Here is a 142,724-nt window from a genome sequence, read left to right as displayed (position 1 = left end):
GGCAAGGATGTGTGCCTGCTGGGGGTGATGCCGTGCTCAGCCATGAGGGGCACAGAGAGCTTGGGAATTGTGATGAATCAGTCCAGAGCCAGCATGTGATTGTTCACAGCACGGTATTTCATTAGAGTCATTTACTGTCAGCAAAACAGGTTGGTGAGCAGCTGGAGGTCCCAATCCATCCATTTATGAGTAGGCTTGTAAAGTCCTTTGTGTCCACTGGCACGAATTATCCATGGCTGGCTGTGCGGGGGTGTTGTAAAAGCAAACCTTTGGACATGGGGACCTCCACTGAGTTGCCTTTGAAGAGGAGATTCAGAGCATTTTTGTGCAGTGAGATGTGAGGGAGCCAGGCAGGCTGGCAGGGTGGTACAGCATGGCACATACAGCACTGAGAGAGGAGCAGGGAGCCCCAGGACAGGCACTTCAGTCGCTGGGATGCACAGCCCAACTTCCCAGGAAGATGTTCCCACAGGAACAGCGCTGCTACAACCCAGCTATACAGCTTCCAGTCCTATAGCCTGCACACCTGTGCTCATTCTGGGTCCCTGTACAGTGCCTGTCACACAGATGGGTTCACACTTTATCACCAGCATCACACAGGTCTTGCAAAACTGAGCTCCTCAAGTTTCAGCTCTTCAGTAATATACTGAGGGGTGTAGGATAAATACTTTGCACAGGTGTTTTGAGATTAAACCCACCAAAACTCAGGGTGCTGCTCAAAGGAGGCCGTGTAAGTTCCATCCATATTTTCTAAATTGTGTTTAATTTTATTCAGGTCTTATCTAATCATGATATTGAGTTCAGAGAGAAGTTGGTTTAATGTAAGAAATTTCCCAGCAAGGACAAGCTCCAGCTGTTGATCCTGTGTACCCTGATGCTGAGGAGTGGTGTGTTCCAGCTGTACAAGCAGTATGAACATTTTCACTGTGCATTTAGCAGATCCCACCTGAAATGCTATGAATACATTGTAAAAGTGTAAGGAGATATCTTTTGATCCACAACTGAAGTTCCTGGCCATTTTCCTGCTTCTCTGGCTGCTAGTCAGTGCTTCACCTGGCAGTCAAATGACCCCTTTGTCAGAGATCCCAGATGAGTCCCTCAACAATTTAAATCCCCCTTACACTGTGAATCAAGCACACAGCTGTCTGATCCAGCTCCTACTGGGCTTAGCCCTGGTGTTGCCCATGGTTTATCCCAGAGCAGTCAGGTCACTCTGAGGATCAAACTAGTCACCCCAGCACTGCCCCTTAATCATCACCCAACAAAGAGCTGAATGCCTGTCTCCCTCCCTCCCTCATCTGCTCTGTGCCTCCCCACATCAATAGCTCCTGAGCAGCTGACTTTAGCATAATGCAGTGATCCAAACACAAGCAGAAACAGCAGGATTTACTGGAAGACCTCATCTCTCACAATCCATTATTTATAGCAGTGCTTTATGATTAAACCTGAAGCCATTAGAATGGCAAAAGCTCAGGTTGGAACCGTGTCAGCTTACTCAGATGCACACAGGCATGGCCATACCAGAAAAAGCATGTTTCCCTGTGCTGCCTGTGGGATATATAGGGAAAGGGCAAGCAAGCAAACAAGATGACAGTCTAAGGCTGCTGGGATAGATTCTGACCTTGTGGGAAGGCACCACAGTTTGTGTGGGTAGTGCTGGGGCTGTTTGTGGGGCCAGCATGTCTGCACAGACCTGGCTGGAGCTGCAGCATCCTCCTTCTCCCTGGCCTGGATGCAGGTGCTCTCCGGGGAGGTGTAGCAAATCCCTCTGGCACATCCACACTCTGGTGTCCTCTCCCAGGCCTCAGCCCCAGCAGTGAGCTCTGCAACGCTCCCTCCTTCCCTTGGCACAGCCAGTTACGTATGGATGTGTGCAAAATCCTAATGCTTAGTCCTGCTGCTGCTGCATCTACAGAGAGCTCCTCTGAGGAACCCCCCAGTGAAGCTGTCAGCCATGGCTGGCAACTGCAGCAAACATTTCAGGCAGCAATACTGATAATACCCAGAGCACCTAGGATGTGCCTAAGTCCTGGCCAGTGCAATCCTGTGGTTGCTTGGGTATATCTGCCTCCATGAGGGAACACAAGGGGAGCCCATTCTCCCTTGGGGAGATAGATGCTGCCCGAGTGTGATGACAAGGAAAAACATCCCTCCTGGAGGGCCTCTGCTTGGTCATCACCCTGCCACACCTCCCTGCCACTGTCCACACTACAGATGGGTCTGTGTAGTTGTGAGGGTCAAAACCCTGTAGAGCTGCTCTTCAGCTGAACTTCAGCCTGTCCTCTTTGGGGCCAGTTTGTCAAAGCTTTTTCCTCCTGGAGGGCTGTTCTTCCCATACAGGCACCAACACAACTGCACAGATCAGTGACTTTTCATAAGCAAAGAAAATACTCTTAGCCTGATGGAAGCTTTCCCATCCCATTTAGCACCGGGTATCAGCTCCCAGGGCTCTCAGCAGGGCTCTCAGCCAGCACTTGCCTTATTTAGGGGAGATCAGTGGAGGTCCCAGAGAAAACTTAAAAAATGAGCCTCTCCAAGCACGGCTGCTCTCAATCCCAGTGAGTTGGAAGCATAGGATGCTTTATCCCAGCCCACAGCAGGAGCTTCCCCCAGCAGTGAGATGGAGATATCAGGACCTCCCAGAGGATCTGGAAGGGGTGTGGGGGTGCAGGGGCAGGTGAGAGGAACTGCAGGTTTTCCCTCTCTCATGTCTTAGCCCTGGCAGGCAAGCAGGGTTGAGCATAAGCATACATGAGAATATAGAGAAAATTAACTCTACCCCCACCAAACTAAGTCTGCCCTCCAGCATGGTGAATTAGGAGAGACAGACAAGGAGAATGGAAAGAAGGAATTAAGGGAAAGGCCCCTTTACTTCTCTGAGAGAACAAGGGCTGGCAGCTGGAGAGCAGAGTTATCTGGCAGCTCCCTGCCATCCCCTTGGTTCCAGCAGGAGAGCTCCTCTGCATTGGCTGCCAAGGCTCTACACCAGGCACAGCAGCAACAATGTTCAGTGTCCCTCAAAAATGTTTGCAATGATGCTCTCCAGAGCCATCCTTCTGGTATCCCTTGCTTTGATCCCTTCCTCACCCAGGAGCTGACCCTGAACTGCTCCATGTGCAGAAGGGGGTCAAAGGCCAGAAACCTCCAAACTCAGAAAGAATAATTGCTTTCTCCACCAAAGAAGGTAGAGGGGGAAAAATATGCCAACCACACCCCCTGATGGCAGCAGTTTTCCAGGGCAGTGAATTAAGGGATCTCTCTGTGGCAGGCAGAACATCAATATGGCACCTTTCTCCATTGAGAAAGAGTTAGAGTTGTAGGTTCATCACAGATTTTTTTCATAGCCATAGGTCAGTCTGTGATACTTCAATATTACTGCCCATGTTTGGAGCACAAGACCTGTTTGGGCATCACAGTTCCCTTCCAACCCTCTATCAAATGTTCCCCCATGGAGAATCCCCACATTGGCAGTGAACTCCTTCAGCTCAGTGCTGGTGTAAATTAGGAGTAACAGCACTGTGGTCCAGTGAGATAAACCCATGATGAGTAATAGATTCCCTTGGATTTCCTTATCTCACTGCTGTGACCTGGCTGCTGAAATGTAACCTCAATCCATCACTTAAAGAGAATAAATTCCTTCACCAAACTTCAAGCCTGGAGTCTGTCAATCCCTAGCCATCAGGGTTAGGAGATTACACTGCCTGACCTCTGACACTATTTAAGACCTCAGCTACCACTATTTATGAGCTCAGCTACCACTATTGATAACAATTTAATATTTTCATATTTCACACATGTGCTTTAATCTGCCTGGTTGTAATATTAACCAGCGTGCAAAAACATAGTTTTATTAAAATAGCTGCCTCATAGGGGGCATAGTGGGCAGACTTTTTTTCTGCTCATCTATCACATTCCTTTTGTATAATCTTCCTTTACGTCAGTCTTATGGCATCAGTGTGTCTCATACTCATTTTAGATTGCGTTGTCAAAACTGTTTTGAAAGGAGAGTGTCCCAGCTTTTTAAGTGGTCACGAGATGCCAATAAAGACGGCAAACATTTGCTTGTTCTAATAAAAAATCCTGGCCCTGTGTTGGACAGTTAGCTAATTTTGTACAGCCCTAAACCATTTCAGGTGTTGCTTGAGGGTCACTCCATCGTTTTAGCAAACCCTCAAGCCAAAGGATGCTCCAGTTACCACCCAAAAGCATGTCTGGTTTGAATAACATTTCCACACCTCAAACATCCAACATCTTATGTTTGTGTGACTCAAAGACAAGCAGAGTCATGTTGGTGAGAACTGGGCATCAATTTTCTCCTTTGGATGCTATTAAGCTGTACTTTGGACTAACATGTCCAAGGATACATTGTTGTACAAAACAAAATCAAGGTGTTTGGTTTCTTTTAGCCAGGAGACACAGTTCTGTCCCTGATATTCAAATGATTCACCCCGCTGAGCTCAGTTTTGCTGTGGTTAAACCACTGTAACAAAATGGATTGGGTACAAGAACTGCCGCATTTAAAAGTAGATGAGGGGTGTCTTCCTGAAGGTTTCACCATCCTAAGATGATACACCTGGGAATTTTTTTCATCTTTTCACGGGTACTTTTGCTTTTGGGTCATAAAGCAATTGATCCACGTCATAAGCATCATTCTTAGTTCAGGCAGAAAATATTGGATGGCATTTGAGGGCACTGGCCTCATTGGATTTCTGATACTGGGGCACTGAATAGCAATAAATGGGAAGAACATGAGGAATTATTAAGGGAGGGAAATAAAGAGGGTTTAACAGTCACAAAGAGAAGGTGGTTGAGGAACAACAGGGCATTATTTGTCATACATGAGAGCTGAAGGGTGTCCAGTGAAAAGAGCAAGTAGCAGATTTATTTTAAAATAAACAAGGGGAAGTACTTGTTCACACAATGCATAACTGAATCATGACTCATTGCTGCAGGATGTTGTGGAGGACAAAAGCCTGCACAGGTTTTGACAAATCAGGGAGAAGTCCGTGGAGAGCTATTGAATAAGATAATTCAGATGTTCCCTATAATTCACAGTCCCTAAAGCACTGGTTGCAGGGATCTAGGCGGGAATGGCATAAGCCGGGAACAGGTAATGCAGTACGTGCTGTATTTCCTATGTCTTCTCTCAGGAATCTGCTTCTTGTCTCTGTCAGAGGACTTTCTGACCTAGCAGGCATTTATATTTAGCAACACAAGCTTATTTGTGAAAGAAATTGTGGTTGTATTGATGACTTGCCTGTGGGGAAGATTGCTGTGAGGGGTGTGCTGTAGGTGTGAGATGTGTGTGTGTGCCTCTTGTATGGAATAAATCTACTGCTCATCTGCTTTGCTTCCAGGCTGTGATAGGCTGTAGGGAGCACAATCACAATGAGGAGGGCTGGTTTTGTCACATATTCAGGGTTTTACTGTGAAGGGAAAAGGCAGAGAACTCAACCAAGGGTCTGAGTCCAGCTAATTTTGCTGCTTATGTTCTCTAAGAGGTGAATGAAGCCAGGAAAGACTGTTCAGGCACTTAAATCAGTGATTCAAGGCTGATGCTCAGTGTTGGAGAGCACTCACAAGACCCACACAAGCATTTTGGGTACCTTGGTTTTCCTCCAGCATCTCTGCCTGCTGGCTGGGCCTCTAAAACACAGAGGGCTTCAAAGTGATCAAATTAGCGAGGAGGTTCTTGTTCCCATCCACTGAGCAGCCTCTCAGGAAGATCACTGCAAATTTCATCTTTGTGCCTGTTTAATCTACTTAATCAAATCTACAAGTTCTTGTAAGGCTTTCAGATCCAAAGTTGTCTCTGACTGCATGGGGAATGGGGGGATTTGCTACTGGGTTTGAGAAACAGCGAGAATTACAAAACTGCTGCTTTCATCCTCCTAAAGGAACTTCACCTAAGTGTATCCAAGTTCCTGCTGCAAAGTATGAGTATGTAACATTAGGGAATGGTGGCCAGGTAAGTGCAGGGTTAATAATATTATAACCACCAAAGAGAGCAAGCCTCCAATATTGTACCAACTCAAACATCCCTGCAGAGCAGACAGGCCTTCAGCTGCCAAGAATACTTTCTTTCTGAGTTTCACTTAGTGAGGTAGAGAGACTGTAGTGGCAAGGAAGGTGTGAACAAGTAAAAGTCAGGGGCCAAAGCTGAGAATCAAGCAAATACTCCAATGAGGTGGCTCTTCTTTCACAGAAGTCTGTGCCATTGCAGTGATGATCTATAGGAAAACATGTTCTCCTCTCTTTTCCTTGGCTCATTGCATGGAGATTACCTGATCCATCCAGCTCTGAAAGCATTGAAAATTCATGTTTTTCCCTGTGCTTTGCATTCTCCTGGCCTTATGTGAAGAAAAAGGATGGGCCCATGTTTTATTGGGCTTGTCTCTTCTGTCAGTTCTCCGAAAATATTCTAGAAATTGGATCTGGCCATGTTTCCCCCTTAAACTCTGGAAAAGATATTAGATCAGTCAGAGGAAAGAAGCTGTACAAATTAGCTATCAGCTGCTAAATATTTGGCAGCCTGGACAATGCCAGTATGAATCAAGTTAATAGTTCAGTGTTTTCCTCTTTCTGCTGGATTAAAAAGCTGAATTGTGCTGCTCACGTAAGAAACCACCAAAATTCATCCTCTTGGGGAAAGAGAAACCCAAGCACAGAGGAGCCCTCAGTAACATTTTGTTTCCAATTGCTGTGTTGTTGAATTACAGCTATCTCTCTGTGCTATCTGAGAAGGTGATTTGTTATTCACTATTTTGGGGAGATGAAACAAATTGCAGGAAATTGAGCTTGGATAGATGGATGGATGGGAACTCTGGCTGACCCTGGGTGGCACTGAGTCTGTGCTGAATCCCTCAGGTTTTAATTAAGGGGCCTTTTCGCTTCTTGTTCAATTTCCCTGCTTTAAACCATATGGAATTAACTGTCCTTGGATGAGGGAGGAATGAGGTGAGAAACTCCACCAGCTTTGTGCTTTTCTTGTCCTGCCAGAGCTGACTCCTGCAAGAGATCACAGGTCTTGCTTTCAGTGGTCCCCTTTTCTAGGCATTATGAAGTGCTGCACTGAGTCCTGACCCTTGTCTTTAAGTCCCTAAGACAAAAAATTCATAAAAGGTGCACCCTGTGTCAACAATACATAGCAGTACTATATCTTCTTAAGCAGTTAATACCTGAAAAAAGAATCCCAATCTGTTAGTCCTGAACTGAAGACTATGGCAGAAAATCTGGTCCTGGCAGAGCCAGCCAAGGAGACTGAGCCTGTCCTGCCCATACCCTGGTGCTCCCACAGTGATTCATATGCAGCTCCTGACAGCACAGCACCACAGCAAGGACCTGCCACTACCAGCCAGCTCAGAGCTGGAAGCCATTAGCAGGGAGAGGATGTGGGAGGACAGATTTTTTGGAAAGTATCATCCCTTTTAGCTTTATGCCTTTTCTTACATAAGAAATACTCCTTAACACAACAGTTCTACAACCTTTCTTTTTATGCTGTTTGTACCAGCAGCTCCACAGAAAGTCCCTAACAAGACATCCACAGTCACAGCTCCCAGCAGCTTGGTCTGAAGAGGTCTTGTTAAAAGTGAAAGCTCTTACTCGACAAAGAAAAAGAGGCTTGAGTTAAAGACAAGTGACTTGAGCCATTTCGGAAGCACGTATGTGCCTTATCGTCTTGCTGATCTGATGGATGAATTGCTTGAAAAGACAGGATGGTGAGGCACAAAGTGCTCCTATCTGCCCTTTGCTGCCTCCAGAGCCTGCTTGGTCCAACACAGTGAGCACATAAACCCCACAGACAGCCCCCTCAGTGACTGCAGTGTTGTCCACTGAGGTGCAAAGCCTACAGAGACCCCTCTCCAGCCACCAGTTCCTTCCATCCAACTGTCCTGGGGTGTGGGAACTCATGCCTTCTGATCAAGGAATCAGTGTGATTACACTGAAGTGTCTTATTGTTTAAAATACTCCTGTGTTCACACATCTCACAACTTTAACATAATACCTTACTTACACATTCTACCTACTTACACATAACTTATACAGTTTACTTACACATTCTATAACTTATAACTTCCACAGATCACACTACTTATACATCTTACTTACACCTTTTACAACTTTTACCTAATACACTACTTATACATTTTACCTACTCTTACATACTACTCTACTTAGACATTTTACAGCTTATCCATAACACAGTACATGTACATTTTGCAACTGCTGTCCATGAGATCTCACATTGCTTGATTGGTTTCTCTATTCTGTCCATGAGCTCTGCACACACTTTTCTGATAATATGATTGGTTTTAATCTAGTGCAGCACAGTCCTTTTTATCTATTCCTTGCTATCCTGGTATTTAGTTTTTCAGCTTCTTCTTTCCCAATTTAGCACAGTTTACCTTTCAGTCCTTGATGAATTCCTGAGGGCTCTAACAGGTGAGGCTCCTGATCCAGGCAAGCAGCATCGAGATGATGACAGCAACAAAACCCACCCAGTGATCAGCAGCCAGGTTAGTCCAGGAAATACAAACAACAAGACAGCAAAGAACAGAAAGAAAACCTAAACCCATCCCACCTCTCCCCTCAAACCTTCAGACTGGAGCTTAAAACCCCTCTTGGGGCTGATGTGCTGCAGCTGAAGGTGGAAAGGCCAGGTGAAGCCAGTGAGGGTAATTCCAGCCTGGTCCCACTCTGAGGGCTCTGGTAAAAATAGCTAAAAATGGTTTGGCTGGAGCACACTATCAAGGTTCAAATACTTTTTAACACTGGGGCAGCTCTGCACTGTAAGGTGTGCATGATGCATCATCCCATGAAGTCCTTAGGTTTGTTTCCTTAAGCTGCACTAAGACCTCTTTAGACTAGACCTGTGTGGCTGTCCTTTCTTGATAGGACAGAAACTCCACTACATTTTTTTTATTGCTTTTTTCTCCAGGTTGAAATGTAATTTGTTCTGCCCCATAATGCAGAATTTCACCAATTTGAACTGACTTGATTGCTTATCCAATTGCATAATTGTTTCGACTACAGAAAACTAAATAAAGAGTTTCCAGAGGTTTTTATTTTGCTATGTTTGAGTAAGTTTGAAGTGCTAGAATTCTACTGAGCTTTAAAAAACTCAAAAACCCCTTATGCTTTGGAAGATGTTAACTTTGGCTCCTATAATGGACTAGCCATAATACTAAACACATGCTGTCATAACTCAGGAAAACAGAGACACACAGACTCTTTTTTCAGTGATTTTGGACATTGTCTCCATGTGTAACTTTATACATAAATAAGAATTCTTTCTCTCTCACTCCACCCATGCATTTTTAATATTCTCTCTGGAAAGGGTTTCCTTAAACACTTTAAGGAAGCTGCTTCTTCTTCAAAGACCTTTCCCTTCCTCCTCTCTTAAAACAAGAACTTGGGTGGCCTCTTTTCTGATAAAGGACATGAGCTCTGTGAGCTTTGGTGTTTCAGCTCTATCCCTGAGCATCTGTCCTGGCTGATGCCTGCACACAGGGTGAATGAAGCAGGTGCTCTAGAAAGACTCCAGGAGGAAATGTTATGCCAGCAATGTTCCCGTAGCAATAACTGCAATGAGCAGAAATTCAGAACTACTTTGGCAGCCACACTCATGAGCACTTTGGATCCAGAGACTGCTGTATTTTGAAAATCACTGGGTTTGGAGGAACGTTTTGGAGCCCAGAGAGCTCTGACAATGCCTCAGTAACTTCAGTGAAGTTGTTCCTCTCTCTAGTAGGGCACGATTTGGACAGTGTCCAACTGGACTTATCTATTCTTGATTTAAAAAGGCCTGAGAAAAGAGGGGGTTCAGCAGATAGGATGGGTGGGCATCTGGAGAACATGGTGTACAGGGAGGGACTTGAGGAGCTGGGCTTGCTCAGCTTAGAAAGCAAAAGCTGATTTTCCTTCTCTCTTCAGCTACCTTGTGGCAAGGTATTGGAAGATACAGTCAGACTTTTCCTGGAGGTGCAGACCAAGAGGACAAAACACAATGGACCAAAGTAGGAGAGTGAGAAACTCACGTACTAAGGAAAATTACTAGAAGGACTGACAAGAACTGGGCAAGCCAGAGGATGGGAAATCTCCATCCTGGAAGACAGTAAAAACCTAGACAAAGTCCAGAGAATCCCATATATTTGGCCCTGCTTTGAGGAAAGACCTGAACTAGATGACAGCTAGAGGTCCCTTCCAACTTGAATTTTTCAATGTTTCTGTGATTTTTCATCTATTATTCCTTTTCATTTTCTCCTGTCTTTGTAGCCTTGTGTGCTGTGTCCAGTCATTTGCTCTGAAACATGCAAGAGAAACAATTTTGTTTGGCCCAGATATCAGGATTTACTGAATGATGATTTTGGGATCCAGAAGAAGTGACCAATATTTCACCTTCACAAATACCTCACTTACACATTATGGTTTGCTTATTTCATTGACATTCCAACCCCTATGAACTTCTGTTGTGATACCAGAGTGGTAAAAAAAAAATCTGTTGCACAGGTTGGTAAGAGGAAAGGAGACAGTGTCACACACTAGCAGAAGATCCTGGAGCAGTTTCATTATTGCCAAATGTGAAAATAGGGAACTTGAGCCACCTCCCTTAACTTAGTGAAATCTGTGGTCTAATCCAGCAGAATATCAAAAGCACCAAAATGTAGACCCGGGAGGAGAATTGTCTCACAGAATTTAGAGCAAAGAAGAGAATAAAATGGACTGCCAACATTGCATCCAGTCAAGCCAGGAATGCCAGGCCATTTCTGAAAAGAAACCACACAAGGTTCACTCACTTTTTCTGCTGCCATTGGTAGGAAACAGGCAATTGTTCCTATTCCTTGTTCTACATAAACATTTCCAATAAAGTCAATGTGATTGTATAGGAGCATGAATTATTCCTATGCTTGCCAAGTACTTTGATATCTTTGGAAAAAAAAGTCTGTGAAGGTTTCAGCCATTATTAATTAACATGATAATTAATTTTCACAAAATACTTCCTGCCTGGAACAGTATAATGTCACTGTAAGTCGTACAATAATGCAACATAAACCAGAGCATGGTGTGTGTTCCTCAGGCACATGTGAGACGTAGATGTACACAAACATACGGGGCCAGTGCTCTGTGATCCAGACATCTGTCCTTCCTACCCTGACTTCAGGGCAACCAAGGCAATATTCAGGAACCTCAGCTGGTTCCAGTGGACATTTAACATCTCAATGACCAACAGAGGAACTGATGGGCCAACGAGATGAGTCAACAGTAGCGTGTTTGCTCAATCAGTGCCTAACAACTCCTCCATGTGCTCAAACAGTGCTTTATGAATCAATTGTGTAATTTCCCACTAAGTTTGCACAACACACTTTGGTTTGGGATGTAGACCTGTGGTTTGTGTTGGCTGCATCCAGACAGCCATTTCAGCATCCCTGCAGCACTACAAGTCCAGGAGCTGATGGAAGTGTGTCATTATCATAGCAAAGTACCCCCACAGCTCACAGAGAAACCCATCATCAATGCTGGGCACTTGGGCTCCTCAGACAAGCAGCAGGTCCTCTGTGTGAAGTCCAGGATCTTCAGGTTGCTGGTGGAAGAGCAGAAAGAATTGTATAAACTTCACCCACATGCAGTGATGAAGCACCTTTCTAGAGCTGTTAGCCTGGGCCTTGATCCGTTTGGGATCCTTATTCTGCACCCTGTCAAGAAAGAGGTCGCAGCCCCCTCAGGGGCTTTTTCTTAGGAATAAAATCCACTCTTCTTTCAAAATAAGTGAGACAGCATCATGCTGAGCAAGGTGGTGTATGCACTCTTCCATGAGGAATATTCAGAGCATTGAAGACTGGGGACAGCAAGCATCAGTCCCTGACTAAGGTTTGGGACATTCTAAGTGACTTTCAACCTGATTTTCAACCTCTTTCTGGGACTATTCATGCACTACATCTGAAAAACATCTGCATGAGCAGATGAACAGGAACAAAGTTTATACTGCGGGATTCGTGACTCTGAAGGCATTACCTTAATATTAACATTTTTACTTGCTCTCTTCCTGACAAAACATATCTTGAATACCTTTCAAGTGGAAGCTGGGAGAGACATTCTCTTTGAGGACATGGTAGCTTAGACCAAGGGGTCTGCAGGAGCAATGTTGGCCCTGGTAACTCTGAACATGGGCAGGAAACTATGCCATGGTGTGCATCAGCAGCTTAATGAAGAGGAGGACCAGGTGCAGTGCTCAGGTCCAGGCCTTGTCCTATTTACTCACAGAGAATGATCATTTAGCTCAGACTACAAACTCATACGTCTATTTAAGGATGTGCTGTGTTTACCTCCCAGTGTACCAAGGTCCCTTGGGAGATGTTCTGTTTCTGCTACACTTCCTCCCAGATAATGATTGACGTATTTGCTTTATTTCTGTTAAGTATTTATGCCTGATGGTGGATAACAGGTGTAGCAATGCTGGCACAGCTATGGGCACAGACTGTCCCCCACACAAATGTAATCAGCATTCCAGGTTATAAAGTATTTGATGGCAGACAGTATTTTTCTTGTGGATAGAAAGATACTTTCTAGCCAAATCTGTCCAAACCCTCACCAGCTAAGTACAATCCTTGTGATCTCTCTGTCCCTGTCTCTTAAGTTAGAAACTTGGGCATGCTTCACCTCTGAAATTCCTGGAGCAAAACCTTAAGGCCCTGGTCTACTGTGATTGTTGGGGGGAGGGTCTGCATCTCCAGAGAGCTCACCTGAGCAAGACTCTGCCCAGGTGGAGCTCAGAGGCAAGAGAGTGATGGTGAATATATCTCTGGAGCACAGATGTCAGCACAGAAAGGCCAAATCTGAAAATCACTAGAATTGTTTCATAAACAACGTGGAGGATAATTAATGACCCCATTATTAAGACACAGCTATGGAAACAATTGCAAATTGACTTTTGGCAGACATTTTTGGCAGAAGTGATATGAAATACCAGAGAGAGCCTCACAGGATTGGGATCTGTTTGCTGCACACAGCATTTGCCCATTGATTCCTGGGGAGGCCGAGGGACAGAATCACAGAGTGGGTAAGGCTGAACTGTCCCACAGAGATGGACTGTATTCCTTTCATGTCTGCCAAGCACTCACTTGCTCTTCCTTGAACTCACTTCTGCTGCAATTCCTTCAACCCCACACTCTGTGCCACATTTCCTTCCCACATTTCACAAGTTAAGTTTCATTACTTGTTTAATAGGCTCTCTGGCTGCTTTACCCTTGCGTAATCCAAGGACAACAATTTTAAGTGCCTTGCCATTTCAGGTGCTTCTTGGAATTTTTAGGATTTCAGATGAAGACCCATGAAAAAATTCAATTCCTTCAGTCTTCTCATGCTCTGAAGCCTTGGCCTTCTGATGCAGTTTGCATTGTAGGTCCCAAGTGATTTGCTGTCTCATTAAAAAACAAAACAAAACACAAACAAACCAACAAAACAGGAAAAAAAAAAGAGAAAGGAAAATGATGCTTATGTGTCTAGGCAAGGAAATGACACACATCCACCTCCTTTCTCAAGCAAACAAACAGCTTCAGAGTGGTTGTTTGAGTCACAGCTGCCCAAAGAGAGCTGAGTGCTGAGCTCCAGACTTGCTCACTCAGGACATGAGAGAGATGCTGTCCCTTGTTGTAACCAGCAAGCAGAGCTGAACCAGTGGCAGTCTGACCATGCAGAGATACAAATCTGTCTGTCACTTAGTTCTGCACAAGCCCATATTTTAAGTAACTGTACACAAAAGCCACTGCAGCCATAGCAACACTTTTTAAACAAACTGCTCCTCAATATAGTTTTTTATACATTTATGTAACCCCTTCTTAGGCAAATGTAGGGGGGGTGTGTCTCTCTAGTTAGAGTTTAAACATGCATATATACACATTGATAAACATATAAAGATACAGATAGATACAGGTACATACATGTAATGCAGAGTTATGGCGATGCCCTGTAAGTCAGAGTTCTGTGAAGATGCTCAGTGACTCAAAGCACTGCTCATCACCCTGTGAGAGGGAGGCCTACCTAGAGAAGGTCAGGTCACCCCATTGCCAGCTCAGCCACCAGCCTGGCAGCAGATTAACCCAGCAGAAAAACAGGGAATCTTTTTCTTCAGCGTTAGAAAGCTGATCTGGCTGGTGGGAAAGCCCAGAGAGTATAAGAGCAAGCTGGAGGGAGTAGACAGACTGGAGGAAGAGACGTTGCTCTTTCAGCATTTTTTAGTGAGATCAATTCACTGAATCCACAGCCCCAGTTGCTCTGCTGGAAAGCCTTTTTCTCTCTCCCTTGGCTGTGGAAAGAGCCCAGGGAAACAAGTCTTCCTTGTCTAGGCCTTACTAAGTATCCCTCATATTGCTTACATCAGGATTTATGACAGCTTAACTAAACAGATCACGGGACCGATTAAAGCAAATCCATGGAATTCAGGACACATGAATTTCCACACTTCAACCACATCTGTTGGCTTTAATTTCTTCTCTGTTCTTGTCCTCTTTTGCAACATGTCCGAAGGAGCATTGCATGGCCCTGAAGCTTGAGGGTTCTTCAAGCTGTTTCTGTTATTTGAAGACAACTTGTAATGGGAGGGTTTCAGAGGAACAGCTCAGAGAGAATATTAACACACTTCAGAGTGGAATTATGTGGCTGTGACAGTGAGAACAGCTTGGACATTTCACCCCAGGCCTCTCACAAGTCGGAAGATAGGAACACAATCCCCCCCAAGGCAAAATACCATAACATTTCTTACTTGACACCCTGTACCCATGAAAAATGCCTTTCAAAATTACTCAAAAAATAGCAAAATAAACATTAAATGTTCTTCAAATGTGTTTTCTTTAAGATTACTATTCTGTAATTTTATATATACACTGTGAATAACTTAGTCTGATTATTTAAACTGCTGCATACACACCTACTCTTTAGCACAATAAATCCACCTCAGAAATGTAAAAATCTGGATTAATTCATTCAAAAGCTCACCTTGCAAGTCTATAAAATGACTCAATTCATTTTTATATTACAGAAAGATCAGCTGGGGAAAACTGTTGGATCAATTGGAACAACCAGATTTTGATGTGAATTTATCATATTGTGCAGTTATTTCATATGTTATATTAGAGTAAATTGCTGCCTAAGAGAAGGGAAGAATATTCTAGAATGGACTTTGCAAATCTTTTTCCTGATCTTAATTATTCCAAACTCGTGATTATGCTGGTAGAAAATCTGAGCAAATGAAGGAAGGATTTTTACTGAAACACACAAGGAAGAGCTCTGTAGCCACAGAACAGACACAGTATTCTCAAGTCTGTTGCTGAGCCTTGTTTTTTAGAGAGTCAGGGGCTTCAGGACTGATCTCTAGAAAGCACAGTTGTAAAATCATGGATCCTATGTCTTGTTGAAAAACTTCCTTCAGTTCCTGTGAAAAGCATAGAGACAGAAAAGGGTACAGTGCTAGAATCATGCTTCACTTATGTACACGCATCATTTTAATTGATTTTAATTGATTCAAGACTCTATCCATGCTATAGACCAGACATTTAAAATCGGTAGTTTTGTCTGGTTCACTGACTGCTGAAATCCTTGCCACAAATGAAGCCAAATTAGCAGATTTGTTTGAGTAATAAAAGAAAAGGGTAAAAATAAGAGCAAAACCAGGACAGAAGAGACAACTGCCTTACACAGAGTACTCAGAATGGCAGACTGCTGGCATGGCTTTCTGAGGAATGAGGTGCAAAGCATCTATTTATGCCCTTGGCTGAACCACCATCTCACGGACAGCTAAGTTTGAGAAGAGGAGCAAGGGATGGGTAATCAGGTTTTTATCCTCATACCAGTGGGTGAGAAAGGAAAGAATCTCTTGCAGCCCATCCTCAGGGTGGACGGACACTGAGGGACACCGGGCATGGCTGGGCTCACGGTGTCCTTGTGCAGAGCTGAGTGAAACCTGAGCAGCAGATAACAGCCCTCTGCACAAGGAGTGATCCACCAGCAGCCACCTGCTGCTACTGAACAGATGGAACACAGATCCTCTCCAGACCTACAGCTCATGCTCTGCTGGGTTAGCAAAATCCCCAGTGTGGGGGCAAAACAAATACACAGGCTCCAGCTGAGCTAACCAGTCTGCCCAGCAGCGACCAAGCCTCGTTCAGTGTATCAGCAGGATGGAGGGATGGCTGCTGGACCCAGCTCTTTGGATGCTTGTGACCTAAGACCAGCAGATTTTGGCATGTGGCTCACAGCACGAGAGGGTCAGAGAGCTCCCACCACCATGGCTCCATGGCTAAGCTGGCATTTCCCTGGTACCACTGACATTTCCCCTGCAGCACCAACATTTCCCTTGCAGCACTGTGTCTGAGGATCATTTTCAGTCTGTGGAACCACCTGGGATGCTTTTTCGTATATTACAGGCTCTACTTTGCTGCTTTTCTCTTCCCCCAGCACTATTGGCCCTTCCAATACTCTGCAGTCCTGCAATGAGATTTTCTAGCCATACTTTGCCCCATTGGGGAGCATGGAAAACAGGATGCTGTAACACACACAAAATACACCATCAGTCTCAACTGAGGGCTGATGAAAATTGCACTGCTGTCCTCCACGAGGCTCCAGCCTGGAAAACAGCAGCTTCAAGCTGGCTGTGGCCAGGAAGGGCGCCCTGCAGCAGAGCTGTTGGGATGTGCTGATCCAGATGCGCTGACTGCAAGCATTTCCCGCCTAATGTCACTGACTTCCAAGCCTCTCCTTGGGACTCTCTGGAAGTTGCTTTGTGCTGCCATAGCCCTTCATGCAGATGTTGCCAAATGAATTCACAGCCCTTACTTAGTAAGGAGCTCCCATTAACTGGAACTAAATTTAGCCCAGTACTCTGTGTTGAAAGATGCTGCATATAAATGCAAAATGAACACATTAAAAATTAAACGAGGCAAAGATCTAATACTAACCTTACTACAATATATTCAGTTCAGTCTTCCCTGTATTCACAATATTTTTGCCAATCAGCCCTTCCATATAAATTTATTTAAATATGGAAGCCTTGGTGTCATTATTTCAAAACAGAAGATCCAATCTTTTTTCCAATTATAACTAATGAACTGATCTCACTGACTGTAGGGAGAACAACATCCAGGTGTTAGCAATTAACTCAGAAATCTGAAGTGTTCTAGTCACCTTATTCTGCAAGGTTCCACTCCTAAACAGCTTGTAGGAAAAGAGCAACTGGTGAATAGACTGACAGGCTAGTGTGTATGGTTAGGTATTTTATAAAATTTAATGTCTCACTAGATTTACTTTGAAAGAGGGTGTTATATAATAAAATGCCTTTTCTTGACATGTTCCTATCCATATATAACTCATGTTTTTCCCTGACACATTCATACCCTTGTAAATCATGTCTGTATTCAAGCTAATAATAAATTTATGCACTTTTATATAATATTAAAAAATGAAAATTTTTTTGAAGTGTGATTGAACTTCTCGACAAATGCTTTTTTTTTTTTTTAAATGTACTATTGGTGTGTCTGTGCATCTCAAGTTTATATTTTGCTGTATTATTAATTGACACGAACTGTGTGCTTTGATGTCTGAATTGAACAGCCTTTTACTGCAACTGTTTCCTTTAATGTAAAATGTGTGTGGCATAATTCTCATTGCTAATTGCAACCTTATGATAATATTGTGCAGAGTCCTGCTGACCTCATTTACAATAGCATAAGAAGCTGAGGCCAGGTGCTAATAGATGCGTGCTAAGCCTTTTTTCTTTGGTGGGGTTTTTTAGCATAAATAGAAATGAACATCTAAATCTTAAAATGCAAGTCCTTGGGTACTTGGGGAGAGTTTGGACCTAGACCCAAACTTTGAATTTCCAGACCAGACCCATGTGCTGCAGCAGAGGTTCCCTGCTTTTGCCTCTGATTTGTTTTGCTCTCAGAAATGTGACCTCAGCATGGAGCAGTATAAACCATTAAATAAAACACATGCTGCCCTCTTCCAGCTGGAGCTGTGATAGCGTCGTTAGCGCAGGAGGGATTGGCTGTGTTCCCTCCTCTGCCCTCTTTTGATTTTGCTGTAAGTTGTCCAGCCTTATATTTATGGTGTTACGGACATGGAGCTGGGAGCAGCCGCCTTTCCCCAGCCAGCTCCTGGCTGTCAGCTCCAGCCTCGGAGGTTTAAACAGTTTTATCTTTGCAAAAACAACTACCTTGTGATCCATTTAGCTGTGTTTAGTTTTACCACTTGCAATACAGACAAAACGAGGCTAAAGCCTGCCTTCTTATGAACTGTATGCTGCAAAGAGCATCTGGAAACACGGCTCAAGGAGGTGCTTGAATGAGGCTTTAATGCAGTCCGTATGCTGCAGGCACAGTTCTAAAACAATTGTGGTGTGGCAGACACTGTGTTTTTAGCTGTGAGGGGAAGGGATAGACAAGGTGAGAGAACATGAAGAAGTAGCAAAGGTGGGAGAGAAGGACTTGCTCCCATAGACCCTTCCAACACCCTCAGACACATGGGGTGTCATTCCTGGGGTTGTCCTGTGCAGAACTGTTGGGGTCCCTCCCCTGCCGTGTAGCCCTGGGAGAGGGGCCCTGAGGGCACAGACACGGGGCTTCCCTGTCCCTGCTCAGCCTCGTTCCCATTGGTTGGTTTGTGTTCCCTGCGCGGGCAGAAGGACCCTTGGTCCCGTGACTGGAACAGTTCCTCAGCAGAGCTCCGGCCATGCGGCTGGAGAAATAAACATCTCTCTGAAACAGCTATCAAGAATCTGTCTGTCCATATATATTTCCTTTCCACGGGACTCCTGGTTTGATATATGCGTGTTGCAGGATCCCCACTGCAACAAATGGTGGAGATTTGAGAGCAGAACGATCCCCGATCCCTAAGCGACTGATTTGTGTGAGTAAACCCTGGAAACTTTGGATTCCTCTTCTTGGTTTTGCTTTGCTATTCCATATCTAAACTATGGAGGAACCGTGGGAAGACTCTTGGCTCTCAGAGCCGCATATGGACATTTATCTTAAACTTAAAATGATTCTTGAACAACGATTTGTAAATTTTAGCTTGATTCAAGCTCAAAAAGAACTGAAACACTTCCTGGCATGGTTGTTTAAGAACTTTTTCTATGTTTCTTGGGATTTAATTCTTACCAAGGGCTTTTGGAAAACCGTTTGGACACAGTTAATACTGGAGTCAAAATATATGCCGATGGAAGAATATTTTCGTGAATATTATTTAGTTACCGAGACTGTTGAGCAATGTCAGCTGTGTCCTGGTGAAGGGAAGCCTGGCGCAGGGACCGTGCGGCCCAGGCCACGTGCACCGAGCGCTCTGCGAGCAGCAGCGAGGCAGTTCCCGCGTGCGGGCGGAGCCACGCGAGCCGCAGTGTCGGTGGCGGAGCGGGGAGCGGCGGGACCCGGCGGGACCCGCACGGCCCAGCACAGCGCGTGGTGGAGCGAGCCCCGTGAACGCCCGACTGAGAGGGGCGGCGCGTGGGCGGCGGCTGGCGGCGATGGCGGTGGAACGGAGCCGCGCCCAGCCGAGACGCGCGCTGGAGCAGGGCACGGGGGAGTCGTCGCTCGGGGGCCCGGCCGAGACGTGGGTGCAGCGCCCGGCAGCGGCAGCGAAGCTGCGACCAGAGGAGGCGACGCACGGAGAACTGAGCGGCACGGCCCGACCCGGCCCGCGCGGCCCCGAACGCGACCCCGGGAAGAGCGCGCAGGCACCAGCAGCTCCGAGAATTCCAACACGGGAGCGACCGAAGGAGAGAGCAAAGACGCAGCGAGACAGAAAACAGCAGCCACTCGGAAAAAGGAAAAGATCATAGCAACTAAGACCTTAGGGATAGTAAAATGGTATAATGTTAAGCAAAATTATGGTTTTATAACAAGGTGTGACAACCAGCAAGACATATTTGTGCATAGAACTGCTATTAAAAAGAATAACCCTGAAAAATGCATCCCAAGCTTGGGAGATGGAGAGGTGGTGGAATTTAATATTGTACTAGGGAGAAAAAGGTTACAAGCATCGCAGGTCACTGGGCCTGATGGTGTTTCTGTAAAAGGCAGTATATATGCAAAAAATCGTAGTCATGTTAGACAGTATCTCCATTGTAAGCCCCCCCTACAGTTTCCCTTTCCTAATCCCACCTTTCCCTTTTACCCTATGTCCTATTACCCCCGGTGTATTCCCAATCCGTTTTTTCATCCATGGTTTCCCTCACAAAGCCATGCTTTTGCCAATTGTTTCCCCAAAAATCCCTTTCCAATGCCGAGTGGGGGATGAAAAGGGGGAGGGAAGAAGTTAAACCCTCTCCTGCCTCAGTTTCCCCACAAAGCATGCTCAGAGAATTCTGTCTCCCTTCTGTCAGCCCTAAGATGTTCCACAGAATCTGTTTGGACATTTAAAGACTCAGGAGGGTGGCTTGTTTTGTTTTGAAACTGTTCTTGTTATGTTTATCCAGTTGTTTTCATTCTCCTTTTATTAAAATAAAACGGGTGAGGTGTTGGGGTCCCTCCCCCGCCGTGTAGCCCTGGGAGAGGGGCCCTGAGGGCACAGACACGGGGCTTCCCTGTCCCTGCTCAGCCTCGTTCCCATTGGTTGGTTTGTGTTCCCTGCGCGGGCAGAAGGACCCTTGGTCCCGTGACTGGGACAGTTCCTCAGCAGAGCTCCGGCCATGCGGCTGGAGAAATAAACATCTCTCTGAAACAGCTATCAAGAATCTGTCTGTCCGTATATATTTCCTTTCCACGGGACTCCTGGTTTGATATATGCGTGTTGCAGGATCCCCACTGCAACACAGAACCAGGAGCAGGACTTGATGATCCTTGTGGTTCCCTTTTATCTCATGATACTGTATGATTCTATGGTTCTGTGGCAGCCTGCCTGGCTGCTTTGGGCTCACCTGCATCCCAACGTGATGGAGTTACTGCAGCTTCACCAGCTGCCATCTGTCACCTGTCCTAGCCCCAGGACACACATTGTCAGCTCACCCAGCTATGTTTGAGATAGCACATTCCCACCTCCTAGGGGCATAAGCAGGCAGAGCAGGGGTTTGGAAGTACAGGGGACAGTTCAGCTTCAGAAATGGTCACCTGTTTTATTTGACAGCTAAGCCCTTGCCAGCTGTGTGTACTGCAGCCATGCTGCTTTACTGGAGAGGTGGGACTATCTGGTAAGAAAGGCTGGTGACTGTCTTACATATGCAAAACTCAAGCCAATTCTTTTTGCCATTTCATTCCACGTTTTTATTTTCTTTCAAGGATCACAGAATCACAGAATGGACCACAGTGGGTCTTCTGGTCCAACCTCCCTGCTCAAGCAAGGCCATCTCAGAGCACATGGCACAGTAGTGCACCCAGGTGGTGCTTGAATATCTCCAGTGGGAGGGACTCTAGACCCTCTCTGGGCGACCTGTTCCAGTGCATGGTCACTACACAGTAAAGAAGTTCTTCCTCATGTTCAGGTGGAACTTCCTGGGCATCAGTTTCTGCCAGTTGCCTCTTGTCTCATGGCTTGACACCACCAAGCAGAGCCTCGTCCATTCTCTTGCCACCCTCCCTTCAGATACTGATAGGCATTGATGAGGTCCCCTCTCAGCCATCTCCTCTCAAGGCTGGACAGGCCCAGCTCCCTCAGCCTTTCCTCGTAAGAGAGATGCTCCAGTCCCTTCATCATCTTTGTCACCCTGCTGGACCTGCTCCAGGAGCTCCATGTCTCTCTCGTCCTGAGGAGCCCAGAATGGACACAGCACTCCAGATGTGCCTCACCAGGGCTGAGCAGAGGGGCAGGATCACCTCCCTGACCTGCTGGCGATGCTCTTCCTGATGCAGCCCAGGATACCATTGGCCTTGTTGGCCACAAGGGCTCACTGCTGGCTCATGGACAGCTTGCTGTCCACTGGGACACCCAGGTCCCTCACCACAGAGCTGCTTCCCAGCAGGTCAGCCCCAGCCTGTGCTGGTGCCTGGGATTGTTCCTCCCCAGGTGCAGGACCTGCAGTTGCGTTTGTTGAATTTCAGCAGGTTCTTCTCTGCCCATCTCTCCAACCTGTTGAGGTCTTTCTGAAGTGTTGAGCTTGGATGGGGTACCCTTCTTTCTCGGACTAGGGTAAGAGAGCAGAGGAGGCTGCTGTTCTGCTAAGTTCTTTATTTGATAGTCTCACAGCTTTCTTTAAGGCAGAGTTCGAAGGGGGTTACATGATAAAGCCAAGCAGCAACAGCAAACAGCAGGCAGAAAACAGCTTCTTCTTCTAATTCTATATGCTCTATATTTTTTCTTACAGAAGTATGGATTATATTTGTTAACTGACAAATAAGATTAACACACGATTCTAGTTTATCTTTTCTTAACTTATCTTGGTTTAATTCTAACAGTCGTAAGCCTTACACCAGTGTTACATAGGTATTACACAGATTTGAGTATACAGTTTCTATCAGTTCCTATTGTTTATATGAACACTCTATCTAAAAAATGTAAACAGTATAATTCTATCTATATTTTGTCTAAAATAAAAAAATTCTGTGAAAAAGTAACACTGCTGCAGCAAAAACTGTATTTAAAGTCTCAGCTGCAGCTTTTTAATGTTTAAAGCACTTAACATATATTTCTACTAAAAATTTTAAAAAATTATATTTTTATTTCACTTTAATGTGACTTGATGTATCTCAGCTTATCCAAAAGTTTTAATTCAACCTCTGTACTTTGACTTCCCTCTAAGCCTAAGTCCAAAAAAGCTTTCCCTCTAACACAGAAGGGCTGCACAGCCCTCTGGGGCATTGGCCACTCCTCCCAGCATGGGAGGATAGCATGCATTATTCTTTCATACTGCAGTGCTACATTTTAAGCAATAAAATGACACCTTTGCTGACAATTTAATTTCACAGGGTTTGGGACATGGAGACATCCATCAGGGATTTTGTGTCTTCTTTTAGGGGCAGATAACTTAAACTATCTTTAATTGTGTTTTCCACGGTGCAAGGCAGAGCAGTGATGTTTCCCCCTGTGCAAAGTGCAGTGATGACCACTAGTGCACCAAGCTTATGGCCCCTGCAGAGCTCACTTGGAGAGTGAAGAAGCAAGATCCTCGTAATTAAGGAGCTAAGAAGATGCTAATTATCATGATTTGGGATTCTTTCAAGTGCTGCTTGAAATGGGGAATTGAGTTTTTAAAATATTTTTATGCTAATGCTTTATTTGATTCTTTTTCCTAGAGATTTGCTAAGTGTCAAATGTAATGACTTCAAGTTGAAGCACAGCACTTCTAATGGAGTGTGTGACCTTTCCACAACCTCACTGAACAGCACCGACGAAATCTCCAGGCAAGCTAATTAATACACTGGTACAGCACCAGGCGGGTGTACCTCTAGCAGCTTAACTCTCAGCTGAGAGGATGAAATCCTCCTGCCCTCCCCACACCCACATCTCTCTAACAATGATGGATTTGGGACCTAATCAGGCATTAAAACAGAGGATTAGTGAGCTGCAGACCGCAGGGATCACGGCTTGGTTTACAGGGCATGCAGGGGACTGGCAAAAATTGCCAAGCATGCTCCCAGTAAATTAATGTCTACATACCTGAAAAACCTCTGTGGGCAGCAGAGACTGTTGAGCTTAATATATACATGTGATGATTTTGAAAGATCAGCAGAAAAAGTGACACAGAACAAGAGCTTAATGGGAAATTTTAATAGTGGAGCAGGTATAGGTAGGTGAGTGTGAAGCACCAAACACAATCCAAGTGTGGTACCACACCCTACTGTCTTACATTTAAACAACTCCCTTTCTGAAGATGTGGCTTATGTAGCAGGTTCGGGGAGTGTAGGGACCACTTTCACCTGTGTCCAGAAAAGGAAAATATATGCTACTAGTTTTTCTGCTTTGACTACACTCAAGGCAAGGGGAAATTGGAGTAAGAAAAGAATACAGCATTAAGAGAAGCAGGAGTTGGAGGTTTCAGAGCTAAAAGAAATGTGTAATTATCTGCTTTAGGATCCTTTTCTTGGCTGAGTTGATCATAAGAAGCAAGACATTTAGATGGTCAATGCTATGCATACAATTACAAGTCATTTGGTGGAATAAGTGCTGGGCCTGCACATCAATCATGGAAGGTGCTGAACTCCCTCCTCCTCCTGCCACAGGCCTTCCTGCAGGATGTGTGTGCAACAACTTGGTGGCCCTGGAGGAAGACACTGCTGTGGGGCTGTGACACCTCTCCAGGGCCTCTAGAAGCTGGTCTGGCACCTTGGGTAGCTGCCAGCCCTGCCGATTGAGGGAAGGAGCCATCCCACCATTTGTTTTACACAAACATGGCAACGTTTGCTGCATGGCTTTGAGGCAAAGCCGTCCATCCTGGATCAGGGCTGGGCAGGCAGATCTGATCATTGTTGGTATTTTTCACGTAGCTGCTTTGTGAATTATTTCTCCTGCAGCTCGTAGCCCCTGTGGAATTGCTTTTAGAGGTGTGCCAGCACTCCTGGGCAGTCTGGTGATATTTATCATTTCCCTGCAGATCTGAGCCCAGAGCTGAAATTCCTTCAGAAGGTTTGCCCCCCTGCCAAGCAGCCTGTATAGAAAAGCAGCACTCACTGTGTTTGAAACAGGAGTGTGGATACACTTGGTTCCAGCCAAGAAGGGGAGGAGGTGAAAAAGGCATGTTACAGTATGGCCTTGAAGGAATCTTCTTTGGGACCCAAGAATAGCACCCTGGAGCCACATCAAAGCACTTCTCCAGTCATTTCTCCAGGTCCTGCAGCATGGTGGCAGAGCCTGTGTGAGCAGCTGCTGCTGTGTTGTGCTCTCATAGTAGGTGTGTGTCTACTGCGCCCTCAGTGCACTGTAATAGGACTTCAAGAGGATCGCCTTTATTCTCTGAAATCTGTTGCTGGCCAGTGCTCTCATACCAAGAGCAGTCATTAGCAATCTCCTGCTTCTACCAGCAAATTATTCTGCTACCCAGGAAACCTTTGTCCCTCTCATGTCCCACTCACTGAATAAAAAGCGCCACCACTTCCATCGGGGCCCAAGTCACAGCTCTCTGAGTTTTCAGGAGGCTGAAGGCAGAAAAGAGAACAGTTGGCAAATGGATAATAAGAAAAAGATCTGATAAAATGATTGAGGGGTTCAGCAAGTGGGACTGACAACAGAAGGGAAAGCAGCTGAAGAGAGGAAAGGATTTCACCCCAGAAGTGTCAGTGGATGATGAAGTGGTGGCAGAGTGGAAGGCGGGCAAATACTGGCAAATGGGAAGGTGCCTGTGGCAATTGGCCCTTTTCATATAGGCACAAAACCCACTTTGGGATCTTGTGGGGGCTCTGATTGGTTTGAGAGTCTTCTTATAGCACATGTGCTATGTGAACTGCTGGAAGATCCTAAAGTAGTGCTGCCCACAGGATTTGAAAGACAATGTTTCCACGAAGTGCCAGAGTGGAATGGTGTTTCGTTGCCTTTCCCCAGTTTGTGCTCCCCAAAACCACTCTGAGAACCAGACTATCTGTCAAAGCAGATGTTTGGAGCCACACTGATGGGCAAACAAAAGCCCTGAAGGCAGCCACTGAACCCAGGGCGCTGATGCCTCTTGCACATCTTGCTTTTTTCAGAGGTGGATTACAGCTCCCTTATCTTCCACAGCTGAGACAAGAAGAGAGGGACCTAAGTACATCTTACAGCTCCTGGCTCAGGATGTCACTTTCTTTATGGGTAGATCCTTCTACACTGACAGCCCATCAATGAAGGGGTCCCGTGGAATGGATTTTCTGTGGTCAGCACATAAAGTAGGAGGTCCAATACCTTTATAATGTGGAGTGTAGAGGGGATTAATTACTTCCCCTGCTCAGGAGAGCTGACAGATGTGTTGTGTGCACGAAAGAGAGACAAGGGAGAGCTGCCATCTGCTGTTGGAAAAATCTTGGTTCGTCTTTTAGCCCAGGCACTGCTAAGAGCCGCAGGTGGTTCATTCATGCCAGCAGCTCCCATCACACTGGTTTAGCACACAGAGCAACATTCCACAGGGAAAACAGGAATCTGCACCCGCCCTGAACTGGGGAGGAGTAAAGTTTGCCCTGAGGATCTGCTGTTCTCGTGTGTAAATCAAGAAAAAGACAACGGATTTACAGACCTTTCGAAGCACCTATACCAGCAGCAAAGCAAAGAGGGAGGAAGGCATGGCAAACCCACTGTGCCTCCAGGAGGGACTTCAGTGGAAAAATCAACCACATCTTCAAATGTAAGCCACAGATAGTTAATTAGATCAGTATTTAGACCTGGTATCTGCAGTGGATTTTCAAAAAGCTCAGCATTCTGTATTACTATGGAAACGAAAGAATTGATGATGTCCTACACGTCTAAAATCTGGGTACTTAGGGTGAAAAAAAAATATTAATCATTGACTAAAAAGGCAGTTAATTTATTGAAATGTCATTTTGAGTCATTCAAAGTAATTTATTTGCTTCTGAAAACATGTTTACTTTTGTTTTTAAATGACATTTTTCATCACTTTAGCTAAATGTAACTGTAATATTTATACAAGAAAAGGTATCCAAGTATTTAATACAAGTTAAAGAAAATATTTCAGTCCTTTAAATAGCAAGGTAATCTTGTTTAAAACTTCAATTAAAAAACCCAAGCAAACAAATTTGAAAATTCTGTACACAAAAGTATCTCTTGCTTACATTTTTTTTCCAAAAGAAAAAATGAATGAAGAAAAAAGGTATCCATATCATCCTGGTCATTTACAGGGGAACCACACAATTCAATAATCCAGGACCAGATCTTTCACAAGCAAACACAAATTCATAATACAGCAGCATGGTGCTGATTTGACCTGAAAGTACTTTTCAGTTATTATGTTGAATTTTTTCACAGCAAATTGGTATTTTTCTGAAGGATAAAATGAAAAAGATAATAATTCTAGAGTATGTGTACTAAGCTCAAATGATTTTCCAGTAGGAATGCTGGGAGGAGCAGTAATAGTAGTTAAAGATGAGTGTTCAGTTACTTCAGTTGTTTGCATTGGTGAGTTTTTGAGTAATGATATTCTGCTCTAGTAAATTCATATATGTGTGCCTAAATATAAGCTTATAGTCCATGTCTGAAACTTTTGACCTGTTTACCTTTCAAGTAATGATTGAGTTATTTTAAAAAAAAAGACAACTCAAAACCCCATGGTGATATTTCAAAAAGAAAATATTGATTTAATGCAGTAATAATGCACAAGGCCTGGTCTGACAAAATTGTAAAATTCTTTTTTCCCCCCAGATAACAGGAATTTTATCCTGCTATACTTCAGAGGGCAAAATTCTTAATCCACCCGTGTTGATGCTTCTAACTTAAACCAGTGTCATTTAAAACAGGAGCTGGTGATCACACGCTCAGCTGAGTCCAGAGGAGCAATTTCAAGTGGGGGCAGGTGAAACCCACTGTGCAGGGTGGCTGTACTTTGCACTGATCCATTTTGAAGTGGAAACATTCCAAAATCATGGCAGTGCAGGTTTTTCTTGTGATTATGTGGGACTTCAGCAGCGTTTGCCTGAGAGCAGAGGCAGCAGTGGGTAAACCCAGCAGACGGTGCAGCCAATTGTTCCTCTGCAGGGACCCAGGACTAGCAACTGGTTTTCCCAAGGTGGGTTATAAGGTGTGCTGGAGAGACACAAACAACAGTGTTACGTGGCCCGCCCTTAAGAGTTTCTGATGTTACTCTGGGAAGAAGGTGCTAGAGTTTCCTGCTGTTCCCACACTCTGGATTCTAAGGCCGTGGCAGCTTCTGAAGCTCCCCAGCTCTCCCACAGCTCTTTGCTCTGCTGCAGAGACACCTTGAACTTGGCAGAGTTTGCAGAACCCACGTACCGCTGTCCCTCTGGATGCAAAGCGTGGTAGAGAGGAGCATCTCAACCTTTGTGCCATCTGTTTGTGGCCTTTTCCTTCGGGAAGACAAAGGTGAAAATGTAAAGCTGACCAAAACAATCTCAGTCACTGAAAAAAATGTTGATCTCCCCTCAAAACTGAAGAGAGAGCTGGAACCCCTGAGGTCCCCACGGCCCACACTGACTGCAGCGTGGGATGGGGACGCCAGCCCAGCCAGTGTCAGATGCTTTGGGGCTGAATCACAATCTCACCGAGCCGGTTGGATATCCTGAGAGCTGCAGGCTGCCACGGGATGGCCATGCAGGGCAGGAAACCGCTCCAAAGCAGAAAGAAAACAAATTAAAAAAACCTTCCAGACAGTTGCCAATAAAGTTTCTTTGGCTCTGCGTCTGGGCATCGCTCCCAAATCCAGCCTCTTGCCCTTGGATAAAGCACTACAGCCTGGAATGAGAGTCAGATGCGTGGGAGGAGTGCATGTGTCTGTGTCTGGGCTGGAAAACATGTGTGCCTAGAAAAAGCTTTTTACTTTGGGCCTTGCTCCAGAAAACCTCTCCTTGCTTTTACAACTGTCCCCTGTTCCTTGGGACTACCCAGATGTTCAACCCAGCCTGAGGACAGGGAGCTGAGGAGTTTTCTCGGCATCATTCCCTCTGACCCCCAGGCCTGAGAGCAGACAGCCCGGGGCAGACAGCCTCCAGCCCACACATCTGTTCCTCGAGAGGTGGGTGGATGGTCACCCAGGCTATGGGGTGACCTGTAAAATTTAGCACTGGACCCACAGCTTCTGGCTTTACCTGTTGGGAGGGGATCAAGACTCAGCCTCAGCAGAGAGGGGGGACAGCCAAAGACGTTGGGGAGCAAAAGAAGAGAGGGAAGAAGAGGATTGTTGCTGGTTCATTCCTACTATTTTATTCTGAGATTATATTAGTGGGTGGACTGATTGTCACTTTTTTAAAAATCCATATCCTGGAACTTTGCATTTACGTGGGAGTTCTAGCTAGTCTCAAATGAAAGGCAAACTGGAACCACCACCATCAAACCGTGTGTCCTTAGCCTGCCAGGCCGCAGCAAGAAGCTGGGCGAGGAAAAAGAGTGAATACTTCTCTTTTTAACATCACAATTTGAACCCCAGCCTCCTCCCGGCCGGCAGGGCGGCTGTAACCCGAGGGAAGCGGGTGCGGACAAGCGGCACGGCCGAGGCCCGGGGGCGAGGATGGAGAGGCGCTGGTCAAAGCAGAGCGAGGGGACACACCGCGGGGAATGAGGATGAACTGAGGCTCCCTGCCCTCGATGGGGCGGAGGGATGGAGGGCTCGGCTGTCCCGGGCGGTGCCGGCCCCGCCGCCCGCCCCGGCCCGCCCCGCACACCTCGGACCGCCCCTGGCGACCTGCGGGCGGCGGCGGCGGCGGCCCGGGCCCGGGCCCGGGACCGGCGGGAGGCTGCTCCGGTGAGGCTGCTCCGTCCCTGGACAGGTGCCATCGCGGGCGGAGCAGCCGCTGCCCCGGGAGAAGCGCCCGCGGCTCCGGCCGCTCGTCCCCCGCCCTGCCCCGCCCCGCCGGGGCAGCTCTCCGTGTCCCTGGGGCGGGCGAGGGACCTGCCGCACCCCTGCTCTGTGCCCGGCCCGCCTACGGAGGAAACCTGGGGGAAAACCACACAACATTGGTTCTGTTAAGCACCGCGGCAGGCCGGTGAGAAGCGCGTTTAGTGAGTGTTTTTTAATCCACCCCCCAAAAGAGCTCGGGAAAATGCTTGAGGAGATGGGGTTGATCTAACATGGTAAATGCAGCACTGCCTGTAGCATTTACAGATGCTAAACAGAACTCATTAGATCTGCCTCAATTACCTAAATAGTTGGAAATACTGTATTTTTACAGGATTCTAGTCGTTGGGATGGGGCAGCCTGTTCAGGCAGAAATAGCATTATTTGGGTGTGCATGAGGTGGATGAAGTAGTTACAGAAAATATTTTCAAAGTGTTGGATGTTGACTATAGTTACTTTGGTTTGTCTCCAGTGTACTCAGTCAGTACTGAGTTAATAATCCAGCAACTTCTGTTATGTATTTGCTGAGTATTGTTCACTAATTTAATGGCTTTCTTGTGGTGTGGGCAGTTAGTTAAGAGTAAATTTTAAATAATTTTGCCCACAGCAATTTTCAGTGGATAATGCTGGAACGTGTTTATTTTAACCCAAGCATTCTTTCTCCTACCTTATCAGCTATCTTCATTCCTACATAGCCCTTATCACAGAGGTATTTATTTATAATCCTTTCTTCACAGGCTTAATATGCCACACAGAAAGTGAGGCCGAATAACGTGCACATGCTGAGTATGGGAGGAGAGGCTGAAGGACATCCTGTTTTGTTTCAGCAGTGTTGTTATTCTTTGGGGTGAAATGAAGAATTTGATTTTGTTTTGGAAGCACTCATATTTCTGATGCAACTGAACTTCAGTAACCTTTTTGAGGTACAGATTTCAACAAATTATTTTTTTCTCTCTAACAAAGATGCAGAACTTGTCAGTGGTAGAAAGTCTTGCTCGCGCAGACATATCACACCATGGGTCTCCAAAAGACCTGGCAGCTGAGGCAGGTGGTGTGTTTCTTGATGAAAGTGGCTGTAACTGGAATGAAAGGACAAATAATGAAGAAATTGCTAATCTTGAAGTAATGCAGCAAAGCCTCCCTGTAATGGACGACAAAGGTAGAAGTTGTGAGGGGTTTTCTGAGAGCAGCTTTAGTACCTCAGAACTCAGTGGTTCCTGGGGTGATTTTGAAGGCTTCAAGGAGCCCTCAGACAAATCAGAGAGATTCAGTCATAACCTTGAAGTTTTGGTGAAGTCAGCAAAAACTTCTGGAGCCGATCTGGACCTAAGCAATGGAGGCTGCAGCACTTCTGCTGCCCACTCGTGTGCTGAGCCATCTCTGTGCCACGGGATACAGGAGGCTTCAGGCTCTCTGAACGAGGTATGTGTTCACAGCAAACCAAGGACCAGAAATGTTTGTGTTACTGCTTCCTACACCTCTGGATTTGTATCTGTCTCCTCTGCAGAGGGTAATGCTGTACGTGGAGAGAAACTGTCCAGCCACTTTGCAGCTACCTCAAGTGGAACAAAAGCAACTTCTTTACAGCGTTGGACAAATACTTAAGTTGTCCTGCTGGAGAGCTTTAAAGAATGTAATGCGCTACTTTGCTTCTAGGCACTAGGAATAAGTAAGCATGTAGGCACCATAAACCTTGCCCTGAAGCACATGCAGTTTAAAAGCTGGATGAGAAAGAGCATAGGAAACAACAAATCAGGAAGGTGGGTGACAAGAGCAGGGTGGACAGAAATTCTGTGAGTTGCCTGAAAACTTATTGAAGTAAACCCACATACCATTGAGTTAGAATTTGGCAAAAAACAATGACTTCTGTTATTTAGTATGCTTCCTGAATAACATCAACATTTTTTCTGGAATTTTAGATTGATGGTGACACGCAAGAAATTAATAGAAATAATTTAATATAATTCATTTTTGGCATAGGATATTACATTCTCTCTTACAATGTTAGAGCTAAAATTCTGAGTTAATAATGCAATGAATCCTTATTAGCACAAAAAAAAGAAGGGTCAGGTAAAGAGTTATACCTTGTTGGGATGAACTTGTTTCCACGTGGACCAAACATGTATCAGCAAAGGGAAAGAAAGTAGCAAAAGGGAAGAAAGAACAGAGAAATACAGAACAAAATCCCCTTGTTCTTACTACTTTTATCCTAAACTACAGCATTTGAAAAAAGAGAACAATCAGCTAAGACTTCCATGGGGTTAATCTGTAGCAGTAATAACTTACTGCTTGTAATCTGTTGGGTAAATTTTAATATGTGTAGGGAACTGAGGGTTTTCTGGAGATAGGATTTCTTGCCCTTGCCCAGGAATTTTACTTGTTGCAGAGGTATTACTAGGGAAAGCAGAAAGAAGTGGGTGGGATAAGCTGTCCACACTGACTGAGTGTAGATACACAAAATACCTGGTTATTGGTGTGCACAGAGAATTCTAATTTTTTGTAATGCTGGAAACAGGGGACAAGAAGTCTTCTGTTGGATAAAGAGAATGTTGTAATGACTGAAGCTGAAATGGAGTATAGCAGATTGCTTGTTTCTTTCCAAAAGCAATAGCTCTTAATCTTACTGAAGCCTTTATTTTGCATTTGTTAAGGGTAGAAGGAAATGTCCAGTACGAGTTGAATAAGTTAACCATGCTTAGAGTTTCAAGTTGTCTTTTCTCAAGGTAGAGAGACACAGAGCTGCTGCAGATTTCTTGGAGTGTAGAATATATGTGTAGCTTGTCTTTTATCCCTGTGCTTTTTGTGTTAGTTTGAGATCATAAACTCTTTGGACTAGGGCTCTGTCTTCTGTATGGTGAATAGAAGAAAGGCCAGGTGGGTTGGAAGGGACCTCTGGAAATCATCTCAGGTCAGAGGTCTGACCTTCAATGCTTATTGCTTTATTTAATTGAATTATGTCAATTGGGATCACAATCATGTGTTTTCAGACAGAAACAATCATTAATTTCCTTGCAGTAGCTGAGTTTTTTGCCTACATGATTGAACGCTCTGAGGATGTTTCATGTGTTCTTTAAACACTGGCCTGTGAGAGAGGGACTGGTGCATGTGTTTAAGCCATGGGGTATTTTGATATAATAGGATATAGAGGATTTATTCAGAAAGTACTGATGTGAACTTTGTACACTGATTTTTTATAGTTAGCACAAAACCACAAGATAAATGGAAATATACCCAAGCTTTGTTTCAGAAACACTCGCTGAAGTAGACAGTAATAAAGACAATAAAAAATCTCTTACTTTTTATCTGTTTTGGCTAAACTGTAATTCAGTGACTGGTATGTGTGTTGGAGCAGCACCAAGGCTCTGTGGAGGTGCTGCAGTTGTGCAGAGCTGTGCTTCCCTCGATGCACTCCCTGGGGCTGTAATTTCCCCATCCCGAAGCCAAGAGCAGCTGCCTGGCTTTTCCTTGATTCCCATCCCATTTCAATTTTGGTGCCTACCTGGAAGTTGGTTTTTTTCCTTGACCATGTATGCTTTAGCAAGTGTTACTTCACAGAATTCTGCTTTTCAGGCATCTGTCAGGATCCTCCATGTTGTATCTCCGGTTGAAATAATTTACAAATTAATTGAAATTACCGTGACACTTTGGGGAAGATTCAAAGGAATTTACCCAGGAGTCTTTGAATGTCCCAGCAGTGAATCATCAGGACAGGCATTTTAGCAAGGGTTTACTTCAGGAGGGAGCAGTGTGGGGCACAAATTCTGTTCTTTGGAGCATGGTCAGAAGAGCAGAAGCCTTCTACCAGCTCTAGTGATTTTGTCCACTTATCGTTAGATTAAATCCGTACTCTCTCAGTGTTCACCCCACTTCTGAGTTCAGTGTAATGAGACTCTGGAGCTATTTCAGCTGTTTGAATTACAATTAAATGAAACCATAAAAATATGGATTATCCATGCTTAGGGTTTTCAGACCAAATTGTTGATTGCTGAGCAAAAACCCCAAACTGACTGGTTCCATTCTTCAGTTTTCACACAACGTTGCTGCTCCTGGATTGCAGTCCCTGGGCAGGGTGGTGAGTTGATTAATTGCTTTTATTTGGAAAATTGCAGTAATTCCTTCTTTGAAGGAATAAAAGGACACAGCTTCTGAACCAGATGGCATACTAACATCCCTCTAGGGTAGGATGCAAATTATGCATGTTTTTCCTTGTATATGTATTTCTTAATCATCAGATAACCCTGTTACTTCCAGCAGCCCTGTTTTGATCACTCCTGTGGCTGTGGTCAGTCCTCCAAACCTCCTCCTTGTCACCGCTGGAGGAGGAACAAGGATTTAAATTAGGCTCTGATTTTTTAGCATAGGCTGGAAAAAGTTTGTTGCAAATGTGAGGATACAGAAGCATCCTCACCCCCGCTTTTTTGCAGACTTGCACAGTGCAAGTATTTATTGGTAACTGTAGCATTTAGCAGGTGTGTTACATTTGGTTGAATTAGGAGTGTTTGAATTCTGAGTCAGCAAAACAAGCTTTTGAATTGATGTGTGCACCAGATTTGACCTGGACTGAATCAGCTGAGCAGAAGGAGGAGTCATAAGCGTTAAATATGCAAACCAGTCTATGACCAAGAAGCTGGGAAGTTAAAGACTAAGGTTCATCAGAAACTCTGGGACTCTTGCTTCCTCTAATTCTAGGTAAACACTCAAAACACTGAAATATGAGCTCAGTCCCTCTGCTGTTAATAGTAATTCAAAAAACAATAAGACAATCTCTAGAAATATTATAGTTTTTGGACTTCATGAACTATGGGCATGGCCTGTATGGTGTATGTAATAAAACTCTCCTTTTTTCTAGGCAGACCACAGCTGTGAGGAGATATTTAGGTTGGCCTTTCCAGAAGTCTTTGTACCACAGTCCAGAGAGAGCATAAGAAGCTTAGAGCAAGTTCTTGATGAAAATAATGGAGATGTTGGGATCCCTGAACTTTTGAAGAATCAACTTTGGTAATGAGCTTAGATTAACAGTTTAAAAACAAAACAAAACAAAACCCAAAAACCAAACAAAAAAAACCCAAACCGAAACAAAACCAAAAAAAAAAGGGGAAAAAAGGAAAAAGTTCCTTTGCAATTACACTATTTATTTCATAATTTAAAAATCAGTGGTGCACTTAAAAATCTTTTTAGTGCTATGCTTTTCTGTGTATAGATCTTACCAGTTTTGTAGCACGTTGTTAAAGGAAATGGAAGGCGTTTTAGCCATTGGAAAACAATGAAGGGTATATATCAAAATTACTAATTCCTGCTTAGGGTTTTTCCTGCTGTTGGTGTGCCTTCTTATGACTAAGCCTCTGGAATGCCAGAACCCAACAGGCAGCCTGTTCTTCCTGTTTGCTTGTCCTTTCTTTACAGCACATCCCACTTATTTCTTCATCATCGGAGGCTGCTGCTTCTACTAACAACTTACTTGCTGTTTTTTTCCTCCCACCGAAGTTTTCCCAGCTGGTAACTTCTCCTCATGTTTAACCTGATGTGCTTCAGAATCTGTGGTACATCTGGCTTCTTTCTTGGGCTACATTAATAGCAATTAGTATCATTAACTAAGCTTTCTCTTGTGACAGCTGGAACACGTCTAGTTTTGTTATATGTTTTTTAAGGATCAGCAGCTTCTGAGCAGTATTGTAGTTACCAAAGTGTTGCAGTTATTTTTTTATAACTCTGAGGCTTTGTGTCTAGAAAGCTGTGTCAGACCATACTTGAGAAATGTCCTAAGACTCAGAAGAAATGTAGGTAAAACTTCTAGTGGGGGCACCCATTTGGCCAAGTTCACTGCATATGTGTTATATTTTAATCAGCATCAAACTTGTGAAGAAATATAATTGTAAAGGGGACTGCACTATTATAGCAGAGCATGAAGTAAAAACAAAAATTCCCTCATCTACTGTGGTGAATAATTAATGTCAATGACAAGTGTAAACTAAGTAAAGCCCAAGTGAATTTTTATATGTGATGAATGCAGTGTAAGAATCCAAAGTACCACAGTCGAGGGAACTCCCTGCTTCTCACTGTTTCAGCAGTGAGTGCCTTTGGCTTGTTTTGTAGGACAGGTGCTGCAGAGGTGAAGTGTGATCTCTGGGGTGGAGAAAGACTTGAGAGGCAGAAAAGGCAAAGTGCAGAATGCACAGGGCTGAACTCTGCCCACATTTCGCAGAAGCACCTGAATAATGTGAGCTGTGTGCATGTAGCAGTCTCTGAAATGTGCTTCCAATGCCCTTCTTATCTGAGGAGCACAAACAGTTATGTTGACTTACTGCTTCCACTAATTGTCATGCCAGCTAATTAGTACATTGGGTTGATAGTTTGGACAAGTGTAGAAAGAGATTTAAAACAAGTTGCTTGTTAGATCAGGGTTAGTACAGAGCTGTATGTAATAATGTAACTGTTGCATACGTTCACTGGAAACCTCATAGAGCTCAAAACCTCAAATTGTGTTTTGTTTCCTAGCATGGTTTCTGGAAATGTATGGAGAATGCTCAGAGACTTTGATAATACCCTCAGCTTAAGACATCCCTGGAGTAAGTCCCATTGCCAAGAAAACCTCCTGAGTGTTCTCGGGATAGATGCAAATCAAAAGGTAATTGAACAATGGTTTTCCATTCTGCCAGCATAAACACTGTGCTGGGAATCTGATCTTCTGTCAGCTGTACATGCAGATGAATGAGGGACCAGATCTGGGTGAGACATGAGGTTTTTTTAACAGGGAGCTTTTTAAGATGATAGCTTAGTGTTTTCTCATCTTTATGTGTAACTAACTATGAACTCGTGCAGGACCCAGCTTCGATTGTCTTTACATTGAAGTCTGCCAACACAGCTCCCTATTAGGTGGTGCACTCAGCTTTGGTGTAGATGGACAAGTAGCTTTCAGGTGTTAGAGGTGGAGAATCAGCTCCCAGGTGTGTTTGCAGTAGGATTGTTTACTTTTTTTGCTTGGAGTGCAAGAAAATTGTTAGCCTCTAATATCCTTCTGTTAAGTGAAAATCAGATCTGAATGAGATAGGCTGTTAGAGTAATTATTGGATGTTTTTACTGTATAGGAACTGAAAGCGTGTTCAGCTTCCCCTTTCCTCACATTATTCCTCTGTCTGCTTTTGCAAGGCTTGAGGAAGAGTATGTTTTAAATTGGATTGAGGCCAAACCAACAGTACTGAAAGATCTCAAAAAGAAATGTCTCTGTTTAACAATCTCTTGTTTTGAGGAGATACAGGGGTCAGGGACGGTTTAGTATTCAGTTATTTAGTTGTGATTAATTAGTCACATGTAGTTTTCACAAGTAATTGTTTCAATTGATTATTTGAATGCTGAAGCAAGGTGTTGGCAAGGTACTGATTTAATGGGCGTATTTGACCTTTCTTGCAAGTTATATGCAAACAGAAGGACAGTGCTGCAGGTAGAAACCTATTCTGCACTTGAAAGTCACTTTTATAGAACTGTCATTTAACAGAGAGGGAATGGGAGACATTTCTCCAACACAGCTAAACTCCCATTCTGTTCCTTTCTTGCCCCCAGCATCAAATCAATGCCCAGGCAGCTTTAACTTACATCATTACTTCTTGTCTGTTAAAGGAAAATTGTATTGCTTGTAATAATACAGATTAAGATGGATTTCTTAGCAATGCGTTGGTGTTAATTAAGGCTAATTCTAATTGGAAATGGCTTTTTTATTAATTGAAGTCACAAATTCATGTGTGTAGGTAGAACTGGTTCTGGCATAAAATTGTTTTAATGCAAAGGGAGCACATGATAAAATACAGCTGCAGAAAGTAAAATTTAGTGGTTGCTATTTGAGTGAAATTTCTCTTTAGGTAGTATGCACTGAAATCAGATAGAAATGCATAAATAAATTCATAAATAAAACGTAAATTATGGTTTTTTAGGACATTTCAGAGAGCCAGGCTGATATTTTTGAGGAATCAAATGTCAAAGATAATGAGGACTTTAGATTTGATGGATTCAGTGTTAATGACTGCAAAGCATTGATCCAGACCAAGGTAAGAATTGCTCTGGGAGTGAGCACTTCAGAGAACCACAGAGTGTATTTAGCATGTTCCTCTCTGCTGTTCCAGCACATGTTCTCATGTAATGGTTTGGTCCTGGTATAATTTTTGGATGTGGAGTAGGTTTTTGCTCTTTGAAACCTCTTTGACAGCTTCAGAAAAGGAAGCACTTGTTTGTTTCTTGTTACAGCAATGCAAGTCGGAAGGAAAATTGTGTCATCCTCCATTGCTGTAAAACACCTCAGTCACCTCAGTCTGTTTTTTAACAAGGTATTTTGGAGGAATATTCTTAACACATGGTCTCTTCCTCAATGGAGAATAAAATTGAGCAGCTGTTGTCACTGTGGAGACAGTTTGAGACACACTTTCATTGCTCTGTTTTATTCTGTTTACTGCCTTGGACAGTGAAGGTGTACAACTTTTCTAGGAGCCTCTTACATAAGAGATGATAGGCTGGAGAATTCAGAAATAAAACTTTAAAAGAGTGCCCAGCTTATTCCTTCTTAACTCAGTTCTCCTTCCTTCAAGTGAGCACATGAGGGGGGGATCACAGTGGCTGAATCACGTTGGAAATGTGTAAAATACAGGAACAGGGTTTAGACAAAGGAGAAGTGGTTTGAAACATGAAGAAGGAATAAAAGTGAAAAGAATTGTGATACAAAGTTAAGGTAAATGGACACTATTTTTCTGGAATAGCCTCATAAGGGAAAGAACAAACCCTGCAGCTTGGTGTCTGAAAGACAAATTCATTACAAAATATATGTTGCTATTTCTAATTTAAAGTAAGTCAGATCATATAATGGGATGTTTTCCATTTATCTTCATAGTTATGTCTTTTCCCTCTAAAAATTTTAAATAAATTTAAAAGATTATTTTAATGACAATTTTTACCAATTAGGTTGGCATATGCAAAGTGATTAGCTTCCTGTAGTATGGAAAAAATTAACTGAGTTTTTCTTTTTCACTCAGCTTTCTGTGTCACCAGACTCCAGACATGGTCATCTTTTCACCTGCAACCTCTTTTTGAAGACCACATCATCAAATGAAAACACAGAGTGTATAACAATGCCAAGGAAGAAGCAGATTTTTGCTACACACAACCTAAAAATGAAATTTTTCAGTAATGATGTTTGTTGAACTAAATGCACTTTATAGTGTTTTTTTGTTTTTGTTGTTGTTTGGGTTTTTTTTGAACTGAATGCAGTTTACCTTCATTTTGCTACTGACTTGGTACTATAGACTACAGATGTTCTTTAGGAAAGTGACATATTGCTGTATATGAGGGAGCTAAGGCCACGTTATTAGAAGATATTTCTCCTGTTAAGTTGTGAAGTGAAATTTTGTAATTTTGTCCTGCTGAGTTTTGCCGCAGAGTTGTGTCCCTTACAGTAAATGCTGCAGCTGCAAACACACTTCAAGGTAACTCTGGTGGATTCTCCTGAACTACTGACCTTTCAGGCCTTAATGCCTCTTCAATCAAAACCCTCCTTTCCCTGACAAAATCTGTTTAGCATGTTTAACATGTGCCTTGTCACCATCTCTCCTACTTGCTCCAGTTTGGATCAGCTGAGATCTGTTGCTTTGCCACTGCTGGATGTAATGAAAGGAGCCTTCTTCATTTGGGGACTTTCAATGGGGTTTAGCAGAATAAAAGTGTTTTAAATTGTCTGTGAAGCCTGCTGCGGTGATAGGGGTGGAGGCAGCAAAATGCTTCATTCTGGCGTTGTTCTCTGACTGAAATAAATCACCTCGTTGAAGCTGATTGTCACAGGACATGTTGGGTTCATTCAGCCACACTTACACCATGCATACCCTGCTTGTAAAAGCTCAGCAGCGTCGTAGTTTGGGACTTGTGCTGCACAAAGGTGTAAATTCCTGCCCTTTTAAAATTTTATAGTAACTATCGACTGTTGCCCATCTTCCTGCATGTTTGAGTGCCACAGGGGATGTACTTCACTGTCATTCAAGGAATCTGTGTTGGTTCCCTGCCAACTGCAACAGCTTTATTTATCCATCAGCAGTAACTTCTACGCGAGTTACTGATCTGTTTGCTGCTCTGGCCATTCTGAGTATGAAAATTTTATATGGCTTTTTATTTTAAAGAGTTGCTAAGCACTGCAACTGATATTTTATGTGTTGAAAGCAGGGAGCAAAGTTGGGTGTTCCAAAACTAAGTCAGTTAATTATTTAATACGTGCCTATTCTGTTCTTAGAATTAAGAATACTATAAAGCACTGACAGACTCCAACCCTTAATCTAGTAAACTGTTCAGCAGTGACATTACAATTGCTGTCATAACTTCAGTAATGCTTATGATACCTCAGTGCTATTAGCATGGGATGAAATGTGTCCTGCTTAATCAGCAGATGGAACAGGGAAAAATGCTGTTTTGAAGTGGCTCTGTAGCTTCCCTGGTCCTGGAGGGAGTTCTGCAATGACAAACTGGAAACCCCATGTGGATACAAGAGCAGGGTTAACTTTTTCAGTTAACCCTAGACTTGAATTAATTTTCAGTTTCCCTTGTATTCTTTCAGAGCTCTTAAACATGTATTAAATAGGTTGTAGTCATAAGCTCACAAAATGTTAAATTGCCAGTAAATGGTGAATGAATAGTTGAGGTTGGTAATAAACCTTAATAAAATCAATTATAAGATTAAAATCCCATTTTTATGCTTTCATACAAGCAGGGGCCTGCAGAGGGGCTAGGCTAGAGAGGGCAACTTGTAGTGTATGTAACACTCATGGATGCATCAGAACCCTCTTTTCCTCTGGGTTTTCAATTTTGCCTTTGCTTTTTGCGAACATCGGATGAATGTATCAAAAAATGTTTTGCACTGTAACTCTGGCAGAAGGATGAATATGTCATCTTTCCCTCGTATTAGCAGATTTTACAGCCCTGTCCAAGGTACAGAATGGAAAGAAAAAAGGGTTCAGCCCTTATGATTCAGCAGGGAAATAAACCCCTGGGGTTCCAAAGGTGATGGGCTCCACCTTTCAGGTCTTTCTCTTTTGGACAGATGCTTTGGGCCACCTGAGCCCTCACTACCTGTAAGCACTGGCTGCATAAGGCAACTGAGGGACCTTGTAACTCCCAGTTCCAGTCTGAGATGAACAAATTCACCTTCCCAGAGGAAAAGTCTAGCAAAATGGGAATGACAAAGCAATTCAGCTTCAAGGCTGGGGAGTTCTGGCAACCCTCCAGCCCCCATCAGAATTTGTACACAGCCAGCACATTTGGGGGGGTACCCACAAAGACAAAACCGGACTCTCTCGACTGACAAGAGATCAGGGAGACAAACCAAAGTGTAGCCAACCATCTTCAGGCGCATTTCGTAGTAAAAACGTAGCCTCGCCTTCCGTGGCTTTCCCGGGAAATGAGGGGCGCCGGAAGCGCCTCTGACGTGTCCTGCACAGGCAGTGAGCGCTCGTTTCCTTGAGTCATTTCCTCGTTCCTGCTGTCCCTGGCAGCCGGCCCGGGGTGTCAGCACACGCTGTGTCCCCAAAGGCACGGCCGCACCAGGGCCCCCGCTGCCCGTGCTCCGGGACTGCTGCACTGAGGAAGTAACACTTTGTACCTCCGCACGTTTTAAGCTACCATTTTCACCGTTTCTCATCTTAGTTACGAACTCTCAGCTGTGAAATGCTGAGTTTTGATGAACTAAACGTGCCACTGTACTCTGTGTTTGAGGAAAGCAAATACCACAGACTTCTGACATTTGCTTAGGATTTTGAAAAGGTGAATACGAGAGCAAGGCAGGAGTTTTGGACAGCAGAGCTAGACAGGAATGCCTCTTCCTTCTGCTGGGATTAGAGGGAAAATATACCCATAGAACAAAGTTTTACAAAGTTCCAATCAGCAGTGTAATTACTGAAATAGCTTCCTTTGTGGAAGGAATGCTGTAAACAGCTTTGCAAAACAACCCTTCAAACCAACTTCATTGTGAAAGACTGAAAATTTTTCAGTGCATATTCTAAAATGTGGAATTTAATTAATTATAATAATTTTTAAAAGAGTCAAGAAAAGGAGGGGGGACAGTCAGACTCCAGGATGATTTCTAACTATACTATAAGCCCACCATTGGTTGTATATGCAGAAGATGGAGTCAAAAACAAATGAAAGAAATCTTGTAAAAGCATAAGATTTTTTCAAAACTTTTTCAAGTTTTTTTCATTACAGGATTTAAAAGCACTCTGGCATTTTTTAATTATGAAGATCAGCTCTAACAGTTTAAAAAATGGGACTTCCTAGAGTACTCCTACTCCAGTTAAGCCAGCAGAGGGAATTTGGCTAAAACTGAGCTACCTTCAAATTAATCGTTAACCCCCAAATTTCCCTGCAGAGCCAAGTTTAACTTTCCAGATCCACTCTGGAAGATCCAAAGAGAAAAAGTTTCTGCTCCTTCTACTGAAATATGTCTGAGATCAATCTCCTAAATTGCCTCCCACAGCACAGCCTGAATGCCAGAGCACAGCCAGCCTGGCTTAGTGCTCTGCTGGGTGGTATAAACAGGCCCTGATGAGAGAAAAATGTATGGAATGAATTTGCAACATTTTTTGCTTTTTTCATTCAAGGCGAGATGCCTCTGAAAGCTGGGCAAATCCTGAAATGCCAAAAATCCTCCCGCTTCCCTGAATATCTGCTTTATTAACACACACTTCTACAGACACACTTCTACGTCTTCAGACCTTAAAGCCTCACTTCTATAATCAAATCAAAATACTGATTTTGAATAGCTCAAAATTAGTTTGCCACTAATTTATAACGCATCTTCCTCACAGACCTAATGGATAGGTTATTTAATTTTGTGTATTTTACTGTTGCTTGTGCTGGAAAATTAGTCTTTTAAAGTGTCACTTCCAGCACACAGATTACAGAGCTGGACAGAGCACTCTGTGTAGCACCCAGACCTCCCCAGCGAGCTGTTTGAAGCAGCACTGCACTGAGCTGTGCTGCTCTGAATGCTTTTTAGTTCAGATCTTTCAGCACAGCTAAGATCGATGCAAGTGTATGAAAACCTACACCATCTTTAAACAGTCTCAGCTTGCTCTGAAAGCTTCAAAAATATTTTCTTAAAACACTGAACTGCAGCACACCCTCGTAAGGCAGCGTTTTCTGCTGCCACGGGCACAGGCTCAGCTCTGTGCTGCAGCATCCGTAGCGGCTTCCTCAGGAGCGAGTCAGTCAGAGTGCTGATGGCACGGTGGTCACACCACCGGATTTCTGTGCAGTTCCTTCTAAACCTGTTGCTTTTCACACTGTGGTCAGCAGGATGCAGGACAAAGGGAGGAGGAAGTCTGTAAGCAGCAGCCACTGCAGTCTCATCAGTGAAAGCTGCTGGAGAGTGCTCCGTTATGCCTCAATGTGTATGATATGAATGCTTTTTTCCCCCCTTAAAATGGAGGGAATTTGATGTAACTCTTAGAATGGCACATAAAGAGGCTCCTCTTTATGGAAATGATTAAAAATGAGGGGAAATGGTGATTCTGCCTCAATTTAAAATAAACCTTGAAGCTCATTTTACAAGAGTCAGGATCTCGTATTAAAAGTCCACAACAGGAAGAGGATGGAAACCTCTAAACCCGAAGCTGCTGGATTGATTTGTACGAGCAGCCTTTCACAAGCCCAGAGTGGCAGGGCTTTTGTCCAGCCTGACCAGCATGCAGGCCTGAAGAGTCACCACTCCACGAGTCAAGGACACTTGTATCTGACACTTGCTTTCAGGCACAGCAACCCTTGAAGGCACACCAAGAACTGCAGGGGCAGTTCAGAACCTCACACGGCACTGGAGACAAAGCCCAGAGGACAGCTAAGTGCTAAGAACACGTGGCACCTGCTCCCAACAGGAATGCCCCCGCCCCACCGGCTGGAAAAACGCTCTGTGAGCCATCCCTTGTTTGGTTACAAAGGGGACGTGAGGGTGTAGTGTTTTTTAGGAAAATTAAGAGCAGGAGCAAAGCTGCAGCTTAGATATTAATAGCTGATACAGACAAAGCCTATGGATTGTGGTAAATGAGTATAATATTATTAGAAGATTCCAAATTCCAAACTGCAGACTCAGGCTCCCAAGCTGGGAGGAGACGATGCTGTGTAAGACAACGACCACTGAGCAATGATCATGAAGATCCCAAACTTTAACGTTATTATGGGTACTATTATTATTGTATAGGCAAAACTGCCCAGGAACTTCAGTGTTCACAGTCCCTCGCTGGAGGCACCCAGCTCAGGCTGCAGTGCTTCCCTAAAGGAATCCATCCTTCAGGGTTTGTGGAAACCTCATGTCCAACGCTGTTATGCTGCCTGGCATGTGTAAGTTCTGTACAGGTTTGTAAGGTGTCTAGTATTCCTACAGACAAGGGATGGGGAAGAGGGGGTGTGTGGAGAAGGAAAAAAGGTTCAAAAGCCCAGGGAAAATGTTACGTCTTTGTCAGTAAAAGACCAAAGGAAAGGTGGCAAGGTGCCATAGATTTTTTTTATGCTTTGGTTTTAAAACAGTCAAATACTGAAGGCTCCAAAATATAACTGGTTTAAATGCAAAACTGTGGCTTTTATTTCCAAACATACAATAAATAGGTCCACCACAACTAGCCTCTAACTTCATTTTACATGGAAGGATTTTAAAATTAGTTTGTGCATATTTAAAAATTAAACTTCCCTTTGCACATAATTCCAAACATAACCGAACTGCATTACACACCAGCTCATGGTCTTGGCACTGTGACACAAGCAACCAATCAGAAACAGAGCTCTGTAGCCAGGACTTGAACAAAAACTGCATTTCGAATTGTTGATAAAAGATCTACCAACAATTTAATATTTTTCTGCAGTATACAAAAAACTTTAGTATGTAAATGTTGAAAAGCAAGTTGTCTTCTCTTCTGTTTCTGTAGAGACTGCAAGGTAAGTGGATTTATTAAGTGTTCGCTATTTGCTATATGATACAATTTTCATACCAAAATATCTTTACTGCATAGTAACATTCCGTATTTTCAAATGCTAAAAGAGATTAGATGCAGTCTTTTTATTTTATCCCTCATCACTGAATTTAAAGACATTTTTAACCGCATCTCTGTTTCATCACAGTGCAGAAGGCCCTTAATATTTCAAGGATTTATTCAGTCATATTTTTAATACAAAAGTAGAGGCTGAGGAAAAGCCAGAGTAGTCTATACACAATGCACAATCTGTGTACATTCTGAAGCTGTACCTCTTCAAGAACTAGTTATACACTCTTCAAACAAATCCCTTTATCCAGCAATTCAAAATACTTTAGATCAGAAGTTTTATATTAGAATCAATACAATATATGCATATAAATACATTTATACCCTTCGGTTGCTAAACAACCCAGATGGCTGCGAGGATGACCTGAAATGGTTCTCCGTTGGCCTGGGATACCAAATTATGTCGGCAGCTAACTGTTAACCAAGAGAGTCACAGTAAGAAATGGATATCTCTGCACAAGGTAGGTGTGCCACAGCATCAGTTAAGACTAGAAATACCAGGTGACATCCTGGCCCCTTCAACAGGGCAGGATTTCAACTTTTGTGAGATGCAACACACAGGCAACATTTTTTCCCTCTGCCGACGCTCCGTTCATAAAAAGTCTCAGCAGAACAAAAACCCAAAAAATACAACAAACCAAAGCAAAGGTTTTAAAACTGCAAGTTTCCAAGACAGGTGCTGCAGCTTTCAAGAACAAAGTAAAAGTTTTATAATTAAAAAACAAGGAAAAAAAAATAACAAAACCCAAACCAAAAAGCAATGTGCAAGTGTGAAACTCAGAAGACGATAGCAGGGATCGATCTACACCTCGGTTCAGGCTGAAACACGGAACCCAAAATGCCTTATGGAAAAACAGTTCTCACTGCAAATCTCATCTCCAGCTGAGGAGGGTGTTTGTGTATCTGTATAAAAACACCCCTGCTCCACCCAAGACAGCCTGGGCAGCAGCTCGAGGGTTCCAAAGCCCAGGTGGTCCCAGCCCCTGGGAGGGACAGAGCCACCTGCACCGACTCCCCACAGCCCCAGAGGTGCTCCAGGGGCTGTCCCAGCAGTGGGCACTGCTGCAGCAAGACGTGTTCTCAGTGTGGCTTCTGAAAGGACGCAGAAATGTTGGCTCTCTGAGTATCCTCCAAAGGTGCTAGAGGTTTTAAGTTTGAAGCGTTTCTTCCCACAATGCCAGGTATACAAATGTGTATCTTTTTAAATAATATTGCACATAAAAATCATCTTAAAATTTGTAGTGAAAGCAGGGTTGAAGGACAGTGTTTTCCAAAAGAGAATAAAAAGCTACCTGTACATAGTAAGTTTTAATTTAAAGAACGCCAAGATTATTCAAAATCTAAGCACATAATACTGACAGAAAAACGTTAAATTGCACAATCTACATATAAATTAATTTGTAAATACTTAAAAGTTTTTAAACATTGAATAACCTCGATTTCACAAATCAGCTAGGTCACTGTCAAAGGATCAACTTACTGAGTTAGAAGTACTTTCCCCCAGAAAAAAACAGAAACAAAAAGATTTGCAGTCTCAGATGAAGCATTGGAAAGTTAAAGCATTTCAGCTCAGAGGTAGTGCTAAACACATCCAACTAGAAGTCCATTATATTTGAACTATGATGAAATAACGTAGTAAAATGTAGAAAGACTATAAAATTTACAAAAATAAATAGTTCTGAATGCTTTAGAAAATGCAAGAGACTTTGTTGGTACGTGTCTTGATCTGCTTTTCTGACCAAAAGAAAGCAAAGCGTGTCTCATTTTTAAAATATACCCATCTCTAGTAACGTGTCTGCAATCCACACAATCTAACTCTGCAACTTGACAGATGCCAGCTTGGCATAGACTCTGATATTAAAAATAAAGTGGAGGCTTTGTAAAAGATCACTTCATATGAAATTTGCTTTGCATGTAAATTCTTCTGTCAAATTAAAAATTGCACATAAAAAAGTTTATTGAAAGAGGCATGAGGGGTGATGAGGGTTATGTGCCCATTGTTCCACATACACCCTGGAAGGAAAATGATGATTGCACAGTTCTGATAAATAAATTTTTTTTTAAAAAATCTGCCACTTTTTTGGTTTATAAGTTTTGGAATTATTTAGAAAATCCTACTATGGACAAATTATTATTTAGTTTGCTTTTTAAAGAATTCTTTACAACTTTTCCAGTGGCTTTTATCCTGAAACCAAATGAAAGTGGCAGTTTAAAAGTATCTTTGGGTAAAACAAGTATCAGGATCCAACCAGAATTTCCATGATGTGGTCCAACTCACTCAGATCTGTTCTACATATCTGAATGTTGTTTGCTGAAGAAGAATTACAAGATGGAAAGGTTTTCAATGGTTCTTCTGTAGCAAGAGATGGTGATCTGGGTGGCATTAGTGGAGGGCAACAGAAGTCTGAATCATACATTGAAGTGTCAATATCTTCAAAAATGTCATCTATTGCCAAATCCTTCAAGTAACTGGTTGAATTTGAAATCTCAAAGGAACCAAACACGCATTCAGCTCCCTTCAAATCCTGTCTATCATCTTCTAGTTTCAGACCAGTATTTTCTGGAAACTTTGGCTGGTCATCTCCAGTAGGAACCAGACAAGTAGGTGGGCTGATATCTTCTACAAAGTCTAAATCCTTCAGAATAGATGAAATAGCAGATGACATGTCATCGTCTGAAACGATCAGCAGGCTGTTTTCAATGGGGTCTTCCACAGACCGCAGCTCACAACAGTGAGACTCTTGCTGACCAATACCAGAAGGCAACTGAAGGGCAATCCCAGGTGACTCCATCCCTGTGTAGCTGTGAGAAGCAGGAGCAATGCCAGGGCAGATATTCACTGGCTGCTGGTTACTCTCTTGCCTCATCTCCTCCTGGATCTGCCGCACGGTGTTGGCGATGAGGACAGAGCGGTGCAGGTTCGGCTCCACCAGCATTTTGTACGTCTGTAACTTGGTGAGGCACATGTTGAGCACCAGCTGCCTCTTGAGTGGGTATGGCAGACTTCGACTGGAATCAAAGGCACTCGAGAGACCAGCCATGTTCTCCTCATAGTCACTCAGCTTGCGCTTTAGGCCTCTCCCCAACATGAACCTGGAAGACAGAAATTATGAATAACCCCGGGCAGGCCCAAGAGACAGTTCTGAAAAGCTTGTAGTGTACGATGTATTGGTTAACTTAAGACTTTTGATGTCACAGAACATCAAGACACGGAATGAAATCCTACGCAATACTATTTCCATTGACAAGATACACTTTCCAGCTATACTGTTTAATGGTAACTTTTTTTCCTAAACAGAAGACACAGAAGAAATACACTAACTCTTTTTTTAAAAAGCTACGTACTTCTAAGTATATCTGACTGTCCACATGAAATAAAATAGATGCTTATATTAAGGATCAAACAACTATACAGAATATTTAATCACTTCCATTTTAACATTCATTCTTGGGTACATCAGGTAAGATTTCAAAGCTAGTTTACAACACCCATTTCGATCTCATTAAGGCATTCTAATGTCTTGCCCAGTGTCCCTGAGAACTCTCTATAGGAATGATTTTTCTCCTTTTTCTTTGGTGACCCAAAATTGTTTTATAGCAAGACCAACAGCAGGGCCTCCCATGGGATCCTTATATCCATTCCACAGCTTGGTAGTTTGGTTAAATGATAGGAGGAAATCTGGCTGGGCCACTGAGCTCACAGAAACACAATCACTGCTCGTGGCTGCTGGTTCACAACCTGCTACTGACCTAAGTAGCCTAAGCCATCAACTTCATACTAAGAACATCTGGCAGGAAGCTAACAAACAGCATTTTAAAGGTGACCAATTTTGGTAAACAGCTAGGAAAAAAAAATATAGAATTTAGTTGCATTCATTCTGCTTTGTGTGCTCTTGCACTGAAATACAGTAGGTCTAGAACAATGTAGTACAAAAACTGTACACACACACACATCTAAAATGTAAGTGATCCAAACAAATACCTGCTTGGATACTTTGCAATTACCATCCCAAGTGTGAAGTGTTTTACTAGGGACAACAAGCCCAATGCAATCACTCATATAAACTCAGAAAAGGAGTATACTGTGCCCAGAAACACTGCTAAAATCTCAGTTACACACATTCTAAAGTGTCTGTGAATACAGACACCTCAGTCCCAAACAACTAAAAAAAATTAAGCAATCATAAATTAGACACCAGTGGCAGATTAGGGTAGATCCTTCACACACAATGATCCAGACCCTGCGTGCCGCCGAGGGCCTCCCAACTTCCTTTTCATGTGAGCACTGGATACTGCCAGCAATAGCTCAGCTGATGGCCGCAGCTGCCAGCTGCTAGCCTGTTGCTAGACTTTTGGGGACAAGGAGAAGGCAGCAGGATTAAGCCTCTTTTACTTTCAGGATTTCTCCAGATTTGCAGGAAGCACGGCAGGGCTCCATGGCTACATCCATCTGCCCAGACAAGGCTGTTGGAGAACTCAGCTACTCTGGAGGAACAGAAAGCAAGCAAGCAGTGCATCCTCCTCAGCAAGACACACGAGAAAATAGACAGCAGCTACAGGAGTTTAACTGTCAGACTTCTCAATTGTACGCACTTTTTTTTTTGAAGGACATATCCGGATGAAATTCAACTTGTCCTATGACTGCATTTTTACTTAGGAGGGAGTAGTCTGGCCTATCTTCAGTTCACTAACATAGTCACTCTTGAAACAGCAACAAAGTTTAATTACTTGCAATTTTACCAGTGCTGCAATTTCTTAACTTTGGAACTCTGTTTTTCTCCAAAGTTTTCTGCTAAACTGCCACAGCACCAGCTGAATCTCTTTAAAAACCAGGTGTCTGGATGTGGTGTGCCTGTTCACCTGGGTCATCTTCCCACACTGATCACCTATTGCTCTCCCTCTCCAGCACCCCACTAACAGCCAGTACCGAGCACTCCATTACAACAAAATCAGAACAAATCTGGATACAAACTTCAGGCACAAAATATAATAATGAAGTATTCTGGGGAGGCAGTGTCTGTGTCAGGCATCCTCAGTCAAACTACTGAAAATACTGTCAATAACTGATAATTTTTGACACAATCTATGGAAAATCACAATTATGCAGGACAAGTAGACTGTTGCTAAATATACCAACCCTCATCATGAAGACAAGCATTTATGCAAATCATAAGACTCACAAAATTGTGAACTCTCCATTTTAAGTAGCATTTAAATGTTGTGTACTACCTAAGGCATTACCTCATAGCATCACTATAAGAACAAAAATTATGCATCAAAAAGGCTATTCCTTCACTAAGCACCATCATTCCCATGTACTGCCCACTAGTGGGGTTTTTCTGTTTGTTTTGTTTTTATTTTTTTTTCTCTCAATTAATTAAACAGACCAAAATTTACACCCATAAGGGAATGAAGTTATGACCACACAGGAAACAGCAATTCTGACATTTCATACATTCAGAATGTTTGATTTTGATAATTTACTGCTTTTAGTATTTTTTTGAAATATACATTTACACTTTGTTAGGCACACAGGACATACTATTCTTATCTCTTTGAATTATATAAATAACAATAATTCCTAACATCTCAAAAATGTGCTAGTATTTAAATTCTGTAAGCAAGCTTAAAGAGCAAGCAGACTATGATATGCAAGGATGTATAATTTCACAGGAACAACTTAAAATGACATGTTTTACTTTTCAATTCAAACAGTAGTCTAGTTAGACTAAATACTTCATGCTCATATAGGCAGACACCCTTCTTTTCATTCCTTAAATTTCCTTCATAAAATTTGTCCCAGAGCATTTAAGAAATAAGTAACAATGCTCCAGCACGATAGCGCTTGACTATAAAAATGAAGTGCAAGAAACACTATTTGCTCCAACTTCAAAATGTTTCTACTTAATGTACTCCCCACTCTCAAGATGTTTTTTAAAATACACAAACATAGTACTACCTTACATTTTAGAAACTCTAGCTAAATTTGATTTTTTTTTCCTAACAGGAAGGATCCCTAACTCTTCCTCCAGGAGCTAGATGACTTCAAAGGTTACACAAAAATTTGGAAAAGGCTAATAAAAACCAGAGTACCATTGGTACAGGGGATTTAAAAATTACTAGTGTCATGGTTGCTACAGGAGACATTAAATTTCAGTTCTTGTCAAACACACTCAGCTGCTGACCTACAAAAGACACAAAGCCCCTTTGTTACCAGCTAATCTACATTTTATCAGGCGTTTTGCTTTACTTTCTAACACAAGAATTTCTGACGGGATCAGATCCTTAACAAACTATTGTGTATTTTCTGAGTAGCTTGTTCTTCTGTAGTGCTGCGTATCGACATCTCACCCCAAACCCAAAATTCAGTCAGATGCTCTCTTTCGCAGCATTACTTTGCAGCAGAAGATGCTGATGGCATTATTTAATTATGCAATGCTTACTCTAATTTTTGGTAGCAGGGCAAACGAGCAGCTGTGCACACACGAACCCCCAGAGCCCAGACGAGGAGCAGTGTCAGCCCTTCCATCAGCTGACACGAGGGCACAGCCAGCTCAGAGGAGCACAATCTGGGCACACTAAAGCACAATGAATCTCCAGAAACTGCACTCTCCTTATTCCAACCTAATTCCAGGAACCTACTCAGATCTCAAAAAATTGGATCAAGTAGCAGGATTTTGGGATGTGCCAATCTGATAACTCTATAGTTTGTAAGTAAATAAACTGAATAAAAATTAAAGTTTATGCCAACTTCAAATGTGAGGTCTGTACATAGCTGTTCAATTAAAAAAGGAGCAAGCTCTAAGTCACCCTCTTCTTGAACTTGAAAAAGTTCCACAACAAATTTTTTTTTTTCGTTCAGATGACCTATTTTAGAATCTTTTGTCATGAAAAAAACAGGAACAATGAGGAACAACACATCTCAATTTTTTTTTCTGGCATTTTCTCATTCTCTCTCATTATAGTAATGCAAACTGAGCCACAGGCTGTTTATGGCAGAATGCTTTTTAAATTAATTTTTCAGATATAGAGAAAAGAAAGCAAAGTGAACTCAATATTTGGGAGTACCAAACTCTCTATTCACATGACTGAACTACAGTCGAGGCTACAGAGAAATTCTGCCCTGACAGCATGTTCCTCAGTTCCTTCCAGTCCTCCATGGAGGACATTTCATAGCAACTCCTCCCTGCTAAGATGGGAAGAAGCATCCAAGCACTGTAATCCTACACCATACCAGGGTTTGAAAAAACTTGGGAGGGAAGAGGCACATCCCTGGTTGGCAAATCCACACAATACCAAACAAACAGGCCTGGTCAGGGTGCAGCTACTCAGAAGAAACATTCCAGGCTACCAAGAAAAATTCACATTGCAACGTGTTGAGGACAATACAGGGCCCGTGCCACCATTTCAGCTCCATCTGTCACAGGGTCTGACAGTGCAGCTGTCACTGACACATGGTTGGGAAGTACAGCTGGGAACACTCTCAAGGAATAATGCAACATGTGAAAACCCTCAATTACTTCTATCTGGGCAAACTACTACTTAAAAACTTTTTTGGAAGATGAGGGAGAAGAACTGAAGAGCAAAGTTAAACAATGTTTAGAACTCAGGACCTCACAGAGCTTTAATTTTCAGCAGAGAAGAGCTTCACAAATAATGAGTGTATCAAACACAACTGCCATGGTTAGTATTGTCTGAACATGAACTTTCCATGCACAAAACAAGCACTGTAATCAACTACACAACAGTTATTTATTTACCATTAAATATGTTTAAATAGCAAGATAATCAATAAAGTACTTGGCCTTCACTATGCAGGTAAATATAATTTAATTCATAGTGGTTCCTTTTGGCTTTTCTTTTTAGAATATTATTGAATTCAGACTTGCTTGATCCTTTCTGTACAGCCACATTGTTGCATTTTTCAGTCCACGACTGTCTCAAAGTGAAATATTACTTTTTCTTACAGGACAAAAATACCAGCTTTGCAGATGTGTAAGCATCTCATGAGTGAAAGCTGCCTGTCCAGTTTGCAGTAATGCAACTTACGTATTAAAATCAAAATTAGAGACTCCTTGCTATTGTAATTTGGGCAATTCCCTTGCAAAGTCTCCTTTGTCTCACAACTGTAGAAACCATATAAGAGTAAAGACAGACAGAAGTCTCTCTGGGCTGTAGACTTGTGCTAGTGACTGACCAAAGATGGCTGATAAGCTGGTGTCCTGCCCTCCCCTCTCTTCCACGGACACATCTCACAAGCACACATCTATCTGCAGGAAGTGCAAAGGAAGACAAACATCCCACAGTTACGGCTGTTTCCCAGAATTATTTGATGTATGCTGCACACTATTTCTGATTATAATGCTTCCCCTACCTGACACACATTTTAGCTTAGGCAACACAACTTCATGAATAGTTTTAATTAAGTGCTGGACTGGCTATTGGCTTATATTTCATGTAGAAGAAAGTGCACAAGAAAATGGAAAGGCTGAAGGTGCAGTTAACAGACACAGCACAAATCCCCTCCTCCCATCTGGGCTTAGGGCTGATCACTTGGACATGCCTTACATAACACCATAAGCTGTCAGACCACACAGAACAGTGCCTCTGATCTGGGGTCCCCAGCAAGCGCTGGAGATCCCCACACAGCATCTCAGCTGTTACCAAAAGCAAGTGAGGGAAGGACTAAATGCTTTAGGAAACACCAAAGTAAAAAGCCATTTGGACCTGAAGACACTTTCAAATATACAAAAATGTGTTTAAGTCCATTGGCACCCCACCCCCCCTCTCAGCCCTGCCCCAGTTTAGCCAAGATGAGTAACTGCTGGAGAAGGCACAAGTGACTAAAAGTGTGCATAAAGGGAGGAGAGCAGTCCTACAGGCTTACTCCCATACCTAAACTCCTATGCAACAACTTCTTCACAGGAGTCAGAAATCACCAGAAAACAGCAGGTCAAAGAAAGGAGACTTAATGTCAACTTTTTAGTCAACAAATCTTGACCTATAACACACCCAAGTCTGGTACAAAGTAACTGGAACACAGAACCAAGATATGCTACTGTTCAGACTCAAGAAACCCCAACAAAAACAACAAACAAACCCAAAACCAAAAACAGACACACACACCCCAATCCTGAAAACAAAACAGAGAAAGAATCCCACACCTAAGGATTTCCCCACATTTTGAAAGAAAGATTAGCCTGAATAGCATTCATTAGGTATAGGAAAGGAACAAGAGGAAGACTGAGTTTAGCAGAGAATTGTTCTGGAATTAATAACCTTCCCAGTGTAATTCACTATGTGTGGAAGTAGAGAATAAAACTGCATCATACACAAATATTGTAGGAGCTGAAATGATGTTTAGGAAGCACTTGGAAGTTTTACCTTGATTTAGAAGTTAGTTTGAAACCCCCCACAACACCCTGCTTATGTTATGTCTAACTGGATCTGGAAAATTCCTGCACTTAAGGACATCTTTCTAAGTTCCTTACTCCCATTTCATTTCACAAAGCACTGATAAGAGCTTTCCTTTACAAACTATGGCAGCTAAGTTTCAGAGCATGACATTTCACTCTGGAGAAGGAACTCCTCTGTTAGGATCTGTACCTTCCACAGCTAAAACAAATAGATCCAGGCTGTTCCCAAGAGTAAATGAACCACATTCTTAGCAGCTGATATCTAACGCTAGAGTATAAGGGAGAGCTGCTGAGGCAGCTCCAGTGTTCCAGTGCTCAGTAGAGAAACTTTCATCCTTAAAAAACCCCAAACTAAACCACTATCACTCTTGTCTGTCACTTGTGTATCTCATTCCACATTTACTAACAAAGCTCACATATATATTTTCATGACAATGTGTTTAGCAAAGTTTTTTCCAGGAATTTTGGGTGGATTTTTTTTTTTTAGTGGAACAAGGGCCTGGAATAATTTAAACTAAGGATCAATAGTAGCTGGCAAAAGCTAATACATGATCAAGAGTTACTAAACCTAGAAACTCCCATAGTAAAGCAAAACTATAATTAAATGAGACTATAAAGCACTCATAAAGGAAACAACAAGAATCAAACCACCACGGTTCCACCAAAGCATCTCACTGGAGAGACAAAGGATCAACAGATCTGCAAATGCAATGACACACCTCTTCACAGCTTGCTCTAGTCAACTGAACAGTTCTCAATCCATTTTCCTTACCCTGCTTGCTTCAAATAGAGATACTGGATGCATTCACCTACATAACACTGACACGTGTTTTAAGAGTTACAGTGATCTAAAAGATCCACTAATAAAGGAACTTATAGCTTATTAAATATTAGAAACTGGCACGCCCATACTTTAACAGAAAAAAATGGACCATTAACACTAAAAGCAAACAAGAAAAAAAGCTCTTCTCCTGATAGAGGACTGTGCATTTATTCTTTCAGTTACCAAATCAGAAATCACTGAATTTTCTCTTGTAGCACACAACTTTACTTCAGTATCCCAAGGGCCACCTTCTCACACGACAAGATTGTAACACTCAATTTTAGCAGCTGAACAGTGAATTTCACTGTAAGATTTAAGCCTCAGTTAACCAATTTCCAAGAAAAATGGGATCTTACAGCAATATGCTTTGTTGCATTGTAATAATTCCCCCTTATAAAAAATGGTAATGGAAATTCAGAATGCTCAAGCCAAAGAGTTTATACTATCCAGTAAGTCTAAGCACCTCACTTTATATTACATATCCCGTTTTTAAAAGACATATCTCAGTTTACCATTCTAATCCACAAATAACATCTGCAGCCCATTATCAGAACGTGCCCTATGCCCAAAAGATACAATTTCATAAAAACATGCAAGTACTTACCCTTAGAAAACAGAAAGGAGTCCAGGCAGGAAGATTCTGGATTTTGCATAAAGCGTGGTCATCCAAGAGTCTTGAACTATCCCAGAGGCCAAGCCATCCACCGAGGTAGGATGAGGCGACTTAAGAGGAAAAACAAAACCAAACCAGAGTACTTAATTACTATGTGGTGGTTTTTATTTTTTTAAACCAGAAGTATTAAGCACACAATTCAATACAACTTTTTAAATCATTTGTGCTAAATTCTATTAAAACAGATAAACATGGGTAAAACCCCCTAAAGTTCATGAATACACTGAAATAAGAGGACTGAACAGTTTCACCTGGGAACACATAAAATGAGGAAATTATCTTTCATAAATTACAGAATGCTGATCCTCTAACTTTTAGGCTTTAGGATAAGGATTTGCACTGATATTTCTTCAGGTTATCAAACACTAATTTACAATTGTATTCATCTCCAAAATCACAAAATTAGGAGAGAGAATACAATGCACTGTGAAGAACTACATTTCAGAATTATCTCCTAACACTTACAGGCTGCAAAAGCAGTTAAGATTTTAATTTAATTTCCCAACATTCCTCTATTTCAGCATATACAAAACCAGCATGAGAAGATATGTGACAAGGTGTCCTATGATTGTGTCTAATATTCCGTGTGGCACCATTTCCATCAAAACCCTAATATAATCATGGATTAACTCAAGGCATTGGAAACTGGGAAATATGAAAAGGCTGAAGTGACAGTAAACTATGCACTAGGCTAGGAGATGTGGAGGGAATTGCATGATCCATGCTCTTGAGGTCTCACCTCCACCTGGAGAATCAAATAGTTGTGAATTCCAAGAATTAAAGCCCTTGCAGGGGCTAACAGCCTGCAGCCAGGATTGGATGTGACATGCCTGTTTGTGCACATCACACACACAGACACCTGACCCAGCTATGGCAAACTGCCTCACAAATGCACCACAGGAGCAAGGATCAGTACTATCCAGATAAACACAGTCCTTCATGATCAAAAATCAAGAGTTCATACATTATTTCACGAATCTTAAAATAATACATAGTGAAAGGCAGTCTTACATTCAGACAGACGGGCAAGTAAACGCCTACAGTGCATCTTACATAGCAACTCATAGCCTGATGCTACCAAAGGGCTCCTCCGCTTACAGAAGCTTGGAACTGTAAAGATGCAGCAAAACAGCAGTAAAATGCCCGTGACCTAAGCAAGCCAAACCTAACCCACAGCAACAAACACATTAACATCTCCCTCCTCCTCCTCCTAAAAGCTGACTTCTTCCCCAGTATAAGGAAATCCACGCTATCTGTAAATAATAATAATTTTTAAAAAAGCCCCAAACAAAGAGACAAACGAAGATTCATAACCTATTTGCTCTGAAACCGCGGACTTCAGATGGTCACTATTGAGGTTCATTAAAGTGTACTGGCTAGGTCACAGACAGAGGTGTGCAGTCACTGCATTTTCTATTCACTGAATATAAAAACACATGTTTTAGAATTTTAGGGTTTTTTTAACGCTAAAACAACTTCACAAAGCTAACAAGCATACTAAAATGTTGAGAAGTTTTAGATTTTAGCACCTTAGTTAAGAAACCCCAAACCCAACAAAATTAGAACCACTGGATAAAAAAATAGTACTGTTACTTGTATTTTAGAAGTCCAATATTTTGCTAGAAGGAGATCAAGTCAAGAAGTTTTCAAATTTAATTTCTTTATTATATACTTCAAAGGATTCCTGCAGAAGTAACTGTGGAAGTTGTGACTTTTGCCCTGTATGATTTCACACTGGGATGAGTGTCAGGAAGAAGTACAGAGGTAAGGTTATTAGGTTTAGTTTTTACAATCTGTTAGGAAAAAAAAAGACAACTATAGAAGACACAGAGTAGCTGTACATCACTATGAATTGTATGTCTAGTGGATTACTTTTTGTTTCTTCATAAATGCACCCCATTTAGGACCTGTTTAGGGGTAACTTTAGAATTTTGAGATTACAGCATCATTTCAATGTTAATGGTATTTCCCCCATTGCAGCTAAATGCCTGAACGACAGAATTTTAGCCACATCAAAAATAAAGTGGAAAATTACTGCGTAACGCTCCTACCCATGCTTTTAGAAACTAGCATTCCAACACAGTTTGAAAAATTCCAGGCCTAACTAGGGCAGAAATTATTAACTGTACCTATCTGCGAGCTTAATCCGCAATATGCATAAAAGAGACCAATTTTATGCTCCTCCACTCCTATCCACCTGCTGGTAGCCCAGACTAACGCGCATTTACTGAGCCAAACAAAACCTGCTGTTAAAAATGTAACTGCAGCATATACATAAGTCGCAACTACCAAGGGGCAGCGATCAGGAGTGCCAGGATGGAAACGCTGGGATTCAGGGAAAGCCCTTTCCTGCCGCCCTCCCGCAGCCGCTCCCACGGCTCCTGCCACCATTTGGCCTTTGTGGAAGGAGTGTCGGTGCTTCCCGCCGGCGTCCCGCCTCCCCCCCCCTCACAGCGGCCGTGGGCAGCAGTAACCAGAGACAACCTTGGGCTTCCCGAGCTGCGAAAAGTTACACTCCTCCCCCTTCCTCCGCCCGGCTCGCTCAGACCCCGGCCGGGCTAATTATAACTGCGCGAACAACTTCCACCGCCGGCCGCGCTCCGGGCGCTCCCCCCGCGCCCAGCCCAGCTCTCCGGGGCCGCCGTGCCCGCACCCCGGCCTCGCTGTGCCCCCCGCACCCAGCTCAGCTTCCCGGGACCGCCGTCCCTCCGCACCGCGCCGCGCAACCCCGGGGCCCGCCGTCCGCTCCACCTGTCCCTGCTGTCCCCTCCTCTCCCACCGCACCACCGGGTGGCCCCTCACCCCTCACCGGCAGAGCCCCCCCCCGCCCCGTCGGGGCTCCCGCCGCGCCCGCCTTGGCCTCTCGCCGTGCCCGGCCGTCACCCCGCGCCCGCCGCTGCCCTCCCCCTGCCCCCGGTTCTCAGCCCCGCGCCCTCCCGCCGCCTCCCGCCGTCTTCCGACCGGCGCCCCACCTGGGAGCAGAGGAACCCCCGTTCCTTCGCAGCCGGCCGAGCTCCCTCCCTTCGGCGGGGCTGGGACTCCGGCCGGGAGGAGGCGGAGGCAGCGCCACCCCCGCCGGGCCCCGGCAGCCTCCGCTCCGCCCTTCCCTCCGCCCGCGGCTCCCGCGGCGGGGCGCGCGGGGGCGCTGCGTGCGGCGCGCGCGCCAGCTGCCCGCCCTCCCATTGGCCGGCGGCCCTTTCAACCTGCCCGGCAACCATTTTCTGACTGGCGGGCGAGCCCGGGGGGCGGGGCTACGGCCGGCCCCGCGGTGCCGCCCAATGAGAGAGCCGGGAGCGCCGGGGGGGCGGGGCCGCGCGCCGGCCTGGCCCAATGGGGACATGGGCGCCGCCGAGTCCCGCGGCCCCCGGTGCGGCGCTCCGGGGCTGGCCCCGCCCGTGCTGGCGGCGGTGGCGGAGCGGCCGGGCCGGGCTGGGCTGCGCTCGGCACCGCACTGCTCCGCACTGCTCCGCCCGCCGCTGCTGCTGCCGCCGCCGCACCTTGCACCTTGAAACCTCCGCGGAGCCACTGGCCAGCCCGGACCCAAGCCCAGAGCCACCACCCCCCGCCTTTTTTTTTTTTTTTTTGTATAAGCTCGCAGTCCGTCTGTGACCAAAACTACCAAATTTCAGTAAAAAGGCACGCCCAGGGCCTCCACAGAGCAGCGTTCTTACAACGCCCAGTGCCAGGGCTGTTGGGAAACGAGGCGCGCACGTCTCCCGACCAGCCCTAGAGCTACGTCAAACATTGCACAATTCTACTATGAATATTCACTTGATTTTTTTTTTTTTTTTCCAAAGATGAAGTGGTTTTAGCCATGCTCAAACCTCGTATTTGCTTTTCACGGGGATTTGCGTAATCAAGTTACATTGGCACGAGTGTTTGTACAAACCAGATTTCAAAATCTGACATTGAAGTATTTGCAAAGATTGATTTTGAGCTTTTGTGGAACCCTGCCATGGGTTGGTTACCTCATGCATCCCCAAAAAGCTGCTTGATCTAAACCTGTCTCTGAAAGAGCCAATCTCTAGGACAGTAAAACCAAACAAAACTCAAGGACATTTGCACATAGGTTCCTACACTGAAGGCGAGCACAGACCAAGTTCACACACAAGGTTCCATGTGAATCTCATAAATACTACGGAAACATTTGCAATTGTCTGGTGGAGATACACTACAACTTCGATGAAAGGTCAGATGCTTTTTGTGATTATTCAGCAAAGGAATAAACCCTCAGGTCCAACAGATTTTTTTAAACCCTCAGGTCCAACAGATTTTAACCCTTGTGTCTCCTGATGGGCACTTCTGAAGGGGTAGGAGTGTCCAAGGCCTGACCCAAATGCAGGGGTGAAGAGAGTGAGACAGAAAGCCAGAGCTGACCCCTGCGGGTCCCTCACTGAGGGCAAAGGGATCGTCTCTCCAGGCCACATCTCTCCTGCAGCATGGTGCCCCCCATTCCTCAGCCACAGCTGTGCTCTGACCTCACTGCTGGGGGTCACAGAGCACAGAAGGGGAGTGAGTGCTGCCGTGAGAAGCACTAATGAATCCTTTTTGACACGCTGCCGGAGCTGTGTCACCTCCCCAAATGGCTGAGGGGTGACACCCCGACCCTCATGGTCCATCTGCTGCACCAAGTCTAAGTGCAGGACTAGTGTCAGCACTGAGGAGGAGGAGTGGACCAAACATCTCCCCCATACCCCTTCCCTTCCCACCACACCCTGTGGCTTCAGTGGAGGAGTAACTCTGAGATGTTCAGGATTCTTCTGTCTGCTAAAGTCAGCCAGACAACCAGGAGTATTGCACCAGGACCGACCCCTGCCATATGCTTGGGATTATCTCCAAGGAATAGACACAGGATAGGCGTACAAAGGTAGCTGGTGCAGAAGGGACAGATCTGGAATCATTATGTCTAATACGGAATATAAAGGGGCAGTTTAACTAGTAGTACCACCAAGGTGTCCTCATAGCTTGAGCAAAGACTAGGCTTTGCAGACTTGACTCCCGCTGGCCAAAAGTCTGTGACCTCTGGGCAGCCCTGCAGCACAAGTACAGTCCTGGACAATTCTCCCTCTACAGCTCAAGGCAATCCTTGAGGCTCTGGTACAGCCATTGTCCTCCAGTCCAGCAGACCTCCCAGAAAGACACCAACACTGGTCATCCTGCTCTCCTCGCTCTCTCTTAAGTGATTAACCTAAGGTAGTCAGCTGGTCTGTAACCAATTTTTGTTCTGTGCAATAGAAAAGGGTGAATGTGCCTTCTATAGCAGGTGTTTCTAGAAAGGTCGGTTGTTTTAAGCATGCTCTGACAAAAGCTACAGAAGAAAAGAACCTGGAGTTATTTAAATGCATGCATCAGAATTTTGGATTCATGGCTTAACGCTTGAAGAAGTTAATAGAAATGACAAAAAAGTTGGTGATTATTTGCAAAGGGTTTGGTCACTTTTTTGCCTATGTTAACAGTGGGATTCACATAAAAGGACTGGAACCTTGTTTAGCTTGGCAATAGTTAATGTCTCATGTTCTAGAGGAACCATGCTTGTCTCACATGGTGAAGAATTCAGGGGGCTGAGTGAGCTCACATGTAAGGTCTTTCTTGAGAAAAAAATTCCTTTAAAAGGCCCTTATGTTCTCAAATCAGGTCATGTTCTAGGAGTCTAATGCTCTCCCATTTTGACTTGAACTAAGTTTGAGGCAAAAAGAGGATTGCATATGATTTTTTAATGATTTAAACATGCCCTTTCAGTATGACTATACTCACTGCAGCAGGCCAGGATGCCATTCTCACGAGCAGCATATTTGATTTTACAGCAAATTTCACATAAACCAGGAAAAAATACAACCCCCAAGCCAATCAAGGTGTCTATATAACTAATCTGAAAGGAACGCCGGAGGTTTGCTACTCTTCTTACCTTCATACTAGGCATCTGTTGAAAAACACGGTTCCAGGAACACAGGAACTAGTGAAGACTGCTTTCCTATGGATTTATGCCTGTGATTAATTACCTCTGCATCCAAGGTAGGAGCTCTAATTGAAGCTGGTCTCATGCCTGGAAACTTATGTCTCTCCCTTATCAGGATTACTGGATATCAGTACAGAAGGCTGTTTTCTTCTGATATCTCCACACTTAGAAAAATTCTAAAAATGTAGTGACTCTGAGATCTGCCAGATTTGATTGAAATGAATTAGCTGTTCTAAAGCTGAATGGCAGAATGATCCTGTATTGCCGTACTTCCATAGGGAAGTGAGAAAGGCACAGCACGCTGCACTAAAGCCTGGTTAGTTTTACAACCTCTGTTTGGTGGTAAAGTCTACGCTTACTCAAGTTTTTTAGAAAAAGCCATGACACAAGATGGTTATTACAAAACCTAACAACACCTTGTTGAATATTTCTCAGAGTAGGAAATCAGCCATTGTTCTCTTTTGTCAAAAGAACCACAATTTACAAGTAAAAGCACTTTCACTCTATACCTTTCGAACAAAGCAGAGACACAAAAGCAAACGATGGTACTGAGCTTCAATTTGAACAATTAACCATTCAACAACTTTGTCTTAAACTTCAGTCAGCTCACTGGACACAAAATAATCCCAACACCCAGTACTTTTCATATCTAGCCTTTTTCTCAGTAATGATTTTAAACACAGAGAAGTTAATTTGTTACAAGTACTATGGTTTTTTTCCTTTAAGTATTAAACTCCTTTGGTTTTTGTGTTTGTTTCTTATCAACATACCTGCTCTTCCCTTTGGAAGTCCTGTTTTATAAGCTTCCACAACACCAGGCTGAAGTTGCATTACTTTTTCTTGATTTCCTCTCCAAATCTTGTCTGTAAATGGAACATGAAAAACAGTATATGCAGTTCCTTTGCTACAGCATTTTACTATTGCAGTACATACTTGAACTTCCCACAAGCTCCTAGGGGACTTCCAAATACAGCACATGTGGGGATACAATTTCTGTTCAATTCTGGTTTTGCAAGAAGTCATGTAATCACCTGTATCTTCAATTAGTCTTCCCTAAAAAGATGACAGTTGAAATTACTCAGATGTTTCCCTGGCAATGCAAAATGGCCTCTAGCATTAGGTTTTCCTGCTGACATGTTTGCCATGCATGAACATCTACCACAATAATTCTTCAGGTCATAAAGCACTCATTTTGGGGGAATGTTGGTCAAGCAAATGAATAATTGTTGGGTTTTTTTTAAGGAAGAGCTACCATACAAACTTATGAAAATCATGTCAGGTAATGAAATTTTAGTATTTTTCACTAGATTTTTTTTTTAAAAAAAGGCACTACAAACATCTAAAATAAGCCTCTTTCCTGACAAATTATTAAATGGAATTTCATCTCTCCATGAAAATTCCTTGGAAAAAAGTAGGAAAACATATCTTAACTGTCAACTTTGCAAGACACACCAAAAGAAGTTCAGACAATCCTTGCAAAAGCTTGTGTTTGATAAACCAGATTAACAAAACCATGTGTGTTTCCAAAATGTTTATTTCATTTCTTTGAAACTTGGTGGCTTTGTACTCTTGGTACTAGTCACAGAGCATGAAATCACTCATTTAAGAACTGATGAGCAAGCAAAATTTGTCATCATCAGTCATGTTTTTTTTGCATATGGGACTATACATCCTAGGTCTGAGACATGAGCATACTTTCAGCTTGAATAGAAGTAATTTTTGAAAGCATTTTTATTTGTCTTATTATAGATGTCAGAAAACAAATGTGTTGGGTTTTTTTCATTCTAGCTTTTGACAGTTTGTTTACTTATAAGGGAATATGGAATAAGTTGCAGGACTGTAAAGCATTCATACAAATCAATATTTTGAGACACAAAAAATCCATAATGGTTAGGTAATTACAATGTTAAACTATACTCTCAGTCAATTTACAATAATGCCTTTTAAAATGCTTACTAAAGCAGCCCAGACATATCCGAGACTTCAAAAAAAGTCTAAGGACAGCTTTGAAAACAGGTAATTCCTGGTGAGTCTGCAGGCTCAGCTCATGTGTGAATCCCTAACCTGCTCCAGGACTGAAACCCTTCACTGCTGCCACCTCCAAGGCAGCCTGGTCAGGAAAGGTGCTTTTTCATTCAAAGACCTGATTCTCTCTTCATTGACCAAATTTGTCCTTTAGGCAAATATAGCTATGTTTGTAGAGACAGGTGATGTCTTTTGCTAGGCAAACTCCCAGAGCTGCAGCAGAGAGAGGGGGTTAAAAGACGCCAACAAGCACCACACAGAGAAGCAATACGCAGACAAGCCATTGTTGTGGCAGCCTGGATCCTTGCACTTCTTGCCTTTGCTGAATGCTCGAGCTGCAGAAACTCTGATTTTCTGGCAAGGAAAAAGGAGAAATAAAGCCACAGGCACAGAGGCAGAAGGAAACAGATACTCAATGTTACCTGCAAAGGAAGCAGATTGGATATTAGCTATGTGCTTGACAAAGCTTTCTTTTGTGCAAATCAACAGCCCAGTGCCACCAGGCAGACCAACAGCCTTGTTTCACACACGGCATTGATGCCGTGCAAGCTCCATCACTCTTCCCTAGGAGCACAAGAGAAAAAAGGCTGCTAGGAGTGGCAGCAGAATCTGTCAGAAGCCTTTCCTAATTCAAGAGGCTAAGTTTTTTTTTTTAATTTCCCATTTACATGTAGAAATTTTAAAAATCCCCACCAGCAAGTATCATCTCTCACCATTTGTAGTAACAGCTCACTAATTCAGAATTCATAATCTTACAGGCACCTTTTCATTTCTGATGTCTCTCATTACCTTAGAGGATCACATAGAGGGGGAACTTATTGTATTAACCTTTAAGTGACGCATACTTAACCAATACCTCTTTGGACTAGCAAAGAAATGACCATGACATTTAGAAAATACAGCGTTCTTTTTATTATTATTCCTTTTTTTAAAAATTTTTTTTTTATTTACCAGGGAAGCGAAGCATGAGAAGCTGAATTAGACTGAGACACATTATTAAAGCAATAGGGAGACAAGCTAATTTTACAGACTGGTCTCTGCAAAGTCAGACCACTTGTAGGTACACATCAGTTCTGCATGGTGACTGTGCAAGTTTCAGCAATACCCATTCTTACATCTGCTGAGCCAAGATATCAGGCTTGTAAAAGCACATAAGATTTGGCGTAAGTTTTAAGAATGTAATAAAACAGGATATATATTTCTGTTTAAATGCTTAACTCCACAAATGCCTACTTACCTAACACCTTTCCTGTTAAGCCAAGTAGTCTCTATAAATTGTTTTAACTAGGCACAGCTTCCTCAGTAAAGGAATGCACACAGCTAGATGCTTTGTACAGTAATATAGAGTTATAAATACACACATGTGCATTTGATAGTTTAACAAATGAACAAATTATACTGATTCCTATCTGTAACATGCAGACTGATGCACACTAAGGAGGTGGGGAAGAGCATTTTAAAAATAACTGAACATGAAATTGCTCATTTAATGAAAATGGAGAGTGTGGGGGCAGAGGGGAACACCCACAATTGTTCAAACCTGTGGGTTTTCAACACAGTTCAGAGCAGTTTTGGGAACATTTCCCAGAGGAACAGAAGATATTTAGTTATTCCTATCAATGCTGATTTTGAGAGTTTATAAAACTCTCAAACTGCCTGTTTTACCCTTAGGCATCTGCTGTCCAGTTCAGTGGTTCACACACAGAAAAGCATCAAGAAAAATTACCTGCAGATTTATAATTTTTGAAGGAATCTCTGATACTACAACAAACACTACCACATAAGCCAGATTTATTTCACTGTGAGATATGACAGTTTGTATCTATATTTGGATCCTCCTGAATCAGCATTTATTACTGCAATACCTATGAGTGATCTCTCAATTAAGACACGTAGCATTGGCTTCTCTTTGGTCCAGCTGTATCCTGCAGACTGAACTTGCGAGTGCCTATATGCTATTTTGTCCTTTAACATGAAGTTATTAAGTGAGAAAGCAAAGTTTAACTACTACAGCAACTACAAATTATCTTATGCCAAGTGTAATACAAAGAAACATTTTCCAATTCATTGAAAACTCACACCAAGTGCATGGTTTCGTAAGATGGAGCCAATAAGCATTCAACTGTTGAGTTTGCAAAATTTAGCAAAATGATATGATCTTTCCTCAAAGCAGATGATTCTAAAGCACATAAGCTCAGTGGTCTCCTTATTCTTGAGGTGATACTCAAATGTTCTCAACACCTCCTTAGCACCCCCACCTCCAATCCTCTTTCCAGGTTTGAGAATCTGCATCGGAGGTAAGGTCACTCATGCGAAGGCAGAGCCTGTCAGACACAGCAGGGTTCTCTTTTCATGTTCAGCAACTTGCTTGGTTCAGATCTACAGAAAACAACCACGTTACTGACAGATGTCTTCCCTTGGCACAGCCATGGCAACACATTCCAGAAACCAATCCATATTTTCCCCCTTCCCTACTCCCTGCTAGCTTGGAGCTTTTCCCCAGTAGCAGCTTCTGATGGTAAACATTTCTTATAATAAAATCATAGGCTATACTCTAATTATCCCTTTCCCCCAAAAGTTTCCTAGGAAGAAGCTTAGTTATATACACTCTAAACCGAATGTGCTGGAAGAAAAGACCACCATCCCATGTTGTATTACATTTTTTGTTATTTAAAAAAAGCCAAGGGGAAACCCTTGGTAAGAGTGGAGCATATTAATTATGACAAGACATCATGACATACCAACCAGTGAGATTTAAAGGCCGCTAATAACACTTTTTGTAGTAATTAGTGCAAGATAGTTATCCCATAAAAACAAATATTTGATGGTAGACTTCAATGATAAACAATTCACTTGATGACATTTACATATAAATACACATAAATAAAAACCTACATCATTTAGGTTTGTAGTTAACAAAAAGTATGATCTGAAATGAATTAAATGTAATTGTATATAGCTGGATCAGAGCTCTTCCTATAATGATACTCAAGTATGTGGGGTATGAAAAGCATAAATGTACAATTCTCAATTTAGTAAAGTACTACTCTATGAAACAGAATAATGAAAACAGCTCTTACATTTTAATGCCAAGTATAAAATTGTATATTTACATTTACATACACTTTACTGAACTACATGGGGTAGCTCATGGTAAAAAAACATCCCTTTTTGAAAATCTTGCAAAAAATATATCAACTGCAGATATGATCAAAAGTTACTAAGTTAGCAGCTGACATAACATCTGTAGTAAAAAATATATTTTAGGAAAATACCTGGAAAAATCTAAACACCAATAAACACTTTAAAACTATTTTTGAAGTAAAAATTGTAGCAAAACCCAAAGAAGCTAGCAAGGATAACAAGAACTATTGCATACTGCTCTTTAAGAGCCACGTAGCGACTTAAAACAGAAGCAGCAGGTATGGTAGTTTTGTGGTGTAACAAAGTGGAAACCAGAGGAAAATAGGACACCAGTTATCCAACTTCCCTCTCTGTTATTTCCATTTTTACGGGAGAAGTATAATAATATGAGAGAATCCCTCTCCCTGAGGATATCCTCCACCAAAGGCTAAAACAAATTGGTAAAAGGAACCCAATTTCATGAGCCTTGGATCCCAAACGTAGAAACATTTACCGTATGTACTTACAGTTCAGTGGATGATAAATCAGATTATTACACTACAACTTGCAGGTTAACTTTAAGAGTTAACACTATTTTGCAATATGAAGTGCTTCTTAATATATATATAATATAGAGATATTTGTAAAATACTTGTGCAGATGTGATAGAACAAACCATGGAAATTTCTTTCTCAAGTTTTTTCTTCCTATTAACAGATCTTTACCTCCTACACAAGGAGCTTCAGGATTCAACAAGGATTTCCACAATATGATCAAGGTCATTAAGATCAGATTTACAATTAGAGTTAGAAGCTGTATTTGTTGGAGAAGAAAATGTTTCAAGACTATCACAGTGTCCCATTTTTGTGTTGCTCATCATGCCTGTTAACATAGTATCAAGATCATAGTAAGAATTGTCAACTTCTGAAAACAGATCCTCAACAGAATTAGGACTTTTATTCTCCAGTGTCTCAAATATTTGATCTAAAGATTTTTGAAAGTTTCCTTTATTTTCTTGTGGATTCTCCATTTCCCACATGTTGCTCTGCAGGTTTCTTGGTGCTTGCACTGAAGAGGCTGTTGACATAGTTTCTGAACTATCTTGTGCCTGGTCACTCTCAAAGTCTTTATTGAAAGTACCATAGCCTGGAACATGCTTTCCCTCAGCTTGATCCCGAGATGAACGACAGAGGATATCTGTTGAAACAAGACGATCCAGGGATGCCTGCCCTGTACTCTGTGTATTTATCATTTGCCAAGTCCCATCTTGAGTCATTTCCTCTTGGATCTGCCGTACCGTGTTGGCTATAAGTACTGAACGACAAAGGTTGGGTTCAACCAGCATGTGACACAGCTGAAGTTTAACCAAGGACATGTCTAAAAGTGACTGCCGCTGGAGATTATACGAAGGAATAGCCTTAATACCAGCCAGAGTCCCTTCAATATCTTCTTCACCATCAAAACATTTTCTCTTTAATCCTCGCACAAACATCGTGTCCTGTTAAAAAAACCAAACAAATAAAAAAAAAATCATGTAGAACACAAACAGCTCAAGAAAGAGGGGGGAAAAAAAGAGACTAAAAAACAGAACAGCAAACTTTCATCTTTTATTAAAAAGCAAATTCTTTTAAAATAGAAACATCAGAATTGTCATACCATGTTCTAGAATGGCCAGTGTGGTACAACAGGGGTCAGGAACATATGGACCGAGTCCCAAAGGCGACATTCGGGAACCAGGGGTGAGCAGGTCCACAAGGCATGGCATCGGAGAGAGGCAGGGGCTCCCAGCTCCTGGCTCCCATTAAGCTCCACACTTGATGGAAGTCAGGAGCTGCTGCCTCGCACAGAAGCAAACATCTCACCGGCTGTATTTCACCTACTGGAGAGGCAGTTTCTCCTCGCTCCTCCCGAGTTTCTACTGGCATGCTTAACCTCTAATTTTGGAAATAAAAATACAACCTGGCACACCATCTTTAAAAGATTTGACCCCTCCAGAACATTAACATGCCTAACAGAGTAATAAAAAAAAAACAAACATGGGCAGCATATGTGAAAAGATTAGCTTATTTTGGCTACAAAGAGAGTAATATCTAGATTTGTTCCATGTAACTTGAGACATTCAGCAGAGGTGCCCAAAGCAGTCCTTCCAGTTCCCCTCCTTGAGTGAGTAAGCGAACTGCGTAATTCCAGTAAGAGCTGGGCAAGTCCAGTAAGGATAGTCACAGTCATCCTCTGTATGGGCTTCTGTACTGCTTTCCCAGCTGACTGTAAGACAGCAAAATTCCTGTATTCCTAGTTTAGGTTCACCAGCTAAAAATACACAGGGTCCATGCAGGCTTCTCAGTATTCACACCTAAAACCCCTTGCTGAATTTTCCAAGGGGTGCCTCTCAAGTACCAGCCTCAGCTCTTCCTCTGAATTGCACTAATTTTGACAACAGTGCCCCATGCAAATATTGCAGCTGGTCCCTTGAAATACAAAGTAACTTTTAAAAAATGCAATATATATCACTTCTTTTAGTCTCATAAGAATTAGGCTGCAAATGAAAGCTAGTACCTGATCTTCACATTTATGCTGCTTCTTTATTTCCCTTCTAAGTCTTCTGTCCCTAGAATTCTTGTTTGCCCAATATTTGAGAATTTTTTTTTCAAGGTAGTGACCCAAACAAAACAGTCTTTCAACTAAAAGCCGATAAAACCAAAATACTATTGCAGTGTCTTTCTATATCATTTCCAATTTTCCTTGATAAGCCCTAAACTCTGCCTTGCTTTTCTGGTTGCTACAGTACATTCTACATATTTTCAAGGAATTCTCTCTCAGCTTTTTCAGAGACACTAAAAATCCACCAAAGGGCAACAACACTGTTCCTTTTAAAATACATTACACACTTATCTACTGTGAAAACCTGGGGATAACACAGTAGCTAGATAAACACTTGGTCTGACTCTGTACAACACTTGTTACATTGCTGTATATATCCATGAAATAACCTTCTTTGGGATTTGCTGACTCTTAAAAGATTTCTTTCCACTGAAGGTACAAAACTCTTTATAAATCATAATGTGCACAGACTACAATATAGAATGAACTTGGTCTTGTGGTCATTTTTCGTAACTTCTTAAAAGCTATCCATGGATTAGCAATGTATGAAATACTTTGGATGTTTCTTCTAAAATTATATCCTGAAACCTAACACATTTGCACTACTCTTGTTAAATACAACACACATTGTTGCTTGATAGTTCCTTTTCCAAATTTTAGACATTCCTGCAAACTTCCTATCAGAGGATATCCTATTTAATTTTTCCCACATTTGTATGTACAGTAATTTCTGAACACACCCTCCCCCCATGCGAAACAACCTCTAGAAACATCTTTTGGGACTGCGTACAAACCACATATGATTACATCATCGAACATTAAACACTGTGCAGAGTTTGAAGCTTCTTTTATTTCAACTTACATTCTTGTGATGAGTAATTAAAATTTCAATTGAACGTTAACCTGGTTTTCATATATCTATAATTTGGCATTCAAATGCCTTCTAAGGCACACCAACAGAACAGAACACAGGAGAAAACTTGAAAACCTCAATACATCACACACACTTGGGTACCTAGAAGCAGAGGAAAAACATTTATGGATTCTTAAAGGTAAACCCTTCACAGCATTCACTGGATTTTTTCTAAAACTTGCTTTCAATTAGTATCTTACATCATAAAGCCACTTCTTTGTCATCACAAAGTACCAGGTTACAGTTTCATTTAAGAAGCAAAAAGTGACTTACCAGGAATTGTGTTTGATGCAGTCCTTCCTGTTCTCCCATGCTACTGAGCAAGAGTCCATACAGTAAAAGTGAGAGCACCACCTAAACAAGCACAAGGAAGCAGGATGTCAGGCAGGGACAGGAGATGCAGAACAAAATAGTTTTGCTTCAGTATCTCTATCCTGTGTGATGTGAGCATCATTCCCACAAACATGAATAGTGCTATTAAACCCAGTGCACAGTTAGAGCACAAATGTGATTTGGCCAACAATACCCCCAAAATATGCAGCAGAAGGAAAATGCCAGTTTAATTCCAAGTCCTAGGCTATTGCCCCGACCTTTGGACCAGCCTCTCCCTTATGCCTTACACCACTGCCATTTATAGAGCAAACAAAAGTTTTTCATATGAGCATTAAATATTAGGTGCGCACAAACAAAAGGTAATGAAAGCAAGTCATCCTTACTTTTATTACAAAACTATAGTTTTCACTTTTGTTATACAAACCCATGTATATCTCTGTAGCATCTAGAGAAAATGAGCTGGCACAAACACAAAACTGAAACATAGCAAAACATGAGAGAATTTTCCTTTACCATCACAGAAACTTTATGACTAAGATTCACTTTGCAAGATGACAATAACGAAAGTAATGACAATAATTAAATTGCTTTAACTATAAAGGCTGAGTTTTTAAAACACATTTAAAGCATAACAAGATTTGATATATCAAATACAACTTCCCATCACATGCAACAATTCCCTTAACTACTGAAACTAGAAAGAATGTTATTCCAACAGGCTACAGAACTTTTGTAATAAAGTACGGAAACAATTCAGATACTTTTCTAGGCATGTCTGTGCAGTACAAGAGAGTTCCGTGTCTGCAACTGAAGTGCATACTTAGAAAAGAAAGAAGTAAAGAGGATGCACATGGACATCTGCTCTTATTTTCTGTTTTGTGTAGTAATAAACAATTTTTCAAGATTGCTTGCTCTCAAATGTGGGGTGGAAGAAGACAGCTGACAAAGGACTTGGGGGTGGGAGTGCAGAAAACATGTTTTTCCTCAAGAAGCTCCATACTCATTAAAATACCACAATGGAAAAAACCCCCACCTTTAACATTCTCAAGCCAAAATGTTTTGACTTGATCCCAGATATTCAAACTAAATGATGTTATGTCATGGAAACTGTATTTCAACCAATTCATAGTCTCATTTTCTTTTATGGACTGAGCTCACAGCAACTTTAAAAACAGTATCTTAAGGCATCTGAACTGCAACTTCAGTCAGACACCATATCAAGTCAATAAACTATTTCTTATTTCTGGCAAACACTTTATAACACTATAAAATTTCAGAAGTTTTTGCTCCCCAGGTATACTTTCAAAACATTCTATAAACTAAAAGTGATCTCTTTGAAAGCCTGTGTCTGGTTACTATTTGAATCCCAAAATTTCTGCTTTATTGGAGGGTAGGTGACAAGGGCATAAACCTAATTTTAAAAAACCCAACCAAGCAAAACCCACCAAACATCCCCCCTCCCCCCCACCGCCAATAACTACAGGTAAAGATGGTGCAATCATGAGAAAACCAAACTGGAATCTTTTCTGATGCTATTTAGTATATCTGACAATTTTAGAGGGAGAGGCTGTGGCTGTTAGCCTCCCAAAATAGTGGACAATACAGGAGGTGACTGTTGCCATGAGTTCTTGGTAAAAGAGCCATTATCACATCCACAAACTAAAAGACAGGAGATGCTGGCAGACCAGTCCAGTCTGTAATCCATTTACATATTACAGAAGGAAAGTTTTCTCATGCAATATAATAATGTGTAAAACCTGCTGCATGTGATTCCAAGTTCTTCCCTAGGGCAATAACCAAACCATGTGGACCTCTGTTAATATAAACTTGAAGAATATGCCCATCACAGCAGTCACTTCTTTGGATTCTATAAACTGGCATTATGTGTGCCTCAGAAACCAAGTTCTCAGTAAAAGCATACTAACTTCATAGTTATTATCATATGCAGTTAAAACCTTGCACACAAATGACCTCCCACAGACTTCTCTGCATTATCTCCAATAAGCACTCATCTCAAGAGAATGCTAAATTTGAAACTTAATTAATTAAAATCTAAGTACCTTTTCCTATTGATTTACATATTAACATACTCAAAAAGGCATTAGCCCTTGTGTAAAACCTTTTGATACATCAGAGAAAGACTGCTGCTGCTTCAGTCAAGATGTTCAAAATCCCCCGATAATTTCAAGCAGCATCTTTCTCTGTCCAAGAGGCAGTATCTGGACTAGCTACATCATCTCCTTTCTTCCACTGCTACCCCAGTGTCATGAGCCCAAACTTTGTGTGTTCAACTAAACTGCTGTTTGAAACAGCTATACAAAAAAAAATGCTGTCAAGGAGACAACAGCTAGCTGCAGCAAAATGCACTAGGAAAAAGCAATTTTGTGGATTTTTTTTTTTTTTAATAATAGCACAGTGTTATATAATTCGTAAGTTTTGCTTTTAGGATAGACAGATTCCCCGTCTGCTTTACAAATAAGGTGCTGGAAATTTGATCCAATTCGTATTAGAGCATCAACTTAAGACATTCCAGGTTCACACTCTATTCAGACTCATATAGCGATATGCTGCCAAAGATACAGTTAAGTACTTAAGGGAAAAAGCTGCTACCCATTAGTTGGAGTAACAGAGAAGATAGGGAATTTCAGCAGTGCTTATCTTTAGGAGAAAGCAGACAAGACCTACCTAGGCCAGTGCTGGAGGTTCAGTGAAGCACAGCACTGCTTTTTGTGCAGCCGTAAGTACAGTGATGATGGTTAACAGGGGAAGGCAAGAAGGGGCCGTATCTCCCCTCTGCCACTCTAATCCTTCTCCACTCCAACACTGGCTTTTCTAAGAACCGTGGGAACAAACCAAAGCTCTGTGTAATAGTGGAGAAAAAGACTGAAAGACAGCTACTCCTCTTTCAGACATGCACGTGTGCCCACATGGTGGTGTCGAGGTACAAGGTGGGATGCGGACACAGCAGAGGGTTGGTAAAGCCAGAAATATCGCTATTCGGACTGGAACAAAGGCCCCTATAAAGCACTAGGGTCTGCCCACCCCCGGGGCGCAGGGAGCTGGCAGGCACCTCTCCGGCACGCGAGAGATTCGGGAAGCGGTTCCAGCACCCGGGGAAGGGCAGGCTCGGCGGCTGGGGCAGGAGCTCGTGAAAACGCAGACGGGGCCCGGGAGCGCTCAACGCGGGGGGGGCCCGCAGAGCCGGGGGGAGAGGCGGGACCAGGGCGGGGAGCGAGGGGGAGCTCCTCGGCGGTGGGAGGGTAGCGGGGTGCCCGGGGGAGGCGCGGACGATGAGGGAGCGCGGCTGCGGAAGGGACCGAGCAGAGGAGGAGTGCGGAATGGGCCCCCTTGTCCAGCCCGCCCCGGCCCCCTCAGCGCTCCCAGCGGTTACTCATCGCCCCGCGCTCCCGCCGCCATTTTGAATCGACTCCGTCCCCTCCGCGGGTTCCGCTGGCACCGACTTCCCGCGGATCCGACCCAGCCCAGCCCGACCCAGCCCACCCTACTCACCGCCTTGCCGCTGCTGTCGCCTGCGCTCACCCGCGCAGGAACCCCACTCCGCTCCCGCCTCACCGCCCGCTCCGCGCCTGAGGGACGGGCGGGGCCAACCGGCCCCGCCTCCCCCCGCCCGCCATCTTATTGTCAAACCCCACAAAGGGACCGGCGGTCGCCGGGGGCGGGCCTTCCCCAGCGACCACGCCCACCAGGGAGCGGCGGCGGCTGCTATTGGCTACCGCCAAGCTGTGAAGGCGCCTCTCGCCGCTGCGATTGGCCACGGCGCCCTTCTGTCCCGCCCCCGGGCTCCGCCCCTGGAGGCTGTGGGGTTGCCATGGCGGCCGGGCTCTTCCCCTCTGCCGTGAGAGGCTGAGGGAGGCGGGGGCGGGGGCGAGGCGGGGCCGCCCCGATTTCAAACCGCAGCCAAGGCCCCGCGGCGCGTCTGGGCTCCCGGCCACGGGTTCCGGCGGGAACAGGTTCAGACCTGGCCGCACTGCAGCCCGCGGGGAGCCGTGGCGGGGGAGGGGGAGTCTTGGCCGCCCTGGCCCGGGCGCTCCCCGCCGTCAGGCGCCCCTTCCCTCAGGGCTGGGGAGCCCTGGCGCTGTGCCCCGCGGGGGTGACAGGAGGCCTCAGGACTCCATTAGCAAGGCCTGTGGCATTTCCTGTTCGGGCCCGGCCGCCCAGCCCCGGGTCTCGCAGTCAGAGCGAGGAACCCGCGTCCTTGGGGCGGGTGTCTCACACCCCGCGGGGAGCCGCTGTCTGAACACGAGTCAGCAGTGAGTGCCCAGGTGGGCAAGAAGACCAGTGGTATCCTGGCGTCTTGTCAGGAATAGTGCGGCCAGCAGGACCAGAGAAGTGGCCATTCCCTTGTACTGGGCATGGGTGAGGCCACACCTCGATGCTGTATCCATTTCTGGGCCTCTCAATTCAGGAAGGGCGTTGAGGTGCTAGAGTGTATCCAGAGAAGGGCAACAGAGCTGGGGAAGGGTCTGGAGCGCAAGTTTTATGAGAGGCAGCTGGGGGTGTTTAGCCTGGAGAAGAGGAGGCTCAGGGGGGACTTTATCACTCTCCAAGTCCCTGACAGAAGGGTGCAGCCAGGTGGGGGTTGACCCTTTCTAGGTAACAAGTGACAGGACAAGAGAACATAGCCTTAAGATGTGTTGTAGCGGGGTTAGGCTGGACATTAGCAAGAAGTTCTTCACAGGAAGGGTGATTAGGCACTGGAAGGGGCTGCCCAGGGAGGTGGTGGAGTCACTGTCCCTGGAGGTGTTGAAGGAAAGACTGGATGTAGCACTTAGTGCCATGGTCTGGTGGACAAGGTCCTGTTTGGTCACAGGTTGGACTCGATGATCTCAGAAGTATTTTCCAACCTTACTGATTCTCTCCTAAAGCTGCTGCCACCCTGCTGAGCAAAATCCCCTCCCCAAGCCTTGCTCGCTGCCGTGACCCCAGCCCGATGCAGCTGCACATCTGCAACCACTTAGGCCGCCCCAGCGCCTCTCCGTCGCTCTCCCGGCCGAGCAGCTACGTGCCGGCTGCTCCGGAGCAGCCCGAGGGAAGGAGGGGCGGCTGGCCCGGGCTGCCCGAGAGCCGCAGAGGCGGCAGCTGCTGCCTCCCGCCCCCGGGGCGCGGCGGGACGGGGAGGGGAAGGAAATGGGGACAGGGTGGGCTAGGCAGCAGGAATTGGAGGATCGGTGAGGCTTGCGGCTGAGGAAAGGCTGGGAAACAGTAAAGCTGTAGCTTCATACAGTAAGGCAGGAGGAAATAACATTTCCATAGCAAAGCAAGATCTGCATTTGGGACAAGACAGGTTGCAAAGCGCAGTGTTTCTCCTTGTTTAGTTTCTTGCACCAGTCTTACGGCATCATGGTTAAAAGCACAAGTTAAAGCTGTGCAAGAACGATGCCAGAAAGAGAGATGTTCTTGTGCTCTATTCACCTTAACATTGAATGTCCTGAGTTGGAAGGGATCCACAAGGATTATGGAGGTCTCAGCTCCTGGCCCTGCACGGGACAATTCCAAGAATCACACCATGTGTTTGAAAGCATTATGCAAATGCTACTTGACCTCTGTCAATCTTGGTGCTGTTGATTTTTTTGTTGTTTTTATTTTATATATATATATATATATATATATATATATATATATATTTGTTTTAGCCCCAGTCTTTAATAAGGATTTGACTTGAGAAATAAAGGCGTAACATCAAAGCACAAAACATAGCATGGGATCTGATTAATAACTTAAGAAACTCAACTAAAGCAGTCTTAGCATTAGGCTTTCACTTCACTCGGGTATTTATTTCAAAGTCACTGTATGGGAAGCATTTAGGTGTTCTCTACCATATTACCCACGCTTGCAGCAAGGAAGCAAAGTTTCCACATGCAATATATATACTGTTAATACATATTTGTTGCATTTTAGTAACATTCTGGAAGGGTGGTGGAACATTTCCTTGGAAAGCAGCAGTGAAAAGAATACCTTGTGCAAATCTGCTACTGCAATGCCAATAGGAGTCAGGACAGTCAGAAAAGAAAGGTACCAAAACTTACTTTCCCATTCTATTTGAACCAGTTGTTCTCAGCAGAGACAAACATTTGCTGTGGTGTTGCCATCAGCTTCTGTAATTCCCAGTTTGCTCAGTCATTTCTTGTCACTTCATCTGGCTCTTCTTTGTAGAAGTAGCCCCAAGTTCATTTGCAATTTCACAGTTGCCTTCAGTTTGCTCAGAAATCTTGGCTCTCTCATGAAGCTGCACATTCAGGTAGTTGTTCATGCCTGAAGCCTCTACACAGGCTGGTCATCCCCCAACTGGGTGGGCTGTGTGTTCCCTTTTGTTCTGGCTGCTGAATCATCTTTTACATCAGAGAGCATCATTGGTATAACCAGAACCACACCATACCCTTCATGATTATGGATCATATTCTTGACCATGGTTACCTTGGCAATGTCATAATATTCATCTAAGAAGTTGTAAGTATTCCCTCCTTGCAGCTACATGCCATTGTTCAACAGAGTGCATGTACTACCTGGCATCACACAGATCTGAGTTTTTCATTAATAGCTTGGCTGATGTCTACACTGTTATGCCTCTGGTTTCACATTGTAACACACAATTCTCCAGGGTGTTTTTGCCGTGATGGACACTTTAAACCACCTTCACAACGTCATGTTGCACTCACTTCAAACTGGAGATCCTTACATTGGCTTCTGTACAGTCAAGAATGGTATCTCCTTTCTCTTGGTGTTTTTTTAAATCACAGTATCTTCTCACAGGCCATAGCCTTTGAGTTCAACTGGATCAGCACTGCAGAACAAGCCCTCTAGAACACAGTGACCAGGACAGATGATGACTGTGTATGCTTCCTAGAAGGCATTTACAGCTGTCAGTGGATCATGGTGAAACTGTATTTCTAGGTGTTCACCACAACCAGCTACAAGCCCAGAATCACAACACGTTCTGGGATGTCAGAATGCAACCTCATCAAGGCTCAACACGTCACACAAAGTAATCCAAGTTATCCTTCTCCTCCTTCCCGTCCCAGTCCTCCAGATGCACTGGTAGAGGAGCCTGAGATGCTGTACAGCTTGTGATGTCTGGGTTGAACTCCCCTGACTCATCACACACAACCCACAGCTCTTGCATTGGTATCTGGTGTCCCTTAAGCTTCAAGGGTTCCTGCTGTCCCATGACTCACACAAGAAAAGCTGAGTTGCACAGCTGCTTTTCAGAGCTGAGTTCTCCATTCCAGCCACTCCCACAAGAACCTCAGACAATTTGTATGCCAGATTTCCTGCCATCCACATGGTGCAAAGACTTTGTACAGGTACTCAGCTGTGAATTGTGTCACCTCAGAAGTTTTGCAGTGTTAAGGAAAAGTTTGGACCTTACGTTCTGAGGCAGAGTCAGTCTATTTCAGCTCGACCTGGTGCCTCTGGAGAGGGATCCTAAACAAAGAAATCCCTGGGCCTTTATATTCTCACAGTCTGTGCACCTGATCTTCATGTGCTCTTCCTGTGCCCAATGGTGGTTTATGGTCTGGACTCTTCTAACACCTCATGGAATTCTTTCTCCATGTCCACGTGGGCAGGCCATTAATTGATCTTATCTTCCATCCTGGGGCCCTTCAGGATCTCAACCCTTATCTGAAGATACCCAGTCTTTCTCTTTTTACTCCCCTGCTCAGCTGTCCATGCTAACAAACAGTTCATTTAAAGTTCCTTGACACCAAGTTTTGAACAGGACCCACTCATGCTAAACTGTCAGCAAGTTACAATTAAATTTAACCCTAGACAATTAATTTCTAATATTCTATAAGTGAACTTTATGTAATCCCCAACGTGCAGTCAGCCAAGATGCAATCCTGGTAATCTCCAAATTGCTCATGAAACAAAAGATGATCAGTGTGAAAAATATCTGGAAAAAGTACATTCCCGTTGGGCACAGTCTTTACTAAAGCAGTGGCTGGTTTGTCAAGACTACCACAATCACTCCAGGAGCCAGCTAGCTGTCAGGAATGAGGCCACACTCCATTTAGAATTTTCATAATATTATTTATTTCACCAATAGGCCAAATTCTTGTATTCCAATTTAATTGCCCGGAGTAGCAATGATTGGAGACCCTTACAGCCGAGCCGTCTATTTACCCACGATAAAAACCTTCTGCACAGACCGCTGCCACGCTCTCCTGTGCAGGAGCACACCTTTCTCTGATTGTGCATCGAGTTTTATACCCCTTTAGCCCCTCCTAATTCCGCCTATTGTCCTGCCCCCAAGGTCTGGGGTGATTGGTGGGGTTCTAATAAAAGTCTCTTGAGTTGGATCGGGTCTAGGAGTGAAATATTAGGACACTTCATTGGTTGTATTCTCCGTCCAATAGCTTGGTGGTTGTCAGGGGTTCGATTTCTGGGCTGCCCCTCCTTTGGTGACATCATCTGGGTCTTTGGCGGGATGGCTCCTCATTGAAATTCAGGGTTGCCATGGAGCTACCTGCAGTCCTAACAGTCGGTGATTAAATTTAGCTCTAGGGCAAGCACTTCCGGGGCTTCTCCTGACTTGATTTTTAAAGATTTATTAAAAGAGATACAGTTTTAAAACACTATTTTAAAGTCTTTAAAGTCTTAACATTAATAAACACATTTAACCAGTAGGTAACTCTTATCCTGAACATTTAAACATTATTATAAGTGAAACTTAAGGTTGAAGTAGAACTTGGAGTGGGGGTATGAAACTCGAAAAGGGGAACAGAACATGAAAGAGGTTTACCTTGAGTTTCATAAACAAAATTAACACAAACAATTAATTTTTCTTTGTTGATGCGAAAGCCATTTATTTCATTTATGACACATCACTCCAGACACTTGGCATCTTCCTGGAGCAGATCTGGGCTCTGCTGCCTTGGCTGCTCCCGCAGGCCACCGCCTCCCACAGCTGGCAGCAGCAGGGCCTGACTGTCCTCCCACGCCCCCCCGCCAGCCCCAGCTCAGCAGGAATTCAAATAGGTATTCCCACAACAAATCTTGCGAGAACCTTTGAGCCTCCATGGAGGCCCCTTTCGAGGCAGTATGGGGGCTGTTCCCTGGAGGATCATAGCTTGAAGAACTTCATTTGCATTGCTCTTTCTAGTGATAGCATCATCTATATAGAGTAAGATACTTACGTCCCCTCTCCTTATCCTTTTTTCTTTTGTTTCTGTGTAGCTACAGTGAGAGGATCTTGATGTCTTTGTGGTTTTTTCCCCCCAATAACCTCTCCAGTGAAGCTGGAGGATGTCTATGGCTTAAGAACTACATCATCTATGTTTCTGACTAAACCAGTGAAAGAAAAATTGTGAAAGATCTCCATCTTCTTTGAAAACCTGAGAAACTAGCGATGTCTCATTTGATTATTCTCAGCACAAAACAACTCTCACATCTGACATATGTGAGAAACAAAACTCGAAAACTCAAAATGGAAAAATCTGGACAGACCTTTGCAGAACAATACAGCCTGAAGTATTTACTAGAGAGCTCGAAAGAGATGTCTGCAAAACAATCTGACAGAGGAAATGAAAATGAAGAAAGTAACTGCATACAAAGAAAAGGAAAAGAGTGAGGGAATTACTGGCCAGGATCGTCAGGAGAGGTTTAAATCAAAAGGTAATTTAGAGCATGTACCCAAAGCTTCTAGACGATTGGGAGGCATTACACCTAGTAAGACACTGCAGAGCAGCCTGCCTGCTGAGGAAATGAATAACATGGGTGACAGGGAAAATAGTGCAAATCAGCTCAGCAGGCTTCTCCTGGGAAGCCGGGTCACCACTGACACGCAGCAAGATTTCCAGAGCGAGTGGAAGTTCTGAAGGGATTTAAAAGCACTGGCAGCCTGTATAAAATATGACTGGGATGCTCTCTTTGTCTGAAACAGGAGGCACAGGGCTGGCTTAACATGACAGGAGCAGGCATTGCCTCGACCCTTCCAATTAGGTCCAAGGCATAGATCCATCCTTAGCACATGGAGGGGGTTATTTGAGCTGCAGCCCCAGCCTCAGAGCAGGAGGGCCGGGTCGAGCGGAACTGCTGCCCTGAGCCCTCTCCCTTGGCCGGGCAGCGGCTGCCTTGTGCTCGGTGGAAGAACGGGCTTGTCTTCAATCCCGGAGAGCTGCGTGTGCTCCCGCCGTGCCGCCTCCCCGAGCGGAGCATCCGCGGCTGCGGGAGCTGTGCCGGCAGCCAGCTCCGGCTCTCCCATCGCACAGTCCGCCTGCTCTGCCGGGAGCCCTGCCTGCCTCTTCCTCCGGCGGTGGCTGGTACCGGCTGGTGTGACCTGCGTGCCATGGGCGTTGGAAAGCAGCCACTGCTCCCTCCCGCCCAGCCCCCTTCCTCCCCTTCTGGAGCAAGGCTGTGCTGGGCTGTGCTTGATGCCTCGGGAGCTCTGCTGCTCCTTTCTCAAAGCTGCTCAGCCCCTGCTGGGCTGGCCAGACTTTCACACATTGGCTGTGACGGGAAGGCTGTTTAGAGCTGGATAGTGTTTATAAAACCGCAGAAATTAACAGAAACTCAGTGTCCAGGAGCAGGGCTGAAACTACCCTTTTAAAAGACAAAAAAACCCCAATCCTAACAAAACCAGACATGACTCAGCCCTGAACTGGAAGCTGTGAGCTGTCGCCAGTGCAGTGCTGTGCTCTGGCTAGTGACTCTTTTTGAGAGACAAGGTGTGTTAGCTCAAGCTCTGTGCATTACCAGCACAACTGCCTGTGGTTTGGAAGAGCTGTTGGCTGGGATCCCACTGGTTCAGAACGGGGACAGAGCTTGCTTGCCTCTGCCTGTTAAAGACAACGTGGACTTGTTCTGAGTCTGTATTGTTTCTCTCATAATTACTGTTCGATTAAAGCGTTTAAGATATGTTTGTCTTTTTAATTTGGCTCTAGAATAGGGCGGGAAGCCCACTCCCAGTATACATAGTTTCCTTTAAGCCCAACCTGGCAAATTCTGATTACCTCTGAGATAGACAGTACTATGAATCAGTCCTGAGTGCTTCTGCAGACAAGCACATTCCTGCAGCAGAGCTCTCCTAAAAAATCCAGAGGCAGATGGAAAAACAGCTAAGGAGTAATTAAATGTGGCTGTTCCTTAAGAAACATGCCTGTAGTAGCAGCTCAGCTGGGCCCCATAAACCAGGTACAGGATACAACCTCACTGCTGCAGTCTGCAGTCACAGTGCACTGGATGTCAGAGAAAGTGTTTTTGTATTGTTGAAGTGTGTTATTGTGTGGATCATCAAAGGTGGCTGGAAGTTCTGTTCAGCCTTCAGTGAGGATAAGCTGCTCCTTCACTGCTCTGAGCCTGGATGTTGCTCCTACTTGTAGGAGGGGTTAGACAAAGAACAGTGGGCAACTGGTCCTGTAAAATAAACCAAAAGGTTTGTAGTAAGTGAGCAAACATTTGTGGGTTAACTGTATCTTGATGTTGGATGATAATGATGCTGGCATAAAATGTTAGTGGCTTACAAAATGAGAATAGCACAGTCAGAGCACTCATCACCCCAGCTAATCCATGCACCGGGCTAACACGTCTGAATATGGCAGTGTTGGCTCAGCTAGGGGTTTGAAAAACTGAACAGTGGTAGTAGGCAGGTGATGGGAGAGGGATGTGGCTGTCAGCACAACAATGGCAAAGCATTCCGTTCTTAGGCAGAAATCTCTCTGCCTCAGGCCACCAGCCTCAGGCCTTAGGTTTTATGGCTGTGAGTATCTGATCTATCTACTAGGAGGCCATGGGGATTAGAAGTGACATGAGCCAAGAAATGAGTTCTTTGTTAGAACTTGTACAGACTAAGATACTCCATGAGCTAAAAGCTGCACTGCTGTTTTTACCCAAGCCAGCTAGTAGCTTCATGGAACCAATAATAAATTGTGAAGAAGAGGTATTAGAGTTTTGATTGCAGGAAATAGAGTGGAAACAGGACACAGGGAAGCAGTTAGGCTTGCACTAGTCCACTAACTCTCTTAGTCTGCCTGGCTAAAGTGGTTTTGTTGGAGTTAAAGACCCCTCACAGACAGGTAGCTGTTGAAGTCAGTGACCATCACTTTCCTCTTACAGTGGAAAGGTGCTGAAAGAAAGTGCCCTCATCGCAGTATTTGTTTATGCTCTTCAATCAGCAGGGTGTGACAAAATAAAAGTAAAAAGAAGTGTTTTCAGCAAGATTTACAGTTGCCAGCCAATTCAGAGAAGATGTTTTCCATGGCAAGTGAGAAGTGTTGTAGTGGACATCGGCAGGGAGGAACAAAGCCTGCATAATACCAAGTTAATGACAAAAGGATCCGCTAGTGACAAAGAACCATGCACTGGACCAAACAGCAAACATCTCCAAATAATGCAGCAGCAGTCAGCAAAGATGGATTTTAAAGTGCTGAATGTTGTTTGGGCCTTTATTTTAAGGTAGCTCATTGTGATGGTTCTGGTTTACGTTTGTGAGGGACAAGATTGTTTTGTTGCAAAAGTGCTGCCTTAGAAAGGATTTTTAATAACTAGAAGAACACAGCTACTTCTTCATAGGGATTTTTTAAATGTACATTTTGGACACTTGAGTGCCATGTTATCTGGTGCTGCTTAAAATATGTGTTCTGTATCTAAGCATAAATACCATAGGCTATGACAGTTGCTATAGCAACTAAGCATCTACTATTAAATAGCACCCACAGGCTGAAAAACCATGTGCAGCCTGTCAGTACACAAGGTATTCCTTTCTTTGCAGCCAGCTAAGTACAATATTTTCATCTCAGGAGCTAGTCTGTTTCTGATTAATGTGTTTGTGCTGGTCATATGAAGATCTTTTCTCCCCCATCAGCTCTACCTTCCTTTGAAACAGCAGATACTGTAAGAACAAAACAGCCTGAAGTGGTTGCAAGCTGAAGAAGTTAATGAATAATTCCTTTTTCATATACTCTTGAACATACATTAGAGAGTGACTTTCAAATCTTTTATTCCAGATTTGAGCTTGCACCTTTGCTGTTCTGCATCTTTTGATATTACAGTGTTTTGCTCTTGAAACCAGCCTTTCAGAAGGCACCGTGCTGTTCCTAGAAGCCGTATCCTTGAAAATTACAATACCAGTGGGAAACTAATTTCTGCAGTCATGGCAGACTGGAGAATTATAATTCAAAAGCACAGCTAAAACTAAAAAAACTTTTAGGAATATGTGGTCCAGTTATTTCTTTTTAAGCTTGCCTTAAAGTTGGTAAGCATTTGGACCATGAAATCTAAGGGGAAAAAGTAGAAAAATATGAACACTGAGGTTCATGTGTGATAATAATTCTGGTGGTTGAGACTTCAGTAACAAGCTGTTGACAGCATTAGTTGTTTTACATTTTCCAAACCAGAAATGTGATTTTCTTCATCAATAACAAGGAGGATAAAATTTAACATCAGTAAGAGAAATACGCTGGTTATAGAAATGAATGCTTTGTCTGCAAGTTAGAATGACCCTCTGTGAGCCTTAAAGAGTAGAAGAAGGCTGTGATGGCTTATTGGAGTGTTTGGATTGTTTCCAAATTTTGTTTGCATCTGATGAATCAATAGGTTAAAAGGAAAATGTACTGTAGCCACAAATTATTGCTGATGTTGATTTGCTGATAGCTTATCAGAATTACATAGTCTATAAAAATATAAATTATAGTAGGACCAAAACAATTATAGTTTAATAAGGGTATCAAAAAGTGAGGATAAGGAGTAGGTAAACTAGGGCATGAAAAGGCATATTAAAAATGTGATTTTTTTTTCCTAAGAGAATGATTGCTAACACCTGTGTGCCTTCTCTGTTTAAAGGGTTAACCCAATTAGAAGCATGGCTATGAACACAGGTAACAGACTGTGAGCTGGTCTTGTTCTCTGCTCCAGTCCTGTCCCTTGATGGAAATGACAGCTTTGACTTTTGTAGCAATACAGGAATGTTAACTCCTGTCTCCTGGTGGTCTGCCAGTAGCCAGTGGTTTCCCAGCAATCATTTCAACATGTCTACTATTAATGGAATAATAAATCTTTAATTTGTGTTACTTACAAATAGCACTGAATGCCAACAGACTTGGGATAAAGTCGCTGGAGCTGCCGTGAGCAGTGGTGCAGGATGTTGTGGAGAGTGGTTTGCCAAGGCAGAGAGGAAAGTGGGGCTCCCCAAAGAGTTGTTTAGAATTTGCTGGGTGTTTAGATACTGCATGGGGCTCAGATGAATGCCTGCCTGCCTCCTGCCACTTACATGCTCTCCAGGGAATCATGGATCCAGATCCTGGGAAGTTCCACCATCCTCCATTTTTTATTTTAATGCAAGGGAATTGTCTCTTTCTCCCCATGATTTCCCTGTTTGTTTTCAGTTCTCTGGGTTGTTTTTTTTTTGGTGTTTTTTTTTTTTTTTTCTTTTTTTTGCTTCTTGTTTTTCAGCCTATTGGTAGCCATCCTTTGAAAAAGGTTGTGTGTTTCTGCCATATTTGGATAAACGTTATAGCCTGATCTTGTGTCTGGCTGAACAGCTATTTGTATGGTGAGGATGAGCACACACACACACTCTGTACAGACTGTTCTACCTAACAGCAGCACAAAGTCTTACAAAGTTATGTTTACAGGACGTGAACTTTAGGGATATAAGAGGTACTAATGTTTTTTTCTTCCACTGTGAAGTCCACCATGCCCAGCAGGAGAAATAGGGTAGAGTCTGGTGCCCTCTTGTGACTACTTCAAACTCCTGGAAAAACATCATCCTGTGACTTAAAAGCGGTCAGAACTTGAATTACACTGGAAAACACAAAGAAATTAATCCTAAACAAAAGCTGAAAATATAGAAAGGGGGAATTAACCTCTCAGTGTTATTTCTGAGATGAAACTTCTGCGTGGTTCAGAATAGAGGCAGTAGACTCACAACTAATATTTGACTGATGTGTTGAATATTTCAATGATATGTCACTTTCATGAAAGATTTTCTTCATGCTATTCAACTAGATATGATACTAAAGGATGGACAAGTCAGGGTTATACATTAATATTGCGGTACATCATGGAAGATTATGGCCAAGATTATACATTTCTAAATGAAAAACTCCCCAAATTCTCCAAATTCTGGGGGGTTGAAGTTATTATGATCTGATGCTATGGTCCAACAAAAAAAGTTCAGATTCACATTTAATTTTCCCACAGCCTTCAGGGAGGAGGAGGATGACTATTTTCATGGCCTTGGTTTAATTTCACATTGATTTATTTGGAATGGGTTTCAGTATCTCTAGAGGTATATAAAAAAAGATTATTTTCTGGGATTTCCCCTTGTACAATGTTACTTCTTATCTTGGAATTTGACTAAGAACTTGCTCTAGTATCTGGAACTGAGTACTAGGAAGACAAAAAGAGAAATAGTTAATATAATTTCCAGCTTCTCCCCTCTCATGAGAGGGGAATATTTCTGGTCAGAAGAGGGAATGACTCATCCTTTAACAAAGCAAGGAGGTCCACTCAGCCTCTCATTAGGGAAAGCCCTGTGCTGAGTTATAAAATCACACACACCTTTGAATTCTGCTTTTGTGTGGCTGAAGTGGCCCTCTGACCTTTAGTTTCCCATCAAACCTTTCTGACACTACGATCTGCCTGTATCTGCTTCACACCACTGAGTACAGAGGAATATCCCCATTTGTCCTCTTCTTGTTTCTGATAAAACTTCAGATTTGTTCTTGGCTTGTCTAGAATCTCCTGATTTTTGTAGGTGGGCCATTCCCACAAGTCAAGACAGCAAGAAGTCGGTGATACTCCTGAATTGCCTTGTTGTTTAATGTACATTTTTCTTCCCTTTTGCATATCTCTCTGTCCAGTCCTGAGTTTAGTTTGAGACTTGGGCACTTGTCCCTTTTGGGACACAGCTGTACCTGCCAGCAATGCAGTGAAGTGCACCATTCCACTGAGAGCCTTATTTTAGGAAGGATTTGAACAAAAGAATTGGAGACAGTTAGAAACCATACATGCAGCTAAATGGAAAATTATAGGATTTTTTTGTAATACCTTATCAAATATCCTGTATCAAACACATTGCCTCATCACCTATAAATGCCAAACACACAAGAATAAAAACTACCTGTAGTGGGTATTGTGAGCCTTGTCTTCTTGACTGTAGTTAAGAAAGGCAACACTCCCCTGCTCCCAATTAATCAAATAGGTAAATAATAGTGCTGTTGTTTTACGTGTGTCAGGCTCACTCTGTCAGAGGCTCATCCCAGAAAACTGGTGCTAAGAAAGTGCTTCCCAACCCATGAAAGTAGTGACAGGAAGGGAAGAGCTTGAGAGTCAGAGTCCACATGAATAGATCTCCAAGAACTAGGGATTTGAGATTATTGCTGGTGGCCTCCTGTGTACAGCAGTGCAATGGTGTCACTGATGTCTTCAGTCCTGTACCCAGACAGGTACCATGAGCCTTGTGAGTGCTTGGCCCTGAGTGTTTCCAGTCTGGAAATCAACTCTGCAGATCAGTATCACTCTTGTCTTTTGAAAACAACAAGACACCTCCAAACACCAGAATATCACAGTGAGGAAAATCCCAGCAAAATCCCCAAGGGTCTAATGCCCATGTTAGCAGAAGAGACACAAAGTTAAAATGAAAGTCTGCATATTTTTTTTCTAATGCCCCAGCATAAATAGAAGCAAATAAGGTAATTTGAATCTGACCCTGAAAGTGCTGACTAATTAGAATTTGTGCTTTAATACTTCATCTTTGCCTGCATGCTGTTCCCTGCTCCATTGCAATAAGCTCTGAGTATGCATAGACACACCTGCTCATGCTTTCTAGGATCTCCTGCAAGGGCTTGTATTTTAAACTGAGGAGCCAGACAATGCTCAAGGGAAGAAATGTCACATTTTACAGATGAGGAACTGTGATACAGGCTGCTGCATTACTAAGTAGCTTTCTGAACATGGATATTTGCATATTTGTTCAGAACGTCTGTGACTTAAAGTTTACAAGGCTTTTCAGGACTTTGTATATCATGCAACACCCTTTCCCCACATTATCTCTCTTCTCTTTGATTCTTCATTGCCCTCAAGAAAATACTTCAAGACAGACCTTTGAACATAGAGGGGATGCTCTATGATCATGGACTGAAATGTACAGGCCCTGTCATCGACTGAGACTACCAAACAGGATGGATCATTTCATGGTACACCCAGAGGTTGCTCTTGTAGACAATATTCATGTGATGTTTTGTAAAATTTTTATCACGTCTTATCGTCTCTCCTCAGCAGACTTCCTCTCTGTCTGAAAGGCTGTTTTTAGCTTCCTTACCTCTGCATTTCACACAGGATGGAGTAAGAGTTAAGTCATAAAAGTTATCAGTGATCTGAATTACCGATGAGACATAACGAGTTCAGAGCCCTACCCTTTCTTACCAACAGCTCATGATGGCAGCTACTAACATCTATTTCCAGGCTATTAGTATTAGTCCAGTTTGGGATAACAGATACCTCTTTTTGTGCTTCACCTTCTTGTCGCTTTGAATCATGAGGCCATGCTGCATCTCTGCCGCAAACAGAAGCGCCCTCTCCTGTGCAAAGGTTCACCTCGCAGGGAAAGAGGGAAGGCAGTGCTGTGCAAACCACCCCAGCAGGCACTGGAAGAGACGGAGAGGACTGGTAGGTATCACATCCTCTAGACACCGGTTGCAGAAGACATGCTGGGAGATCCAGCTTCGGGGATGCTGGCACCTGTATGCTTCCCTCAATGCCAAAGAGATTAAAAAATTATTGCATCTGTCTGATGCAATCCCCCCACTCTTATTTGCTACTGTTAGTTTGTGGTGGGTTGAAAATAAGATGGGCATTCCAAACTGCAAGGGAACTTTGGCATCATTTCACTGTATGAGGAAGTGTCCTAAAAGACCTGTCCCGCAGTGTGAGCTGTAGAGTGAAAATATCCCCACTAAGAAAAGCCATTAGGTTGTGGATATTTTTGAAAGCCTGGTTCTGAGTTAGATTTCATCACTCACTACTCAGCAGAAATATGACATTAGGTTGTACATTAGAGCAGCTACAAGGTCACCAACTGCAGAAGAAATTTGTGACATGTAGGGAGTCTGAGTTCATTCCTATGGGGTTTTGCCAGATTTGTAGCAAAATTGTAGCAATCCTCTTGAGGCAAAATTTAATAAAGAACATGAAAGCATTTCTTAATCAGGAATAGAATTTTACTTTTAAAAATTGTACTCCTCAGATATAATTTAAAATTGATGAATAAGCAAACAAGTCACATACATCATCTGCAAAATCTAGTTTGGCCAGCTCTAGTTCATAGCCAGAAATTATTCACTTCGTGTTTTACAGTCATACTTAAAATAATCAGCAATGAACTTATCTCCCTGGTACATTATAAGTGTCTGAGACACATGTAAAAATAAGGTAATATTTTATTTATACAGTAGCCCACTCTTCTTTAAGTCAAATGATGGAAGTTATACCCAAGTAAATGCTGAGTATAAAAGAGTGAAATTTTCTACTCCCACCCCCTCACACTGGTGAGCAGCTTGCCTGCTCTGAGCCCTATGTGTGAAGACCTGGCCATCTAAAGACCAAATTGGGAGGCACAGCCTAGGTTATACTCTCTAACTTGTCTTATAGCTTGAGCTGAGTTGGGGAAGTTGGGAGCCAGGTCCAAATGACTATGTTGAGAATTGCAGATCTGATGTAGCAGGTGAACCTTTCTTCACAGCATGAAGCAGTCCCTGTGGGTCACTGGTGGTGTCTCTGTAGGAGGAACGGGTGGAAAAACCCATACAATCATTCTACCCCTCAGATCTACTCTGAACTGAGAAGTGCCCTTCGCTGGGTATCTCACATGTGCCAGTGCTGAGACCTTTCCTTTGCCTGAGTGGCACAGTCAGATACTGTCTGACAAAATAGATCGCATGCTTGAATTATCAAATAAGAAACAGTCACTTTATCTGATGGGATATTTTAACAGCATGGAATGTTTCTTGGTGCCTTCACTCAGCCATAAAGCTGCTTTTCTTTTTATCCAAAGAAGTCAGAATTCACAGTTTTCCCATGTGGACACATTGCTTGGTACAAGGCCCCTAACCCCTTCAGTAATCTATCACAGAATATTTTAGTTTGGAAAGCACCTCTGGAGATTATCTAGGTAAATTTTTAAGTCAGATCAGGCTGCACGGAAGTCTTTGTCTTTAGAAGTCTTTGTTACTTCTAAAGCTTTTAGTTGAGAATACGTCTGAACAAATAAACTCCAAGGATTTTCTTTAAGAGAAGATGGATAATGATATAGTGATTTAGAACAGCATGCAACTTCAGTAAGGCAGAATTGCAGCTGTTGCATGAGACCCTGACAATTCCTGTCCCCTGCATCTATGGCACTGGGCTCCAGTGCTGGTTCACAGAATCATAGAATATCCTGAGTTGGAAGGGACCTGCAAGGATCATCAAGTCCAACTCCTGACTCTGTACAGGACACCCAAGAATCACATCATGGGCCTGAGAGTCCAAATGCTTCTTGAACTCTGTGGTGCTGTGACCACTTCCCTGGGGTGCCTGTTCCAGTGCCCAACCACCCTCTGGGTGAAGAATCTTTTTCTGACACCTAACCTAAGTCTCCTCTGAATTAGCTTCAGGACTTTCCCTCAGGTCCTGTCACTGTCACCAGAGAGAAGAGACCAGTGCCTGCCCCTTTGACTCCCACCATAAAGAAGCTGTAAACCATGATGAGGTCTCCCCTCAGTCTTCAGGCTGAACAGACCAAGTGACCTCAGACACTCCTCACAGCTTCCCCTCCAGAGCTTTCACCATCCTCATGGCCCCTCTCTGGTTGTTCTCTAATAGCTTAATGTCTTTCTTATATTGTGGCTCCTAAAACTGCACACACGACTTGAGGTGAGGCTGCATCAGCACAGAGCAAAGTGGGACAATCCCCTCCCTCGACACTCACTTTTTATCAGAGGAAAAACATCAGAGAGGTTTAAATTGATCGAGGTCAATATCTAATTTGCATCCATTTCAATCAGTTCAGAAGCCTGTACCTCTTGTTTCTTCTAAATTCACTGCTATTATTCATCAGAGTTTGCATTCAGACGATGAAAATCCTGAGGCTGGAGCAGTTTGCATGTGCATCTTCAGAGATGAGTCACCAGTGCTCGGGCTGGCAGGGGCTGTTATGAGCCGTGTTCTGTTGCTGAGGAATTCTTTAGCAACAGAAAGTTACTGATATTCAGCAAAGTTACAGATACTCAGCACTTTGAAGGTCTTTCCTCGATACCTTAGAGAATTTGATCTCTGGATGCATATAAAAATAGAAATCCAGAACTTGTTAATTAGCACCACAACCGAATTTTATGTTTTTCTGAGAGACAACCTTCTGTTTAGTATTATGTGGACTACTTTTGAGGATAAAACCATTCCACAGATAAATACCAGAGGAGTCATTAAATAATTAAAAAATGAAGTATGTAATAAATCTAATAAATTGAGGATATACAATTTTGGCATAATGGTTCTTTCCAAAAGTGTAAGAATATATAAGAATAAAATATAATATACAGAAATATCTATGGCAATTTTAAGATATTAAAAAGTATTGTATTTACATTAGGACTGGTCAATATTAATTCAATACAGAAATGTCAACGTCAGTAACAATTTCAACATGTCACAGAAACACAACACCACAGATGAAATGGAATGATGCTGTGAATCACTCTACAAGCTCATACTCAAATTGATTCTGTCTGTTAAATCTCAAAAAAACATGAAGAAGTTGCTTAGAGAAACATTGCCAGATGTGTATAATTTTTAAGTTCTTGTTCGAAGACACAAGGAACTACTATCCATAAGTTATTCATAATAAAAGTGGCAGCAGCAACAATGAAATTTGCCCCAGCATGTCTGAGGGAGTTCCCCAGCTGTGGAGGAAGGACTGTGCTCTCCAGACTTCCAACCTTCCATACCATCTATGAGCCTACCCACATCTTCTACAGACCCCTACACAGTAGAAGTGGGATCAATAACAAAAGGGAAGGGTTAGCTTAGTCAGAAATGAAACACGAGTTCAACAAACATTTGGAGATGGCATAAAAGCAGTCCCCGACTCCACTTGGAAATGTATACATTTTCTAGATATTTCATTGCATTCTAGATCTGACTGCCAAACAAGTAAAGTTTACTAATTGTAAATTATCAAGCATTAGAATTGTACGTTTTAAGAATTTCAGGGCAGTGCAGGATCTTGACTACTGCAGCAGCAGTACTGTTGGTCTGTGTTATCAGGCCATTGTTTTGCCCTCTAATTCTCCTGGAACGCGTGACGTAGCTGAAGCCATATACTGAAGTACGAGGAAAATGTTCAAGGTTCTTGCTGAAAGACTTACTCATTTTTAATATTTTCCACTGGTTAACCACAAACGTTAACAGCAGAGCACATGTGTGAGAATCTGAACATGTACCTCCTAAAGAAGCAAAAATTTCAACCATAAGAAGAATGCATTGTTCTCCTCAGCAGTGCTTTTTTTAAATTTTGCTCAGAAGATAAAACTGGTTTTATTTCATATGAGAAAAAAAGTCAGTCAAAAAATAAGCTTTTAAGATCCTAATTTGAGTAAAAGTAAATTACTTAGTTTATTCCACATATCCTTAGCAAAGCAGTGTTTTCACCAATGATAACTGGTGGGCAAAGTTTGTTGTAGGAGGCAAACAAAAATGTGAATTATTGCTCCCATATAGAGTCCTCAAGGAGTTGCTGGCCCATGCAGGACATGCAAAATAATGTCAGCGTGTAAAGACTTGTGTCCTGCAGCTGGCATTGGGAACTTCTTATTTGTTCCAGTGGCTACAAGCTAGCTGCCACTTTCCTGGTCTCTGCCACTAGTACAGGCCTTGGATGAATCTTTCTTTGTTTCCTTTTCTTTGGTCCCCTCCTCTGATTCTTTTGGCATTTCCGATTTTCTGCTGTCAGTATTGTGAGTAGTGGATGAACTTAGCTTGGATGAGTTCAATCTCCATCTTCTCAGGCTCCTATAACAGTCTTCTCTGACATTTTCACTGACCAGCACGTAGATGATTGGATCGGCAGCACCGTTTGCAGTGCATAAACACAGAAACACTGTAAAAATTGAATATATCTCCTTTTCAAATGGACATGGGCAGTCCTGATGAAACATAAAGTATATGGCTCTTATTATGAGCACCACATGATATGGAGCAAAGCAGACCAAGAAAATAACAATAATGGCAATAGCCACATGCTTCACTTTCGCTTTCTGGCGACAAGTCAAGCTGATGCTTCTTTTTGTAGTTTGGAAAATTCTGAAGTTTGTAAAAATGAGGATTGTGAAGGGTATGGCAAATCCAAATAGGAATCTCGCAAAGCTGAAAGAAGCCAATGATATGTTAAGGGGCACTGTCTCAAAGCAGGTTATCACATTTGTACAATTTTGCTTTACAGCTTCTGTGGTAAATACTGGGGTGTGGATTACTGCAACCACAGTAAAGAGAAAACAGACTATTATGATGGCCATTTTCCGTCCTCTTCTCCCCCTCGATTCCAGAGAATACACCAGTGCCATGTAGCGATCGACAGAGATGCAGCACAAAAGCAGAATGCTGATGTAGATATTGCAGAAAAAGATGAATCCTGTTATTTTGCAAGCAGTGTCACCCATGGTCCAGTTGTGCCCATTTTGCACATAGATAATCCACAAAGGCAAGGTACTTAAATACATCAGCTCACACAATGATAAACTGAAAATGTAGATGGCAACTACTTTATTCCTTTGGATTTGTACAAATGTAAGCAGAGAAGTTAAACAATTTGCTGGAAAGCCTATACCAAAAACGATGCTGTAAACAGCAACCAGAAGTGTCTGGCTGTCTTTGTAGGGAAATCCTGGGCAAGTGGAATTACAACTTTTGTTTAGACAATCTTCCATTATTCTTTTTCCAGCTGCTGTTTCCTGAGAAACAGAAGACAAGGTGGAAAGTTAGCATTGCATCACTTAAAAATGTGTCAGTAATGTGTCGTAGGTGCCAGCTTGACATGCTAGTGGAGCAAATGGGATGGGGGGTGTTTGAAAGGTGCCTCCTCAGGAGGAACTGAGAAAGAAAGGGTCACATCCCTCCACCTCTGAGAGTTGGACTGGAGTCTGGGGGGTATGTGGAAGCTCTCTTAAGGGGGATTTGAAGTTTTGTCCCTGGACATAAAATCATCCATCTACTTTCTGTCAGTTCCCATTCTAAAATCACACTGTAAATACTAAAACCCCCATCGTTCCTCATGCCATGTATCACCTGCACCCAAAATGGCACGCAGGGATCAGCCTACAAAAGTAAGGTAGATGAATATGAAGCTGTAGAGCAGCTTAGATGTATTTGAAAAAAAAGCTGGATTCAGTATTGTCCCCTCTTAAGAATGACTGGAGAAGAGAATCCTCACTGCTGTATGGAGAAGATGGCACAGTACTTAGACCAGTAACAGGACCCGAGGGAATGGCCTGAAGTGGTGTCAGGGGAAGTTTAGGTTGGATATTAGAAAAAGGTTCTTAACCCAGAGTGTGGTTGAGCTGGTGTTAACTTACAAACACGGTGGTTGCAAAAAGGGCTGGTGGTGAAGAGTTTTTTGCTGCCTCTGAGCATCTGTCACCTTTGGCAGAGGAGGAGAGGTCTTTTCTGGGCTGCCTACCTAACTATTGTGTAGAGGGGATAAAAAGGGTGCTTGATTTCAGGGTCAGCAGTGGTTCTCTGCCCAGACCTTGTCTGTTAGCTGACATACAACAGCTTGTCCTTGACTCAGGCATGCCTGACCAATGTGAGAGCTGCTGTACACCTGCACACCACAGAGGGTCTTGGAGATGTCCCCTTCTATGGTAAAGCACAACAGGTGAATACAGACCATAGTCAGGCAGATGGTGACAGCCAGGGAAGGGACATGGCACAAGTCACACACCACCTCAGTTACTCATCAGCTTGTCTACCCCACACACCTCAATAAAAACACCTCCAGGAGTGGTTGAGGGTGCTCTCTCCCCCCCTCCTCCTGGCTTTGCACACTTCTCTTGATCCTGTGCTTGTCTGAATATTCTCCTTTCTGTACAGCTTCCCCCAGAGCAGTCAGTGATGGTGCAGGGCAGGAAGTGGTAGAAGAGTTCTGTCAACACATGGCTCCCAAAGTTTGTCTTGACTCCTCCCCTCCCACTTTGGCTCCAAGTCTCCCTCCCATGCTCGGCATCCAGGAGGGAACCTCAGGAAGGAGATGTCTGTGGCTTTCTAAGCTACCTGCCTGGGGCAGGCATTTTTCCTTGGTGTTTAGCATATGGACTAAGCCACAGGGCTGGGGCTGAGCCAAAGAGACCTTCACCCTTAAATGGCTGTCAGCTGCCAAGCATGATGCCCCAGCTGACAAACTGCAGCCACCGGTGTGGATTTACACGCTAGAGAAAAAGCAGATGCTGAAGGACTGTCCTGAAGCTTTGGCCTGCCAGCTTGGGAGCTTGTATCCTACCCAGTCAGGATGCTCTAAGTCCCAGCCCCATATCAGGGAGGAGAGGAGGCCACCATTTGCTGTACTCCTCACCTTCTCCAGGCTCTCAGCCCTGTCCAGGGAAGAGTATTCTTCCACTGGCCACTGCATCCACCCCCAGTTCAGAGCTTCACTTGCCTTCACTCAGTTCTCCAGGTCTGCAGAGGGGTTTCCCCCTCAAATGAAGATCATAAAGGAGCACTCAGCATTTTATTAAATTTCTCCTGGTGACATTGCCCCTTGTGTTGACACACCCTTAAGGAGTAGGAAGTAACACCACAATCCACCCTGTGACTAAAGTCAAATTCTCTGTGCCTCTACACCCCTCTTCAATTGAAAGCACATTTATATCTTCTTCTCAGACCTTTAGAGTTTAATAGTTTGATGCTTGGCTCAGCCCAGAAGATTCCCACTTCTGTCTTCCTCTGGGATGTTGAGGCTAACTTGCATCTCAAATATTAATTCAAATGAAAAACAGTAATAATTACACAGCTGAAAAAAACCTATACACTATTTTCTATTAATATTTGTGATGATCAGTTTTGGTTTGAACACCAGAACTGAAGAGATTTATCACAACCAGCAATTTTCAAGCATTTATGAAAGGTCAAACATAGCGATGATGACAAGGATGAGCAATATCCAAGAATGCATTTGTGAGATACAAACTGTTCCAATGAGTTATCTTTGCTGCCCTGTATCTTTCAGTTGAGCAAAGCCCCTCCAAAGTAGCTGTTTTCACTTTTCTGTGGCCTATCCTGATATGCTGGGTCTCACCAACCATAACGAGGTGTTACAGCAGGGACTGGCTGAGTTTTGCATCAACAGCTGAATGTATTTTTGTCAGCATTCTGAGGCTTCTTTCTGTGTGAGAGTCACTTCATGAGACAAACCGCAGTTATCATGTGCATGTTTCTCACCTTCAGGATGTGCAAAACATCTCATCTTCCAGGACGGAGACATCACTTCTGGCTCAGGAAGCACCTGAACACAAATCACTGGAAGATGGGGTAATCTGCTAAGAATTTGCTGCATGCCTGCTCTGTATTTACACTCTTCCATTTCTAATGTTATGTTGTGTCCACACTGTTAGACAAATAGATAATTACGTTTCTTACTCCTAAAATGCAGTGGCTCCTGCTGCTCATTTGGGCCTGTTTAATTAATCTTTTCTCAAGAAAATTCTTTTCAGTAACACTGAAGTGTAAGAAAAAGGGAAGTGAAAACAAGCAGGAAAGCAAAAGGCTTTACTTTGCTTTTCTTTTTTTTTTGCTATTTGTGTATGAACTACTCATGTGAAACTGTTTAAATTTCCAAAGGAGAAGTTGAAGTGATAAAAATAACCCCTATTAGAAAAAATAAAAAAAGAAAATTACAGATATGGCTACAAGGAAGACAAGGGTAAGTCAAAAAAGCACAATAGTTGGACAGAGACTGGTTGAAAATCTTTGCATTAACTCATCTGAGATACACAGGGGCAGAAAAAAAAAAAAAAGGACACAGTAAAATCCATGAGTACAATTACATGAGAAAAGCACATTAATTAATATATTTTTTATTTTCTAATATTTTTCTCATCATCCATCTCTGCCAGGGATTATTGTTAAAGCCGAAAGTTTTGAGGCATTTATGTGGATATTAGGAACAATTTAAAATAACTTCTGTGATGGTTAAAATTAAACAAACTTTCCCTTCACACTTTTCTTCCTGTCTCCAGTATCTGTAGAGGAAAACAACCTGCATGTCTTAAAGCATAAATCAGCTTTCAGTGAAAGAGGATACAAGTTTCTCCTGAGGGATTTTGTGTGCTTTCTGCATTTGACACAAGGGTGCCAGCAGGATGTCAGTTGGACACTCAAATCTAATATTGAAACACATCACTTCCCAGATGTGACATTTATGCCACCTACAATGCTCGTCACCAGCAATGTCACTCCTCCAACGTCTGAACCTGGGCTTCTCCTTCCCATGCAGAACTTACACTACCTGCCTGTAAAAGATCAACTAATAAACTTTTGTGTCTCTTAACTTGAAGGTGAGAAATTGCTGTGGATTATTTGCTCTGCTGTTCTTGAAAGTAGGAAAAAGGTTTATGGTGTCTTTGAATAGAAAGAGATCATGGCCCATTTGCCCAGCAAGTCAGTGAACTGCTTTATTTTTTTTTCCATTATTAATAAACAAATTAGTAGAGGAAGTCACTCCTATAAGCATATCTCAGCATAAAAAGGAGAAACAGCCATGGCTCCACTTGGTTACCCATCAGACCGATCATTTTTACTGACACACACAACATAGCGGGATTTGAAGCTGTACAATTGGAAATTTGAACATAAACCCATGTATTTTCAAGCAACATCATTTCAAAGTTGAATATAATATATGAATATATAATTTTGACACTATATAGTTTCAAAACTCTGTTTAGAAAAAAAGTGTTTTAAAGCTATCCTGGGAATCCAGCCTGAGCACAACTCTATCCTAAAATATCATTCTTCCACTGGTGAAGCAGGTAACCCCTCTCTTGACTAGTGCTGGTTAAAACAAATTATGGGGCATATGTAGGCTGAAAGCAGCAAGACCTTCGAATTAGTTATACAGCCTTAATATTTAATTCAATACTGCAGATATGAGATATAATGCAGATATAAGCAGTCTTATAAAGATATTAAAATAAAGATGATATTTGGTAGAAGACAGAAGTTATTAATCAATTGCTTTTCAGGAGGGGAGGAGCTCAGCAATCTTTCCTGATGAGGGAAAGATACTTGATTTACCTCATGATAACACTGTTCATAGATGTGAACTCTCAACGACTGTAGATTTTTAAATACCTATGTGCAGGTTCTTACATGAATCCACACATCCCCTTCCCCCTTTCCACAATCTAGAAATCCCACAGTAGTACTAAATGTGCCAGTTTGCTAAAATCATCAGCTGTGGTATTACTAAGGGGAACTGTCATAATTCAGGTTTGACAAAGGCCCCCGTTTAAGAATGTGATCCTTCCCTGATCTGGGTGCCTTAGTGCCGTGTTACACTACTTGGAGAGGGACTGCTCAGGAGAGAAGAATGTCTGGTGGGTGGGAGAGAAATATGTTGATAAAAGAGCCTCATACTGGGTTTAAGACCACGTTATTCAACATGTATAAAAGTGGGTAAAACTACTTAAATGTAGGTAGGGGAAGTTCACAGGTGAAAAACAGACCCCAAAATCCACCCGTAACAGGGGACTTTTTTCTCCAGTCTCATGATTCAAAGGCTGTGAGGCATGATTTTGGGACTTTAGACCTAGCAAAAGTTTTTCAGTCGTCCCTGAGAGCACCAGAGTGCAGCTGTTGCAGGGCAGATTTACTCCCTGGTACCTACCAGCTTGCATGGAAAAGATCCCAGAGCCAGAGGAATGGCTCCATGGCCAGGAGAAGCATCAGGAAGCCCAGAAAAGCTGTCATAGATTTGAGGCTAAACTGTCAAGTGAACATGCTGAGGAAAGTGTAGGTGTTGGAGCAGCAGCAGTGAAAGTGAGCGGCTGAGAGTGGCTCTGCTTCACACCCTCTTCTTCACACCTGAAACCATCAGGCACTTGAGCTCAATGACTTCCTAAAGCTGTTGCAGCTAAATTGGTGGCCTTGGCAGTGGGGAGGGGGGTAATTGTATCTGGCTTCTGTTAAAGAAATGGCTCATTTGAAAACCCAGCTGACCAAACTTTCTTATTGGCTTATGCTGGAACTACAAAGTTTTAGAAGAAGATGAGAGGTGTGATTCCCATTCCTCTCTCCTGCATCAGGGTGCTCATGGATGCTGGTTGAAGCACAGCCAAGTGCCAGCAGTTTGGCACTAGGGGCTAACAAGTGGATGGATACTGTGCTGGATTCCCAAAAGAGCAAGCTGGGATATTGGAGAAAAGGCTGGGATATCGGGGAACAGGCTGTTTTAATAAGGTGAGGAGGTCTGGCTATGCTGGCACACTGTTAGAGGTGAATGTGTCTCACTGCCAGGCTTAAAGAAAATCTGACTTCAAACAGCTGAACAAAGAAACACCAAGACCTATGTCTAAGTGCATGGGTGTACCCCTTAGAAAGGGGTGCTCTGTTATCCTTTAGATTTTAGGATTTCCCCAGCAGCTACTTGTAGTTATCTTCCTCCTTATTCTTGGCCTCCAGGCCTTCAAACAGGAGACTCCTGCCAAACCTTTGGCACCGGCAGTTAGAAACACACTAAGAGCCACAGAAAGGCCCAGTCTAGAGCCATGTCCCACTCAAACTACTGTGATGGCTCAAAATCATCTCTGGGGTGGCAACTGTTCAGCTGGAGTTGCTGGAGATTTCTGGACTGAGTTCATACATCTCACCCTTCAGTGAACACCAGCATGTGGCCACGTGTGACAGCTGGACCAATGCAAGGCAGTAAGAAAGGTCTTCAAGTCCTGAGCAAACAGAGGACAACCACAGACACCCTGTGGCCAAGAGAAAGACTTGTTCCTGCTAGGAGGAGCATCGTTTGCAGACCTGTGAAGGTGGGATCTCATCACCTCCAGGGCAGGCAAGGTGGTCAGCCTGGGAGTGGCATGGCCAGGCCTATGGCTTGTGGCATCCCTTAGCTGGCCCCTCTGTGCTCCTATGGGGCCTCTGTTGCTGCCACACAAGAACAGGGCAGTGTTGTAGCAGAGTTGATGTGAGTTTTAATGACCATTCAGTTATCCTACCTTGTGGTAAGTGGCTTTGCTTATTTAAAGTTGGCTGTGGATGGTGGCTAGCCAATGGCTCTGCTTGTTTCCCATGTCTTGGTTTGTTTTAATTAATGGTCAAGGGTTGTGTCTGACCACAGTGTGGTCCTGTGTGCTGTTGGCCTGTCAGTGCTGAGTCCTGCCCAGGCTCTGTCCTTTGTTGCTGACCTGGTCACCTCCTGCAGCCTGTCATCACCTGGGTCTGTCTTTCCCTGTCTGTGGTCTCTGTACTGCCACGGTTCATTCCTGCCTTTCACCATCCTGCTGCTGCTTTTCCTCCCTCTGTCTCAAGGCAGAGGTTTTCAAACCACTGCCATCCCAGGAGATTCACAAATGGTAAATCATACAGATTCTGTTGCTCAAGCTCCTGGAAGTCAGAGGATGCTGGATCAGAGGCAAGTGTCCAATGCCACTAGGCAGTGACGCAGATTATACTTGTTCATGACCAAACACATCTGATCAAACTCCCAAATTCACAAGCCTCCCCTCTTCCTGCACTGACACCTTCACTGCAGTCATTACAGTCACAGGGATCACAGACTCCTTCTGCATCCCCACAATGTGTTTGTCTCTTTCATCCCTCTGAACTCCCCCAGTCAGAGCATGGGTTAACTCTGCTGCAAAGAGTAAGCATGGATAGGATGGTTTCTTTTTGCCAGGAGTAGAAAAATGCAAAGATAGTGTTGAGTTTTGACCTTGTGACAGCAGATGGACTCTCCCTAATGGGGGTCTTGGCACTGCCCTTGTGGGTCTGTACAGAAACTGCTGTGACGTGGGAGCTGCACTGATGGTATCATCAGTACTAAAGATGTTGCTGGGGAAAAACAGAGCAAAGAGGTGCCCAAAGTAATTTCGTGACCTGTCAGACTCGAGCTCGCTGGCAATGGCTGTTACTTACAAGTCTAGCTAGTTTCATCTCAAAACTGTTACTTTTGTCTAAAGTAGATGTATCTCAGCAAGCAGGATTTGTAAAGCCTTGTGAAAACCACAGTGCCATCTTTATTGAAACAACCCTATTCTTAACAGAATGCCTACAAATGGTATTTAACAGTGCTCTGAACTTAGACACAAATATTTCCTCCTTCTCCATTTACCATGAAACACAATTTCTTTTTCCTTTTCATCCTATGATTTGCTCTCAACTAACTGGAGAACTCCCATTTTCCCTTTTCACATCTGGGTGAAAAGGCACCCATTTCACCTCCTGTAGCTACCTACTCCCCTACCAGCAGCAGGGCTTCCCCCTTAGCACTTTAGTGATACCATCAAAAACTGACGCTCAAAGATTCCCCTTTGCATGTACACGCATCTCTGATGTCCCTGTAAGCCCACTCACTTCTGCTAAATCTGTGTTGTTTTGTCTGAATCCTCATCTCTGATCTTTTCTGAGTCTTTATACATTTACCACAATGAGCATCTCATTCTTTTTGGGACACTTAGGGTCTACTACCCAGTTAGTAGATATTTCCCAAAGTGCAGCGCTACTTGTGTGATCACGGTGAGGCTGTAAGATCAAGGTCTCCCCAAGAGGCTTGGGAAATGCTGAACCTGAAAGAGCTGTCTGCACTTTCAGGCAAAAATCTGAACAGAGGGGGTGCCCAATTCAAACTCTGAGACTTCTTTTAATATATTGTCCTGTGTACAGAACTTTGGAAAACATGTCAGAAGAAAATCAGTCTTGCCCATTACGTACTAAGGTGCAGAATAAGTGTTTTGTTCTGTTTTGGGGTTTTTTTTCCCCCATACACCCCTCTTCCCCACAATGAAATTACTGGAAGTTAAAGAGCTGCTGGTTTAGAGGCAGCAGCAGATCTGAATGGGATTATGAGAAGGACAGGTTTAAAATAAACCCAGATCCTCTTTGGTCATTGGCAAAGTAGTCAACTCCGAAAATATTTGACCAAAAAAGAAAAGTTAATTTTAACTACAGTTAGTCTCCACATTCCTGAGTGCCAGAGATCAGCAGTGCTGATGAATAAAAGGTGGAGAAAAAGAAGGAATGTAGTGTATCCAATTAGTCGCTATAGACCAGCAGGTAAACTTAACAATTAAATACCTGCCTTGCTTTTCCAGCAGAGTAAGGATGAGAGGAAAGGCTGGATGCAATTCTCCTCAAAAGAAACCCAGCATTCATATTTCTATTAAAATTCTCTATTCATGCCTCATGCACTGCAGTAATAGCTAAAACTAACCTCACAGTAACCTCTATTCTGCCAAAATCCTTCAATCCTAATAATCATCTATCCCTGACTAGAACTAAAGTTGATTTCTAAGAGAAATATGTTTTTTATAGGAAAGGGAAGGGAATTTGTAAGGAAGACAGGTGGGAAGGACTGCATCAACTGCAATTAATTAATAGACACCCAGCAACGTTATCAACCACAAGGAGATTTAGACTATGGTGAAACATCAGCACATTCTGCAGTTCTTGAGCACAAACACCCGGCACGGAGAAACAGTGCTCAAAACAGAACAAAGGAAAATGTTGCTAAATAGAAGCAATGCCTGGACTCAGAGATGGAATACTTACCTTTTCTTTCTTTCTTTTTTTTTTTTTTTTCCCCTTTTTTCCCCCTTGGTTTTTGCAGAGGAGGCGATGGAGTGCTCCAGCTCTTGCCGCGCTCAGAGGCTGCTCTGACAGAACTGCAGGAAGTAGCTGACGATACCGCGGGCAGCCCTAAATGCTGTGAGCTAAAAGAAGCTCTGGTGGCACACCTTCATCCCCAAGTGAGTCGCTTTTAGTTGGGGTACGCACAGGAAGCAGAGGCTGCTTTCAGCGTCAGCAGAGCACCTAGAAGGAGAAACAGCCTTAAAAAAGTGTTTGCTGACAAATTCTGTCGCTTGTACAGGGGTGGGAGGTTGCTTTTGTGACTGCCAGACTCTTGTTTGGGCTCCTGCTCTAGGCATGCACCTCAATCACTGCGCAAACGTGCTCCGGATGGACAAGGGACCGATGAACTGCCCCCAGCCCTGTGGCGCCTCAGGAGCAGGGGGCCTGCGGGAGGTGCTTATTCCGTATTTCTGCAGTGGAGGTAACTCCCACTCTGGGTGCGACACATGAAGTCACCTGAGTACGTGTGAATTGGCTGGGTATTGAAAAATGGGAAGCAGTATTAGAGCCCAATAAAGGGAGTGGTGATAGGTGGAAGAGCCTATTCTGGTGCCAGTTGGGACAGAAAAGGCTGAGAATGCTAAAGAAGATTAGATGGTGATTTCAGCACCTTCTAGAAGAAGAAGAATTCAATTGCAGTAGTTCGTTAATAGCAAAGGGCATTGATAAGAAGGAGCATATGATCTTTACCAAGTGCCCTGGTTCAGGCTTTATGTGAAGGAGGAAGAAGATCCCGATGTTGTGTTGCCAGACTAGACCTTGTTTGTGAGACCCGTTCCGTGTGGTTTTGCAGATGCAGTGTTTCACTCAGTGAAAGTCAGTTAAAGCCAGATTTATAAAGTTTTCAGGTAACTTCTCCATCAACTTCTACCAATTCCACTTGCAGTGAGGTGCTTACAGGGCCCCACAAGGATCTGTCAGTGCTTGCAGGCTGCTGAGGGCTAAGGTGGGACAGAATGGATCTGGGAGGCAACCTTAGGCAAGCAGAGAACTGAATTCACTTTTGGTATCTGTATTGAAAGTGAAACATTTCTTCTGAAAATTAAAGAAATGCTTGGTATGTACTTTCATTCTGATGTGAAAAAGTTTAGTTCTGTTCTGCTGGAGAAAGTTTCTGGGGATGGGCTTTTCTGAAAAGAGCAATTTATTCTCAGGAACCAGGAGGAATTGGGAAGGAAGAGGCTGAAGCTGGTTTCCATCTGTGGAGGAGAATAGGTAAAATTTCTGTCTGTACCAGCTCAGCCTGACTGGGCATAGTGCTGGAACCAGTCTGTGCACTGCCTCAAACACATGATTGCATCTTGTTCCTTCTCAGTGTAGAAATAAAACCCAAAGGAAAACACAAAGAATGAAGGAATAATGTTTCTGAGATGACTAGAGCTGTTTTCTCTTTGTAGATGACCATTCTTCATTCAGAGCTGTGGAATAGAAAAGAGCAGAGTGCTCTTAGACCTGAGAAACTGGAGTTTTCACAGAGACCAGTGGGGTCCTCTGTGGTATTTGTAAAGTACCAGTTCACAGATCCCATTTGGCTGCAATCAGCTGTGGGGTCAAATACCTGCCTGATTATTCTTTCCCTGATGCTGGGTTTAGGATAGTCAGAGACACATTTGCATCTTTCAGCTGGATTTTATGATGAAACTCTGAAAATTGCATAGTCCTCCGTAGAGAAATGAAAGGTGACACATCTCTGGCCCTTGATCTTCCAGTCAGACTTGAAAAATATTACTATTTATCTTCTTCGTGCTTCTCTCAGTAGTGCAGCCCCAACTGACATCACCCACAACCATTTTCCTACAAGATGAAGACTGATCCAATATTTCATGTTGGAAGATGCTTTCAAGAACTTTTGACAAGATCTTCTGTGACTGGAGATGAACACAGAGCTAGACCTTCTGTGGGCAACAAAACCAAACCAAACGTTTCAAGTAAGTTTACTCTGTTTTCAGGAGAGATAATGCAAGCAGTACAGCAATATAAAGTTTGGCCTGAACTGTATTGTTCTGGTGTCTTACCTAGGCAGTGAAAAAAGATCAGATGAAGAACCATTTAAAACAGAGAGCAGAAACTCTCTGGCCAGATCCAATTGAAGTAAGTGGAAATGTTTCTTTTCACCTCAGTGAGTTTAGATTCGGCATTTTGAGACTATTTCTTTCTACCATTTAATTTCTGGGTGCTATTTAGCTAGTTGTCTTTAAAGTAGCATGTTAAAGAAGTTAAGCTGCATATGAGATGTCTTCTATGCACTCTTCATCATTTTACTGCTGGGGTACAGTGACTGCCCATAGAATATGAGAGGAAAGGGTCCAGCCTTGTTTTAACTCAGTTCTGCATAACACAGAATTTTTTCACAGGATTTTCACAGCACTGTGATAGAGCAATTGCTGTGCCCGACTGACCAGTGAACAGAAATAACTCTGGAAGACTTATGGGGTCCAATGAATTTGAAAAGCTTGAGTTTTTCACTCCCCTTTCATTTAGAAACTATCAAGAGAAAAGCTGGCAGGATATTTCTCTGTTCCACTGAGTATGAAAATGCTCTGTGTTAACATTATCCTCCCCTGGTCATGACCAACAAGAACCTACAAATGGAGGAAATGTCAGCTCATCTGCCTCTCCTTCTTCCACCTGCAACTGAATGCAGTCATGGTCATATAATGCAAAAGGTTACCCAGGAATACAATTTTGTACAGTTGTGCATCCTCTTTGTAGGTAACCAAGGTTCATTTTTCTTGGAAAATGATAGAATATGGCTTTAAATTTGCAGCATGGGAAGTGAGGAAATGAAAACAGTGTCTCGAAGTACAGGTCTTGGTAGGAAACAGCCAAATGTCTGTCCTGTTATTAGGCAGGGCACTGAATGGGGACTGAGCTGCAAACCTGTCTGGGGACTGCAGCATGTACAGGATGGCAAAAAGGACTTGCTTAATCATAAGCAAGGCAGAAAGGTGCCCAAGAGTCTCTCTAGGGCAGCAGTGGCCAGGGGCTAAGAAGCACCCAGGACTGAATTCTGCTCTGGGCTCCTGTGGCCAAAGCACTGTATGAGTGCCCCTGCACTGGTATGATCCACAGCTGTGCCTACCAAAGAATCCCAGTAGCTTGTGGCTCAAACTTGGGTTGTCTGTGACAGTGGCTATGATGTTCTTGGTCTGGGACAGGGATAAAAGCTGGCCACAGTGCTTTTTTTCAGTCTATATCAGGATCAACTATAGGTTGGGTCCCTCAAGCCAGAATGTGTTAAACTCTGCTAAAACAGAAGCTCAGCTTCTTCCCAACCACTTTCTACTTGCAGAATCTTCCCCTTACACATGAGGTGTCTACATGTGGCACCCTGGCAACCAGGCCAGCTGAGTGGCAAAACCATTGAGCTGAGCCCAGCATAGAGCTCACACAGACTTCTGGCTGACCATGCACACCCCATACATAGACTGCAGTCTGCAGGGAATGCAGAAGCCTTCCAGTCTTCACTGGAAATGAAAAGTGGGGCTGTTAGTTGCTCAGATTTTTGATTCATTGGCTTTCCTACATGTGATGGGTGGGATGACACAGTCAGATTCCTGCTGCTTAGTCAGGCTGCACAAATGCTTGCATCTCATGTCTGCATTGGAAAGCCCTCCTGCTTTAAGTTTCCTGTTTTTGTGAGTGGCGTGTAGAAATTTGGCTGTCCTCCTTTTTCACTGGGGCAGTGACGTACTGTGTGCCTCAGGGGTGGAAATCCACTAAGTTGAATATGTGACTGATGATGCCCTCATCAAGGAAAGGTCTCTCACTCTGAAGAGAAAAGCCCTATCATGGTTGACAGTCCTACCCCATCATGCACTGGGATTAACATGGTCCCCATCAGGAGCTCACTGGCCAAGTGCAACTGGTTGTCACACAGAGCTTCTGAGAGACCTTTGACACCACTGACTTCTCTGGGGCAACAACAGCTTTGTCCTCTGTGTGTAAGAGTGGAGAGGTGCCACTCTGTACTTGGGGTCCTTGGGATGAGGTGGGGTTATATCTAACAGCTTCTTTGGGACATCCTGCTGCCAGTGGTGCTGCCAAAGCTGAGACAGCGAGTGTGCTGCTGCAGCTCAGGGAATTTGGCTCCATGCTTTGAACTCAGTCTCCAAATATGTGTCTCCCCAAGCATCTCAGCCCATCCACTTTGTCCTTTCATTCAGATCCAGCTTCAGAATAAAAGGCAATGGAAAACATAAATATAATTGGTTAGCAGACACCCATCACTACCTGCCACACTGCGCTGCAGGCTCGGCTCTGCTGCTCACGCCGCACGTGCAGCCTTGTGACAGATATGTCTGGCTTTCTCTTCTTGTGAAAACCCCTCCTTATTCTAGGAAACTCTAACACCCACAGGGGTAAAGGTTACAGTTCTTAGTGTGGGGAGGAAAAGGGTGCGGTTCAAAGACTACTAATTTAGAATTTTTTTACAAACTTAAAGCAGCAGCAGCTCTGGGCCAAGATCTGAAGTCGGTTTAACCCTCACAGACTCAGAGAGAAGTTCAAGCTGGTTTTGCATCTTGTGCAAACAGGTAATGTGGCTACCCAGTGCTCTGTGCTACTGCAGGGCTCTTAGATTTTTTGGTATTAAATCTCAGGTTAATACAAAAACTGTGTCAACCATGGAAACAAAGTAATAAAATTCATCCTCCCATTCAGAATCCCGAGGGAGCAGAGTGGCTGAAGGACTAGGACCTGACGTACACAGCAGTGCTGTGACAGAGGGGTCCAGATAAACCAAATCCCACTCAAACATTCTGCTGTAAGTCCAAACATTTTTTCTGCTACCGTTGTTTTCCCCTTAGCCTCCATCAGTTTGCTCTGCAGCCAGGCTGGACCCAGCTGATGCAGCAGAGATTCAAAGGGCTTTGCTGTTTACATTGCATCAGCTCCTCTTGCTGTGGTCAGGGAGCCTCACTGCCAGCTCTCCATGGCAAAGATCCCAGCAGTCCACCTTGCAGAGCTGCACCAAGCCCCTGAAGGGGGGTGGCTTTAGGAAGCTGGTGCCCTGCTAGGGGAGGATGTCACAGAACTGGCAGGCGCCTGTGGGTGACCCTGGCATGTCTGTGCTCGGCTCAGTGCTGAGGGGCACCTTAGAGAAATACTGCAGACAGGAAAGCAGGAAATGTTTTGCAGAACAGAGATAACATAGAAAATAATGCTCTGTAAATGGTTTGATTTACTGATTTACATGTACAGGGGCTGCCATGTAAAGCACACAGGAAAAGGAAATGGAATGGAGGAGGAGGGGGAGGAAAAAGGCAAGAGAACAACAAAACAGGCTGGCAGGTTTCATGGGGAGCAGGACTTCATGTCCTGGGTTTTCTCCTGAGCATGGTGTGTTGTGGAGGTCTGCAATCACACATGGACACTCAGGATTGTGAGCCCTTTGGTTCAAAAGTATGTCTCTCTTTATCAAAATGGGCAACTTGCTTCATCTTGGGGTTCTTCTGCACTGAGAATTCCCTGATGTGTACAGCTGGAATCATCCTGGGCATGCCAGACCTTGTCTAAAGCAAACCAGTCCCTGAGCCACTGATCTGAACTCCACCTGTGTGATGGGGAAGTCACAGAGGGTGGAGTTGTGAGCCCTGCGCTGTGCTGATCAGATTCTCTCAAAAAAAGAAGACTTCAGAGGTCGCTGTGACTTCCTGTGGGTGAGCCCTCACATAACATGAGCCTCAGCAAGCAGTGGGATGCACCTGCCAGCAGCAAGTCTCTCTGCAGAACCTCTGTGCACAGCTGGTTTTTGTGGACCTTTGCCAGACTTTTTGTGGTCCACCTGACTGCACCTCAGTGGGGGAGCTCACAGAGCTGGGCAGGCTCCACTTTGCAATAACTTGTTTCTTCATTTGGCCCACTTCCTTTGTGTCACTGACCCACAGTGGGGAAACTGAGGCTCACGTGTGGGTGGTGAGCTGGGTGATGAATCCACTCTGCAGTGGCCAGGCCACGGAACCATCTCCTGCAGTTGGATAGTTACCTCTGAAGTCTTTTTTGAGGCACCTCCTCTGAGTCTGAGGGGTTCTGGAATCATAGAATAGAATCATTTAGGTTGGAAAAAACCTCTAGGATCATCCAGAACAAACATTAACCTAGCACTGCCAAATCCACCACTAAACCATGTCCCTAGGCACCACATCTTCACAAACTTAATCATTTGGAGAAAGGAAAATGCCTGATAAAAGTATGACATCCAGCCTTCAATTAAGAAAGATTTAGTGGGACACATATTTTGAGATCTCAGATAAATTCCCTGATACAGTCTGAAAAAGGAAGTATGGTCTTCCTTGACGTTTCTAGTGTACACCCCAAGGCGAAAAAAATCCGAGCTTTTCCCCCTCCTTTCCCACTAGTCTTTCAGATTCTCTTACTCCATCATAAAGACAACAGAAAAATCTACTGGCAATCACCCTTAAAAACTCCGACTTTTGAGCTCTGGCACAATTTTTTTTAGTATAAACATATCTTCCTATAAATTGGTTTTCCTATAGACACCTGGGATTTTGTTCTGTGTTCAGCAGTTTGCTTTCACTTAAACAATGAATTTACAGTCTTGTTTTCCAAGCACGATTTCCATGCCCTCCTTGGTGCTGGGACTGTACTTTTTGAAGATTCGTTTGTGAAACAACCACATAAGTTGGAAAGATTCTTCGACATTACAAAACATCCCTTCCATCATCTTTTCTCCAGGCACTAGCAGCTTCAGTCATTTCGTAAATAGAATTACTCGTGGAAAGACAGATGGTGAAGCTTCACCTGGTGCTGGGGTGACACAGGCACATTTTAACACGTGACACTGGGGATGGGAAGTCTGTCTGTCTGTCTGTCTATCTGTCTGTGGTGCATGAGAGTGATACCTGTGGTAGCTTTTCTGGCGTGAGTTTGCTGAGTGGAAGCAGGTGGACCTTGACACCACAACGCTCTGTGCTCTCCAGGCTACCCAGATGTGGGATGTTTTTGCATGAAACCTCTGCACAGCCAAACCTGCAGGTTTCAACATTTTAAGAAATGCAAATATTTTATAATTCTTTGCCAGCCTTGGTAGCGTGTGCCGTCAGATAATGGGAAGAAAAGACTCATCTTGTGGCCTCTTTTCATTAATCTCATCTCTGTCTGAGTTTTAGTTTTCTGTTTAAAAGACAGCTGTGAATTCTTTTAAAGACTTTCTTTGCCGGTATTTTGAGATGAAGTGGCAAAAAGATACTGTAAGAGTGTTACAGTGAACCATGACCAACCCCAGGGCCAGCCGGATCAAGTGGACCAAAAGGTCCATTGGTTTGGTGCTGCCAGAGCCCAAAAGCCCTGAGCATTCAAAAGGCTGTGAAAAATACATAAATCCGTGCCTTACCATTGGCTGCAGCCCTCCCCTCCCTTTATTTCTCATATTTGGTTGCCTTTCCAGAAAGTTCTATGTTCTCCGGTTGTTAATTGGTCCTTGTTACTCCTCCCTGCCTACCCCTTCTCCCATTTGCTGTGCTTCCTTCTCCCCACCTCGGTAACACCCCCCGGCTGATGTTCCATTGGTTACTGTGTGTTTTCCCCACCCATATTGTGGGGTTACAAGACCCCCTGCAAGCCACGTGGCTTCAGTTTTCTCCGTGGATTTTTCTCCCAAATAAACTGTCTACCTCGACAAAGAAGTCCCTCTGCCTTTTTCCTTCCTCCTTCGTGCACCTGTGCCATTGGTGGGCAAGGTGAGCCCGACCCAAAGCTTCGCCTGCCCTCCGTGATTCGGCTCCGTCCCCCCCTTCGGAGCAGGCAGGGATTGCCCGGTGCCTGTGGGCCTGCAGGCACGGCACTGCGGCATAAGAGACCCAGTTGTTAACCACAAATGAAAAAAAATAACTCGAACTCTAGATACCTACTTACAATGAGACATGGAAATCCCAGAATTTTCCAGAACCAAATGCTCCCACTGACCTGACTGAGTGGAAGTGTCATGGTGTGCTGTCCCAGCATCACTGCTCAAGTCCCAGGCCAGCAGGAGAAAGGCAGGCTGCAGGCCAGCTGCATCCTGGAGCTGAAGTTTATGGAATCACACAGTGAATACATGGGTGAAAATAAAGTGTGTCTTGTTATGCTCCCAAGCACCAAGGAAAAAAATACAAGCACATCCATAAATGTCTCCCATTCCTCTGCAGAGGCACTTTCCTGTCTGATCAGCTTGGATGACATCCTGGCACTTTCAGGAACAGGAGGAAAGGGCTATGAGGACAGAAGAAGAAAGAAGATGGTCCAGAAAGAATGCAACATCTTTTCTCTGCTTGGTTTCAAGACGATTGGGATGCCTAGCTGTTGGTGAGGGCTCTGGGCAATGATAAACAAGCTCATGTCTTCTGCAGAGAGATGGACATGAATGTCTGCAGGTAGCTGCAGGAGCACCTACTGGTATCCTACACATGGTTTTGGGTGCCCTGGAGAAACCTGACATTGAATGGCCAGGCAGTCCCTTTGCGCAGGACTTTAAAGACCAGGAAAACAGGTTGCTCCAAGCCCCATACAACCTGGCCTTGAACACTCCCTGGGATGGGGCAGCCACAGCTTCTCTGGGCAACCTGTGCCAGGGCCTCAGCACCCTCACAGCAAAGAATTTCTTCTCAGTATCTAAACCCGCCCTCTGCCGGTTTGAATCCATTATTCCTTGTCCTGTCACTCCGTGCCCTTGTAAAAAGTCTCTCTCCAGTGCTCCTGTAGCTCCTTTAGGCACTGGAAGGTCTCCCTGGAACCTTCTTTACTGCAGGCTGAACATCTCCAACTTTCTCCAGTCTGTCTTCATAGCAGAGATGCTCCAGCACCCTGAGCATCTTCATGGCCTGCTCTGGGCCTGCTCCAACAGATCCACATCTTTCTGATATTGGGACACCCAGTGCCAGATGTCCAGCAGCACTGCAGGTGGGGTCTCACCAGAGTGGAGGAGAGAGACAGAATCCCCTCCCTTGACCTGCTGCTGAGAACATGGTTGGCTTTCAGCACCCCCAAGTGCTTCTCAGGAGGTCTGCTCTTAATCCATCCTGGTTATGTCTGCTGGCTGGTGGAAGGACAGCCACAGATATGTCAGCTAATCCTTTTGCTTTGAAATTTTATTTAAAAAAAATAATTAATAAAATGTACACCGTGGATACTAGACCTCTTTCCCTAAAAAAGTTCTTAGCAATCCAAAGGCAGAAAAACAGGAGGAGAGAATGAAAGCTGATGTGCTATTTATAAAAACGGTATCTTCCGGTGTTCTCTGTTACTGCTCTATGGTTCCCCTATAGTGGTTTGTTGTAAAAAAAATTATGAACCTGCCATGGTAATCTAAGATTTGTGCCCCTTTACCTAGCAACAATATTTTCTCTTAGGACACTATCTTCTGTCTTCTGCTAGAGGGGGTCTTAGTAGAAGCATCAGTAATAGGACAACAAAACAATAAATAATCTGTTATGATGTCTAAATCCTTTTGAAAAATGGCAATAGCATGCTGGTATTTGCTCTTCAAAGTATTATCCATTATTTGGGAATGAAGGAGCAACCTCTTGTAGTTAAAAACCTTATCAAGCTCAATCACAAAATCAAATGAAAAGCTGTATTCAAATGCAACCTAATTTATAAAGTGAATTATTTCTTGATTGAATAAGAAATTTTAATAGTCTAAAATGAAAAAAGGGATTCTATCAGCTCTTGATCTTTCTTTGGTAACCACCAGATTACAAGTAGTCCCTAATTCTTTGTCTGCTACTGAATTTAGTTCACTTTATTTTAGCATATTTGAAGGGAGTTTGTTTATGGTATAACTGGTGGGAAATTCCAGACGGAAAGGAGGAGTTAGTACATACAGAGACGGACTCTGAGCTTTTCTTGTAAGCCTTGGTTTTCTTTTGCAAAGGAAAAACCAAAACAACAACACCCTTTTACCAGTGCTTTTTCATCTGGCTGTGTGGGTGGTATGTTGAAGTAATAGTTTGTTGGAGATTAAAGAGAAGAGTGACTGCTGTGTAGCTGCTATCAGAAGGGGGAATCCCAGCTCTTTAAAGAGTGTGCACAACTAGACGTGAGCAGTGTTATTATAGGGTTCAAAAGAAAAACCAGCCCAAACAATCCCCTTCTCACCAAACCTCCCCTGGATTTCCAGAGTGTGTAGCAGTGGGCCAGATCTGTGACTGGGAGATCTCTGCCAGAGTTGCTGTGTGTGGCTGCTGAGTCTGGGCTCTGTGTTGAGTCTGCAGAGGTCCTGTCCTGCTGGGTTAAAGCATCTCCTGCAGGGATGGGCAGCCTTGCTCTGGAGATGCAAAGGATGGAGACCCCACCAGTCCCCTGATGTGCTTGGTGTTTTGTCCCAGTCATCAAAGAGTACTGGTGGAAACTTTTCTTTCTTCCAGGCTGGACCCAGCAGAAACCAGTGTGTTGTTGATATGAAAGGAATACACCTGCTTTATACGTAAGGAACACACCTATTTCCCACCTAAAGTAAAGCAGTCTTTAGTTCCTGGTGTTTTCTTCCACGTGAATTCAAGGCACAAGAAAAGGCACAACTCCCGGAAGCCATTCTTAGCAGAATGGCAGACACTTACCATGAACCCCCCTTTTGTAGCCCACATTTAACCCACAGTCTGTTTCTTCTCCTTAGCAATCATACTTTTTTATCATCTGTGGTCCCTAGATGCCTACAGATGGGTCTTCCTACGTGCCACTGCTGAGCAGTAAAGCACCTCAGCAGTCTCACTTTAGTGCCTGGTAAAACTAAGGAGACTAATCTGGGAATTACTGAAAAGCACTTGGAAGACAAGGCAGTCACTGGTCACAGCCAGCACAGGTTCATGAGGGGAAAGTCCTGCTTGACAAACTTAATTTCCTTTTATGGCAAGGTAACCAGTCATAATAATAACCCTTGATCAAGGGAAGTTGATGTAATCATTTTGGGTTCCAGTAAAGCTTTTGACACTGTCTCTTACAGGATCCTTCTGGACAAAATGTCCAGCAAACAGCTGGATAAATACACATCTATGATTCCGTGACTCCCCAGCCAGTGTCAGGTTCCTGTGGGTTCATCTGGGTTGCTCTGGAGAAAGGGGTGAAGAGAGGAGGGGTGGAAGAGGGTGAGGACTGTACCTCTCCCACCGAAAGCAGGCCAAGTATATGGAAAATACATCCATGTTTCAGAAGGGAAGCAGTTGGGGAACTGGCTGTGGCTGGGGAACTCGGTTCTCAGAAGGAAGTCCCTGGTGCTGAGGCTATTTTTGTCTTCTAACAGACAACTGTAATGGATTAAATGGAAAAACAGCCCTGACAGCTGGGTCTGAAACATGCCTGCTGCCCATGCACCCTGCCAAAGGCCATGCTCAAGGCCAGACCTGTGCTGTCACAGTTAGAAGCCTGTGGTGATAGTTAGGAACTCAAGAAGAAAGTGGTGTTTTGTGAAAATATTTGTACAATTAGTCTACACACAGTCACAGTAGACTGAGAAGAGATTTGATGTGATGGATAAAGCAAATAAAAGACCAAAGGGCAGAGTGAGTCCTGAACCTCACACAGGGTGGTGTTTGCTCTGGTCTTTGCAGGTTGCCATTGCAGGTAGTTCATGGTTTCCTCTTTTCAGATTCCTTTGAAGAGCGCACATGTGAAAGTGTGCAGACAAGAGAAGGCAGCAAGAGTGGCTTTCCTGGGGAACCAAAGGTTTGCCTAGCCTCCAGTGGTGGCTCAAAGCAGCCCTTGGGGAAAAGCAGTGTAATGGGGGCAGCTCACAGTGTCCTCTCCCCAAAGCTGCTCCCTCACTCCATGAGTCTGCACTTCAGGGAGTGTTTCAGCAGTGATCTTTCTACTGCTATGCATGGGCATGGAAATAATTTCCCTACAGCTCTGCCTACATCTAACACCATAGACACACTCACAGTTGCTCTATTTCCTTTTCTCACAATGCTGTACTGTGACCCTGTGCTGTGATATTTGCAATTTCTCACTTCTCTAACTCTCACATCAGTTACGGGGTAACTTTTAGTGTTTTACTGGACATGGCCTTTTTCCCTGGTACAGCATCTGATGCCTTGGAAAACCCCAAATCTGCCATGTCTGGGCCAGGCTCATCAAAACTGGAACTCAGTTTGGCAAATAATTCGTGTTCTTTGAAAGATGCTGATTAGCATTTACTCTTCACTTCTGACTGTAATTACCCAGTTCATCCTCTTTACCCATTTGGAGTATTGATACACTATGAGCACTTCTTCAAATGGAAGTGAGAGAGAGATCAGTCATCTCTTTTGGGAATGCTAATTAGCCAAAGTGCTTATTTTAAATATTTTTCCCTAGCAGATCTTGCTTAGGAGCCTCTTGATGTTACTGAGCAAAAATGTCCATCAGCAACCCCATGTTATACATGTACACAGTCTCACTTCTTTCTGAATACAGACAAATATCTATTTAATACTTTTCTTTTTTACATTACCATTCATTTTACTACCTCTCTAGTGATATTTTTGCACTATTTTTAAGCTACTTTTTTTCTTAGTAGACAAAAAAATACTTTCTCTGCTCTGTTCTTAGGTGTTTCTATATGGTTCTAATTTCACTTACTAATTTGTCCCACTTAGTTACTTCTATTTTATGTTAACTGGCAGCTATTTCCACCTTTCACAGCTGTGATTGCTTTTCAGTTTCACATTGATTCCTTCACTTTGCTGCTGAACCAGGATGAGATTTTTAGCATGATCTGTTTGCACCCTTGTCTTGGAAATCCTGACTTTTTGACCATCTGATAAACCCCTCGTCAAAGGCCTGAACTGTCATTTGGGTTTTTCTACCCACATTTTGTCTAGCAATGAACCTGGATAGTAATTTTCCTTTGAGCTAGAGAATTTATCTTTTTAATGCTTAGTGTTTAGGGCAGACAAATAATCAGGTCACAATCAGGTCACAAAGATGCCTGGCATTCAGAGGTCAACAAACTTTCTACCCTGCACTTGGTTCACCACGATATGTTGTAATGAATGTTCTTACCGTGGGTGTGACCCTCATGGGTGTGACCCTTACCTGTACCACCCAAATGCTATTTTTCTACTGGCTGCTTACATCTCTAGCATGTGTCTCCCATGTGAAGCTCTCTATGCATACAGAACTCTTCTCTCCACAAATTGGATGAAGGTTAAATGAATAATGGGTTTAAAAGAACAATCACCCTGCTTTTTGACTCTGTGACTTTGTCTGGTGGTCTGTAGCAATCGTTCTGCAGATACTCTCCCTGTTCTGCTGAGCATCTTGTAAATCTGACTTAGCAGCTCACATGTCCACAGTGGTGCTAAATAGAACCACCCCCAGTCTGCCCTTCCTAATCAACAGTTTTATTTCAGTATCAGGGCAGTCATCTCCCCAGGGTTCTGTGACATCAGCTGCATCAGATTCCATCACAAGTAACTTTCTGTTCTTCTCATTTCTTACTGGCCCTTCTAGCACCCATATAATTGACCACAAGTTTCTTTTTTCATCGTTCAGTCCTTCCATCATTCAGTCAGCAAGCTGCTGTCTGCATGTGGAGTTGCATGACATACACACTTTCTTGGCAGTGTTTATTGTTGCTGGTCCAGCCAGCCCTATATGGCTCCCTCTGAAAATGTGGGCAACCTACATGTGACAGTATTGGCTTTTTTTTTTTTTTTTCTCTTTCTGATGTTACCACTCTTCCTCAAGGACAGGAGACAAGCAAATCTGTTTGCCTCATACCCGTTGTGCTGGCCATCTACAACTCATTCATGAGTTGTCCTGCTTTGCTTTGGTACACCAGAATTCAGTCAAATACAAATCTTCTTTTTTTGTGTGTTGAGGCTATTATTTTGTGTCAGCTCTAGCTGGATGAAAACAAGAAATATCTGAATGCTCATGAGGAAATCTTTAGTTTTAGGATATTTCAAAATCAGTTTTGCTGATCTGTTGATACACGTGAATATTTGACAAGTGAAACTGCTTGTGAGTCACACCGCTGTTACGGTAATAAAAAATGAAACATCATCTGTAGTATCTGGGTTGAGCGAAGGTGGTTGTGAAACAAGCTGTTGTGGTGGGAATGTCTTTCCAGAAGGAGAAAAGGAGAAGCGTATGAGACAGTAATAGCAAGTGTGTATAGGGGAAAGTGAGAAACACCATGGGCCAGAGAGCCTCCCACTCCGGGAGTTGCCGTGGAACATGGCAGGGCAGGGCAGTGCCCAGCAGCACAGCCCCAGCTCCTGTCTCCCAGCTCCCACCCCTTAACAGGGAAGCCAAGTCCAGCCAGGACTCACCCAGGTGGAGATGTCTGTGCTTCTGTCTGCTGAGCCTGGAATGGGCTAGGGGAACATAATGGAAATCTTGAGCCGGGTGGAAGCATCTTCTGCATACAGGCAGAGGGCTGCTGAGGCAGAGAGAGACCAGGATCCCATGGATGCTGCATTAGGTGATGTGGAGAGGGTCAGGGAGAGCCTTGAGAACAGTGAGGAATGTAAGGATGGAGAAGAGTCATCATTGAGCTATGTCTAGAAAATCAGGACAAAACTTGAAGGCAATGCAGCCAGAGTAGGCACAGGAAGAAAAGGCAGGAAGAGTGGGCTGGTGCAGGGAGGTGAAGAGGGTTTCTGTAGCCATGGCATTTGGGATGGGAAGTTAGGGGAGAAGAATTTGTGCTGCTGAAGGCTGGGATGGTGAAGAAGGTGTGGGCAGGATGTATTCGTGTGGGCAAGATGAGAACAGCCCCAGAGTGGTGATGCTATAGGCAAAGTTAGGAGTTATTGAATGTGCCTGCAAGGAGAAGATAAGGAGACAGGAGAAGAAAAGGAGAGTGACTTTGTCATGAAGGTGAAAGAAGGCATTAACAGGAATGGGAATGGGTCTAAAAGAAAGGTTTATGTAGGAAGAGCAGTCTTTGAGCTGCTCCTTCTGCAAGAACATGTGAGGGACAAGAATGCAAGAGCTCACAGTTACAGAGAGGTCAGACTAACAGTACAGATGAAAATACCTTTCTGAGAAAAGTGGTTACTGAGGTAGGGAATAGGGACAAGTCTGCCAGAGGAGGGACTGGCAAATGGTGATGACACCTTCACTGGCAAGGCCTGCAGAAGTGGCATGAGGGGAAGACACCAGAGGAATAAAGTCCAGCTTCTGGAGCAGAATGGGCTGAAGGTTCGCAGGAAGGATCTGGATGGAGTCACATCCAGGTTTGTTAGTTTCTCCTCAGAGATGAAAATGGTAAGGATGAGCTTGGGAATAGAGACTGGGCAGGTGGACAGGCACTATCAGTTGTCCTGGGAGGTGAGGCACGAAGCCTCCAGTTTTTGGAAATGAGACGTAGCTACAAGAGAACTGAGGACATCTGCCCCAAATATGGAAAGGGCTTAGGAGAGCTACTCCAGGGCTTTAAGGAAATGAACCCCAGCGCTCCCCCCTGGAGGGAGTTAGGAGAACATCTAGTGGTGGCCTGGGGTGTTGTGAGGTTTCCCTCCATCCCTGTGACTGGTGGCCCCATGGTGTCTTCCCAATGACTCAGAGAATTTCCCGAGGGCCTCCTGAGAGCTCTCTCTGCATGCATCAAAACTGGTTTGTGGTTGGTTTCTTTCGAGCACCAAAACTGCAGAAGAAGTTTTCTAGCTCCTCTCTGTCTGAGAAATGGAGTAGGTCAGTGGGAAAGCACATGTCAGATGGGAACTGGGTTGTCTGTCTGTCTGTCTGCCAGTTTGTGTGTCCCCAGGCAGGATGTCCTGGGTGGTTGGATCCTAACGCCTACAGCCAGGGCTGTCCCCACCCTGCCACTTTGCCAGGATCACAACTCCAGGTCTGAAGGGCTACATGAGAGACAGTGTGGATGCAGCCCTGCTTTTGGTGGGGAAGATAACTTCTAATACTTAAAAGTAAAAGTTCTATTTTTTTTTTAACCTCTTAAAAGTAGAAGTTCTACCTCTTCAAAGCTTTGCTACTTTACTTCTTTACTGCTCATGGATAACCACCACAGCCCTTCTCTCCTCATGGACATGCAATTGGTTCCACATGTCCAAAAGATTCCCCCAGGTGGAGGAGCACAACTCTGCCCAAGAGCCACTGGGGAGGAAACCTCACACTGGGCCCGGAGCAGCTCAACAGAGCTACCTGCTGCTGATATCAAGCTGCTTTTACTTTTTTTTTCCATGGCTATTTATTAAAGAGGCCCTGGGGTGGTGGTGAGGAGCCCGTGCATGCTCTCGGTGTGTGAGCACTAAGCTGGTGCTCATTTACATTTTCCTGTGTTGTGTCAGGCTGGCTGCCTCAATAAATACCCTCAAGTGCTTGTGGCCTGTCCTGAGATCTTCTTGTCCTTGCATGACTGAAGGGATCTCACACACTTCCATGCAGAGGACTCAGAGGTGGCACAGAAAAGCCATCACAATGTATTCATCAGAAGAGAACCTTTCAAAGCTTATGCAGTCAGGGATAGCTTCTTGTTTTTTCTCGAGTCACTCATTGTAAAACTATTCAAGCTACTCAGGGATAGAGAAAGTTATCAAGGAGTTTAAAAGAGGCAAATTCAGACATGTCTTGGCTATTCAGGCTGCACATCCAACCTTTTTGCTTGTAGATGGAATGTAGCTGTTTCCATGTTGAAAAAATAACATGACTAAGATGTAGTGTGTTTGAATAATAAAGCAACCCAGTCTGGGCCCCACTGAGTGTTAAGGCAAGTCCCAGCTTGTAACTTGTGGCTTCGAGGCCTCTCACTGATTGGTGATGTTTTGTCTGAACCTCTCAAACCATAGGAATTCAGGAATGGCTTAGGCCGACTCTACAAATGCTGTTCCTGCAGAATGGATGTCATCTTCCAGGATAGAATCATAGAATGGTTTGGGTTGGAAGAGACCCTAAAGATCATCTCATTCTAACTCCCTGCCATGGGCAGGGACACCTCCCCCTAGACCAGCTTGCTAAAAGCCCCATCCAGCTTGGAATGAGCATGACTCTGTTCTCACTGAGCAGTCAGTGAGTCTGTCCCCTTGATCCACTCCTCACAGCCACAGCTCCTCTTGGCTGTGCCTGGCTGGATGACCTTGGTCTTGGGAAATGTTCTGTCTTGACCAGAAAAAGGTCTGAGACTGGGGGTACAGTCAGCAAAGTCAAGGGAGGCCCTTGTGAGCTTTAGGCTGCAAAAGTGGGATACAGAGAAAGAGTTTGTGTGCCTCTGTGGCTGTGGCTTGAGCCAACAATGAGAAAAAAATTGGACAAGAGCAGTGCCAGCATTTAGACTTTGAGGCCATTTGTTGTTCATTTCAAAGCCCAGGTGCTTTGAAAAGGATGGATAACACTGAGATTCACTGCCTGGGTCATTAACCTTTTTTCATTAGTGTTTGGAGGAAAAAAACCCATTAAGCTCACATATTTAAAAAAATGCCCCAAAACCTACAAAGCTGTGAATGATTCTAAGAGGTCACTTTCAGCTGTCATTTCAAGGTTTTTGGATAAATGTGTAGCATCCTTGGGGAGCAGTAGCTTCATCTGAGTAATTGACACCTGTCATATTAAAAATATGGACTGGTGAGGATTCCATTTCCAAGAATGGAGACTATTCCCCTGGCCCAGAAATGAGCTTAAAATTACAGCCATGCCTTACCTTCAAGTGGCTTGTCCTAGATTTTTAGGGCTGCTATGTGGTCTCATCCCACCCAAGATTTTATAGAGACTTTGTTTTCTCCAGCCTAGTCAACATATTTTACCTAAACCACCACCACCACCATAAATGAATAAATAAATAAATAAACCGACATCCCAAAAGCAGATCAATTATTCAGGGTGCTTCCTGGGTATAAAATCTCTGGAGCAGCAACATTTAAGAGGCTGTGGATCAGCTACTTTGCAGTGCCATGAAAATTTCATGCTCTCTTGGCAAGGAAGTTAGTGAGTCAGGCAAACGAGCTCTTATGCTGTCTCCCTGACCTCGATGCAGGCATACACAGTTTCGGATTACAGCTGTGTATGTATGGCTCCGAGAGGAGAGACCCAGGTGCATTTAGGCCTTTGACAGCCCAGGAGTCTGAGTTTCAGATGTGCAACACCATTAAACATGTTTTGAAAATTTCAGTCCTGATGACCATAAAATAAAAAAGTAATAATAATAATAGTAATAGTAATAATAATAATAGTAGTAATAAGCCTTACAGATGGATTATTTGTTTCTAAATGCAAAGGTTCAAGCCATGCACAGAACATCCACCTGAGAGGAGCTTTATTGACCCGATGGCACTGACTCCTCCTGCCCCTGGCCATTACTCCTACAGCCCCAAGGTTGTGTGGCTCACCTGGCCTGCAGACTGTGGCTGGAGGTGAAAAAGAAGTGGAAACAGAAAATGTGGAAGCAGAAAATGTGTCAACTAGTTGCTAAAGTGTTGAAGTTTAAAAAAAGCCAAGTGTGGGGGAAATGAGAGAAGAGAAAGAAGAAAAAGCAGAACAGTAGACCCAGCAGGCACATTTAGCCGCAACAGAAGCAACTACTAAAAAGTGAGAATCTGAATTTTTGAGTTGCTTACAGCTTGGTTACGCCGACTTTGCTGTACTGTGTACTTTGCTGTATTTGCTGCTCCTGACTGTCACACTCCCACGCTCTCCTGCGAGGCGTCAGGACCAGTTAATTCACCTCGCAAATCTTCTCTGCTTCTCGGCCGAGGCTCTGCCAGCCCGGGGATGCTCCAGCCTCGAGCTGAAGGTGCCGACTCTGGCCAGACGGTGTCACGCTAATCCCGCGGATGCTCGGCAGCCGGGAGTTTCTCTTCCAGCCACAAGCGCTGCAGTGGAGGTGCCTCCTGTCCTGCTGCATCAGTGCCTTCCCAAGCTCTCCTTTTTTGTACCAATCACACAGCACAGAAGGTGCCATTAAGGCTTTAAAATTTAATGAGCTCTAATAAAACCCCTCCCTGTGATATACAACCCAAGAACAGGCTGTGCTGCAGGAAGATTGCATTTTGTGTACCTGTATATCTGTCCCTCCTCTTTGTTTTAGCTATATATTCCCAATCACTTTAATAGCATTTCTGCATCTTTATGTTGTGGAGTTATTGCAGATTAACTCCTAAAGGTAGGTAGGTGTCTAAGTGTCTGACGTGGGGTACCTGCCCCACCCAGCCAGAGTATTTTCATTCCTGACACCCTGATAAATGCAAACCTGCCTAAACCTTGGCTTGGCTGAAATGATCATGCCTAAATCCTGCTCGATGACTTCCCAGCCCATGGAAGCAAACGGGAAGTCCATCCTCTCTCCTGATTTGACGAAGGGTTCATCCTCTAAATTTACAGGGTGCAAGAAGCTCTGTAAGTGGCTATATCCCATAAGCTTTCTCAGCACACCAGTGTTCTGCACTGGAAACAGATGGCACTGGTCTAAGCCCTCTCTCAGGCTGTTGGAAACCCAGACTGAACTTCTGTTTCCTATGTAGAGCCTCCCATGTCCTGAAAACCTGCTGTGAGCATCCAACTGTTAGATCCTCTGGGGTCTGGTCTCAAAGTCTCCTACTGAGGCTGTTCCATGTGGTATAAATAATTAAAGCTTCACCAGACCAGAGAGAAGAAGTGGAAGATGGACTCTCCTTCCCCACAGTCAGGACACTCATGTGTATAATGTGGGAAAGTCTAGTTATAGGTTCCTGCTCCAGTGAACAGCTAACTAGCAGCACAAGTTGGACCAGCTCCAAGAGGAGAGGCTGAGACCCCCTTTCCCAGGACCATCCAGAGCCTGCTCATTTGGGCATTTCCCTGAAACAGAAGAGAAAGAAAACCAAGAGCAACCTGCAAAATCTGCAAGCCCCTTAACTGCTGATGTGAGAGCTGAGATATCTCTGTGGGAAGGACCTGAGCTACCTCACATGAAACCTGAAGGATGAGCTAGATCAGAAGGGTGCATCCAGCTCTGTGTCTGTCTCCAGCCTTGGCTGAAGGCAGGCTCTGGTGGAAGAGCAAAACCACAGGGTAAATCTTTAACGATACCTCCCCAGGACACACACAGGACCCAAGTGGATGACCCTGGTCATCTCACCTGTGTTCCCCATGGTTTATTCTTGTGCCTTACCCAGTTAGATCATTTGCTATGAACTTAAGCCCCTTAATTTTCTTGTACCTGTGGCAGAGGCCTGGACAGCCAAATGTGAACTGGGAGATCCCTGGGGTGGCCATGTGCCTCAGAGGTGAGCACAGCAACTTGTCTGCGGGTTTGCTGCTGCGCAGCACCGAGCATCGTGCACGTCTGTGGCCCACAGGCACCACCACAGTACAGACCTGAGTGCTGGTTCTGTGGTTTGCCACCATAAGTGACACCAGTCTCTATTATTTGTCACCTGATATTTAATGACCTGGGTGTGCAAGAGCATCTGAAGAGATTTTATTTTAGTCTCAGATTGGGTTTGCTCATTTTGCAAAAAGAAAGGGGAAAAGAAAAATGGTTTCTTTTTGAAATAAGCCTCCATCAAAAGATCTCTCAATTCCCCAGTCTGTTGCACCAATTTTAAAGAGGACGCAAGGTGTGGAAAGAGAATCAGTATTTTCATTTGTTATATTTGGACAGAAAGGCAAGTGCCCAGGTCTGAAGAAGAAAACTCCAGGCTAAGTTTAGGAGATTCTATCTCAGACTTGGAAAATTGTGAGTATCTGAATTTATCCAGATCAGTAGTGGAGCTAATGAAAAGTGGTTTTTTGCAGGCCCTCCCCAAAGGATATCCATACATCACCTCAGCTGGCTGTGACACTTGGCAGAAATGAGTGGAGCTGCACAGGTGTTAAAACTCAACAGTACGCAGAAAACCAAGGCTCTCATGTAGGCTCCTTGTTAGGAAGGTTTTTAAGCACCTTTAAACATGTTTGCAATTCTCCTGATTTCAAGTCAAGCTCCTTGCTTAACACATTAAAAGGCAGAATGACTTCGCTTTGGGAGCCCTGGAGACTTCATGGAGAAGTTGTTTGACCTCCTTGTGTCTCAATCCATCCAGAACATGAGAGTGAAAAATAAACAGCACCTCATTAAAAAAGAAACAGATAGTGTGACTGACCTGAGCTTGCCTTGGTAAATAAATTACAAAGCCATAAAACTGCTTGAGGAGCTGCTTTGCCCCTTTGAAACAACACCCACTTCAGTCACTCTAAACACACTGTGCTGGGGGTGATGCAGAGTAATCGCTGAGGAGCTCTTATCACTATCTGCCTGTCAAGCCCCCATACATTCTTCCTTGTCTGAGCTAAGCAGAAATTACAAACCAGTGATGAGAGGTTGCAATAAACACCAGAAGAGGCTGATTCACCCACAAGCTTTCCCAGCTGTTCTTGCCACACAGAAGCATCCCAAGGTCAAATTTATACCCATGTCCTTCTCTGTTCCCAAAGGACTCACCTTGATAGTTCAGTTACCCAGGGTTCTAGATGCTTCTGCTCTCAATGCTGTTTGCTGGGATGCCCTGTATTTCCTTGGTAAATAGCAGAGTTTGCGAGGCTGGCACGAACAGTTTCACTGGATGATGTTGGAGTTACAGTGGGTGTCTTCCAGCTCAGGGTATTCTGTGATTCTCTGAATAAGGAGCAAAACAGCCAAGGACTGCTGGGAGAAGGGTCAGAGGAGTGATGTGGGATCTTGAAGATTAAAATAAACAGCCTACCAAAGTTTGGGACTGGTATGGGTCTGTTTAAGCACTGAGACAGAGTTTGTCTGAATGAAAATCAGGGCATCTATTTCAGCATCAAATCTGAATGCAGAGTGGAAAAGTCCCATGGCTGTAAAACCAAAAACTGTCTCTAGAAATGTATTTGTAGGGAGTTCACCACAGATAGGGATAGATACTGATATAACAGGATTGAAAGTGGGGAAAGGCTCCATATACCACACAACCAGGTGAAGCATGATTTCCTGCCACACAAACCAAATGCACAGCATCCCATCAAATAGAGCAAACTTCAGCTTCCTGCCCAGTGCTGCCTGGATTATCTGCCTATGTATTACCTTCCCATGACCTGAAACTCTCATCCTGCCCATTGCCTCATCCCTGGATAGCCTCTGTCTTTGGGAATGCAACCTGCCAGGGGTCACACAGAGAGATTACAGCCTAGACATTTAAGCTACATCAACACCGGTCCCTGTGCTGTGTCCTAAGGGCAGGATGGCAACAGGATGTTTCCTCCCATGTGTAAACAGAAATTTTCCTGATGGACTATGGTCCCACCAACGAGAAGGTGCAAGCTTGCTTTTCAATAGCTGCAGAACCAGTGCTTAACTAATGTGGAACTGCTGAGGAGAGATAGTTTCTTGGCATGGTCTTTCTATGCTACCTTTAAATTCTTGTAATTAAAAAGAAGTAAGGAAAAAACCCCAAACCACAACAAGCACCGCTTTTTATTGCTCCCCCTATGCTTAATGAAGTCCTAAAGATTAGAGAAATGTGCAGACAAGACACCTGAGCATGGCAGACCAGAGCTCGTGGGCTGTACCCAGCCTGCTGCTGGCACTGTACACTGCCAGTGTGGCTGCAGAGGATCTGTGAATGATTCAGGTCACTTATTATCCAGGACAGCGAGGCTTAGGTACAGTGAGTGGAGAGAAACAACCATGGCACTTACATTAGGTACCCAAATGCCCTTTGTCCCAGGCAGAAGGTGTGATTTTGTGTGAACTGACAGCTCCTCTCCCTTCTGCTCAACCGTGGGAAAAGCTCTGTCACAACCAGATGCTGTAAGATGAAGATGGAGTTTTTCCTTTGTTTATAACCATCTAAGCAGCTGTGTCGTGCCTCTGAATGAGTTTGAGATGCGTTTGAAAAGCAGCTCAATGGTAACCTCTGCATTTGAGGGCAACCACGTTTATTATTTAATTTTACTGCTTAGTGTTGCATGATGTTGTTCATCTTGAGGGGGGGCATTTACTGAGAGAAGTGCAGCATTCCAGACAGAACAATAAGTTAGATTTCAGTGGTATAAATATTCCCCTGCATACAATGCAGTGAAAGGAGCTGTTTGCTCAGGATGAGTGAAAGTATTTTGTTGGCCTCCTCTCACAGCAACTCATCTTGGGCCATACCCTGTGAGCTCTTGCTCAGATGGGTTTCTTGATGCCATCAGCAGCAGCAGCATATCTGCAAATGTCTTAGGGGTACAAACCTTGGCCAAGCCACCCCAGGAGCCCGTGGAGTTACCCTGATGCACTCTGTTTTCCAGCTCGAGCTGTTTTGGGCAATCTAGATGACTTTATGGGCAGATTCCCTCAGGCTTGTATATGCTGAGCAATATTTAATGGGACATCTTGGGGAGTGAGAGGCCATCCAGGCTGAGTGGGGACTTGGGACTGGCCGTGACTTGGAAATATTGTGTATAGTTAAAATCTGCACACTCCAGTGAGATAGTTAATGTGGTTAAAATCAATGGGCTGTGCTAATTAACCTCAGCTGAAGCCTGCATTTCACATGGCTTTTCAGTACTCTTCCTTTAAACTCTATTAATTCCAATGTTTAATTGCAAACAAACTGGCTGATGGATCAGTTAAAGAAAAATCTACTATAAAGGGTCAAGGATTTAACCTGTACTATCTCTATGACTCCCATGCAGATCTTTCAGAACAGTTTTTTGCATATGTTAAAATCTAATTTGAATTGTTCATCACATAGAGCTAGGTAAGCTTTTTTTTTTTTTTTTTTTAATGAGAGATGTAACTTCAGGGCACTATTAAATTCTAATTAAAAATCAGTCAAAAGCACCCTTTTCTTAGTGTTTGTGCCTGCAGCAACATTTCCACTGTGGTATCAAAAGCTTAGTTCATTACTTCTTAATTAATTTTGCCTTGAGAAGCTCTAAGTTCTCAGAGGACCTGTTGGGTTTTCAGAACGTTGTCTACACAGTGTTTGCTTGTACACAGCAGCCACAATGACATTCAGATCAGGAATTCTTAGCCATGTAATCCAATTTGATACAATGTCTGCAGCCTGCCAGCTTTTGGGAATCTGAAAGATGCCTGAAGTTCACAACACAGAGGATATCCTGCCCAGAGCTACTGATCTTGTAGGGATTTTCCCATCTCCCTATTCCCAGTGTGCCTATTTTACAGTTGAAAAGGTTGGTATGTAGGTTGATTTTTATTTCTTTTCTTGCAAGGAAGATCATGATGAATACGAAACTAGTCTTGCTCCTGACCCCAAAGAAATCTTGTTTGGAAGTACTTGACTTGGCCAAGATTTTTTTCCTCCACCAGGCTCCTGGAGATGTTCATGCTTTTTTTTTCAAGATAAGAATCCTGCAATCCTGGTCTCCCACTGCAAATGATTCATTTCCCCTCTTGGCCTGGCTGTGTACGCACGTGTCTGAGGGTGGTGAGCCAGAGCTGACCAGTGCCCCGGGACAAAGAAAGGAAAAGAAAGGAAAAGGGTGGAGGAGAATAATCTACCCAGTCCCAGGGCACATTTATCACTGGTTTAGGGCATTTTCACCAGAACAGTTTTGGTGATGAAGAGACCATAAATGTGCTTGGGGTGGCTTGAACATGCGAGCACTCCTCAAACTCTACAAGACAAGGGTTTGGCAGGAGAGTGTGAACCCAACTTGCAAATGTCCCTCTGAGCTGGGCCAAGGGGGACATCTGTAGCTGCTGTCTATGCCAAGAGGGACCTGGATGATACAAATTTTCATTAGGAACCTTTGTATTAAGCCTAGTTTGCACAAGCAGACCCTGTAACTATCAAAGCCAATAGTTCAAATCTGCCTTCATGTGTGTCCAAGTTTTCTTGCTGCAAGGCACAGAGTTAGATGGGTGTGGCTGAGGGAGCTGTGGATGAAAAAACTATATAAATTGGGAGTGGGGAAAGCTTAAAATGAGATTTCGAGGCAATGTCAGCTTCCAGATTTCCTCTTGGAGAAAGTGCACAAAAAAAGGGGAAAAAATTTAAAAATAGAAAGAAAAGAAACCTTGATGAGTGGATGTGGGGAAGGTGTTTTTGATTCTGAGGGAAGCTCCCTCCTTTCCCCAGGTTATCCTGTCCTTTTCTTCAGCAACACTTCAGAGAGAGCTCTCCTCTCCTCTCCTCAAATGCTGATTTTGGGGCAGAACAGTAGCTGGATATTTTGCTCCTCCTCTTCTCTGCTGGGGATGGTGAAGGGGCTGAGCAAGAAAACAGACTGGACAGCTTATAAATTACCCTCTCAACTCTCTCTTCAGAGCTTGTGCACACTGGCACCAGCAGAAGCAGATCTCAAGGCTTAGGTCCTGAGCCCTGTCTGCCCCTTCTCTGTTGCTGGAACCACACTTAACAGCAGAGTGGATGGATGGATGGACAGATGGATGGCTCCACATCTAAATGGTCTCATTTCACATTGTGGAGGCCAGGAGAGGTTGAAAATCAATACCAAGTTTGGTTGATAAAGCTGCAGAGTTTGATTCTCCTGCTCTGTCATAGAGCATCAACACTCAACAACAAGCAGCTACCAGTTGAGATAAGCATCCAGCTGAGTTGAGAAAGCTGCAGCCCTGCCTGTATCAGGGAGAGGTGGTCATTATTTCTTTCTGTCCTCAGTAAAAGAGCCAAAGCCTCAAGCTTTTGAAGCTGCAGTTGTAGAAGTGCTAAGTCAGTGTGTAGCCTTCAGCTGTGGCCACAGCTGTGTTGTGCCAACATAGACACGTCAGTCCTGGAGAGAATAAGCTGAAAGTTTCCTCAGGTTTGATTTTCATGTTCATTCAATTTTGCCAAGTTTTTTTTAGTGACAGGCAGCAAACCTGAGCCTAATGTTCCCCAGAGATGTCTTCATTCAAATGTCAAGAACCACAGGTGATGTGAAGCTCAGAGAGAAGACAAGGGGAAGGAGAGACATGTTCTTACCTGAGATGTAGGAGCAAAGCTGGCCTGGTTTTCCATGGAGGAAAAATCACAGCAGGACTGTGCCAAGGCCGTAGTGGTACAAAGATGGCAAATTTCAGGGGAAAACAGTGAGGCCATTGTCTATTCCATGTGGCTGGATAGGACAAATTTTTGTGATACACTGCAGGATGTGATAGCAATTCTGGGTGACGAGGTGAGCAAGGCTGCAGATTAGTTTTAGCAGGAATCCCCTGTATAGTTGAACCCACCCCTCTTCTTTTTATGCTGAGAACACCCAGCCATGGGGCTGTCACTGCAGTCTGTGCAAGACCTCCTGGCAGGGAAAGCAAGCCACTTGTGAAAGACTTCCTAAGGGAAATGCTTGTAGCCACTGAGGTTTAGCATACTTGAACATGTACAAAAAGGAAAAATTCTTGTGTAGGACAGAGGATGGCCTGGATAAGATAAGATAAACAATCTTGTCAGGCTCTTAGAGCCTGTTTGTTTATACACCACATCTCATCAAGTGAGGGTGTATTGGCAGCATCCTCCAGCCTGTACCTCCTCACTTGCATCTGGGCAGAAACCCAGCAAAGAGACTGAGCCCAGCTGCAGAGCTGAGAGGGCAAGTGGACCTTCTCCCTTATTCCCTGCTCCCCTTCCAGTCCCTCTGCTTCCCTCACCTCCCTACTACCCCTTCCACCAGCTGTCCTCAGGAAGAGCTGACCTTTGGAGTACGTGCCTCTGACCACCGTGCACTCAGCGCTCTGGGATTACCAGGAGCAAGTTTCCGAGGAATTCATTCGTCATTGCTGGCTAAATAAATGGAGTGTGATAAGAATCTGCATTCTGCTTCCATAAAAACCTGTAGATGCTGTCGCTGGTGTCTCAGTAGTTTCTCACAAGAATGCCCAAGTCACTTATTCTTCTCCATAAAAGCCGGAAAGGGCTGCCTGGCTCAGCTGGTGTGGTTAGTTCTTGGGAGGGAGCCTCGGCACTTTCATTATCAGCAGTTGTCACGAAGTGTTGGACAGGGAGGGCTCAGCAGCACAGCAGGAAAAGGGCTTCATATCTGGAAATAATCTTGTAGAAGTCTTTCCTAGGCCTAAAATTCTTGGCAGCAGCCTTTCATCCAAATTTCCTGAGACAGCAAGGGGCTTTCATCCTTTGGTAAAGCCTGGCAAGTTTTACATATTTTTGAAAAGCAAATAATGTTTTTTTAAACTCCACACGACAGGAACCATAAAAAGAATACATCTGGTCCCTTTTTATGATGGACATAAACCAACATATTCCACAAGTGATTTCCTCAATTGTCTCCTCAGGAACAGATCTAGCTCCAGAGCACCTGAACACCAGATTTTCAGACACCTGATTGCTGCTGATATTAGTGTGATTTAGTTAGCTGCTTAAATATCTCTTCAAATTAAGCCTGTGCTGCTTTGTATGTGTTAATACATTTATTCTCATAAATCCCCTCTGAAGTAGGGTTGTATTTCAAGGGTTGGAGTATAGGGGCAGAGTAACATAAGGTCACATTTTCTGAAGAGCCTGGAGTAAATCCCAGCAGACTGAAAACCCTTCCCCTGCAATTTGTCCAGTGTCTGGGGATAACATTCACATCTCCATCCTCCAAACTTGGATTGAGCAGTGCCAAGCAGGCATCAGCTAGAGCTCATTAGCTCCAGTAGTCTTTTAATTTTTCTATTAATACATAGAGTCTTTCCATTATAGAAACACCAGGCACTGGGGAGGGAGAGGATGACTTCTGTGCTTCAAATAGGTCTTCACAAAAGGGCTAAAAAAATCCCGCAGAACACCCAAGATAACATTGTCGTCTGTAATCTTAGTAATGCACCCAAAATGGAAAGCATTCTTGTTGTGAAACTCTCAGGTTGCTGTTTTGTTTGCTCCTTATTAAGAGTTAATAAACAAAAGTGTTTGGGTTAATTTTGTCATGTGTACTGTGAGTTGCTAAGGAACACGGCTCCACTCTGCCTGAAGTCTCCGTAGCGAGACAACTGAGAGAGGCATTAAAGTGCTGTAAAATAAATGGGATGGAGCACATTACAGTGTAACAGGCCCTGGCCTGGCATTTGGAGCAGTTTCTTTGTTTTAGGTGTAGAAAAGCCAAAGAAACAGAGTCCAGCTGACATAGCAAGGGCAAAGGCTGGCAGGTGGAACCTGTGCATCTCTGGCTGGAAGATGATGCCTTTCTAGGCTGGGTGTGATGTGCAGCAGGAGGGCAGGCACCAAAGGGCCAAGGTGGGCAGAGAGGAAATTATCACAAGATCTGGGAGATTTATGGACAAGATTTTTGGTCAGGAACAGGTGGAGAGGGCTTGGTGTCTCTGAAGTTTCTACATGGTGGCCCATCATGGCAGGGAGGGCACATCCCATGTTGTGAGGTGATACAGGGGCTAGAGTTCCCCCACATTCCCCTAAGGCTTCCCAAAGAAAAGGCTCTCTGGGATGGCTTTTAGCACCCAGCAGGGCCAGGAAGGCCAGGCTGGGAGAAAGGAAAAACTGGATTAAATGGTGACCATGTGAATGTTCTGAGCAGGAGCCTGTCTGTTGTGGAGGGCTGAGGGAAGGGCTGTGATTTTGCCACAGCTTTCAGACAAATGGACTTCTCTTTAAAATGATGATTATCACTGTCATATGAATGCAAATTGAGAATCATTTTCTGCAGACAAGTACAAAAAGAAGTACCGTGTAAGGTCTAATTTCACACTGAAAGCAAGTAGCAGAGAACAAGACACTATTTTAACAGCAATAGAGAGGGAGCATGTTGCTGGGCTGAGAAGTACCAGGGAACACTCTTAAAGGTTTTAACACACCTCCTTTGCTTAGTTTGCAGGCATTATTCAGGTTTTGAAAAAATCCTAATTTGGATCAGAGAATTTCAATCTTTCAGAGTGATGTTAGAAGTGAGTAGTTTGCCTCAGTCTCCTCCCAGGACATGTTTTTCTCAAGAACGAGGCACGTGTGTTTGGGTTGAGGATGCTAAAGGAATAATTGCACACATGTTTCTTAGGATCATTTCTGTTCCAGGACTGGAGATACAGTCTGAATAAAGCAAATCAAGTTACAAAAGTCTTTTATTGGTCCATTTGTAGGGTGAGGCACAAGTTTTCAGCATATGTCACTTTCAGAGTTACAATTTCAATGCAAACACTAATGTGTTCAGGAGACAGTTTTTCAAAATTTTCCCCTTGAATTCAGTGACTTTAAATAGTATCAATTCTCCTGCAAATTGAGCAGCAGTTAGAGGAGAGGGGAGAGAAATGAAATCCAGGAATACCAATCAGCCAAGACAGATGCTGGAGGAATGTGAGCAGTGCAAGTTTCAAACTTCCAGGGCTTCCCAGATTTCTCAGGGCTAAACTAATACTTGTTGGTGCGGAAAAAAAACCCCCAAAACTCCAAAACTTTCTGGCTTTGATGAACTCTGGATGATAACTGCTGGGTTTAGGAATCAAATGACTTCTGTCAGAACATACCTGAAGCTGTTTCCTTCCAGTAGCCAACCAACCAACCTCCAAGTGCCTGCAGGAATGACAGGAGACAGCTCCTCGAAGCCTCTGGGGTTATGGTTAAAAGCACCAGGCTGGCGCTTCCCAAGACCTTACCAAGAATGCCTTAAAAGATACATGGAGCTCATTGATGGCTTCTGCAAGCAGAGGCTGGGCAGGATGCATTTCAAACAGCTTATGTGTAGAACACATATAGATGGTGCACACCCAGTCTGTTGTATTATGCCTGCAGTGCCTGACATAGCACTGTCTGACAATGAATCACACACATTCAAACAGTCCAGCGTGCCACAGATTTAAACATGTAGGTGCCATTTCCTATTGTCCCCAGTCCAAGGGCCTGGTAGAACATCATGTTAAATAACAGGGCTGCTGTTAATAAAGCTGGAGAGTCTGTGTTCAGCGCTGCTACATGATAAAACACATCCCTAAGGCCAAGATTCTCTTCTGCTGACACAGGCAGCTAAACCCAGCTGTGCTGGAGCTGCTAACACACTTCTCAACCTCGCTGGAGACCCTCTAGAAATACTGAGATGATTAAAACGAGATAGAACAATATGACTAATGCAAACCAGGAACCCATGCTGCTTCTTAAAAATGCTGTTGTGTGTATTTCTGCTGGTGGAAGGCAGGCCAAGTCACTGGCACTGCATCAAGTGGTTGCCTTATTTGTATGAAATTTGCTCTGACAAATGAATGCTTATTCCAGGGAATGCATAGACACCTTCAGATCTCAGAAAGAGGGGAGATGGGGGACGCCTATGTTAAAGAGAAGCATCTTGGGAAAGTGGCAAGCAGAGCAGGCTGAGACAGTGAGGTGTCAGGGCACAGGCAGCAGACCTGGCACCTCCCAGCAGGAGGAGGAAGTGTGAGTGACACAAAGCAGTGCAGTCAAAGGGTTGTTCGAGTGCTGCGTAGTCAGCCGAAGGTGTCAGGTGGATTATAGATACTCCTGATTGCACATTGCTTGAGTATTTTAAAATTCATTCTATTCTGACCTGGAAGGGCAGATCTGGTTTCATGGGTTGGCAGAGCTGAACTCCCCCAGACCAGGTGTGGCTGTGCAAGTGATGAGCTGGACCTGCCAGCAGGAGCCAGGAGAACAGCCTTGGAGAGAAACTGAGGCCCAGCTTCATTTCACTTGGCTGTAAGGACTTAACTGAGTGCCTGAGCACCACTGCATCCTCCAAAGAGAGGCAGTGGGAGACACCTAATCCCCACCTCAGTTATGCTTTGCGGTTATCTGTTTCCTTCAAGGTTGCATTCTGGTGCTTGGCATTGTGGGCAATGAATCCATGACTGAGCAGCACCTGAGACCACAGAAGGAGGATTCCTCCCCTCCTCTGGGAGCACAGTGTCTCCCCTGGCTTTTGTCTTCTGCCACTTTTCTACCCATGCTGGCTTTCACTGCATCCTGACCTTGCTCTTTGCTGGAACTCCTTGACACCCAGTCTCCCTTTCAAAAAGCAGACTGAGGAATGCTAACACCAAGCCTTTGAAACTCTGACATTTCAAAATCACTTTTTCCTTCCTCACCTATCACAGAGAGAGTAAGTAGCTGCCGTATCCTTCTCATGTTTTGCCTCCCCAGACAATGGGGATGCTGGTCTGCTTTTTCACCCTGTCCTCATCTTTGCTTCCCACTGCAGTTGATCCCACCCAGCTGCTGCAGATAGGTCACACAGGAAAAAAATCCATTTAATTTAGGGCTTGAATCATACTTTAAATGACATGTAGGCCTCTCAAGGGTCCTTCTGAGACCAACTGAATCTCAATCCATTGAAAGTTTCTTTCTGAGCATATGAGAGAATTGAATGGGGCTGTGCTCTGCTACGTGGCGCTGAGGTTGATATGGCAACAAAGGTTCTAAAAATGATGAGACACAAATGATATTCTCCTGTGTTATAAATAGCTGTGTCAAGTTGTTATGGAAACTGTCGAGTAAACTGGGTTAAGAAGGGCTACTTTTCCTGCTCTCTTTTGCCAAGGCTTTCTGAAACATTCTGTGCCAGCACAGTACAAGGAGGAACAACAAAAGCTGGGCAACGCATTGATCAGAGTCTCTACAAATGAGGTGGGATGGCACCTCTGTCCTTAGAGGCTTGGACTTCAAATGACATGCTGTACCTGCTCTGTTCCCCATGACAGTGAAAATCATGATGTGGTCTCACCAGAATTCTCTCCTGGACACCAGGGCCTTGATGCTCTGTGGAGACACAATTGTGTGGGCAGCTTTTTTTCCCTGAAGTCTCAGGGAAAACACTCAGGTGGGTGAATGCCATGTGGAACTGCAGTCACAGCTGTGCATACAGTAAAACACTTTTGGGGCAGGCAGGTGAAGGAAGCTTCCACCAAGATTAAAAGTGCAGTTCAGTGGGTTTTGAAACCAATGTACCAGCTGTGAACTGGAGGGGGCATCATGTATCCTTTGATGGGAATAAAAAAAAGGTGACAATCAAAGCAAAAATGTTGAATTGCACTTTGGGCACCAACCTTTTGTCTTAAAGGTATTCCAACAGTAGACAGACCCAAAACACCCAAATCCTCTCTGAAGGATCCTTCTGTTCTTCAGCTGAAAGGTTGCTTTGACATCTTGTTTTCAGCCCCAGTCCCTTTTGTGAGCTGCACAGAGGCATCACTTAGATTAACCTCCCCTTGTGAGATGCCCACTGTGCTGCATTGTCAGAGGGGTGATTTTGAGATAACACACTTGTTCTTGACTCATTTTATGTCCTGAGGAATTTTACAGTGATGAAGAGCAATTTGATGTCTTTGAAAGACACCGGGCAGGTAAATGAACCACTCTCCTATTAGTGCTGTTCTGTTATTGTCACTGCATCTGTCCAAGGCCATAATTCAAGCAGTACAACTGCTTATGGTATGCACAGCCTTCTTATCTTCATTTCCACCAATACAGTTATCTGGCACCTGTCCCTCTCAACACAATCAAGATTAGAGTCAGAGAGAATGAGGTTGTTGAAAGGTCTGCCTTTCATATTTCCAAAGACATGATAGCAAAGAGAATTTTGAAAGGGTATTCCTGAGCTGATATACAGTGGGTATTCCGTCCCTATAAAAAGCTCTCTGTCATACATTCAATACACCTTTCCAGGGCTTAGCAGTCAGCATGTGGAGTTATGCCACAAGGGGTTAGTGGAATGTACTTTGTTCCTGTGTATAAATAGCTGGCTTTTAATAAAGAGCATTCAAAAGTATGCAGAAGCAGGCAGGATGTTAAGGCTGTGAAATCCTTTTCCTCTGGAGCTGTGCAAAAAAAAAAAAAAATTATATAAAAATTCACACATACAGAGGAAAGAAAGTAAACCACAGTGAATTGGCTTGGTGCCAGCATTACAAAAAAGGGGCAAAAAAAAAAAAGAACAAAAAAAGTTCACCTTTGTCTCTGGGAGCAAATTTTTGCTTTTATCCCTTCAGTGAAGAAAAATTGCCATTTTCTTGGCAAAAGAATAGAATGTGTGCACAATGGGGCAAGGCTGTGTGACACAGGGGTCAAATGGTAAAAACTGTGCCCTGCAAATCATTTTTGAAAGGTGAATAAGTTGCACCACACTAATTCTGGGATGGAGATCCCAATCAGAAGAACCGGACAGAGCTCCTGGCCAGGAGGACAGTAGTGCAGGGTGGTCATGGGAGGGAGAGGACTCCTCCAGCTCCCTGGTGCTTGCTTGTGAAAGCAAGAGATGTTGCTTGTGTCACACTGAGGAGAAACCTCAATCAGGGACAAGGAGGAATCTTGTGTGGTCCAGTTGAGGGGTGTAAGCACAGTGGTCTGTCCTTCTGCACCATCTGTCCATCTGTCTTGACCATTTCAATTATAAGGACCTCAGATGATGGACTGTTCCTCTGTCTGGGCATGTTTCTGGTAGTGATCTCTGACTCCTATAGAGCATAAAAATATGAATAAGTAATGAAGAGTGATAAGGAGCAAGGGAGATGGGCAGCAGTAAAAAGACCCGAGACTGATTGATAATGCAAATATTCCTACTGAGTGGTAAAGGTTTCAGAAGGAAAGAGGAAAAGATCAAACAGGAGAAAGAATCAAGCACAGCTAAAAGAAGGAAAGGCTCCTAGTAGATGGCTCCCAGCCAAGGAGATGTTCAGGCAAAGAAAGGAAGAGAGAAATGTCCCATCATGGGGGGCAGCAGTGCAGGGTGTGTCAACATGCAATTTATATTGGATATCTAAAGAAATCCACAGAGGAAGTATCACCTTCTTCATTTGCTGGAAAATGCAATGTTTGTCCTCAGAAGGCTGCAGCACTGGCAGGGAACAGGGGAAATAAGTTTTCTACTTGCATAACATCTGCCAGGCTTACGGTCACCCCAGCAGGGCTTTCAGAGGCTGGTGGCTGTCCCCATCTCCTGGATCAGGGTTCCTTTGCCCCTGTGCTGCCTGGTGATCACCAGGTTTGTGGGACAGGAGCAGAGTCAGGGCAGAGGGCCCCTATGAAATAATGCACCTACAGACTGTTCTTGCCTTTCTGCTGATTTGGTAAAGGGTCTAGGACAACACTGGATCCAGCCTTTTTTGAAGGCATGAATATGCCTAAGTTACTCTATAAATTCATATTCATCTACCTGAGTCTTGCAGGGTTGTGGGCGCAGATGATGCGTGGCATGAGAAATGCTGGGGATTTCAGCATTTACAGTGTGATTTTAGAATGGGAACTGGCAGAAAAGAGTGGGATGGTCTTGTGGTGCTGAGAGCAGATGAACCAAGACTGACTAAATGGTGTTTTGGACTGGGGATCTTCTGTCAGGGGTCGAAGTACTTGATTATAGGAACTACCTGAGGGATTATGTCCAAAAGATGGAAACTTAGAAACTCTGTCTACCAAAGTTTAAAGTTTTTATTTTGAAGGAGTCTCTTAGCCGGAGACTTATCCCTGACTATAAAAATGTAGATGACCCCGTGTTAGAATTGGTGCCATACCTCCAAATGAGGAAAACTAAATCCAAAGCAGAAGCAGAGCTACAGAATTGAACCGAGCATTCACGTTTCCTGTAGTTTTTTCAGGTTGGTTTAAGGGAGACTGCAGTGAAAGAGGAACTTGGTGACAATTTCCCAGAAGTCATACAACTCTTGAGCAGCTCCTGGGGAAAAGAAACAAGCAAAACACTCCCTGCATCTCAGGGCACCATGCAGTGATTTTCCAGTCCTTTCCAATTGCTTCACAATGCGTGGGCTGAGCAGTGATTGGGAGCTCTTACATTTTAATGCCAAGTTTCAGAAAGATCTTTCTCGATGTCTACTCCACCTTTGTTTCCTCTTTTCTTTGTGGTTTGGGTCCACCCAGACTCAGAAGTCAAAGAAAAGTGGATGGGCTGATTCACTAGACTTTGCACTTGAACAGCTTCAGACATTTTTCATTCATTCCAATCCTCTTTGGAGGCATTCATAACATTTTTGCCTTTTTTTTTTTTTCCACAGCCTTACATGTACATACACTGCACTATCAGATAGGGTAATAATAAGCATTAAAGGAGTGTGCTTGTTCACATCTTCTAAGTAATGTCAGACAAAAATGTAGCCCTCAGCTCAGCTTAGCTCTCTGTAGTTCTGCAGCCACTCAGAGGCTGCTCGTGGCAGCACCTCTCCTGCTCCCTGAACTCCATCCATTTCTTAATTTCATGTTCTTCCTTGCATCATTCTTTCCCCCTGAGATCAGGATTCATGTCCCACTTTCCAATTGCCTTTATTCGCACTCAGCCCATCTCATTTAGCATTTTTTTTTTCTGAACCCAATCTGTTATCAACTATGTTCTTGGGCATGTGGTCATCCCTGGACATGTGGTCATCTCAGGAAATGTGATCTACCGTCCCATACACCTAGGGAAAGTTTGCCATAGAGAGTAGACCCATGGTCCTTGCTGTTTTCTTGCCTGCTGGGAGCTAAAAATTCCATGTTGAGTCCTCCCAGGAGAGACAGCACCTTTCAGAAATATTGTCCCCTTTTTTCTTTTTCCCAACAGTGGAAATGCTTTACATACTTTGCAGATGTGTAAGGCTGTTACGTAAAGCATCACAAGAAAGCAAAGGCCCTTGCAAATAATAAAACTGCAGGCTAGTTGAAACCAGCCCCCTTATTTCATTTTTCTTAACGAAATGTAAATCTACACCCACACAAACTATGTGTGCTCCAAGCAAAACAGTATTCCACATTCTGCGGCCGAGAGGGAGCCTGGTGGAGGGGCAGCTGCCTCACTGCTCTCCTTCTCCACTGAGCTCCTGCTTCCTCTCCACACCAGGACTGATCAGCCTGGGCATTGGCACGGCTGCTGCCAGAGGCACTGAGGCGAGGAAGTGTCCTGCCTGTCCATAACTCATCAGACAGCCTTCCTTGAGGATCTTCCCTCCCCTGTGGGCTCTGCAGAGGTGGACTGGAAAGTGCTCAGCCTGTTTTCCTCCAGGAAGTCTTTCATGTGCCCAGGCAAACTTCCCAGACAAACATGGGCACAAGCACAAAAACAGGAGAGTGGTGTCTGTCCAGCCAATGTTTATCCTGGACCTTCTCCATCTGAGCAGCCTGGGTCTTGTGCCCTCTTCCCTCCTACTTGGGACCAGAGCTGTCCCACTGTCACACTAACTTGCTTTTCCACCATGCATAGGTCTGGTTTAGACATGGAATAAAGATAATAACCCTACCTTTCACCACTCCCTCCAAAAAAGTAAAGGCATGGCAATCTTGGAGCAACACCTTAGTGGGCATCTCAAAGTTACTGCCACAAAATCACTGGCAAAGAAGTGACAGGGAAAACTGCAGGATGAGACATTTCTCAATATGATATTCAGGAAACTGTTTAACGTGACTAGCTTCAATCAAATTAATTGTCTATTATTCAATTAAAAATAAGGAAGTAAAGAGACAAAACCTTATTTAATTTCTTTCTGTCATCAGCCAATGTAATCTTCAGTTTAATGAACCTGATGGGTTGTCTTCACATGAATAAAGAATTTTTCCTCAGGCCACAAACTCCAGTCATCACAGGGGGCTGGGAAATCTCAGTTCCATTAACAAAGGAGAAGTCCAAAGGTGCTGCTCTGCAGATGGGATAGGACAATTCCCCATTGCTATTAAAGTGCCTTAACTGGAAAAGGTGCACTTGGGCTTGCAGAGGGACAACATACCCCATTTTCTAAGAAAAATTACTTCCTTTTCTCACATATATTTTGTGACAATTCATTTCCTCTCCTCTTCCCAGAGGTTTTATATGCAGTTGTTTCATAATTTTCTGTCAGGTCCTAGGAACTGCAGTCTGGACACAGACAGAAGCTCAAGAAGAAATCCTTCCACTGAGCATGGATGCATTGGCTCCAAGCTGGTATCCAGGAAAACCGCGCAGGAACAGTGAGCCTCACCCTCTGCAGGGAACCTGGAAGAGGAGCACAGGCTGCATGCAAGCTGCTTCTCTGCTTCTCCCACCTCTGGACAACTCAGGGCCAGGCTTATTTTCCTTGAAATTATACTCCTTGAAGTAGTATTAGAAAGCCTCACCTCCATGGTTTTGCCCCATGTAATCCCCAGCCAGGTCCCTTTCTCTAACAGAATTAAAAAATATAACTTGAACTGTATCTCTATATTTCCTGCACCTACACACAGTGTTTCTGGCCCAGTTGGAGCAGATGAAGTTCAACACATGGTCTGTTAAATTAGACTTGAAAAGGGACAGCCAGTGGGAACAGGGAAGATAAGGAAGGGCTCTATTGGACATGGCACACCAGGGTATCCCAGCTAATCCAGGTGCTGATGGAGCTGGTGGTGGCTGTTGCAGTCTCTGTGCCCTATAGCAGTACACAAATAGGTGGCCAGGAGTCACCTGTTCCAAGAGTCTCCCCTCCATTTTGGCCTCAGTTCTGAGTCTGTGACCACTGAATGTCGATGAATGTGCACACACACATTTCATCACACGCTTGGTGTTCTTGCCCTTTCCCCGTGCTGGTAACCCACCCCAGCCATGTGGATCACCCTGCAGCAGACACTCCAGTTTGTGGAGGCTCTGGGGCCAAAAATGTGATCCTAAATCCTTCACCATGCTGAAGTGAAGCTGCAGCATTGGCAGGCCCCCTGGTGTGACAGTCCCAGCCTCCAAGGGGATCCATGCTCTCCTCTACCTGTGTTAGCCTCATATAATGTTTCAGCTGCAGCTAGTGTGACACTGGCACCTTTGTGTGACTGAGACTTTTGTGCATCGGCCAAAGTGCAATGCTAAACCAATCAGGGTAATGAGTGCCTGATAACACACCACTTACTCCAAAAGGGGGTTGTATAATATTGCCTGAGCCATTGGAAGTGTCTCTTTGTGGCTGGGCTAAGTCAGAGGCCAGGTGGGCTCCTCTAGGGCAGGTCTGCTGGTCTGATGGCCATGCAGCACTGGGTCACACTGGGCTCTCCATGGAGAAGCCCCACTTGCCAGCCAGGAGCTTTATGGTGGATGGTGGGAGCCATAACCCCATACACCTCCTACATATGCCTCCTACACCTTCACCATCCCCTGCTCCAACCCAGCCTGGTGCAAGCACTGGGATCCAGCGTTCTTGGTGGGATATTGCAAAAAGGGAACACAGGAGCTGTGGTGATTCAGGGATTCCCTTTTTCCAGGCAAGATGCTCTGGTAGAATTTCAAAACTCCTTTCCCTTGACAGAAATCTCCTCTGTTACTGTGGCTCCCGAAGGGTGGTCCCAGAGCCTGGGAAATGCTTCCAGTTGGACCTTTAGGATGAGCCTGGCCTGACACAGATCTGTAGGATCTTATTCCTTGCCAAAAATAAAACAAAAATGAGGCAGAACAAAAAAATTGGAGGTGTGGAAGGGTTACTTGTCAGTCCAGGCTCCAAGTCCAAGGAGAGAGGTCAGAGGATTCCCTGTGAAGCACTCAGAACCTGCAGGAGCAGATGATAAAGGTTTCTTTAGGCCAGCATCTGGCATTGCAGGGCTGCCTGGAGACTGGAGCAGTGTGCAAATGAAGTGACATGACGTCCTGTTAGGAAGGTCACTAATTGGCCATGGAGCAATCAGGATGAAGTGCTGTGAGTGGATTTTGGTGCTGGAAATGCCATCAGTGAAGGTAGCTGTTGCTGCAGGGAGAGGCATCTCCCTGTGCCCAGGGTGCAGCATTTGCTGCTGGGGGCGACGAGTCCTGACTTCACCTTGACCTTCCTGAGTGTCTGTTTTGAGGCTGAAGGGAGGCTCAGGCATGGCTTGGGGTCACTGCAGGAGGTGAAGGGGCACTTTTGAGTACAGAACAGCCCTAGTTAAGAGATTCCTACCACCCAGGGACAGATCCCTGTCCCTGCAACCTGTTCTTATGGATGGAGGTGGCAGTGGCTGGACTCCTTTGCATGTCTCCTGCTGTGCACAGCAGCTCTTTTCTAAATCAGTAGGGTCCTGATTCAGAAACCAGGCTATATTTCATGGAAATAGGTGTTTAGTCATAAGCTCAGCTGTCTTGGTCTATTCTGGCAGCTACTCCAATGTAATTGGCCCGTTCCTCTGTGTGACAGTCAACAGAAACTCTGGTTTTAAGTCACACATCTGAGAAACCAGCTTTTAACAGAAAGGGAAGGCTGGTTAAAGCTATCCACTAAGAACAGCAGCTCCAAAGGCTTTGCATCCTGGGCAACTCCAGTAATTGTTGCTCTGACATCAGCCCCTGGCCAAGCCTGATCCCAAACTGAGGCACCCTGAGCAGCAGAGCAAGGTTTGCACATAATTCCTGCTTTTTTTCCAGTTTGGTGTGACAGTGACTGCCTCCTCTAGCAGTCACCTGACGGTGGTAATTTTGTTCTAAAGCATGTGACTCCAGTTATCTCCTCTGAATTAAGACATGCATTGCAAAATTTAACATTTTTTTTGTACGGCCTAGAAAAGCACATTTTTGACAGAGTATGACTTGACACCTTTCTGGAAAGCATGACTACTTGTCTCTTAGTTTGCCCAATGGGAAATGTAAATTACCAGTAAGCCAGCATGACATATCAAATTCAGCTCCCTGAGTAGAGCATATTAAAATGCCATTTTTACACCCCAAATTATATTTCATTATGCAGTTACAATTTTGACAGTAGCAGTGTGCAGAATGCATTTCATATGCTAACTAAAACAGACTTTTTTTCCTAATTTGCTGAAAAAATATTATGGTATATCTAGGGCATAATGTTTCTGGAGTGAAAAGAACAGCGGCATCAGGGATGTAGTCTGTGATCTTTGTTTCGGGTGCTGATTGTAGTCGTACACTCTGCTCTATGTGAAGTGACAGACATTTCACCCACTATTGCTGAAGAACCATCCCCCACTGTATTTTTTGTCTAATTTTAGTAATTTATAGGCAGTTGGATTAGGTGATCTCTGTAGGCCCCTTCAACTAAACTCTTCTATTCTACCAAAACAATTTGCTGATTCAATGGGTCATTGTCGTAGAAGATGACACATTTTTCCAGATGGCTTTTAAAATCCTTGTTTCTTTCAAGAAAGAGAAGAAAAGCTGAGCCTACAGATTTATCTAAAATCTGTAGAGGTGGATGTGGGGTTTAGCCCAGGGCAGAGCAGAGACCATTTCTCTTTACACACATTGGCAAAGAGAAGAGACTTTGCTAACTTTGTTTTCTTGAGCTGCTCTCCTGGCCTATGTTGTTTACTCACTCAGGGAGGGGTATAAAGTGTCATCGCACCTCTTGGTATGGGCAGCAACAGGACAAGCTGTGACAGCAGGGAAGTGTCATCTATTTGCCACCTACTTGTGGACATTGCTCCTTGTGTGCCAGTCAGCTCAGCTGGAACTGGGGATAACCTGCATCCAGATCCAGCAAATGCTGCTTCCTGCCATCATCAGGAGCTGAATTAGGAACCAGGTTGTGCTTCAGGTGCCTCACAGATTTCTGCTTTTAATACTGCTGCTTAGACCCTGCTGTTATATCCTAAATGTGTTCCCTGTATTCCCTGTTCCTAGGCATTCTTCTGTAGTTTGGCCTGGAGACATCCCAGCAGGAGCTCCTCTGCCTGGCTTGGATGCTCATTGAGCACTTAACTCCTCCTGCTAATACCTCTGCCAGCTCCATCCCTGCTCCTGGCTTTTCGGCAGCCTTCAGACCCTGATCAGAGCAGCAGAACAGATCAAAGAGCTGTTTAGAAAGCGGTGTTTCATTAACACATGACCGACAGAGATGGTGCACGGCATGCAGGGGCACCAGGCACATGACAAGAAGCTCTGAGGACTCTGTGCCCAGAGGCTCCCTCCTCCTGGGCACCAGTGCAGCACCT

The 142,724-nt window shown here is 43.9% G+C and overlaps 4 protein-coding genes and 1 pseudogene across 18 annotated transcripts; 1 reads left to right on the top strand and 4 right to left on the bottom strand.

Moving 5' to 3' along the window:
* The first annotated feature begins 27,927 nt into the window (after positions 1-27,927).
* CLBA1 (clathrin binding box of aftiphilin containing 1) lies at positions 27,928-39,205 on the top strand. Of its 5 annotated transcripts, none has more exons than XM_048308229.1 (8): positions 27,928-28,579; positions 30,136-30,820; positions 30,906-31,031; positions 33,423-33,470; positions 34,248-34,396; positions 35,894-36,023; positions 37,324-37,437; positions 38,413-39,205. In XM_048308229.1, exons 2-8 carry the CDS (start codon positions 30,362-30,364, stop codon positions 38,578-38,580), a joined length of 1,194 nt encoding a protein of 397 aa, XP_048164186.1. In that variant the 5' UTR covers positions 27,928-28,579; positions 30,136-30,361; the 3' UTR covers positions 38,581-39,205. The 5 variants fall into 5 exon arrangements, with proteins under 5 accessions (XP_048164186.1, XP_048164188.1, XP_048164185.1 ...); XM_048308228.1 differs by lacking the exon at positions 27,928-28,579 and adding an exon at positions 29,282-29,546; XM_048308227.1 differs by lacking the exon at positions 27,928-28,579 and adding an exon at positions 29,282-29,562.
* A 4,762-nt stretch (positions 39,206-43,967) lies between these two features.
* LOC125327727 (SERTA domain-containing protein 2-like) lies at positions 43,968-58,437 on the bottom strand. Of its 9 annotated transcripts, none has more exons than XM_048307546.1 (6): positions 58,330-58,437; positions 56,951-57,150; positions 56,672-56,777; positions 56,369-56,467; positions 55,289-55,407; positions 43,968-47,538 (listed from the first exon to the last, which is right to left on the bottom strand). In XM_048307546.1, exon 6 carries the CDS (start codon positions 47,532-47,534, stop codon positions 46,683-46,685), a length of 852 nt encoding a protein of 283 aa, XP_048163503.1. In that variant the 5' UTR covers positions 47,535-47,538; positions 55,289-55,407; positions 56,369-56,467; positions 56,672-56,777; positions 56,951-57,150; positions 58,330-58,437; the 3' UTR covers positions 43,968-46,682. The 9 variants fall into 9 exon arrangements, with proteins under 9 accessions (XP_048163503.1, XP_048163504.1, XP_048163507.1 ...); XM_048307547.1 differs by having other exon boundaries at positions 56,951-57,091; XM_048307550.1 differs by lacking the exons at positions 56,672-56,777; positions 56,951-57,150.
* Positions 58,438-63,026: 4,589 nt separating this feature from the next.
* Positions 63,027-73,936, bottom strand: CDCA4 (cell division cycle associated 4). Of its 2 annotated transcripts, XM_048307681.1 has the most exons (4): positions 73,819-73,936; positions 70,249-70,329; positions 68,118-68,395; positions 63,027-67,959 (listed from the first exon to the last, which is right to left on the bottom strand). In XM_048307681.1, exons 3-4 carry the CDS (start codon positions 68,118-68,120, stop codon positions 67,204-67,206), a joined length of 759 nt encoding a protein of 252 aa, XP_048163638.1. In that variant the 5' UTR covers positions 68,121-68,395; positions 70,249-70,329; positions 73,819-73,936; the 3' UTR covers positions 63,027-67,203. The 2 variants fall into 2 exon arrangements, with proteins under 2 accessions (XP_048163638.1, XP_048163637.1); XM_048307680.1 differs by lacking the exons at positions 68,118-68,395; positions 73,819-73,936 and adding an exon at positions 71,070-71,721.
* A 2,392-nt stretch (positions 73,937-76,328) lies between these two features.
* On the bottom strand, positions 76,329-77,449 carry LOC125327064 (annotated as a pseudogene).
* Positions 77,450-90,083: 12,634 nt separating this feature from the next.
* Positions 90,084-102,497, bottom strand: GPR132 (G protein-coupled receptor 132). 2 transcript variants are annotated; one of them, XM_048308373.1, is made up of 3 exons: positions 102,445-102,497; positions 102,064-102,324; positions 90,084-93,248 (listed from the first exon to the last, which is right to left on the bottom strand). In XM_048308373.1, exon 3 carries the CDS (start codon positions 93,222-93,224, stop codon positions 92,133-92,135), a length of 1,092 nt encoding a protein of 363 aa, XP_048164330.1. In that variant the 5' UTR covers positions 93,225-93,248; positions 102,064-102,324; positions 102,445-102,497; the 3' UTR covers positions 90,084-92,132. The 2 variants fall into 2 exon arrangements, with proteins under 2 accessions (XP_048164330.1, XP_048164329.1); XM_048308372.1 differs by lacking the exons at positions 102,064-102,324; positions 102,445-102,497 and adding an exon at positions 94,865-96,055.
* Between the last annotated feature and the right edge of the window lie 40,227 nt (positions 102,498-142,724).

The sequence above is a fragment of the Corvus hawaiiensis genome, chromosome 6 (genome assembly GCF_020740725.1).
Source record: "Corvus hawaiiensis isolate bCorHaw1 chromosome 6, bCorHaw1.pri.cur, whole genome shotgun sequence".
Lineage (NCBI taxonomy): Eukaryota > Metazoa > Chordata > Aves > Passeriformes > Corvidae > Corvus > Corvus hawaiiensis.
The sequence above is the reverse complement of the archived record's forward strand: the minus strand, read 5'-3'. Positions and strand labels throughout refer to the sequence as shown.

Excerpts from the sequence above, each read along its gene's own strand:
- GPR132 (XM_048308372.1), bottom strand. The coding sequence starts at position 94,921 with ATGCAGTGGCCAGTGGAAGAATACTCTTCCCTGGACAGGGCTGAGAGC. Across the intron at positions 93,249-94,864 it reads GGGCTGAGAGCCTGGAGAAG|GAAACAGCAGCTGGAAAAAG; the intron begins GTGAGGAGTACA and ends TCTGTTTCTCAG.
- CDCA4 (XM_048307680.1), bottom strand. The coding sequence starts at position 71,126 with ATGCACTTCAGTTGCAGACACGGAACTCTCTTGTACTGCACAGACATG. Across the intron at positions 70,330-71,069 it reads GCACAGACATGCCTAGAAAA|GTGGTGCTCTCACTTTTACT; the intron begins GTATCTGAATTG and ends GTGCTTGTTTAG. Across the intron at positions 67,960-70,248 it reads TGCATCAAACACAATTCCTG|GACACGATGTTTGTGCGAGG; the intron begins GTAAGTCACTTT and ends TTTTTTTAACAG.
- CLBA1 (XM_048308229.1), top strand. The coding sequence starts at position 30,362 with ATGCAGAACTTGTCAGTGGTAGAAAGTCTTGCTCGCGCAGACATATCA. Across the intron at positions 31,032-33,422 it reads GCTGGAGAGCTTTAAAGAAT|TTTTCACACAACGTTGCTGC; the intron begins GTAATGCGCTAC and ends TCCATTCTTCAG. Across the intron at positions 33,471-34,247 it reads TGCAGTCCCTGGGCAGGGTG|GCAGACCACAGCTGTGAGGA; the intron begins GTGAGTTGATTA and ends CCTTTTTTCTAG.
- LOC125327727 (XM_048307546.1), bottom strand. The coding sequence starts at position 47,534 with ATGTTGGGGAGAGGCCTAAAGCGCAAGCTGAGTGACTATGAGGAGAAC.